The sequence below is a fragment of the Artemia franciscana genome, chromosome 11 (assembly GCF_032884065.1).
Source record: "Artemia franciscana chromosome 11, ASM3288406v1, whole genome shotgun sequence".
NCBI classification, from domain to species: domain Eukaryota; kingdom Metazoa; phylum Arthropoda; class Branchiopoda; order Anostraca; family Artemiidae; genus Artemia; species Artemia franciscana.
The window spans coordinates 46,709,826-46,843,901 of record NC_088873.1 but is presented as its reverse complement, the minus strand read 5'-3'; the positions used below and the strand labels follow the sequence as shown (position 1 = coordinate 46,843,901).

Sequence of the window (134,076 nt, the reverse complement as noted above, 5' to 3'; positions counted from 1 at the left end):
GGAAAAATTAAAAAAAATTGAAACTAAGTCAACTATTCTGTTGCAAATAGTCAATATGGGAATTAATATTTTACATAATCACCACAGGATTAGATTACCTACTAGACCAAAGGAGTTGCTTCAATATTAGCTAACAAGGGGATTATTTTGCAACACAATAGTTAACTTAGTTTCAATTTTTATAATTTTTCTCAGTCACTTTGATATTCTCATTGAAGTAACTCTAATAGCTTCTTTTCCCTATATGGATTAGTTAAGATAATTGTAATTATTAATATCTGTGGTAGTTTTATTTGTTTTTAGTTTAGTGTTTTTTCTTTTTATCTTGTGCTGAGGACGCCTAGTTTACATATAGGCGAAATATCCGCGTTGTTTAGTCTTTCTCTTTTCTCTCTTCTGGCCCCAGTCTTGTTTGATGTTTTTTTTTCTTCATTGAGTTTTATCTCTCTTTGTTGTCTGTTGTCATTGCTGGCCAGTTCGGCTTAAGAACTTTTATTTTCCTTTAATCTGAAATGTAGTTTTGACAATGCAAGATTTTAAAAACCATTTTCGAAGTAAGACTGTCACACATCATTATGTAGATCTCATACCTCTCTAAGCTCTTAATTGTTTTGTTTTCAGTCTGCTTTTTCACCAAAATTATTATCACCACTCGAGTATTTCCTCCCATCTTTTCAGTTACGAAATTCACAGATTAAATTGTTTTTCCCCTGCTCTTAACATGGAAACAAGTGCTGTCCTTTCCCTTAAAATTAAACCTGCAAGGATTTCAACAAGACGAAATTCTATGCTTCAGTGTCACAATAGTCTCTTGTGAAAAAATGGAAACACAACTGGAAATTTTCAAATGTGTCGTCTTGTAACCGTATAATGGCCTTCCAGTATATCTACGGATATCTCCCATGATGTTCTTCTGGGTTGTTTCAGTGTATGAGTAAACCAACCCATATACAGTTTGAATCGGAAGGATATAATGCTTCCTTTCACCCTCTCAGGGTCTTCAGACTTTGGTCTGGCCCTTTCTGTGGGGCCTGCCTGGATCTCTATTTCTGTTGAGAATTGGGCTTCCATACCCTTAGTTTCTTAAAAAACCACCCAAAAAGAATTTTGTCGAAGAAGAAAAATTGAAATGGAATATATCTACATAAAGCAGTATTAAAAAGTTTTATTAACGGAGTGGAGTTTGTTTAATATATTTAAAGATTTTAACGTCGGTTCTTGATGTTACTGATGAAAAAAGATTTGTTAATAAATAAGGGTAATGAGGAAATTGGTAGTCTTTGCGTGAGCATTGGATATGTGGACTGTTTATCTGTTATTATCTTTGCCGAATGATTAAAAAATAGTTTTAACATAAATTTGTGTTCCCAGTTAACGGGCCTGTGGGCCCTTTGGGATTTTTTGGAATTTAGAGTTTTAAAATTTAATGAATAAAAAAATAGTATAAAAACTTTACATAGCAAAAAAAGCAAAGAAAAACAAAATAAACAGTAAAAGGAATATTAAATTCTTTACTATTTTATTTGTTGAATTTGTTTATCATCATGAGCATGAGGAACTAACGGGACAATGGGTTTTTTGCTATAATCAAACTTCTGTTTCCAATGACTGGATAGCCTCAATGAAGGGTTAAATTCCCTAACTAAGTCTGTAAAAGGACAAAAGGGCAATTAGATGGTTTACCTTACTTGGTTGTTTTCAGTTTGTTCTTTGTTTTCTATGATTGACTTCCTTTTCCCCTTGACTCAATTACTATTAAGTTAAATAAAATAATGTTGAAATGTTCTGTAGTGTTCAGTAGCCTGATCTTTTTTTAATGTGATTATGCAAACAAGAATAATGTTGGCACTTTTTGTGTTCGTACTAAATATAAATGTTATTAATAGCCTAAAACCGTCTTATGAAAAATGAAAGACATAAGGTCTCTCATTAAAAATGACTGCGGTATAGATTCTAAGTCTGTACAATTTTTTTATGCATTAAAATTCTTAGGAAGTTTTTATTCAAAAATTAAGAATTTTACGAATTATTCAAAATTTAAGATCTATGAAAATATAGTGTGTAGAAGAGCTATTGTAATTTTGGATATCGCCGAATTGGAAAATTAAGGTGGAAATTTGGATACTGGATTGATTTTTTCCAATTTTTTAACAGGTTTCTCATGACGTTATCTTTTTTACTAAGAAATGTTGACTATCTCGACTTAGGTCTATTAACAAAGGTCTCAAATATTTTGTAGATAGTTTACAATTGAATTTTAGTGTGAATATTTTTCGAATGTATTAAAATCCATGAATTGACAAATGCCTAATGAACAATGAATGATTACGTTGTCGATTTTTAGAACAAAGTGGAACCTCTTAAGAAGGAAATTATAACAAAAACCTTGAACTTACTTTTTGCAATTTAACTTATTATGAAAATAACTTGGCATACGAAATTTGCAATTCTATGTTTCAATTCTATGTATATAGTTCAAAGTGGCGTTATTTAAACTCAGAAAGTATTCGTACACAATACATGATGATTTACTCTAAATGCATCACCATTGCTGGTCCAAAATAGATATTATCACTAATTCTTGAAGCGAAACACTCCTAAAACGAAATTTCTAGACTTTAATAACAAAAACTTGTTCTAAGGTTCAGGAAAAAAACTTTTGCCAACAATTTCTATAAAGTAAACTTATTATTGTGGCGTCGTCAGACACCACATTGTGAATACGTGTATCTCTTGATCGACAACAAAAAGAGGCGTAGTTAGTTAAATTAATGGATTTTGCTGCAGCAGATACGGAAAAACTGATCTATGTAAAAAACGATTAATGATCCCTATGATACTGCCCCAAAAACCTTTAGTGAGTCTTCTAAAGAACATCTAATCTAAAAACAAAACAATACTGAGTGCCTTTACTGCAGCATCATGCCTCTGTAGTTTAATGGTTAAAAGCATCTCAGATGTGACAATTTTTGAATTTTCAAATAACATTGAAAGACTCTTTTGGTATAAAAAATTGACAATCTTCGACTCAAAATGTTTGCTGCCTTAGCCAGTAGTATTTATACTTTTGACGAATTCAGGTTTTATTTTCAGCTGAGATAAAGAGCTGGATAATTATGTAAATGTAAGTTTCAAAATAACGTTAGTGTTCATATTCTAGTCTTGAGGTGACAGTCTGTAGACAAGCAGTGCAACTTGCCACAGAAGGTAGTACATGCTTCAGAATTCATTCATGTGACTTTTCCATTCAGTGTCTTATATATTTGCCATCATCCTAAAGTTCTATAGTTTATTTAGCTGATCCATGTGACGACATCATTCAACAAGGTCGAAAGAGATAGAGCATCATAAAATATCATCCATTTATGCTCGGGTTGAGTTCCCATGAGTAATCAGATCTAAGCAATCTTGATCTAGACTGCCACATGGCCATGCCACATGAAGCCGATGCACATGATAATATCAAGAACTTTGTTTTTCCTAACCCTAGAAGACAATGTTGTTCCTTAGTATGCACATGCTACATCTCACGATTCTTAGAAAAACTTGGACAATAGAAAGTTGTATCATTTCTATCACTTTCAAAAAGCAAGCTCAAAATATAACTTAGTGATTTTCTTTTGAGCTAATAATTTTTTTTCTCAAGCTGTTAGTGATTTGTTTTTTACTTGATGGTAACCTAATAAAGAGGATGTTTCTTTCTTTGTTTAGTTCTTATCAAGGTTTTCAAAGATTAAAAGGTCGATCAGACCGAAAGGTTGAAAAAAGCTCTTGATCTTCATCAGTGAAAGGTTGATCTAACCGCTGGCATTCTACTCCAGCTATGTTCCTAAGATCTACATTTTCATTTAATCCACTATTCCCTTTTCCTCTCCGTTTTCTCTAAATAGTCTGGCCAACTTTCAGCTGGTAGAATCCTCCTTTCTTTATTCCTACAGCCTAATGAACTTTTCACTAACTTCAAAAATTGTCTAGTATCCCTACCTCTAAATGCTTCTCTAATTTTTTTTTACTCCTCTCTTATTCAAATTACCTCTTTTTGCCCTTTAGAAACCTTTTATACTCGCTCCTCTTCATTTTATATTCCTAATAATAATTAACAAACTTGTCCTACCCTTTATACTCTTTTGCTGATATAATTAAACTATTCAATATATTTCTCCTAGCTCGACACTCGCTGTAAAAAAAACTATCCTCATACCTCTCTCTCCCAGTTGCAACCCTCTCCCCTGCTGAACATAATACATGACTCGATAGGCCCAAAGAACCCTCAACTTTCCCGTCTTCCGCTAATCTCAGGCTTTTCTCTAAACTTCCCTGCTCATTTTCTTCCATTATTCTCTCCTGAAAAGACTTTTCCACTTCAGGAGACACATAAGGCGGATTCGTCATTTCTATAGACTCTTCTTTTTTCCTATTTTATACTGCCCTACTCTTACCCATTATCCTACTTCCTTTTTCTTTTTGTCTCCACCTTTTTTCTCTAGATTTAATTCTATCTTGGCCCTAATTGGCATATGATCAGACCCCAGCAGCATCAGAACATCAAAATCAACGCTTGATGGCCAGAGAGAAAAATTCACTGTAATAAAATCAATCACACTGGAAGACCTCCCATTATAACAAGTCAATTCTACCTCACCCTTATCCATTCCTATTCTCCCATTCAATATTACCAACTTATCATTATTACAAAATTTCAAAAACTTCTTTCTCCAATTATTTCTGTGGAAGTGATCCTTATTCACCCTCTGCGGAAGAACCATATTAATATCATCTCAATTTCTTCCCACTGGTGCATCAGTGCAGTCACGAACAGACCAGAGCATCTTCGGTGTGGGTCTAACATAAGCGTTGAAATATCCTAGAAAGCAAAAACAATTGGTAGGATACAGCTTTGAAAAGACATATTTCTTCCTCTCAAGAATAGTCCAAATATCCTCTTCCGAAAGTGAACTGGACTATGGTTCAGGTTTGGACTTGAGTTTCATACTTTAAAGTTAACTCTGCGAAAAAATTTCTTTGATAATAGAAAAGCAACGCATCCATACGTTCTCCCGTTTCTTGATATTTTTTTCTTTGGGTACAAAAATATATGCATTCTTTTATAAATATAGGACTTTCCAACCAAGTCTCAACCACTAATATCAAATCCCACTTGCAACTACTTAAACTCAAAAAACCTACGGGTCTTATCTTCCGCAAACTCTTTAACGTTCCAATGCACAATATTTTTATCTTTTTTTTTTACCATGGCCCTAGTTCTAATTTCTCTTTTCGCAGTTTTGTCTCTAATTAAATCCCAAATTTCTTGGTGCAAAATCTTGTCTTTCATTACTAAATAAGTTTATACGGTCGCGGAAAAGGGTCTAGTGTTCTTTCCACTATGATATGTTGGTTTATTATGGATAATAACTTCCGCATTTGACCCTTTTGAAGCCTGAATGGAAGCAGTGGGCTTAGAATTTTTGCAGCCTGTGGTAGATTGGGTCGAATTATTTCTACTGTCGAAATCGCCATGCGGACTACTAAGTGACATCAGTAAGTTAGCGCTTTCTAGAGTGAAGCACTTCTCTTAACAATAGCGTTTATTTCTAGAAATCAATTTCAAACCATGCAGCTTCACGTCTGATTGACCATCGTTTTTATGTTTATCAATCTCGATTTTTAATTGGCTTCGTGCCAAAATTTCTCGTTCTCTGTACTATGTTCTAACTCATAGTTTGTGCTCACGCAGATAAACGTTTGATTTCAATTCAAAGTCTCTGTCAGATATAATACTAAATTTTATTGAGACAAGGGGAATACTACGGGTTGATTTTAAGCGAAACGTATCTCTAAAATCACTAGGACGCATTTGTGTGTTTGGGAAAATGCTGTTAAAGGCAAAAGATTGACCTCATCATCGGAAGATTGCAGAATCATCAAAAAGTGACCGACCTTCTTTAATTGGATCAAAGTTATATAAAATAAGGTTACAGTGCTTACCATCAGCTTCAAGCTGCTGTAACTTTGATTTTGTTAGCTCGAATTCTCTATGTAGATTAGCCACTTCATATCTAATTCTATCGCTTTGCTGCTAAAATTTATTCACTAATGTGTCCATTCGCTCAGAAGATATTCCCAGATCTGTGCCGATCAATGATACCTGCTGAGCTAATGGGTCACTTTTTTATATATAAGTCAGTTCGTTAATCTTTGCTATTGTATCTGACAAGGTCCGGGCTTAATTCTCTACCATTATGCTTTTCCTACTACAGAATTATTTAACGAAGAAAGATACTTATATTTGTGTGGACATCCCCACGTACTTTTTTTCACCGTACTCGGAAGTTCCACTCACCTATAGTCTTTTCCAATTTTTAACTAGCAAAATCCGTACTATACAAGCTGTAAAATATCAAGCAAAATGTTAACTCATTCACTGCTATCTGCCAAACATAGCTTATTCCAGTTATAATTGATTCGGATAATGCAATAAGACAATATAACGAAATAAAATGGTTTTTTAACATGTAATCCTCTCAGCATACAAGAGAATACCAAAGTTTACATTTTGACTAAAAACTATCAGAGACCTAAGAAAATTAAATTGTCTTAATGTTGTCTTAAATATGTAGCTATATTTTAATCCCGTAAAAGGAAGTTAATTTCCCTACAAATGTTAAAGTACCTTGAAAGGAAAGTTTAAAATGTGAATCTAAAAACCCTCCTGATTTTTCTAAATTATATTTATTTAGATTAATAGCATTCGGGTGGTAAGGCAAAACTCGAGTGATGCGTTTAGCGTCAGAATAAAATGAAGATCCTTTTGTATATTTCTTCGTCCAATCTTCCTTGCTTAAACTTGTTTTAATTATGGACAATTTTACTTATTATACAGAGCTTAATTGTTTTAATTTATTTTTTAGGAGAGGAATCTTAAAACCCTTTATTCTCCTTTTCAATCCAAAAAAAAAAGACCGCTGTAGCCGACAAGATTGTAGTTACCTCACAAGGAAATACTATACCTATTTTTTCTTCTATTGATATTTGTCTGTTTCTCACAAAAAAGTAGACACTCATTTACTATTCCTTTCAAAGAATTTTCCAACTTTCCTTTATTTGGAGAGTGTAGGAAATGAAGTTATTCAAATAATTTGACAGATCCTTCGAAATAAACTTCTTGGAATGCTGCCAATTCATAAGAAGTGTCTCATCATTCCGGTATTGGCTGTTTTTGTAGAGGTTCTAAATATTTTGTCTCTCATGGGATATCTAGAATGCAGATGGGTATCTCATCCCCCTCCCGGACACAAACTTACACACACACGTGTGTGTGTGTGTGTGTGTGTGTTTGTGTTACTGTTTTCTCTAACAGTGTGTGACTGTTTTCTCTAAGGGATCGTAATTTTCCGACCACTAGTTTATTGGAAATTTTCTCAAACAATATAGGGCTATTAGAATCTTCCCACTTCCTTTTTATTTGCTCCTTATGAGAAGGAAATGATGACTTCCAATTTCATGCTTTGACAAGGAAATAACCGCTTTCATAAAGTTGAAATGTGTTTTTAATATGTTGCCATTGAGGTTTTCATAAGGATTGCAACTTATTAATTGGTAACCTTTGAATGTCGTACCCGAGTTTGACCATACTAATGATGATGTGAAAGTTAAACTAGATCTACGTTGCGTGGGCAACGTGAAGTGTTGCGGCAACCTTTGTTCGGCTTTACCAAGTAAAGAATTTGCGAGAGCAACACTTTAGTTTTGTTTCCTCGCTTCAATTAAACACTGAAGTTGTTAATCTGTAAGGATCTTACAATAAATACTAGGCAAACCAACTCGCAAAAGTTGCAAACTCCGCATCACTGAAGATAATTGTAGCCTAACAGCCGATTATTACTTACAAGGCCCCCATATGTCTTACCACTGCAACCAAATTGGTCTTACCATCAAATACACGTGAAACAAATAATAGGTATACCAACTAGTAAAAGTCGCGAACCCCTCATTGCCGAAAATGATTATCAGCTAACAGCTGACTGTTGCTCTCCCCTATATGTCTCACAATTTGTATCGGCCTATTTTTGGTTTCAGTGTGTACCTTACTACTGACGTTGTCAACCCCTTAAAACTTTCAAACTGGTATATCTCATGAAGGAATTTTTCTACCAAAAATGGATGGCATGTACTTTGATCAGCTCATCAAGAGCTATCGACTGCCGTCGAAAAAAAATTTATCTGTCTTAGTTTAAAAGTTGATTTGTTTGCCTTAGGCCAAGTTTCTAACGTCATCACTTACAAAGGGGCAAAGGATAAGCTCCAATTTCTTTAGCAATGAGAGAACTTTTAAATATTAAGAGGCGCATCTGATACTATTTCTCTACCGCAATCCCAAGTACGAAAAACCGAATGATAAACTCAGCTGAAATCACGAAGAGAAATGGGTAGAAACGATAGATCTTTGGCCCCAGGCAAGAGTTTGACGAAGCTTTCCAAAATGCAAAGTCATATTCATCAGTCCTGCCTAAGGTCCACACCGTAAAAACTACAGAAGTTAGACCCTTACCACTTTCTAGGAATGAGCCGAAATCGGGATGCTAGGGAATAAAAACAAAAACAAAAAAACGACAAAACCAAAGTGTTGCTCTCACAACACAACAAGGTTACTGCTTTTAAGAAGCACATCCTACTTACAGCTTGTCACCCATTCCTGTCACTGAAATGACATAATATGATAGTATCTAAAAAAACACTTAAATGCTTTGAAATAAGGGAAAGTTGAACTAAATTTAAAAAAAATCATTACATTGTCGAAGAACTGAGCTGGCATTTGTAAGGATATAAGCTGAGAATCTCACTGATAGCCTTTCTACACCTTTATATAACACATCATTTAGGCCAACAACTAAGGTGTTAACATGTAAATACACTATAAGTTTCTGAATATGATGATTGAATATATTTGGAATTGCAGTCGGTGTTTACCCCCACCCCCAGATGATTCCCGCAGCGAAACACTCTCCTCCGTCCATAAAGTACTCCCCATGAAAAATAAGCCCTTGAAAAACCCTTCCACCCTATTACTCTCGTGAAAAATACTCCCTTTGGAAAATACCCCCCAGAAAATCCCTACCATGGCTGGTTTGTCTCCAGTTACTTTTGATTTATGAAAAAAGCACTAGAACTTTCAATTTTGGACGTAATGAGTACCCTCCAAAGTTTCTGCGACCAAGAAGTGGAGGTGGGGATGAGGAAGAGGAAGTCCCCTTCCTATACAAGATAAATTTTGTTCATTTTGGTTTTTAATATAACTCTACACTTTCATAATCAGATATGTCAGTGCAGATCAGATATATTCCCAGAAATCAAAAGGATATATATATATAAAAAAAGGAATCAAAAGGTATCAATTTTAGCTCGACATCATGCGTATACTCTGAAATAATTAACCCAAAGGTTAACTCCCTGTTTGGGTTAGTTTAACAAAATTTTTACCTATAAAAAAACCATTAATATTTGACGGTATTTCACCAGCTTCTGAAAGAAATTAAATTGATCACATCAACTTTTGTAAGGTCATGAAATACAAAACAGCTTTTGTGGTATGTTTGCAAAAGAATATATGAAAGGAATGTCTTCTAGTCAAAGGAAAGAACATTCTTAGCAATTATTTAATTAAAAAAAAAACAAGTTTTTTGAACTGAAATTAAGGAGAGTAAGGAGCAACATTAAAACTTAATAGGAGAGAATTTATTGCGTATACACAAGGAGCTGTCGCCTTTTCGACGCATCACTCTTTACTCTAAAGTTTTACTTTTTTCTCAACTCTACCTTTTAAATAATAAAATGTTTAGAGTAAAGAGCAAGGCGTTGAGGAGGGGACAGCTCCTCTCATATACGGAATAGTTTCTGTTCGTTTTAAACTTTAATATCACTCGTTACTTTCAGTTAAAAAAAAAACTTATTTTTATTTAATTACTGAACGTATATGAAGGGTTACCTCCTCCTCAATACCTCGCTCTTCACACTGAAGCTGTTATCACTTTTAAAAAGTTTCCTATTTTAAAAAAGCTCCCCCCGTGTTTCAGTAAAGACTCCTTATAAATTTGGGACAGGTAGTCAAACTTTAGCATAAAGAAAGAAAACGATTAATGAAAATGCTGAAGAAGAAAATAGAAAGCGAATATTTCGATAGAAAAACCGCCTCTCTTCTTCAGCGCGAACACAATAATATAATCAAGGAAAAACCAAAAAACAAGCGCGGAAAGTACAACAAAATCAATAAAAAAAAACACCAAAAAATTAAATAAAATTCAATAAAAGACCAAAAATTAAAATCAAATACCTAACAAACAATGAAGTGAGTTATTCGCCAATATCCACGATTGGTACAAAATCCAAACAAATTTGAACCGCGAACGACGGATACTAACGAACAACTGAGAAATAAAAGAAAAAATTCATTCACTCAAACAAACGAAGCAGTAACTGAATAAATTGGAGAACTAGGTCGCCTGCTTTAAGATTTTAACCACTGCATTTCTTGCGAATACCCTTCGAGACCTAAGGGGTTGATGATGTATTTGATTATTTGATTAGGGAAGTGATTCAACGTTTATTCCAGGGATTACTAAAGTATTGGCCTCTCTTTTGAGAAAACGGAAATACAACTCATTTATTCCTAAATCACTTGAATCTCTGTTCAAAGCTAGACCTAAATATTGTATTTATAAATTCAACAGATTCTCTGTGGTGCTGGACAATACCTTTGTCATGCGAAACTAGGATAGCTTGGTTGAATAAAACAACATGGTCTGGATTATTAAATATGTGTTCTTAGATGGCCTAGCCAAATTTTTTTGTTTTTTTTTTACTTTTTAAGGGTGTTAATACTTGAAGTAGAGTGCTGAGTTAATCTATCCATAAGTTGTTGATCAGTTCATCCGTTGTAACAAAGACCACAAGATCAAGGAATTCTGGAGATACCGGAGTTTTCACCTATCGGGATAGGGTCTTTACCTTGGTAGATTTAGGAACCGATAGTTTTTCTGGGTCTATAGCAAGTGAACATATTATTTTTCCTTATATTTTGGAAATGTGGTCTGAAACCCCTTTAACGTACGAGAGACCAAGATAAACTGAATTTTCCCTTTGATTTGCGGTTACTACTTCACTATCTGATTTCGTTTCGTTATTCAAATAATGCTGGTAAACCCGGCTCACTCTTTATGAAATATAACCCTCCACCTCACAGAAAACCCCTCAGTGGAAATTTCACCCAACGTAAATCGCCAACGTAATCCTCCCTGCAAAATTGCTTGCGGATGATTCAGCCTGAAAAATTCTCCTTAGTATTCTTTGATTTGAACAGGTCTTTGATCTCTAATTGGTTTTTCGATCAATCCAGAAATTACCCCTTCCGTGGAAATTATTTCTCGGAAATCAAAACACGCGAAAAAAACCCTTGATAACTCACCCAGAAAATATTCACATGAAAAATTTGGCAAAGAGAATTTAAGACGATTAAAAAGAATTTTGTATAGTAATTCTGTCATTAAGTAATATCCCATTAAGAATTTTTTCATTAACAATTTTTTTGAATTTTTTCATTAAGTATTCACCCCTCCGCCAGAATATTTCCTCCCCAAGGAATATTTTCCCTAAAGAAAACAACATCAAGCACAACCCCCACCAAAAAAATGTATGTATACTTCCCAATAACAAATTCTATACATAAAAATGGGTGAATTTCACAGCTTACAGACCTCTCCCCATAGAGTGTGGGGGGGGTCATTTTACACCTAAAGACAAAATTATTTGATCTTTAAACTATACGGAACAAAATGACTATCTCACAGTTTTTATTAGATAATTTTTGGGGAAAAAATGGGCGTAAAGGGGGCCCAGTTGCCCTCTAACCTTTTTCGTCACTTAAAAAAGGAACTAGAAGTCTTAATTTCCATTCGAATGTAATCTCTACTGATCTTCTAGGGCCGATATTTTGTTAAAAATCATCCCTGGAAAAAAAAACCTATCTTTTGGTAAAAATAGCAAATTTTTGCACGCTGATCCTGATGGTGTGATTTTCTTTAAGATTCCTTTAATTTTAAGCGATGTTTCTCCCCTGTTTCAAAAATCAGGCAAATTTTCACAGGTTCATAACTTTTAATGATTAACTTGATTAATATTGATTTATCTTATGTATTTGGAATCATCATTATAAGCCGATTCTTTTGACGCATCTAATGATATTAAAATTCATTTTTTACAGATTCGGTTACTATTGAGGCGAGTCGCTCCTTACTTACAGTTTGTTACCATGAATTGTTTGAAAAGAAACATAAACTAAGCTATATATTATATATAGCTTAGAAAAAAAGATATATAGCTTAGCTTAGAAAAAAAAATATATAGCTTAGAAAAAATATATATAGCTATATATTGCTTAGAAAAAAAAGAAAACAGGTGGCCACTAATATAACTTGTAACACTAATTTTGACTCTTTCTCTCAATTCTACTTTTTAAAATAGCAAAAAACTTTAGCGTAAAGAGCGGTTCGTTGAGGATGGAACAGCCCCTTTCCTATACGGAGTAATTTCTGTTCGTTTTAAGTTTTAATGTCGCTCCTTACTTTCCGTTAAAAAAACTGTTGTTTTTTTTTATTTAATTTCTGAACGTTTTTGAATTAATGCATGTTTTGACTTTGGCTCTCTGCACATGAATAATTAAAAGGAAATTTGCAGATTATTTTATTTTTTTGGCTATATGGCTTTCTCATAGTTTTAGTCGGACGATTTTGAGAAAAAAGGAGCGGGGGAGTAATCCTAGTTACCCTCCTATTTTTTGGTTACCTAAAAAGGCAACTAGAACTTCTAATTTTACGAACGTTTTTATTAGTAAAAATACACATAACTTACGAATTAACTTACGTAACGAACTTATAAATTCGTATGTTTTTATTACGTATATGAGGGGGTTCGCTCCTTCGTCGATACCTCGCTCTTTACACTAAAGCTTAAATTTTGTCCCAATTCGTTAAGAACGACCCCTGAATCACAAAGGCCGTAGAATAAATAGTTGAAATCAATAAAATTACTTTAGCGTAAAGAGTGAAGTATTAGGAGGAGGTGAACCCTATCATGCACGTAATAATCTCTGTTCGTTTCAGGTTTTAATGCTGCTCCTTACATTAAGTTGAAGAAACTTTTTCATATTTATTTTTTCATTGCTCTTTAAAAAAATGCTAAAAAAAAATCCTGCGCCCCCTTCATGAAAATTCTCTTCCCCCATGACAAGTTCCTCCATGGAAAGTTCCCCCCACATATACCCCTCGCTTCAACCCATTCCCCCCAACCAAACAAATCCCCCTGAAAGCGTCTGTACATTTCCCAATAACCATTACTATGTGTAAACACTGGTCAAAGTTTGTAACTTGCAGCCCCTTCCACGGGGACTCTGGGGGAGTAAGTCGTCCCCAAAGACAAAGTTATTAAATTTTTCGACTATGCTGAATAAAATGGCTATCTCAGAATTTTGATCCTGTGTTTTTGGGAAAAAATGAGCGTTGGAGGGGGCCTAGGTGCCCTCCAATTTTTTGGTCACTTAAAAAGCAATAGAACTTTTAATTTCCGTTATAATGAGCCCTCACACGACATTCTAGGACCACTGGGTCGATACGATCACCCCTGGGAAGAAAAACAAAAAACAAACAAATAAACACGCATACGTGATCTGTCTTGTGGCAAAAAATGCAAAAATCCGCATTTTTGTGGATATGAGCTTGAAACTTCTACAGTAGGGTTCTCCGATACGCTGAATCTGATGGTGTGATTTTCGTTAAGATTCTATGACTTTTAAGATCTTTTCCCCCTATTTTCTAAAATATGGCAAATTTTCTCAGGCTCGTAACTTTTGATGGGTAAGTCTAAACTTAATGAAACTAATATATTTATTAGCATTAAAATGCGATTCTTTTGGTGTAACTATTGTTATAAAAATTCTTTATAGTTTCGGTTACTATTGGACCGGGTCGCTCCTTACTACAGTTCATTATCACGAACTGTTTGATATCACAAACAGTGCGCTGACATAAGCTCGAAAGATTATTAGTAATAGAGAAGCCAACGAATACAATCAACAAGAGGGAGAGTGAAGTTATTACAGTGAAGAGGAGTAGCAGTAGTGAAGTTATAGGGAAGAAACTCACATTTACATATATTAAGTGAAAGGCCAATATCAGAAAAAGCATCAGAAACTATAGAGACCATTTGAGAAAGACCTTTCTTGGAACGGCTAATCAGAAGCAAGTCGTCAGCATACGCAAGATAAGAAACATACGCAATACCAGAAAGGTATGTACCTGAAATCTTAGCCAGAACACTAGAAATACAAATCTTAAAAAGTTTAGAAGACAGAACACCGCCCTGCCTAACTCCTCTTCGTACCCTTATAATAATGTCTGGTGCAGATCTTAGTTGAAGAAAAGAATTTGAATATCAAAATCTATGAAGCATTATACCGAGAGATTGACCCCAGAATTATACAGAGAAAAAATTAACTGACTATGGACCGCACTATCAAACGCTTTCGAAAGATCCAAAGCACACATATAAAGATCATTTCCCTTAGAAGAATTATCAACCAGTAATGAAGACAGAATCTTATGCGCATCCTGACAACCCACCTCATGCCGAGAACCAAATTGGTTCTCTCCCTCATTAATATTTTTAGTCAGAAAAGGTAGAAGGATATGCTCAAAAGCCTTTCTAATGTTACAAGAAAGAGTAATAGGTTGATAGCAGGAACACTCAGTCGGTGACTTTCCCCATTTTAACATTGACAAAACAGTGCCACACAGAAGACTCTCAGGTACGCTTGAAGTACATAGACACATTCGAAAAAGAAGCTGAAGGTGAGATATAAGTGGGGGCGATCAATCGGCATATGCATCTTAGAAACACCATCTTTATCTATTAAATTAGATTTTAAACTTTTCACAGCATCAATTACGGAAGAAAAAGACATGGGCACTATATATACTAAAGAGTGGGGTAAAAAGCGAGTATATAGAGGGTGAACTGAATAGTTGATCACCGAAAAAATCGAAGAATAATGTCTATACCAAGCTGAATGTGGAAGGCAATTACTTGTCATAGTATCATCATTTAACTCCTCAGAATTGATCACTTTTTGCCAATCTTTCCTACTCACAGGGAAATCCATACCACGGTAACGTGACAACCTCATATAATGTTCATATTCTCATATATATATATATATATATATATATATATATATATATATATATATATATATATATATATATATATATATATATATATATATATATATATATATATATGCATATATATATATATATATATATATATATATATATGCATATATATATATATATATGCATATATATATACATATATATATATATATATATATATATATATATATATATATATATATATATATATATATATATATATATATATATATATATATATATATGTATATGTATATATTCTACCGGGAGCCCGGCGCCTTCACCTGCTGGGCCCCGGCACTCGATACAGCCACTCTTTGAAAAATACGAATTCTTTCTTAAAGAAGGTGGCTTCCCCGCTGGGCCTCGGCACTCGGCAACTGACAGGTTTCTATACATTGATTCTCATTGTCGCTTGTCTTCTAACCGCTAAGAATTTGAGCCTTATCTTGATATCACGACGCCATCAAAGGTTCAATATTGCCACCCTAGAGAAAAATACGAATTCTTCCTTAAAGTCCTGACCTATTTAGATCTTTTTTGTGACCAGTCATCGCTGATCCATGTTTTCCAACCTTGGATTTCATTGTCCGTTTTTGTTCATTTTTACCTCAGAAAGTTTTGTTTGTGGCCTGTATCTTCTTTTCGAACCGTATATTTCTTTGTCCGTTTTTGTTCATCTTTACCTTAGAAAGTTTTTGGTAAAAATGGTAGTGAGGGAGTAGGGTTCTTGGGAGGTTTACCTTCTTTTTTTGTGGGGACAATGTGAAGGAGATCGATCTTTTTGTAAACTTTTTTGTGGTCTGTTTTTGTTCTTTATTAGTTACTTATAATAGTATTTTTTGGTGTGTTAAGAAAATGGTTAATAAAACGTATTTTTTTCCATCAGTGCAGTATATGTATAAAGTAAAGAGTTATAATTGTGTTTATTAATAAAGCATCGCATCATATCGTATTCCAGTTTCCAGCCACAGATCACTGTTCAAAATTTCATTTACAGTTCCATGTGATTCTCACTGTGGTTTGCTCCATAACATTTTCTTTAGCTATTACCATTCTCACTTCCTCTGATTTTCTAGTCACATTCATCCATGCTTATTATCATCAATTAACCCCTTAAATATTTAAAATTATCTTAAATTAGAATGAGCGCGTTCGTAAAATTATGAATTTTTGTTATTGGATTTTTAACTTTTGCCTTGGCTTGTCTTTAGTAATTATGAAAAACATAACGCCGAACCTTTGTTTTTTAACAGAGGCTGATGCAGTATCAGGTTCTTGACTAACGTCCTTATAAACCCTATCAACTTTTACCCAGGTTAGATTGAAATACATATTGGAGAAACTTAATTTTTGTAACAAAAGCGTGGTAGCCCTCATCCATGTCAATGAGGTCATCGTGGTGATGACCTCATCCATGTCAAAATCCCAAACCCAATTATCATAACTATTATTTTCAATTTTGTTACGGTTTGACTCCGCTGTCGCTTATCTTCTAACCCCATTCTTATTTCTTCTTTCTTTTCAATTTTCATTATTTCAGACAATTTGACAACGCCCTTTACTTTAGCTGCCCTTATTGGTATATGTGAGTACAGATTGTAGACTTGTTAATTGTGAGGTGGTGGGACAAATACTTCTTTTTCTTCCAGCGAATTATCATTATAACACTTGTAAATTTTTGTTTTTTTGGGTCTTGTCTCATTTGATAGTTCAGGTTGTTGATCATCACCCGTCGTGAATTTAATATATTCGAGTTGTTGAAAGTACCAGTTTTATGTTGTAAAAGCAATATAATGTAAACATATCAGAATGCATTTCAATAAATGAGCTCAAAATACATTTATTGAAAAAACGAGCAATTAAAACAAAATATAATATATAATAATATTCTTATAGTGAAATCGTCGATCAAAATTCATCTAGACTATGTTCAAGGTTGTAACAGAATGGGGGTCAGTATGGCTTCAGACCTACCGAAGGCCAAAAATTACGAACATTTTTAATCTATTTATTTGAATAGCGTCCCCCCTACGAATCCATCCAAAGTTCGATTGTAAAACAGTTTTAAAAATTTATTGCCAAATGTTTTCCAAAATTCAAATGGCAAGCCCAAATCTTATGTCATATGCAAATAAAAACTAATAACTTTATAGATACTACTTTCATTAACCCTTTAAAAAAATACCAATTAAAAACGAAGAAACAATAATAAAAAATAATAAAAATTTCAGCAAAGAGGTCAAAGAAAGGTAAAGGACTCCATTCAACCTAAGACAAGTAGAAATAGATTAAGATAAAACAAGCAAAGCTTTAGTTAGTAAGAAAAATGAATGCTTTAAAACAAGCAAAACGCATTATTAGTAAATAAATGAGACCCAAAACGAACAGAAGTTACCCATTCAGTACTAGGACACGCCCCGTAAGTCCACTAAGGGCCAGGTTGTCATTTGTCCTATTCTGAAAACAAAATATATTTCAAAGTTTGTTTTCTTTTATAACAAGTCCACAGAAAGCATATCACTCACAGAGAGAACATTAAACTATCAGTCTACTTATATAACTTCTTTTCAGTAATCTTGGTTAACATGATGATTTTTTTTTTTTTTTTTTTTTGATGATGCATTGACAAATAAAACCGGTTTTTCGGTAAAACGTAAACAACGTTCTGGCCTTTAGAAGGCTTAAGGGACGTTAGTCCTACTTTAGTTTGTGGTAATTGTTGTTAATTTCAAGTCCAAATTATTATTTTATTTTACTTCCGCTCCTCTCTGGTTTAGTGCTGCTCTTTAAATTTCTATGAAAAAATCTTTTTTTGTGGAATTTTTTTTTCGATATAGGTTTTGAAAAGGCAGGAAAATACTGTAAAAAGAAGGATTACCTTGATGAAACTCGCAGGATCAGAATCAATATTTCCAAATGCTTATAGCGAACACTTCAAGCTGTCATATTAAAATATATCAAATTATGTACCGGTATTTCCCCACCAGGAAAATGGTCACGGACAAATTTTATGCGTTTTGTTTGTTATTTTTTTTTTTTTCACTGAAGGAGATCTTATTGGGCCAGTTGGCATAAAATATCCAAAGAGGGAATATGCAAACTGATGGTTAAAATTTTCGTGCAATGTCGATATCGTAATCTATTTAAAGTGCCGATTTTGCTACTTTATTCCAAAGAACAACGATTCTACCCCAAGTAGAACAAAACGCCATAGAACGATTATTCTAATATTGCCGATCATCTCAGAAGCATCAAAATATTTGTGGCCACACCGCATTGCCATTGGTAAGAAGGAGAAGGGAGGGTTATTTTGTAGAGAGGAGAACTCCCATAATACTAGAAAAACGTATTTCTTACCCAAATGTACGAACTTTTCCTCAGAGGCCCATTAGAATAATACGGAGACAAAGTGGTTTGTCCAAAAATCTTTCCTCATTTAGAGGAGAATGTTGAAACCTAAGAGTGAAGTATTAATGTTTAGAAAGCATCGGCTACTTTATTGTTACAGAAATGTTTGGGTGCGTAATAAATTGTTCGCGGTAAAATATTACAGTTCCCTTTTTACTGCAAACTACTTTAGAAGAATAGTTTCATTTGCTTACCTGCATAGGGGTGGTAAGGTTTCGGGGTAAACAACTTACTTTTTATGTGGTCTACCTGACGTCATTTAAATATACTATTCTGTCTTACATTTTTATTGAAATTAAATGTTTTACTCGGCAAGCTCTTTCTTTTTGGCATATTTAGCTTGGCAAGAGAAACCCACCTCAAAGCCATGAACTAACATAGCTATGGCTACACAAAACCCGAATAATGAGAATGCACTGACAAAATCTTCCAATCTGATGGCTTTTCCCTTAGACAGCAGGAGTGGCTTCTTGCACTGTGCCACATATGGTTCAAATGTATAATTTGCTATCAATTTGTCAATAACCCCAGTTTCAACAAGTCTCAGGGCTATATCTTGTAACGGCTCTGTTAAAGGACTATTTTTTCTTAGGAATAGCGCACCTACTGTTGAATGCATCACTTCTTTTCCTAGCCAAAATCTACAGTAGCCCTTTTTCTGTCGGTCTCTACCCACTAGCACTCTCAGAGAGGGCTTGCTAGCAAAGTAGACATATTTATCGTTCAACACTTTCTTCAAGGACTCTTCAATAGTGACACTTCCCAGGTCATTGTTTTTGACACTCTCTCCAATTAATTTTGCATAACCAGTAGTACGAGATTCAATCCATTCTTGCACTTGACCTGTTTTGGGAACATATTTGTATCTTTGATCAACAAGATTCTTAGCTGTTAATGGACCTTGCACTGAAATCGGAACGACTGCTGAAGCTTGAAAACTTCTTGTATACAGACCTCCGATTACAACAGCTGTTAGGCACCATGCACTTAAGGTGACTCTTATGGCAGATATCTCTGGTACTGGAAGTCCAGAACGACTTAATATAATGCCTAATATTGACATTCCAACTTTTAAAAGTGATTCTTCTGGCTTTAACACATTATTCTGCTTTTGGACATACATTATTTTCTGTATAGATATAATTAACCAAATAAATAACGTCATAACACCAGTTATTATGACGATGAGAATCCACGCTGGTGCCGAGAAGGGATCTAGAACTGCGAATAGCTTTAATGAATCGCCTTTTCTTGGATATCTTGTCATGAACGTAATCTGGCCTGCTTCGGCACCGCCAATTGCAAATACATAGTCGAAATCACGAATTTTTTCCTCCGTTAGTCCTTGGATACTAAAATCAAATTCTGCGTCTTTTGAATGGATGACGTTGAGACCATAGTTATAACTCCCATTTTCTTCCTTGTATCCTGTGAAATTGAACATACCTACAAGCTGGAACTTGAATTTTAACTTCTTCTCAATTATTTCTTTTGTGTCCCATAAGCTTCCTTTGATTGAATGGTTGCCATCGGTATTTGTTGTAATATCCACAAAAGGTATGGTTTTAGTTATTATGAAGGGGAATTTTTTACTCTCCAAGTATGCCTTCTTATTCTCAAATATTGATTGTATATCTATGAGGATTATGGCAACTCTTTCTCGCGGTTTTGTCTCCATAAGGAAAGAATTAATATGTCTTAAGCCCTTTAAAAAATCAAATGTCCGTTTCTTCCTATAACCAAACCGACAGGTATTTGCAACTGCACAAATGACGGTGATTTTTCGGGTTTTTGATATTTCGTACTTTCGCACCAGTTTCATTAAAGGCAAGCAGTCACTCATGATGATTTCAGAGCTATGAGATTGCCATGTGCTGGAATTAATTTTCTGCAAACCATTTGAAATGGCTATAAAATTCAGCACCTTTACAAACAATGGTAAGTCTTCTTTTATCTTCTCGTCAACAAGAACCGTCTGGAATTACAATACGTAATTTTAACATCAATTTTAATGAATAATAATTAACAATTTGACAACATGTAACAATATCAAACTAAAAAAATAATCTGTATAGAAGCAACAAAAAAATGACATGAACAGTTCTTGAAAAATTCAGCTATAGCTGGCGTTAATGCTGAACGTTTTAATTTATTCCCCTTAATGGATAACCTACATTAATTTACTTAACTAATTTACTTAATTTACTTATCATTAATTTACTACATTAATTTACTTATAAATGTTGCACTGTGTCCATTTAACGGAATACTAATCCACAGTATTTTCGTAGTCGTTTGAAAACAAGAGTTTTGCCTTAAAGCTTTCCAAAAAGCTTTTTTCTACAAAGGAGGAGGGGTTCTTTTGCATAGTAGGTATATTTTATAATACTGTGGTAAAACTGAAATAAAGCTGATAAAGAAGGTTCCAATTCAATTAGACAAGTTTGACTTTATTTGACAATACCAAAGACTATATATTATTTCACTAGTTGTGCCTCTCATACCAAAAACATAAAAGATTGATTCCAGGAGGAGGCTGAGTTCAGGTATATATTTCTGAAAATTTGTGTAGTTGCGTGCACAGTAGAAGAAATAAAATCTAAAAACTAAGGAAAGGACAGAGGCCAAACTATCCAATCACGAGCAACAAAAGCTATTTTTTACTTTTTACAAGATTTTTTTTTACAGCAATATTGGCCCTTTCCTCCCCACTCAAAAAAGGTTGAATTGATCCATGACTTCAAAAGGCAAAGGTTCCTTTCCCAGAGGTATGGGGAAAGGTTTCTATCCCAGGGGTATCAGGGAAGGTTCCTTTCCCATTATACAGCTTTTATAGTCTATCAAACTTCGTGGTAACGAACTTAGTAAGGAGCGACCCGGCTAAATTGTAGCCAAAACTGTAAAAAACGGAACTTTGGTACCAAGAGATAAAACAAAAGAATTGGCTTTTTATTTTGATTTCAAATATATAAGTTTCATTAAGTTTAGTCATACCCATCAAAGGTCATAAGCCTAAGAAATTTTGCCTGACTTTCAAAAAAAAGGGAGGAACACGCCCTAAAAGTCATGGAGTCATAGTGAAAATTAAACAATAATATTCAGCGTATCAGAGAACCCTACAGTAGAGGTTTCAAGCTCCTATCTACAAAATGTGGAATTTTGTATTTTTTTGCCAGAAGAAAGATCGCTGATGTGTTTTTTCTTCCAGGGGTGATCGTAATGACCCAATGGTAGTAGAATATCTAAACTAAATCTCAATTAATTTATGTTAAAGATAATCTATTTTTCAATTGCTACCAATTAACCTTATTGAAAATATCGTAGATAGATAAATTAAAAAGGTAAAACCTTTCAAATATTTTTAAAGATTGGTGGGGGAGGTCTTAAACGTCACAATCACATTCTAGAGGCACCATTTCCATGCTTTTCAAGAGGACTTTGTTCATACTAGTGTCCACGATGGACACTGGCAGGGAATACGAGGGTAAATCCCCCCTCTTTTGGGAAAGAAAAATAGACAATCTGAAATAGTCTCTTGCATATCTTGGCAAAAGAAAAGCCACAGGTAGCCAAATCTCCCTGTAAAATGTCCTGGCAGTGCTCAAGATACCCACCACCCCACCTCTCCCAAGTAAGTATGTATCCCTCCCACTGCTCCCAAGTAATGAAGTATATATGTGTTTTACTTTATATTAGGCATAAAAAATATCTGTATTGGTTGCAGTGATAGCTGCAGCCTATCAAAGAGTGAACCACGACCCATCTTTTACAGGGCTTGCGATTTTCGTCTTTTTTGTCTTTGATTCTCCGCAACCATAGACTCATCTAGGGTAAAAACTTAGATTTAATTTGCAGCGAAAAGATAATAGTTTTATATCTTCTGTTTACCTCACTTTCTAGCCTGTGAGTAAAGGTCTTAATTTGTAGCTAGGAATTACCAAATATTCTTTTTCCTTCCCTTCTGTTTTCACTTTTTGACAAATTTTTGCTAAATAGATTTTATTCCCAAATCCTCATAGTCCATGAAGCAAAATGACAAAAGTGGGCTTTCTTACGAGAAGCTCTTTTTTTTCTTTTTTTGCAGTAATGCGGCGGATAAATTGTAATAGTAATGACATGAGTTTGTGTAAATTACATAAAACTGGACATCTAAAATTCCTTTAATAAGCAATTTATATCTGTAATATTGGTTCGAATAAACTGACTCGTAATATTTCTCTCAATTTGCAGAATTGAAAGAAGCTAATACTTTACTGAAAACTTGAAGTTCTGAAGTTTTTCACTGTAAAACTTGAAGTTCTGAGATAATTAAAATTGCATACTAAAATTTACTGATTTCATGGGAGATAAAACACTATTACGAGTTTTATTAAGTTGTCTTTTGTTGTTTACAGGGTATCTAAGGACTTTTATGCCTTTAATCGTGTCCTTTGAGTCAATTTTGTGTTTTCACTAAAGTGCTAGTCTGTTAAAATTCTACAAATTTAGTCAAATATTACGAATCGGTTTAATTAAACCAATATTGTAGATTTATGTTACAAAAACTACAAAGCAATAATTTTGTTTGTTTGAAGTTTCATCTTTACTCTTTTAATTCCATCAGAAAAACATTTTCTTTCAATTAATAATTAAAAAAAAGAGCTATGAACCCAACATCCATATTACAGTTTAGTTCAAAAACATTTCCCGGAATGAGGGAAATTATAAAGACACGCATATTGTGCCGAGTTTAACCCAGAATTACGCAAGTATTTGGATAGCAGAGGAAGGAAAAAAAGGCATGTTGACACTTCAGAACCCCATCACCCATCTCAATCACCCTGTCTGTTTTTGAAATAAGGCAGACATGTTGCAACTGGTTTGAGTCGGAATGATGCGAGAATTTTTAATCGATTTTATATCCCATGGCATATCCAATATCCCCCACCCTTCCAACGACCAGCATTCTAGTAGAAAGAAAGTTATACTGCACTGAAACACAACTACTGATACGATATCTAAACAAAACCCGATAAAACTACCGATACGTTTTTTCTTAGTCTTTCTCAGTGGTAGTTTTTGTTTCTTTCTCTTAGTGGTAGTTTTTTCTTAGTTTCTTATTTTTCTTAGTTTCTTTCTTTTAGGGGTAGTTTTTTCTAAGTCCTTCTTAGTGGTAGTTTTTTTTTTCACACAAATGCTGCTCCCTTCAACCACAGGCTTCTGTAGTACTTCGTGCTGTCCATCCAACGTAAATTTAATGAATTTCATAACAAAGTACTCTTCCACTGAAGTAAGGAGATGATGTTTAAAAGTGTAGATTTTACATCAATTTTATAGATTTTACAGATTTTACAGGCTTGCCCGTTGACATTTTGGACTATATGATTATATAATATAGTTTTGGCTTGTTTAGAATTTGATTCAGATGCATCCAATAGTGTCATTTGTGGCAGAGAACGGTCGAAACGTTGACAGAAAACCAACATTCTTTAATGTTTAATTAATTAGAAAAAACTTTTTTTAACTGAAAGTAATGAGCGACATTAAAACTTAAAACGAACAGAAATTATTCCATATATGAAAGGGGCTGTCCCCTCCTCAACACCTGCTCTGCGCTATAGTTTTTATTGTTTTATGGAGTAGAGTTGAGAGAAAGTGTCAAACTTTAGCGTAAACAGCTGGGCGTTGAGGAGGGGTTATCCCCTTTCATATACGGAATAATTTCTGTTGTTTTAAGTTTTAATTTTGCTCCTTACTTTCAGTTTTATAAAAAATATTTAATTTCTGATCGTTTTTGAATTGATGCAGGTATTGAATTTAGCTCACCGAACATGAATAATTTGTAAACGTAAAAATTTAAACGTAATTTGTTAAACGTAATTTGTTTAATAATTTAATATTTTTTAACTAGTAATAACCGTTATAATAACCTAAGTTTGATTCTTGTCCAGTTGTTTAAAAATTACTCCTGAATCACAATTGCTGTTTAATTAGGATAATAACTTCTTTTAAAAGTTAAAAAGGAAACTTTTGGGCAAGAGCGAGTTATTGAAGAGAGTCAACCCATCTGATATACGCAATATTTTCTGTTCATTTTAAGTTTTAATGTTGCTTCTTACTTTCAGTTGAGGAAACTTGCTTTTTATTTAATTGTAGGTCATTTTTTAAATATTGTTGGGAAATCCACCTCCCCCCTCCATGGAAAATTCCCTTTCCCTACGAGAAATTTCTCCTCGAAAAGATTCTTCCACGTAACTTAAATTAGCGATATTTGCGGAACTAATTTTGAAAGGCATAGTAACAAAACGGCCAAAGAGGTCGAAACTATTTTTATGAAAATGAAAGTCACAAGTTGAGTAATTCTCAAATGACTGAAATGAATGATAGAAAAGATCTTTAAAAGATATACGGAATATTTTATATTCGTTTTAAGTTTTAATATTATTCCTTAATTTCAGTTGGAAAAAACTTGCTTTTTTTGAATTTAATAACAACCACAATCCGAAGAAACAAAATAGCTTTGGTTTATTACCAAATCAAACTCATAGTAAAATTAAATGCTAAGATTAGCAGGAAAATAATAAAAACAAATTATTGCTTGTGTCGACCATTATTTAGTAAAATTATAACTTTAGCGTAAAGAACAAGGTATTGACGAGGGGGTGAACTTTCTCATATATGTAATATGAGGGGTTTCGCCCCCTCGTCAATACCTCGCTCTTTACGCTAAAGTTTGAAACTCGTTCCAATTCTTCAAGAATAACCTCTGAATCACAAAAACTGTTTAATTAAAACGTATTGCTCTTTTGAAATTGCTAAAAATACTTTAGCGTCAAGAGCAAGGCATTGGCGACAGGACGAATCCCCCTGTTTGTTCTAAGTTTTAATGTTACTCCTTACTTTCAGTCGAAAAACTTGTTTTTACTTAATTTCTTGTTGCTTTTTAAATAATGCTTGGAAATCCAGTGCTCCCTTCATGGAAATACTCTTCTCCCGTAATAAATTCCTCCATGGAAAGATCCTCCAATGCAACCCTCTGCCTCTGACCCCCGTTCCAATAAAATAATATCCTCCCTAAAAAAATGTCTGTATACTTCCCAATAACCAGTAGTAGGCTATGTGTAAACAATGGGCAAAGGCCATAACTTGCAGCCCTTCCCCCGGGGAGTTCGGGGGATTAAGTCATTCTCAAAGACACAGTTATCAAATATTTCAACTATGCTGAACAAAATGACTATCTCAAAATTTTGATCAGGTGACTTTTGGAAAAAAGAGCGTAGGGGGGGGCCTAGTTGCCCTCTAATTTTTGGTTCCCTTAAAAAGGGCACTAGAACTTTTAATTTCCGTTTGAATGGGTCCTCTCGCAAAATTCTAGGACCACTGGGTCGATACGATCATCCCTGGAAAAAAACAAATAAACGCCCATCCGTGATCTTTCTTCTGACAAAATTAAAAAATTCCACATTTGGGCAGAAAGGAGCTTATAACCTTTAAAGTAGAATTCTCTGATACACTGAATCTGACTATCAGATTTTCATTAAGATTATATGACTTTTAGAGGGTGTTTTCCTCTTTTTTCGAAAATAAGGTAATTCATCCCTTCGGCAACAAATTGCAATAGCTACCATAGGTTTTCTTTCTTCTAAATTGCATACTCGTAATTGTTATAGTCAGCCAACAACCCTCAAAACGATACTACAAAACCTAAAAGTAGTAGAAAAGGAAAAATTCACTTGTGTGTGCCTTTTTATCAGTGTTGCCACGTTGAGCCGTAAAAATAACTAAGAAAAATAATTAATTGAACTTGAAAACGCTTTATGTCAGTTAAAATCCAACCATTGCTAATTTCCGTAAATAAGTGAACCTTCAATGAAAAGCTGCACCTTTTTAAGATGTTTTAGCCATTGCCTTTCAGCTTAATTTCTACTGATCTTTCGTCGTTCCCCATTTTTAAGTTTAACGGCTGCTACTACAAAGGAGTGCATAAGTGCATATACAGGTGTTTTTCACCAAAAACTCATTTTTTCATTCTTGTTAGTTTTATTAAATTTAGAAATACGCCATGAAAAAGGCGATAAAATACGAAGACAGATCAATATTGAAAGAAAAAAAACAAAAAAAATAGACGTTGAAGACAACTGAAAGCCACAAAAGGCACCCGAGCTCCAACAGTTTACTGTGTACCAATGTCCTAAATTTCGATTGACAGAAATAGTGAAATTGGCTGTTTTACGGTAATAGTGAAGTCAACAATGTTAAATTTTCTTAAGCTACGAATTGCATGTCCATGTGTGAAAACGTAGAAGATATTTTGTAAAACACAGAAAAATTATGCTAAGTTTTGACTTGTCTGATTTGGTGATAGTTTCCAAATAAAAGTGCAATTTCAAGAGGTAATGTAGAATATAGGTTGTGTCGAAGAGGTTATGTAGAAGAAGATAAGTTATGTAGAAGAAGGTAGGTTATGTACAAGAAGATAGGTTATGTAAAAGAGGTTGTGTAGAAGAAGTTATGTAGAAGAAGATAGGTTATGTAAGATGTTATGTAGAAGCAGATAGACTATGTAAAAGAGGTTATGTAGAAGAAGATAGGTAATGTAGAAGAGATAATGTAGAAGAGGTTGAAAAGTATTAAAAGAATGCGATGGCTGAATCGCGTCTTATTTTTAATAAAAGATGTTTACGATAGCCCTACTCGACACTCAATGTTAGCCATTACGAATTGGTGTATAAGCTTTATCGAAGAGTCAAACAAACCAAGATAAGGATTAAGCTGGGTTGATCCTGCTGTTGTCGAGAAAGATTTCTGCTCCTGGAACTTGTTTCAAATTGAAGAGAACAATCTTCTGACAACTGTGTATAAACCTCCGTAATGCATTGAGTTGCACTACTTAAATTCAGATTATACTCAGTAAGGGAGACGAGTGAAAAATTAAGACTGCCAAGGATGAAAAACGAGGAATCAGTTGACTATGCATAAGGAACTCCCTTGTTAAAATATAAAGAGGGGAAGAACGGTTCCACCACGGCTACCTTAATAAACGTTTAAAAAATATATGGGGAGTAGGCTGGTGATGAGAAGCGTTGTGGAACGCTTAAGGATTATCAGCATTAGATGAAGAGAGAATCATCAGGCAAACTTGAAAGATGAGAGCAAATGCCTCAAGGGCTTTGTAGGAATGGCTCACCCCCCATAGTGCGCCGTGAAGGGACAAAGTACTGTGAATTATAAATTCAAAGGCTTTATGCTCATCGTGACTTACTGTCACGAGATCTCACAAGGAACGTCAATGTTAATTATGAATAAATGAATGAACTTTATTACCCGTAAAAGTATAATTCCTAATTATATTGTTTCCTTAACTTCCATTTAAAATAATTAGATTTCATTTTTACTATCCTTGTTACATTAAATTAATTTAAAAAAACTTTTTCCACAAGACAAGTTTTTTCAAAGAAAAGTAAAGAGCTCCATTAAGCCAAGAATGAGCAAAAATTTAGACAAACAATTTTTCAAGCGTAAAACTGCCACAAATCACTATCAATAAATAAATGAAAGTCAAAGCGACCAGAATTTACGATAAATAGCCAAAACTCCAAACGAGCAAAAACTAACACGAGTAGGGCTGATAACCCACATGCCTTCTTAAGACCAGAACACAATTTGCACTTTACTGAAAAAAAAACAACAAATAAATGTGTATATATATATATATGTCAATTCAGTTAAATGAATTGACATGTCAATGTCAATTCAGTTATGTCAATTCAGTCATATGTGTGTATATATATTTCAATTCAGTAAAATTGAGTAAAATGGAGTAAAAATTCAGTAAAAGTACATGTCAATTTAAGTTAAACTGACATATACTGACATTTATTCCTTATGGTTTTGATAATATTTATTTATGAAGTAAGAAAGGTGAAAACATTTCAAATGTTTTTTTGTTTTTTTTTACGTTATGGGCTGCTATGTGTATCTTGGAGAAACTTTTCAACAATTTTTAATCCTTAAACAAACAGTATAATTGTTAATTTAATTTTATAGCATTTGAAGTTGACTTGAAAAATAAAACTTAATATCATTCCGAACATATTATATCTATTCTTTTCGACAACTTAGATAAACTTACGCTCTTTCTTTTTATTCAAATTGTAAGAGAAGAAGTAGTAATAGTGTTTTCCCCAAAAGTAACAACTTAATACCCCCAGTCTTTCTTGAAATATTACTGAGATTTCTTATTGGAAACCATAAACACAATGCATTTTGACCTATTTTAAAGCAACATTTAGCTTCAAAGCATAATGGGCCAATTGCATAATTATGGGTGGTTGACATACCTAACATCCCTAAAAACATAGTTTCTGGACGCTTCTACTATGCTGAACAAAACGGCTGTTTCGAAATCCCCGCCTGGATGCGTTAGGAAAATAAATGGGTTTGTGAGAAGGGCTGCTCGCCACGCTGTAATTGGAGTGCAAGGGGGAGAACTTCCCCCTGCATGTATCTAGTAAAAGCAACTTAAACAACTAAAAACAAAGTGAAAACATTTTAAATATAAACTGCAAAATACGTTCTGGTCTTGAGAAGGTATGGGGATTGTCAAAGACATAAGCTTCAGAACTTTTAACTACGCTGAACAAATGGTTATCTCAAAATTTTGACTAGATAAAAAAAGGCACTAGTACTTTCAATTTTTAATCGAACGAACCTTTTTTGAAATTTCTAAGACAACAAATGGCCATCTAAGAATGTCCTTCCCATAAATTTTGCGAAGATATGAGGATCGGGAGGGGGGTATATACACTCTGGTAACTCTAAATCTTATAAAGTTTACTAGAATTTCTAATTATCAATTATATGAGCCCCCTCCGAAGTTTGTGCGATTACCCTTTCTACACATAACCTATATGCCCTCAAGGTACAACTTACAAACCTTATCTTGAGGGCTGTTAGGGGAGGGGATTATCATCCTCAAAGACATAGTTTCTGGACCTTTCAATTGCGGTGGATAAAATGGCTATCTCAAAATTTTGATTAGGTGTGCTTAGGAAAATAGTAGGCGTGGAAGGGGGTATATTTCCCTCCAATCGCTTTCGACTATTGAAAAGGGCACTAGCTCTTTCAATTTCCAATCGAATGAGATGTTTTTAAAATTTTTCTAAGACAAAAAATGGCCATGTCAAAATTTCTATCAGATGTATTTCGGGAAAAGCAGAGGTGGGGGGTATCCACCCACCGATCACTCTGAATCTTAAAAAGGGCACTAGAATTTCTGAGTTCCAATCCAATAAGTTCCATACGAAGTTTATACGATCACCATTTCTATATTTATCTTCTATGCTACCAGGGCAAAACTTACAACCCTTGCCTCGAGGACTGGGGGTTTGATGTGGTTTATCATCCTCAAAGACATCATTTTCAGACCTTTTAATTACGTTGAACAAAATTAATATTTCCAAATTTTGATTAGATGTGTTTAAGAAAATGGTGTATGTGGGAGGGGGGTCTGTTGCCCTCTATTCACTTTTGACCATTAAGAAGGGCACTGGCCCTTTCAATTTTCAATCGAACTAGCTATTTTGAAGTTTTTATGACAAAAAATGACTATCTCAAAATTTCTATCGGGTGCATTTCAGGATAATACGAGGTGGGGAGAGAAAATTTCCACCCTCTGATCACTCTGAATCTGAAAAAGAGCCATCTTGGACAATAATTGGCTATCTCAATATTTCTATCAGATATACATCGGGAAAATACGAGGTGTGGGGGGCACCCACCCTCCGACCACTCTGAATCTTAAAAAGGGTAACTAGAAGTTCTGACTAAAAATCCAATGAGCCTTCTGCGAAATTTATGCAATCACCCTTTCTATATGTACCGTACATACCCTCAGGGCAAACTTACAATTCTTGCCTTGAGGACTCTGGGGGTGGTCATCCTCAAAGGCATAATTTCCGGATCTTTCAATTACGTTGAGCAAAATGGTTATCTCGAAATTTTGATTGGACAAGTTTGGAGAAATGGTGGGATTGAGAGGGGAGACAGTTACCCTCCAATCACTTTTGACTATTAAAAATAGCACTAACCCGTTTAGTTTCCAATTGAATGAGCTCTTTTCGAAGTTTCTAATGCAACAAATGGCCATCTCAAAATTTCTATCAGATGCATTTAAGGAAAATACGAAGGTGTAGGGGGGTGTATTCACCCTCCGATCACTCTGAATCTTAAAATGGCAATAGAACTTTTGAGTACCAATCCAATGAGCCCCCTATGAAATTTATACGACCACCCTAAATATATATGTATGTATGTATGTATTTATTTATAACCCATCATACAAAATAATGAGGTGATGGAGTACATTGAAAAAAAATGAAAAAAAGAAAAAAGAAACAGCATATCGTAATTACATTCTAAAATACAAACAAAAATAATTTCACGTCAAAAAACAACATTTTGCCATTCATGGCCGGTTTGCTTTTTGCACATGTGTACATTCAGCTCAGCTAACTTAGCACACGTATTATGTAGCAAATTTGAAGAAAACGCGTTTCATCCTAAGATGGTCAGATTCACTAAATATAGGGTAAAACGGTACTAAATACAGAATATGTGGTAGGACGAAACTATTGTAAATTCTTGCATATACCTTATGTGTTCCTAGGGCACAACTTACAACCCTTGCCCTTGGAGCTATGGGGGGTTGCAATCCTCAAATACACAATTTCAGGATTTTTCAACTACGTTGAACAAAATAGCTGTCTCAAAGTTCTGATTGGTTGTGTTTTTGTTACCACGAACTGTTTGATAATATAGGATGGATATGGATGACTGAAGTGTCGCTTTTGTTTCAAACAGTTCGTGGTAACGAACTGTAGTAAGGGGCGACCCGGCTCAACAGTAACCAAAACTCTAAAAATTGGAATTTTGATATCAATAGTTGCATCAAAATAATCGCATTTTAAAGCTAATTTTAAATATATAAGTTTCATCAAGATCAGTTATACCCATAAGAAGTTACGAGCCTGAGAAAATTTGCCTCATTTTAGAAAATAGGGGGAAACGATCTTAAAAGTCATAGAATCTTAACGAAAATCACACCATCAGATTCAACGTATCGGAGAACCCTACTGTAGAAGTTTCAAGCTCCTATCTACACAAATATGGTATTTCGCATTTTTTGCCAGAAGACAGATCACGGATGCGTGTTTATTTGTTTTTTTTGTTTGTTTTTTTTGTTTTTTTTCCCAGGGGTGATCGTATCGACTGAGTGGTCCTAGAATTTCGCGAGAGGGCTCATTCTAACGTAAATTAAAAGTTCTAGTGCCCTGTTTAAGTGACCGAAAAAATTGGAGGGCACCTAGGCCCCCTCCCACACTCATTTTTTCCCAAAAGTCACCGGATCAAAATTCTAAGATAGCCATTTTATTCACCATAGTCAAAAAACCTAATAACTATGTCTTTAGGGACGACTCACTCTCCCGCAGTCCCCGTGGGAGGGGCTGCAAGTTACAAACTTTGACCTGTGTTTACATATAGTAATAGTTACTGGGAAGTGTACAGTCGTTTTCAGGGGGATTTTTTTAGGGGAAGATTTGAAGGGGGGTACGTGGGAGGATATTTCCATGGAGAAACTTGTCATGGGGGAAGAGAATTTCAATTAAGGGAGCGCAGGATTTTCTAGCATTATTTGAAAAAAACAATTAAAAAATAAATATGAAAAGTTTTTCTACTGAAAGTAAGGAGCAGCATTAAAACTTAAAACGAACAAAATTTATTACGTATATGAGGGGCTTACCTCTTCGTTATACCTCACTCTTTACGCTAAAGTATTTTTAGTAATTTCAACTATTTATTCTACGTCCTTTGTGATTCAGAGCTCATTCTTAAGGAATTGGGACCAAATTTAAGCTTTAGGGTAAAGAGCGAGGTATCGACGAGGGTTGAACCCCCTCATACACGCAATAAAAACATATGAATATAGAAGTTCGTTACGTAAGTTAATTCGTAAGTTATGTATGTTTTTTACCAATGAAAATTTTTCTAGTTCTTTTAAAAAGTTCTAGTTTCTTTTTTAAGTAATCGAAAAATTGGAGGGCAACTAGGCCTCCTCCCTCGCTCTTTTTTTCTCAAAATCTTCCGATTAATTGCAATTAATTTATATGCAAATTTCGTTTTAATCATTTATGTGCGGAGAGCCATGATCAAAACACGCATTAATTCAAAAACGTCCAGAAATTAAAGGAAAAAAACAAGTTTTTTTAAATGAAAGTAAGGAGCAACATTAAAACTTAAAACGAACAGAAATTGCTTCGTATATGAAAGGGGCTGCTTCCTCATCAACGTCCCGCTCTTTACGCTAAACTTTTTTACTGTTTTAAAAAGCAGAGTTGAGAGAAAGAGTCAAACTTTAGCGTAAAGAGCGGGACCTTGATGAGGAAGCAGCCCCTTTCATATACGAAGTAATTTCTGTTCGTTTTAAGTTTTAATGTTGCTCCTTACTTTCATTTAAAAAAAACTTGTTTTTTTCATTTAATTGACAATAAGCATTTGGGAAGCACTGTCTAGTTGACTATTTTGAACGGGTGTTGCTTATTTTAGGGAAGATTTAGGTTGCCCAAAAAACGGTCTTTTAGAATATTGCGTTTTTAATGTTATTTTTATAGGGACATTACAGATATTTCCTTTCTTTTGAGTTTTATTAAATTTAAGCTTAAATAGAAATAATTATGGCACAAGATATTAATCGCAGAATTAAGCAACTTCATCAAACCTTAATTACACATCCCCAAGCAGAAATAACTTTAAAATGTTTTATCTCGCAGTTGGAAAAACCACAAAAGCTCCACTAATCCCCGAATCTAGGGCAACGAGAACTACCCACGCTGCTTAAAATATCTATATAAAAAAAAATAGTCCTATGTAACGGGCCATGGAGCCTTGTAGGGGTAGAGAGCTATTTTTGTCCATTTATTTTCATGTTAAAAACTGAACTGAACTGAACTGAGCTTACCTTCTGTACAAGAGAGCATTTGACACCGTAAAAGTATATTACTGTGAAGATTTCAATGACTGTGAATATCATTCTAGTTTGTACTTAAGCCTTTCGAAAAATCCTACTGATATTTTCTACATTTTACACGGCCTTTAATACCAAAGTGTGTAGACATGCTAAATTTCAATTCAATTTGTCTTCATATTGATTCTATTGTGTATATACAAAGTATTATTCCATTTGTGAGAATACATTGTAATTGACCTCCCATTTCATGGAACAAATTGAATGAGAATGGAGATACTCAAAAATTTATTCCAAACTTTTATTGTTCACGTCTTTGCATATTTCATAAACCAAAGAAGATATTGGTATACCAGTTTTAAATATTAATTTTTAAGCTAGTAATCCTTTGAATATAGAAGGTTGTGGAATGCTTTCCACGATTGTTAATTCCTTTAGGTTAAAGTATCACACACACCCCAAAATATCTCGCCGATTATCTAGTCTAATCTGAGCTTAAATTTTCCCCCAGATATTTGGTATCAACTTACGGGTTATTGCGATGTTGACGGCCTGCCTTGTATACTATGTATACAAGTATGCCTTGTATACCCTCCCCAGAATTTTTCTGCTCCTAATAAAAATCTAATAAAAAACCTAATAAAAACCACCCTCAAAACAAAGCCTTGTGTAAATCCTAGGCAGGGAGTCAAACTCTTATGGACTCGAATATCTACAATTGGCTGAACTTACAAAATTGAAAACTAAGAGATAATGGTACTAAAACTTATGGTTTATAAGGATAATAATTTTTCAAACAGTTCGTGGTAACGAACTGTAAGTAAGAGGCGACCCGGCTCAGTAGTAACGGAAACTCTAAAAAACAGAATTATGATACCAATAGATACATCAAAGGAATCAAGTTCTTATGCTGATTTTAAATATGTAAGTTTTTTCAAGTTTAGCTTTACCCATAAGAAGTTACGAGCCTGAGAAAATTTGCCTTATTTTTGAAGAAAGGGGAAAACTCCCTAAAAGTCATAGAACATTAATAAAAATCACACCATCAGATTCAGCATATCAGAGAACCTTACTGTAGAGGTTTTAAGCTCCTATCTGGAAAAATGTGGTATTTTGTATTTTTGCCTGAAGAAAGATCCACGGATGCGTGTTTATTCGGGTTTTTTTCCACGGGTTATTACATATAAAACGTGATAATAATTTTACATTAAAGAACGAACATAAGAAGTCCATAGTATCTGAAGTGTTATAGGATATCATTTCATAGATGATAATGCAACACATATTTATCTGTAGAGAAGATAGTATAACACAAATTAACTTTAATTATTGTCCTTAAGAAATTATCAAAGGTAAAAATTAAATTTACTAAGCTTCAAAGTTTTGGTTTTATTTTTTAAGGTTTTTGAATTGCTGGAATACTATTCCAAAGAACAAAAAGCCGTAGGCTTTTTCCTGTTTATAATCGTAATTGTTAAAGAAAGTACTTTCTGTCAAAGCCTCTTACATCTTAACATTCGTCCCAGATCCGATGAATTTCTTCCGTAACGTCATCATCCATTTTTATTGGTATAGTCCAGTGGGGGTTAAACACAAATGGATAAAACGAAGCAAATACTACAAAAAAGATTAGAGAATTCAAGTTTTTGATTATTTAATCTTAACATTAGAATCACCCCTCAAACTTAAATTACATAGAAAAGTCAATTTTAATGTAGATGAAAGGAAAAGTATACAGTAGCTCGATAAAAATCTTTCCATTGACTTTACCGATTCGGAACATTCTGTATTAATTCGTTGTTTTCAAATAAAACTGCTATTATTTGAAAGAAGATGATTTTTCTGACATAAACAATTGATTCTCTTACTCAGTTAGTACTAACTGTTTTTTTTTTTTTTTTTTTTTTTTTATTGTGTGTTATTATAGAATAGAATATGATTTATTTGCTAAAATAGCACACAAGCTAGCATAAGCACGTCAGAATAGTTACAAATGATAAAATAGATGTTAAGGGATAAACATAATTAAAAAGTTAAATCAATTATTAAAATGAAAAATAAAATAGGGAACAAAAGATTTTTTGTACCTCATGGTTAACATTTGGGGACACAAGTCAAGTTGGGTATTTGGGGCTCTAAGAGCATTTAGTCTTGTATTAGGAAGAATTGGGGGATTTTCTTTGAAGGGGGGAAAAAACGTCGATGATAGTCAGAACTAAGGCACTTGTGACCAAAGTTCTTGGTAGGGACGTAACGTCGTGGTTCCAATGTAGTAAGGTCAAGTCTAGCCAAACCTTCATCGTATGTAGTATAACTTGTATAATAATTGTAGTATAACTCCCCAGTATAACTTGTGTTGCTCTTTTTTGAATGCTTTCAGTTTTAGAGCATTGGTCTTTGGTTAACCCAGGGTGCCAGACCGGACAAGTATCTTCAAGACAGGGTATTATATAAGAACAATAAATTATTTTAAGATTATGGATTTATATGGAGAACCGTTTAAGAAGGGAGAAAGATTTAAGGAGAAAACTACCAGAAATCAATAAGTGAAAATTGCGAGACTTCCATTTAAGGTCATTGTCCAACTGCACACCAAGCAGTTTATTTAAATTTGATGTGCAAAGGTACTTATTGATAGGGGGTATAATTTTTTAAAAAGGAGAACTATCAGAGTTAATTACGATAAACCATCAGCTTTAGAAAGCAGAGGAACCTTAGTCGAAGCAATTTTGTTTTTATTCATCGTGTTTTTTCTTTTAGTTATTCGAACTTTATTTTATGCATTAACCTTTAAATAAAAAGATCAAAAGAAAGTACCACTTTCTAACATTTTGGCCATTAAGTGGCCCAATAATATGCCATTTATCCCATACAAATAATTTATCCCATAATGTCGGCACATATTGGCTAAGCCATTATTCATGTCTTTAAATGTTTTCAAAATTGCAATTGCAGAAGTATTTTCATACATTTTCATAAGGGAATGCAATAGTGCGGTTTTGTGAGGGTGGTTGCATCAAACACAGCCCGAGTTAAGCAAAGTACAACTATAAGGGTCAAAGGCTCGAGCGCTTGATGGAGTCAAGTAAGGACTAAAAGCGATAGCCAAAGGCCCGAGTGAGTGGAGAAAGGCTCTTTTAATATTTTTTAAAAGAATAATAATGAAAGAAGCAAGGAAGCTTGACTTGGAATGGCGCTTGGTGTCATTGCTCACATAAGCAATTGAGGGGAGATTGCTTGAACTAATTACACTAGAGACCGGAGGGGAAAAACCTACGAAGTGACATTTTTTTTAACTGAGGAGACGGGCCTTTTGCTAAAGTGTTTGTAAAATCAAGCCTTTGTGTATGTAGGTCTGTGGAACAAACATTAACAAACAAAACAAAGGCCTTCCCTTCTTTAAAACGTTTATTGACTACCAAACAAGAGGAGAACTATAGAAATTCAAAAAAAATTATTAAAAAAAAAAGGATATGATAGGTAATATCAGACTAGGCTGATGTTCATCCAAAGTACAAAAATCAAAGTACTCGAAAATTTTGGAATGGACTTGTGGCCTATGGAAAGAGATGAATTTATCATTAAGTATGATACAGCAGGTATGTTTTTAGGTTTCCGTACACAACGGTGTTTACGTGATCAAAATCTAAATTATGTACTACCAAAGCGTTAATGATGTAGCCCGTTCTTAGTTTGTGAAGTTGTGTAATGCTTAGATTTCATGCATAAATCGTATAATCGACTCACAAGACTGAACATTAAGGTATCATTTTTTAGTTCGAAACGACGGAAGCTTGGAGCTTCAGTTTTACTCAGGTACCTTAGTTAAGGGGGTGGGCGATTGCTTCACCCCACCTAGATTTTTTTTACCTTCCTCTACAATTTGGACGCACTTTTGTATTATACTGACAAATATTATTTTTCTATCTCCATTGAAAAGGTCCAATAAGCAACAACGTTGTCTTCTGCTTAGATTTTCAAAAATATATTTTTTCTTAACCCCCTCCCTCCTCCCACATTTTTAGTAGACATTCCTGGCCTTCTGATCTGTTAATTGGTCTGGTAAAAGATACAAAGACATAATATTTATATATTACCCTTCAAGATAAATTAATGTTTAAATACGATTATATTGTTAGATCGTGATTAACAAAACATTAGTGTTAAAATAGGCTTTCTACACTATTTTTATGCAATTCTTGCGTTGCTTGTATTGCTAATCACCAAGCAAAATATACTTATTTCAAGCTATATATTTGACTCTGAATGTGTTTAATATCCAAAATATCCCAAATAAATACATAAATATAAATAAATAAATTATTATCAAATTTCATTTAAATTATCCAATATGATATAGTCATCGCCTTTGAAATGCTCAGATCCAGGTTGGCTCTCTTCCAGTTCATCTATCAATGGTATCCCGTTTTCATCAACAGAGAAATAGTCCTTTGTCTTGTGAGAAGGTTGGAGAATCTGTTTACCATCTTCATCAACTGCATTGTTAAACGTATCAAGTGGTTTCAAAAGTGGTTCGAAAGATCGAGCGAGCGACTTTGACTGAAAAAAAAAACAATTGACTATGAACAGCATATTTAGAGATCCCTGCTAACAGAGGCTGACTGGTAGTGAAAACAAGGGGGATTTGGGTTAGGCGGCCTTACATATGGCTCTCTTTACAGAAGGAATTTGTATTTTTTTTTTTTCGTGTTTAATTTGAAAGAATCTTGAACAATTAGAGGAAATTAAGCTCCGCGTCATTCGCGCCGAAATCTTCTCCAAATTAGTCCTACCCACTAAGTAAGGAGTAGGCTTACAGTAGGAAAAGGACAGATACCGCTAATCATTTTTTGTGCAAGATCTCCCTGATGCTAGGTTAGACTCGGTGTTGCTCAGGTTTCCACACAAAGGGAGAGCGGTATCGTATTTTCAGCTATATAAAATTTTCAGCTTTCGTTCTGCATCAGGGAAATCTAGGCCAAAGAATAGTCATGGTATTTGTCCTCTTAAGAAGAATGTTTAACATTGCTAAGAGTTTTTTGACTTTCTATCAGAACACAAAATATATATTTTGATAAGGCACAAAACAAAATAACTGAACTGTAGAAAAAAAACCTGCTACACTGACAAAAGTGATGTTAAAGTCTTCGAACCTCTTTTCACGTCTTCTACATCTTCAAACTGCACTGAATCAAGTAGCTCCCGATCAAATGACATCAGCATGAATGCTTCCAAGAGATCATCTGATATTGCAGTTATTAATCTTGTCTTAATGAGCTTCAGTTTGCTGATCTCATTACAGATCTTGGGCAAACCTTTTCAGCTCTGACCTCAGCTCGTCATGAGAAACCTTCATCATCTCTGCAACGTTTTGAGGGGCCGCCTTTGGTATTTTATCTCGACGTACAAGGCTGAATGTGGTGGGCTACAAGAAATATACCAAGGAAATAAGCTGTTTTGTCTGACAATTTTTCATTCAGTCTGGTTATTATTCGGTCAATTACTAACCTGAACACGTCAATTCGAAATCACTTTTGCCGTTTCTCCCGGCATGCACTTTTTCTTGGCACCGTGACAAGCTGGTAGCTCTGAGCTAATTGCAAGGTCCGATGAAGTGGTCTCTAGAAGGCCCTGGATCTTTGACATAAACTTGGAGGCATTTTCTTTGACATATTCGATGAAAATGCTCTCTAGATCCTTTCTTGCTTTATCAACCATGTTCCAGCCATCAAAAAGTCCAATCCTTTTGTCTGGAGATACCTTGAAATAGGGACAATGACTTCAAATAGAGCAAGAAACAAGTGAGCGGTTAGGATCACTTTTTACTCCGTAAGCTCATTCATCAGTGTGTCGGCTACAGATGACGTCTTTAAGTGTAAGGAACTGCTATTTTCACTGAGGAAAAAATGTGTACTGCATCTTAGTACAGGGAATCATCACCGGAAAACATCAAAACAAGCGACTTCTCTTTTACCCACCAATGAGTTTCGCCAATTTTCTGTTGTCTTTCTATTTGATTTTCTTGATTTTCTTGATTTTCTGTTGTCTTCGACTGTCCTTCTTTTGTGTTCTCTACTTTTTGTCACCATAGATCCATTCGTTTGGCGACTCAGCAAAGAAACATGAAAATTCCGTTCATGGTGCGGAAGAGATCTCTTGCCTCTGTTGCAGTGCAATAATCTACGACACAAGGGTTTTGAAAATGACCGTAGCACCAGATATAAACCAAATCTGGAACTCAGTTTTTAATGTGAGAAAGAAGTCCGTTAAATTTGCCTCTCATGTTAAAAGCACCATCAAACGATTTCACAGCTATCTTTTCGTACTTAAGTCCATGCTCTTCGATCTTGCCTTGTAGAAATTTTCTTCATGCCCTAGCCGCTAGAATCTTGGACACGTACGACAGCAAAGTGACGTTAAATAGCAACGAAGACCACACTACCTTTCCATCACAATGAGTCCTGGTTGAACTTCGTTGAAGTAAGGATGCTGGGACTGTTTGAAAAAATTTTCATTTTAGTTTTATCGATTTTATCCTGTTGTAAGTTTTTTCTTCTTATATATTTTTGTATTGCCGAGGACGGCTCTTCGACATAGGGCCGAAATATTCATTCTAATTGTTTCCCACTGTCTTGAGAAATCCCTATTGCTCTTCTTCTTTTTGGTGTTTGCCGGCAAAGAGTTGTTCATGAATTTCTTCGTCTTTCACATATCTGAACACGATAGAAACCTAGTCCATACCCCAGCGTACTGAGTTGTGTCCGTTTTAATGATGTATCTTTTTCCCCCGATTTCGTTCACTATAGCTCTCCGCATGTGTTTCAAAATGCTCCTCATCACTTTCTAGACCATCGTCTTAGAAAGTAACATGATGAGTGAGCCACGACCCTTAGCTGTTTCTGTGGATTCTCCGCTCACATCCATGTTCAATTTCAGTTTTCTCCTAGCCTCTTTTGCTTTTTATAGATGTTCCTTTAGAACGATGTCATATTTGGAGAACGAAAGTATGACCTCAAGGGAGCCTCTAAGGTTTACTCCCGGTTTTGTTAGAAGTTCAAGCCTCTCCTGGTCCCCATGTGCTCTAAAAGGTAATTCGTGTTTCCCCAACAGATTTACGACCTCGAAAACTCTATTCAGTACTTGAATGTTTTGCAAGATCTGTTTTTTCTGTTTACTATTCAATGCACTATTTTGGACCATCCAATGTCTCGGCAGTTTTCAGTTTGAGCGTATGCTTGAACTGCAGCGTTACTACGTTTTGACTTTTAATGTGCCTGGATTTTCTCCTAAGCAGGCCTAAAATTGGTGAACCCAGATTCAAACTGTGACTTCATGTCGAAAAATGCGACGCATATGCTGCAAAGAACTGATTTTACTGCCATTTCTTCAGTTTCAAAAGTTACCCAGGATCGTGAGATGGAACCAGTGGTAAGTTTCCGATAGCAAATCGAAGCCAAGTCAAAGCTAGGGTTTTCTATTTGAGGTGGTGTCGGCTTGAACAGATGTGACCTCATGAAATTTAACTTCTGAGCTAGTGTCGGATTCGGTGGTAAAGAGTAGGAAATTGACACGCTTACTGGCAAAGCTGGTTCACTATCAGCTAGCTTCGCGTCCAAGTCAGCATTTCCACTTTGGTTCAGAAACGGTGTAGATTCCTCCGCTACTAGCTCCACTGGTCCGGAAGGCGTCACAGTATTTAATTAAATAAAAAAAAAACAAGTTTTTTGAAATGAAAGTAAGGAGCGACATTAAAACTTAAAGCGAACAGAAATTACTCCGTATATGAAAGGGGCTTTTCCTCCTCGACACCCCGCTCCTTACGCTAAAGTCTTTTATTGTTTTAAAAAGTAGAGTTGCGAGAAAGAATCAAACTTTAGCGCAAGGAGCGGGGTGTCGAGGAGGAAAAGCCCCTTTCATATACGGAGTAATTTCTGTTCGTTTTCAGTTTTAATGTCGCTCCTTACTTTCATTTCAAAAAACTTCTTTTTTTTATTTAATTTCTGAAAGTTTTTGAATTAATGCATGTCTGATTTTGGCTCTCCGTGCATAAATTATTAAAATGAAATTTGCATATTAATTCTTTTCTTGGCTAAATGGCTTTCTCTTAGTTTTGATCAGACGATTTTGAGAAATAAGGGGTGGGGAAGGAGGCCTAGTTGCCCTCCAATTTTTCGGTTACTTAAAAAGGCAACTAGATCTTTTAATTTTTAAAGAACGTTTTTATTAGTAAAAAAAAATACGTAACTTAAGAATTAACTTACGTAACAAACTTTTATATTCTTATATTTTTGATTATATATATGAGAGGGTTGGTCCCCTCGTTAATACCTTGCTCTTCACACTAAATCTTGTTTTGTCCAAATTTTTTAAGAATGACCCCTGAATCAGAAAGGTCGTAGGATAAATAGTTGAAATTACTTAAAAAATTTTTAACATAAAGAGAGAAGTATTTATCTCCTCCTAAATACCTCGCTCTTTATGCTAAAGTATTTTTAGAACCCCTCATATGCGTAATAATCTCTGTTCGTTTTAAGTTTTAATGCTTCTCCTTACTTTCAATTGAAAAAACTTTTTCATATTTATATTTTCATTGTTTGTTTTTTTATAGTAATGCTAGAAATTCCTGCGCCCTTTTCATTGAGTTTCTCTTCCCCCATGAAATATTCCTCCAAGGAAAGATCCTCCCATATAGCCCCCTCCCCTGAACCCCACACCCAAACCAAAAAAATCCCCCTGATAACGTCGGTACACTTCCCAGTAACTATTACTGTATGTAAACATTGGTCAAAGTCTGTAACTTGCAGCCCCTCCCCCAGGGACTGTGGGGGGTAAGTCATCCCCAAAGAAATAGTTATTATGGTTTTCGACTATGTGGAACAAAATGGCTATCTCAAAATTTCGATCTGTTGACTTTGGGAAAAAATGAGAGTGGGAGGGGGCCTAGGTGCCCTCCAATTTTTTTGGTTACTTAAAAAGGACACTAGAACTTTTTATTTCCGTTAGAATGAGCCCTCTTGCAACACTCTAGGATCACTTGGTCGATACGATGACCCCTGGGGAAAAAAACAAAAAACAAACAAATAAACACGCACCCGTGATTTGTCTTCTGGCAGAAAATACGAAATTCCACATTTTTGTAGATTGGACCTTGAAATTTTTTCTATATGGTTCTCTGATACGCTGAATGCGATGGTGCGATTTTCTCAGGCTCGTAACTTTTGATGACAAAGACTAAATTTGATGAAAGTTACATATTTAAAATCAGCATAAAAATCCGATTCTTTTGATATATCTTTTAGCATCGAAATTCCGTTTTTTAGAGTTTTGTTTACTATTGAGCCGGGTCGCTCCTTACTACAGTTCGTTACCACGAACTGTTTGACAAAGTTGGCTCACCCTCTGTTGAAACTAGGTTGATGTTGCGTACTTCTTTGAGATAGTTCTAAAGAATTAAATACAAGCATTAGAACACCAAGGGACACAAGCAGCCAAGGTAAAGTGACGTTCTGAAGACTTCTATAAAATGTTGCAGGCATTGAATCCGGAACGCTAGATCTTGGTTCAAATACACTTTTCAACCATCCACCAAGAAAAACCAGGTTTTATCAAGGCTCTATCTTCGAATAAGAATTTTTGACAATTCAAGGACTGTAAAAAAATCTGTTCCGATAATTGACCTTTTATTTGTGAAAGTGAAACCAGAAAAAATTGCCAAAGAAAACAAAGCTGCCTTTTTAGACGTCGTGTGGCTAGGCCTTATCTCCCGAGACTGGAAAAAAAAGCCATAATACACAAAAGTTAAACCGAGACAATAATAACTCATAAGGTCAACTCAACGGACCTTGAATTGGTGGGGCTGTCGGAACTGTCGTTGCCTAAGCACCTAATTTGATTAATAATCGTGTTCACAGAAATGGTATAATGGACACAGCCTCAACAGACTGCCAGGCTTCTTTACATCAAGATCAGTCAAGAATAGTGACAGCAAAAAGTGAATAGTGACAATGCAAAAAAAAAATACTTAGAATCTAAGCCCAACTTTAAAAAAAAAGCTTTGAATCCTAGCCCACAAGTTGAAAAAAGCAGCCAAACTTTTACTAACCTTATTTCTCCGCATAAATGATAACTTCTCTGTTTTGGGTCTTTTCCAGCCTCAGAAAGTTCTTTTCTTTGCTTTAGTCTCAGTTTTTCCGCACCTTCCTTAACTTTTCCATCAGTCGTCTTGTCCATGCTCTCACAACCTTAAAACTGATGAACACGATAGCCAAACTGTTACACTTTTTCTAAGCTATAATCGTTTTACTTAGGAAAACGAGGCACGTTTATCATTAAAACACCTTGACGCGCCAGTATGTACTGACTCTCATACTCCTACCTAGCTTGTAACGGAATCGGGCACACAAAATCCAACTCCTGGGTCAAGTGACAACCTCTGGATTATATTTATCAGATTTCACCCCACAAATGAACCTGTTTGATAGCAGGGATCGCCTCCGCCCTTCTTAGGGCACGATGCTGTTATCTACGCTAAATCTGTACGTAGGCCTGTAATAACACAGCCGAAAAATTGTCAAGCAGAGTTTTTTGTTAAACATTATGTCAACTGCACTTCTGTATGTAAAAAGAAGATAAACGACTGGTTCTAAGTGGCTCAAAACCGATCTACCCAGGGGTAATTGCCCCCTAGCCCGCTAGCCCAGTCCACCTCTGGCCATATTTAGAATATATAAAAATTAGAATGCGTCATATTTTGATAATTGTAGCAATAAATATGACTATAAAAGCAATAAATATAGCAATAAATATTACTGCTACAATGATAATTGTAGCAGTAAGTAGCAATAAATAATAGAAATTATTATAGATGCAAGTCTCCATGTGGAAAGGGTAAATTTGATGGTTAATCAGTATTCTAGAAGACAGGGGTACATTCCCCTTTCGCTTGGGTGACAGGTGCACCATTGAAAGATTTTTCTATCTGCGTATTTGCTCTTTACATAATTCTGACTTCTGAATGAATTCTGAAGATATCTATGAGTAGACGATAATTTTTCATGTCTTGGAACGAAAAAGGATCTTTTTTAGCTGGAATTTACTCTTATATCTATGATATTATATTTTTCTGTTAAATGGTTTTGTATAGCGTGTGCACCTAATTTTTTTCAGAAGACAAATTAAAAAATAAAATAATTACGAAAAGTTAAAATGAGATAAAATTACCACAAAAAAATATTTAATGCGGCTGAATATAATAGATCCCATTACCTGGGGAAGACACTGACGTTCCATGCAAAAATAGTCTTCATTCCCGTCGTTGTGGCACCAAGTACCATCTGGAAATGCAGCAGACACTCCTTTATCATTCAGCTCAAGCCTTGGTGTGTACCACATACCGTTATCTTCCCGTTTACAGAAAATAGAGCAGGCCTGCCAAGGTCGACCTAAAATGATTATTGTTAATTAATAAATTGTCTGTAAATAAATCAGTGGTGTTGAACGAAGGGACCGTGGACTAAGAGTGGTACGTGCTACCTCAACCAACAACGTCTAAATTTCAATGCTCTTCATATAAAAAGAATCAAAAGTCAATCAAACTGTCAGTGATAACGTGACCTAAATAAAGAGGTACTTCTAATAGTAACTAAATCTCTTAAACAAGGAGTTATGATAACAACATGAAACTGTTCTTGGCAACAAACTCTAAGTAGGTACAATTAACAGTTCAATAAGGACAAATCCTTTTATTCGACAGTAAAAACAGCAAAAAACCTTGGTATATTACGATTGAGTTTATCAGCAGAAAAACTCAGAAATTAATTACACCTGGTCCAAGAAATAGAGATTGTTTGAGCAATCTTTCTCTGGAGAGGAGAAAATGATGGTTGAAGTTTTTATCTGCTGATGACGGCAACTGTATATGTGACCGAATATCTAAATACTTTTTTTTATTGTTTCACTGTCCAATAAAAGACCGTGTCCCTACTTAACTGTTATTTGTGCATTATGGAAAGGCAGTGTAGTCTTGGAAAATATGAACTCTAAGCAAGGAGTGAGACGGGCTAATCGATTTTTTTCCATTTTGAATACGTAAAACTATGAGGGTGAAATTTATTCATCAAAAGCTACGACCTGGAGGAAATTTGCTCTATTAAAAAAAAAAAGGCAAAACACGCCAAAAATAGCAGGTGATATTAATGAAAATTGAATTGTCAAATTCAGCATATAATGGAATCCCGTGGCAGATTTTTCAATCACCGTAATTTCAAGACAGTATAACTTTTTTTTTCCAAGAATAGATCAAGGAAGCGCGTTTATTTGCTTGTTTGTTTGTGTTTTCGCATGCGTGATTATATTGAAAAAATGGTCCTAGAAAATCGGGAAAAAGCTCATCCTAACATAAATTAAATTTTTAGTGACCTTTTCAAGTAGGGAAATCATTGTGCTATAGCAAAGTGGCGTCTCCTGTCAGTTTGTGATGCAGGACACAATTTTGGCCCAAAGGGTGCCAAAAAGCCATCAGATGAAAAATCCGGGATGGTCTATTGATTTACAAATTATTGAAAACAATAGATTGAGTTTTCAATTTCAGAAGCGGTAAAGCCGTGCGGTGGCACATTCGTGCTTACATATATATATATATATATATATATATATATATATATATATATATATATATATATATATATATATATATATATATATATATATATATATATATATATATTTATATATATATTATTTTCAATTTCAATTCAGAAGCGGTTTTCAATTTCAGAAGCGGTAAAGCCGTGCGGTGGCACATTCGTGCTGACATATATATATATATATATATATATATATATATATATATATATATATATATATATATATATATATATATATATATATATATATAATGCAGAGAAAACAAATGGCTCAAATAACGATTCCTTTTATAGCTTCATTTAAATAAGTTAAGGAATTTGAGACTTTGTAAAATTAATTGCAGCGATGTATGTTTGCACATCTGCCACTATTAAGGAAAACCAGTTAGTCCCAGTATGAGCGAGGGGAGTGCTTGGGAGTGTGCTGGGAGTTTAGGTGACGGTTGTGTCCTAAGCATTCCCTGAAAGTTTCAACTTAATACCCTAAGCGGATCCTAAAATCAACATAGACATGCGCAGATATACCTTTTGACCACCATGGTGAATCTACTGTCTTTTTGTTAGTTCAATGCTCCCTTGAATATTAACTGAAAGTTTAAACTTAGAACCCTTAACGATTCCTGGGATATTTCAAATACGCCCTTTTGATCACCTGGATACACAGTCTTTTAATTCAGTTCAACCTGTTCCTTAACATTCCCGGTAATTTCAACTTAATAACCATAACCATTCCTGAGATACTGCAGATAAGCCGTTTTGAAAGCCAGGATGCACAACGCCGCATTGACAAGTAGGATGAACTTGAGCTCTTTTAATTTAGTTCAATAGTTCTAGTTAATGTTGAGGAAGTAGTAGTTGTATTTGTAGTCTATAGAAGAAGTAGCAGCTGAATTTACAGTCTCAATCGTAATCGTAGTAGTAGTTTAATAGTGGCAGTCACGGTCGTAAGTTGTCGCATCCACAACCACAAGTAGTAATAGTCACAATTTTAAGTAGTTGACATTGCGATTAGTCATAAGTAGTCACAGGAGCCACCGCAAGCAGTTGCAGTTTTATTCACAGCTGCAGTCCCAAACAGTAGCAGTCACAAGAGTCTCAGTCACAAGTAGTCACACTAGTAAGTGGTTACAGCCACTCACAGTTGAAAGTAGTTACAAGTAGGTGTTGTCGAACATGCAAACAGTTACAATTGCAGCCATCAAAAGCTGCAATTGCAATCGCTGTCACAAGACGTCTTAGTCAGAGTTGCAAGTAGTCATAGTTGCATGTGGTCACTAATAATTGTGATTGCAGTTACAAGTAGTCGCAGGCACAGTTTGTCATGGTTGCAGTAGCAGTGTTAGTGGCAAGTAGTCACAATCACCGTCACAAGCAGTCGCAGTGGCATCTGCAAGTGTCACAAGTAGTCGTAGTCGAAGTTGCAAGTAATCCCAGTTGCAAGTTGTCACAAGTAGCTTTAGTTGCAGTCGAAAGTAGTTGGAGTTACAATTAAACGCAGTTGCAGTTGTAGTAGTTGTACTAGGCGCCCTTTGAGTTTCAAGTTAATAGCCTTAGCAGTTCCTTAGCTATTGTAGACCAGACTTTTGATAACCTAGATGTCTATATTGTCTGTGAATTTAGCTCAGTATCCTCCTTACCAGTCCTTGAAGTTTTACCTTAATACCTTTAGAACCGTGATGCCCCTAGAACCCCTTTAAACCCCTATACTGTGACAATTCTTTGTTCAAGGGGCATCCCTGGCATAGCTAGTTATTAGTTTTGGGATGAGGGTTAGTGCCGTGACCCTGCAAGCTCAGCCAGAGTCGACCCAGCTTTAAATTGTTAGCTGGAGAAATTTGATGAAGGTAAGCAGGAAGGGTGTATGAAAGCACCAGATTTCTGGCCCCCAGTCCCCCATTGCACTTCCTGGCTGAAGAGTCACAAAACAGAAATCCGCACCGCCACTTTGGACCTTAAGGGTCTAGTGCCGTCATACTTAATTACTTGATCACCCTTAGCTCTTTCGGACAAACCCAGGATCAAACATTGACCCATTTCCCAATACTAAATCCTGTAAGTATACAGTAGGTAAACTGTATTTACGACCCTTTTCTCAGGGGGTGGGGGGATGTTGAGGACATGCTATTAAATAATATTTATTAGGGCAGAGGTTGGAAAACCAGATTGCTAATTTTCCAACCAAAAGGTATCTAAAGTCAGGAAAAGCAGCTTGCCAATCCCCTATCCTAGGAAATCTAATAATAATTAAGCTGTGTTGAGCAAGAGTTGCTAAGCATTATGCAACGGGGTAAAAATTGGGGTAACAGCATGCTAATTTCGTGTCTCAAGGACAGCTAAAGTTAGAATAGCATCCTGATAATTCCATGACTCTAGGGAAACAAATACATAAGTAAAGCACGGTAGGCATATACTGTTAAAAACTGTTTCTCAGTTTTTAATCTCATTAGGGTATGAGATTAGAGACTGATAAACTTACTTTGTAGATGACTCTGCTGTGACCCCGGAGCGTTGCGTCTTATGATCTTGGAAAATTTAGCAAATTCTTTGCACTTCTCTGTTGCATAGATGGTAACGGGCTTTCTTGCTCGACAAATCTGTAACAATAAATGCATATTAATTACTTTCTTAGCCAGGTAGATAAGTCGGGCAGGGGTATTGCATCCCTAAACCTATAGATCAATAAACACTACTTTTGGCCACACATGAATTTTTTTTAATATAATTTCAACTATTTTTAGTTTTAGTTTAGTTCCCAAAAACGTCGACAGGTCTTAAAACTTCCACTGGATTTTCCCGTCATTTACGAAATTCACCATTTTTTCGGATCCTTGTGGCGGGAAAAATTAATTTATTTTAACATAAATGTTGTCTGTCTTAACATAAATGTTGGATAATCTTATAGAAAAAAAACATTGAAGGTTTCAAAAAGAAATAAAGCATTTGAAATTGAACTTTCTTTGACTGTTTATGTACTACTTTTCGAGAGTAAAATACAAAAGCATAATTGATAATAATACAAACATTAGTAATATAATTTCATAATTTACATTATTTATGGAATATAGAGTGTATATGGTTTCATTACATAAGATAGTACTATAATTTGGGTGCAAGGTTTTCATTGCCCTTGTTTAAGCAGAAACAAAAAATCTTGCTACAAATGATCTTCTCAAATATACTTATTTGTTTTTCCTCTGGACCTATAGGATAGTTTCAACAACAAAAAATCGAGAAATTATTTAAAAAAATACGTACGTCACTGTCATCACACAGTTCAATTTTAGTAGCTGATCCATCACAGCCACTGATGGAATTTACTGGTCTTGGATTGTCACAAGCTCTAGTCATAAGTACCGTCCCTCTTGACCCTTTGATGCAGGCAGATTTGCATGGTGCGACCGACCAGTCAGACCAGCCACCATCGGTGACAATCCCTGACCTTGCAAAGCTTTTGCATTCACCACTTTTACATTTACCATTGGTGCAAGGAGTACCTTCTAATGCTGGTCCTGCGAGGTAGTAACCATCTCTTGATGAGCTTCTGCATTTAATGCTGTAGCAAACTTTCTAAAAAAAAAAATATTTAATAAGAACTCTAGTCTAAAAATACGAGCTTCTATAGATAGATAGATAGGTGTATTTCAAAACCCATGGGCCATATACACACAAAAATATAAATAAATAACAAACAAGCAAAGAAATTAACAATAGTACGAATTACAAACACGCACAAAAAAACAGAATTCAACGCGAAAAGTGCCTAATCTAACAACAAAAGAAATTAGTCATATAACACTTTTTCTTCTTATTAAGGATTTATCTATATACACTCCAACTCCAAATATTGTGGTTGGGCTGCTATTTTGCAGAATACCCGGAAGCATCAAATAAATCCCATGCAAATAAATTCCCGTAAATCTCAGAGCACCGGGCATTTCCGGAGAAAATGATCCAAGTCTTCATCATCATCTTTACGAAGGGGACAAACATACCGCCTATCAGGACTAACTATCATTTTATTTTTGTCGAATGTTTTTTGCCTGTTCTGGATTGAAGGACAATTCACCCTAAGCTGAATCCAACGACATAGAATCATAGCCGGTAAATTAAATTTAAAATAAACTTCCTCTTCAAAACTAGGTTTTGCCTGATTATAATATTATAGGGTTGTAGAATCTAAAACCAGCCCTTGCCAATGCTGAATTTCCTGACTCTCTAATATAAATCATATGAAATATAAAACCCGGCTTTATTGACAAAAATGTGCAAAAAACTTGCATTTATCTAGCAAAAGATCAACGCTTATGGTAATCCAAGGTATATTTATTAAATTTCTTGTCTTACAGGGAGACAGTAAGGGTGTTCTAACCTTCCATCTCGGGAATTATAGTTTCCATGGTAAATGAAGTCATGAATTACTTTGAAGATGGAACACATATTGCTGCTTTCTATTTTAGCTGAGATTTGATTAGATTAGCAAAGGAATTGAGATTAGATTTGATTAGCAAAGGCTCTGGAAGATCATTGTATCAAAAAAGAAGGTAAACTCTTTTAGACTCAGGCTATGTAGATGATTTGTATATCCTAGAAAAAAATGTTATTGAAATGAATAAATTTTAGCAAGTTATTGAGAGTTGAATTGGCAAGAATCGAGTGTTAATGGGGTAGTCCTGTCGTGGTACAGAGATATTGATCACTGATTGGTAATACGGGACTTGTAGTTCGATCTCAGCTGTAGCAACCCGCCCAAGGGCCCATGATTCGATGATGGTGGTGACTCCATGTGAAATCGTGCCTATAGCAATCTAAACCAGAAGAAGAAGAAGAGGTGATATTAACCAGCAAGAAAGTCAACTAGGTGGAGGAGTTTCTCATTGACAAACCGAATTGGAAATTCGCATGCTTGCCATTTGGCTGATATTCTAGACCACAAAAAAGATATTCCACTCGCAATCAGGATCGTTAGTACATAATCTAGACTGTAAAATCGACAAGTAGGCTCGAAGAAGTAATTGTGGATTTTACACTGTCATGGGTAAACGCTTAGTAAACTTTGGGTAAACTTGGGCAAACGGGCAAACTTTGTTGCTCCACAGGGTATACTTCGACCATATAGTCTTATAAGCATGTTTTGTAAACTTTTTTGCTCCAGTGGTGCTTTACATTATTGTTTTGTGAATCCGATTTGTAAGAAGTAAGCCTCTTAGATAGCTTTGCTTGCCTGAGCAGTATTATAAGTAAAGAAGGTGATTGGAGTAGAGATTTGAAAAAAAAGAATAGGTAAAGCGCAAGGTGTTTTTAAGTTTAAAAAACTGAAAGAATAGGACGAGAAGTCTGCAAAGCTATTAGAAAATTAGAAGTCATGGCAATGACACAAGCCAAGCATAGCTATGAGGCTATACTTTGAAATACGAATTTATGAACTTATGAATTTATGAATTTATGAACACTTTGAAAGGCAGACGGTTATTTATTAAAATTTCTCTAAAGGATTTGTCTAAGGATAGTTTTAGGCTCTAATTTGATTGACGTAAAGGAAGCAATAAGCTGTACAAAAAATTTCAGCTTAACCTAAATTTCTAGGCCCATTACGAAACAAATGTTAAGAATGGTTGAGTCATGTTCATAGACGAAGGATGATAGATCGCCAAATATTGTACTCTTTGACCATCTGTCTGGGGCTGAAAGAAAAAGTAATTTGCCCCAGAATGCGTTATGAAGAGGAAATAAGAAAGGATATAAAAGAAATTGTAACTTAATAGAATTGGAAAGAATGAGGCTTTGAATAGATTAAGAAGAAGGGGATTGTACATGGTTGCCTTGTCCTCAGGTGGCTTTCATCTTCGGTGAGTTAAAATTTACAACAGTCGTAGCAGTCGTGGGAACAGTAGTAGTTGTAGTAGTAGTAGGAGTATAGTAGTAGCAGTAGTATTAGCAGAAGTAATAGCATTCGTATTAGTAGTAGTAGTAGTAGCAACAGTAGTTGTAGTAGTAGTAGCAGCAGTAGTAGTAGTAGTAGTAGTAGTAGTAGTAGTAGTAGTAGTAGTAGTAGTAGTAGTAGTAGTAGTAGTAGTAGTAGTAGTAGTAGTAGTAGTAGTAGTAGTAGTAGTAGTAGTAGTAGAAGAAGTAGTAGTAAATTGTCATTCAACCTACCAGACTTGAAGCAAAAACAAGGACAACAGCTCAATCTTGCAAGCACAAACCTAGCCTGTAGTTTCTTTTCAGTCTGTTTGCACCAACAGTTGCTAATGCTTACTATGCTCAACATCCATAGTATGCTGTGAATAAAGAGATATTTAGAAGAGACATAGTGGAATGAATTAATGCAAGATCAGGTTCAAACTTGGTAAATGCTTTCATGAAGAACATCAAAAGTGAAAGCGTAGAAAAGGAGGTAAATTACAGCCAGTAAAAAAGAATAAAACGCAAATATTCCTTGTCCGGGACCTCCACTCAACCTTCCTCAGTGCTGAAGAAGAATATAAATATCACCGTATTATCACCTTATTTTTCCATACCCTGTTGTTAGGGCAGCAAATATTATATTTCAAAAGACTGTTGATGGGTATATTCAATATTATTACCCCTTTGGTGATAATCTGGCTGGCTTAGAAGTGGGATTATTGCATACAATCTGTTTCTATCAAATTTGGATACCTTGTCAGACAATAAAAAATATTAGACATATACACTGTTTTACTTACAACACGTTTACTTGCAGTATCAAAGTCGAGAAAGTATCACTGTAGAAAAGAAATAAAAAATAAAAAAAAACTTACGTCAAGTGTTCTATCAGCAAAATAAGCGTTCCGATCTTGAAGGAACACTTGACACTGTTCATTAAGAGACCAATAAGCATCTGACCCTGGTTCCATAATATACTTAGCTTGATGGTCGTTTTCGGGTTTCATAGGGAAAGGGGAGTCGTCCAGGCAAGTTTCACTAAAATGTCAATAAAAATGACTTTCAATAATGTCATGTCAATTTCAATAAAATGTCAGAAAAGTTTTAAATTGTCAACACATTTGAAAAACGAAAAAGAAATCTATTAAGCCGATAGGTTCCTGAACTTTCTAAGCATATTCTGGAGTTGAAGTCAATTCGTTAGCAAGATTTTCAGCGGGTTTTCACTCAAATAGCATTAATTTGGGTTTGAAGATAAAGATGATATCAGTCTTTTTAAACATGTTCTGGAATTGAAGTCAATTTGTTAGCAAGATTTTCAACGGGTTTTCACTCAAATGGAATTAATTTGTGTTTAAAGGTAAAGATGATATCTGTCTTTTAAAAGTGTCGCATAGACTGAATCGGACAAGCAATGGATATGCACATAACACTTACTTGATTGTTTCCAACTAAAAAAGGGATTTTAAATTGGAGAAAAAGAAAAAACAAACATACGGTTAAATGACGCTTTCTGATATACCTTATGATGGAAAATGTTGGATTTTGCAATTTTCACCCAGAAAATGTCAATGTTTTGGCATTAAAGGCGTATTATTTGCACGGAAAATTCTCAAGATATCCTAGAATATTTCAAAAGGTTGCCAAAGTTGCCTGTAGAAACTTTAAGAAGAGCCAGATATTTCACATATTTTCAAGTAATGTGCACGATTATATCTGAGGAAACAGCTTTTTCGATATTTTTTTTTACAACAAATGTTAGAATAATTCTAATTATGTCAAAATTTGCACATTTCAACAATTTTGGTCTTGTAGAGGGAGGTTTTTTTACGGCTAGTATTTTTTAAATCCCACCTCAACTTCTCTCATTGACGACAATAAAAAAAAAACAAAAAACATTAATTATAAACTTTATACGTCACTCACTATCTCTTTTGAAAACTTAAATAGCAGCCAAAGTTAACACACCTCAAGCCCCCATATGCTACAAAAAAAAACAATCCATACAAAAATTGATTTTGTTTTTGTGAGTCTCATCTACCGTTTAAGAAACTATTACGAGTAAACTTAGTGAATCCAGTGATTTACCATTAGAAGAACTTTGATCAATGCTAATAAACTAAGCACCTTTCCAGGCTATACAAAAAATAAATCATATAAAGAAAAAAACTGATCACACGGTGACGAGTTTGCCACTTGTCCTTGTGAAAAAGACCCAACAAATGAAACGAGGATTCGACACCCTATGCACCAATAATGGCTCTTGGGGATCCTTATCTTTTTTATGAACGCAGGGACATAAAACACCTATTTTGGGTTTTAACCATAGCATATATATATATATATATATATATATATATATATATATATATATATATATATATATATATATATATATATATATATATATATATATATATATATATATATATATATATATATATATATATATATATATATATATATATATATATATACATATATATATATATATATATATATATATATATATATATATATATATATATATATATATATATATATATAAACAGAAGCAAAATTAAATGTCCATTAAATGTTTTTGGGATACATCAAACGCAAACCTCTCTTCATTACTCCGCCTTTCGTGCATGCGCAATGACAACTTTTTAACGCATTACTATAGGATTTTGGAAGATATATTGCTCAGACGTATTAGCTGAGCTGCCAAATTGACACATTTTGTGTCAAAATGACACAATTTGATGTTGCGTGACACAATGACACATTCAGTCGAAATGATTACACAATCGACGAAAATGACACATTTTTGTCATCCTAGTCTTGATTTTTAAATGGTAATAACAGAAAAGTAAGATTTCAACCTACAGAAAAGCTACAAATTAATGGAAGGGAATAGTGCTGCCTAACCGTGGGAGTAGTACACAAACAGTGCGGAATACAGGACAGATGCCATCATTATGTTTAAAATTTAAACCACGCAAAGAAAACAGCCATAGGCGGAAATTTCAAATCAAAACGCACGCTGAATATCTGAACTTAATTGGCTCCTTGATTGAGTATTTGATGTAGCCAACTGGTATATACTTAATAGTAAAAAGTAAACAGCATGCAGTTTACCAAAGCTGTATGCATAAGCAGCAACTCCCATTTTTAGGAGTACAGGAGGGGCATCCAACCTCGGACAAGATGCAAATTTCCAGAGATGTCTTTTCTTCAGAATAATCCATCTGGCTTAAAAAGGCACCAACAAATATGACAAAAATACTAGATTGAAGCTGTTTGAATGGCTTACATATTGAGTAAATAAAAAGCTTAGCCAATAAAGCCGATTACTTGTAGAGCCGATTACGATTACGACGTCATACGAAAAGTCTATTTTCAATTTACTGTCGGAATTGATTGTCCCTAAAACTTTTATAAATGTAAACTTGCCTCGTTGGCCGCCCAGACACAAATTCATAGTGTGTAACATTAATTTAATCGAATGTTTCTATTTCTTTCATGACGTCACAAAAAGGTCATCATCCCAAGATAATAGGATAAGGTTAAGTTTACTCAATTGATTTGGTAAAGATTATATATTCAAAACTCTAAAAGATTTGACAATTAAATATGGTATCACTTGTAGCAAAAAATATGACACATTTTGTGACATATTGTGGAATTTAAGATGACACAAAAAGCACATTTTTTGAAAAAATATGACACACTAAACAAGAAACATATAACACATATAAATAAGAAATATGACACACTAAAAATAAGAAAAATTTGGCAGCCCTGCATATTAGTAACTTCCCAGTCAGCACGCTTTGATGGGTCCCATATATATATATATATATATATATATATATATATATATATATATATATATATATATATATATATATATATATATATATATATATATATATGCTGTGGTTTTAACCCAGTGAGTGTTGTACAAAACTTATCAAACAGTTCGTGGTAACAAACTGTAAGTAAGGAGCAACCCTGCTCAATAGTAACCGAAACTCTAATAACGGAATTTTGATACCAATATATACATCAAAAGAGTTGTTTTTTTATAATTTTAATTGTATCTATAATTGTATTTTTGTAATTGTATTTAGATATATATGTTTCATCAAGTTAATTCCTACCCATCAAGAGTTACGAGCCTGAGAATATTTGCCTTATTTTCGAAAAAAGGGGCAAACACCCCCTAAAAGTCATAGAATCTTAAGGAAAACATACGATCAGATTCAGCGTATTAGAGAACCCTACTGTAGAGGTTTCAAGCTCTTGTCTGCACAAATGTGTAATTTTGAATTTTTTGCCAGAAGAAAGATTACGGATGCGTGTTTATTTGTCTTTTTTCCAGGGGTGATCGTATCGATCCACCGGTCGAAGATTTTAGCGAGGGGCCTCATCCGAACAGAAATTAAAAGTTTTAGTCCCCTTTTTAAGTGACCAAAAAGATTGGAGGGCAGCTAGGCCCCCACCCATACCCACTTTTTTCTGAAGTGACCGGATTAGAACTTTAAGATAGCCATTTTGTTCAGCATAGTCAAAATATCTAATAACTATGTCTTTAAGGATGACTTAGTCCCCCATAGTCCGCAGGAGAGGGTTGCAAGTTACGAACTTAGCCCATTGTTTACATATAGTATTTGTTATTGGTAAGGATACAGAAGTTTTCAGGGGGGATTTGTTTGGTGAGGCTGGGGGATTGGGCTAAGTGGGGGATCTTCTTATGGATGAGTTTTTCAGGGGGGATCATTCCTATGAAGAGGGCGCTAGATACCTCAGCATTATTTAAAAACGATCAGAAATCAGATTAAAAAGACAAGTTTTTTCAACTCAATGTAAGGAGTAACATTAAAACTTAAAACAAACAGAATTTATACCGAACATGAGGGGGTTCGTCCCCTCGTCAATACCTCGCTGTTTAAGCTAAAGTATTTTTAGTATTCAAAAGAGCTATTTATTCCCATTAAACTCCTTTGTGATTCAGAGGTCTTCCTTATAGAATTGGAATAAAATTCGATTTTTATCGTGAAGAGCGAGGTAATGATGAGGGGGCGAACGCCTCACATTATGTATATGAGGAAGTTCGTCCCCCTTCGTCAATAACTCGCTCTTTACGCAATTTTGAATTTTGTAAAATAATGGCCGATATAAGCAATAATCTGTTTGTGTTATTTTTCGACCAATCTTAGCATTTAATCTTACCTTAAGCAGCTTCATAACTATGATTTTTACGTGATAATGAGCCAAAGATATTGTATGTGTTTTGCTTGTGGTTGTTATTAAATACTGAAAGTAAGGAAAACAATAAAACTTAAAATGAACGTAAATTATTGCGTATATCTTTTATAGATCTTTTCTTTTATTCATCTCAGTTATTTGAGAATTGCTCAACTTGTGACTCTCATTTTCATAAAAACAGCTTAGACCTCTTTGGCCGTTTTGTTACTATGCCTTACAAAAACTAGTTCCACAAATATCGCTAATTTAAGTTACGTGGGATAATCTTCCCATGGAGAAATTTCTCGAGGGGAAGGGAATTTTTCATGAAAGGGGAACTAGATTTTCCTACATCATTTAAAAACAATGAGCAAGTAAATAAAAACAAGTTCTTTCAACTGAAAGTAAGAAGAAACATTAAAACTGAAAACGAACGGAAAATATTACACATATGAGATGAATTGCCTCTCCTCAGTAGCTCGCTCTTACGCTAAAGTTTCTTTTTTACTTTCAAAGAGGCTATTATTCTAGTTAAATAGCCTTTGTCATGCCAGAGTCATTCTTAAACAACCGAAACAAAAATCTAACTTAGGTTATTATAAGGTTATTATTAGTTTTAAAAAAGTAAAATTAACATACAAATTTTGCCTTAATTTTTCATGTGCAGTGAGCCAAATTCAAAACCTACATTAATTCAAAAACTTTCAGAAATTAAATTTAAAAAAACATGTTTTTTAACTGAAAATAAAGAGCGACATTAAAACTTAAAACGAACAGAAATTAGTCTGTATATGGAAGGGACTGTCCCCTCCCCAAACTTTACGTTTTTTATTGTTTAGTAAGCAGAGTTGAGACAAAAAGACAAACTTAAGCGTAAAGAGCGGGGCGTTGAGGGGGTGGTTTTATTTAATAGTGGGGAGAAGCCAGGACGTAGAAAGATAGGCATGGTAGTGAATAATCTTGTACTCTAGTAAAAAGCTAGCAGAGACTTGTCGGTGGAGATCACAGTCTATAGAGACACACCGTTGCGCGGAGTCGTATCTTGCCCGTAGAAGGATTTCAACACATATCTTTTGACTAGGCATTAATCTCCAGCGCTCCGACAGCCAGTCAGCGCGGAAAGATCTTGGCTCTATTAACCTCCGGTGCTCCCACGGCCAATCAGCGCGGAAAGATCTTGGCTCTATCGTCGATGTCGCGACGATAGCTATATGTTGCTTTTGAGAAATACTTGCGCAACTGTGTGTCTATATAGGCTGTGGTGGAGATTTAGTAGATGTGAATTTGTAAGATGGTAAGCTGTTTTTTTTTGGGGGGAGCCCACCTTTTTCTTGTTTCAGTTTGTTAGGTATTTCAAAATCGACTTTTTACCAAATTTTACGTATTTCAAAATTACCTAAATTTGGACATGACTTCGGCGCTACATGATGACCAGGTTGCTTCTCCTCTGATTCCCCTTGAGGGTGACATTATAAAACCATCCTGAGGACAAGAATTTTGTGAACTGTCGTGGAACATACCCAGGCTAAAAAACAAACAATGAATGAGACTACTTTCTCTGTGAGATTCCTATATTGGAGAGACCCTTGGTCAAAATGATTTCCACGTATGCTCAGTTCATTTCGATTATTTCTGTAACATGTAAATTAGATGCTTTGCTCACAACCAGATTTTTTTTTATTCCTAGTTTTAAAAATAAACTACTGTTATATAGATCTAACTGAAAATGCTTTAATTAGATTTTTATCTTAATGGGCTTGATCATTAAAATGCTTAATTTAAACTTACGCATTTTACTTATACCTCTTGAACCTAAGTTAATAAATTATTTCTAAGGTTTTTCTAATTTCATTCTTTCTAAATTAGAAATAAAGTGAATTAAATAATATATTTCATTATTCTTTTGTCATCTTTCAACAGAGACAGGAGCATATGATTTTTATATTTTAATTACATTGGTGTAATTATAATTTTAAATCAAATTCTGTGAAGTAGTTGTAGAGCTATCGATCTGTGTAATTGTGTCGTGGAACAACAATACTGCTTTCGCATTTTTTTTTATTTTTTATTTGTATTTCGAATATATAATGGGTATAACTATTTTCTCCAGCTCATAACCGTTAATGGTTAAAACTAAACTTAATGAAAATCATAATAAGCTAATCCTTTTGATATATCTATCGGTGTCAAAATTCTGTTTTTTTAGAATTGTGTTGCGAGAGCAACACTTTGGTTGTGTCCCGGTTTTTTTTTTTCCTATGCCGCCGATCTCAGCTTATTCCTGGAAACTGGTAAGGGTTTAACCTCAGGCCGGATTGATGAATATGACATTACATTTTGGAAAGCTCCGCAGAACTCTTGCCTGGGGCCAAAAGGGATGGTTTTTGCTTGTCCATGAGCCAGAGCCTATGGTGTACGAAGTGAAGTGGAGTTATATAGCCTATGTCAGAGAGGAGTATCTGAAGTTGTGCAGCCAAGCTTTAGTTTCATCAAACCATGTTTCTGCTTTCGAGTGGAAAGCTCCGTTCTAGCAGGCAAGCGGGCAGGCACCACTTTCAAATTGAAGATGGACTAAAATCTATAAGTGTTAAATATATGCGGCAGTTACCCGGCCCCACAGCCAATATATCTTCTTTGAGTGATAAATAGTAAAAATTTATAGAAGCAAAAATGTGGAACTTTCCCACGGTTCTGAAAGTGCTTCCATCTATTGTTTCTACCCATTTCTGTTCGTGATTTCAGCTGAGTTTATCTTTGGTTCTTTGCACGGTTCGTGGTAATGAACTGTAGTAAGGACCGACCCAGCTCAATAGTAACCAAAACTCTGAAAAATGAAATTTTGATACCAATAGCTACATCAAAAGAATCGCATTTTAATGCTGATTATTAAATATATAAGTTTCATCAAGTTTAGTCTTACCCATCAAAAGTTACGAGACGGAGAAAATTTGCCTTATTTTAGAAAATGGGGGGAAACACCCCCTAAAAGTCATAGAATCCTAACGAAAACATACGATCAGATACAGCGTATTAGAGAACTCTACTCTAGAGGTTTCAAGCTCCTATCTGCACAAATGTGGAACTTTGTATTTTTTGCCAGAAGCCAGATAACGGATGCATGTTTATTTGTTTGTTTGTTTTTGTTTTATTTTTCTCAGGGGTGATCGTATCGACCAAGTGGTCCTAGAATGTTGCAAAAGGGCTCATTCTAATGTAAATGAAAAGTTCTAGTGCCCTTTTTAAGTGACCAAAAAAATTGGGGGGCACCTAGGCCCCCTCCCACGCTAATTATTTTCCCAGAGTCAACGGATGAAAATTCTGAGATAGCCATTTTATTCAGCGTAGTCGAAAAACCTTATAACTATGTCTTTGGGGACGACTTGCTTCCCCACAGTCCCCGTGGGAGGGGCTACAAGTTACAAACTTTGACCAGTGCTTACATATAGTAATGGTTATTGGGAAGTGTACAGACGTTTTCAGGGGAATTTTTTGGTTTGGGGAGGAGTTGAGAAGAGGGGTATATCTTGGGGGAACTTTCCATCAAGGAGTATATCATGGGGGAAGAAAATTTCCATGAAGGGAGCGCAGGATTTTCTAGCATTATTGAAAAAAAAAACAATGAAAAAATAAATATGAAAAAGTTTTTTCAACTGGAAGTAAGGAGCAGCATTGAAACTTAAAACGAACAGAAATTATTACGCATATGAGGGGCTGACCTCTTCCTAATACCTCGCTTTTTACGCTAAAGTATTTTTTAGTAATTTCAACTATTTATTCTACGGCTTTTGTGATCCAGGGGCCATTCTTAATGAATTGGGACAAAATTTAAGCTTTAGTGTAAAGAGCGAGGTACTGACAAGGGGGTGAACTCCCTCATATATGTAATAAAAACATGAGAGTACAAAAATTCGTTACATAAGCTAATTTATAAGTTATGTATATCTTTTACTAATAAAAAGATTCGTAAAAAATTAAAAGTTCTAGTTGCCTTTTTAAGTAACCAAAAAATCGAAGGGCAATTAGGCTTCCTCCCCCGCTCCTTTTTTTCTCAAAATCATTCGATCAAAACTATGAGAAAGCCATTTAGCCAAAAAAATTAATATGCAAATTTCGTTTTAATTATTCCTCTGCGGAGAGCCAAAATCAATACATGCATTGATTCAAAAACGTTCAGAAATTAAATAAAAAAAAAGCAAGTTTTTTTATCTGAAAGTAAAGAGCGACATTAAAACTTAAAACGAACAGAAATTACTTCGTATATGAAAGGGCCTGCTTCCTCATCAATGCCCCGCTCTTTACGCTAAAATTTTTCACTGTTTTAAAAAGAAGAGTTGAGAGAAAGAGTCAAACTTTAGCGGAAAGAGCGGGGCATTGATAAGTAAGAATCGGTTCACTTTGGGTGAGAAACGGCAGTTAGCTCATAATCACCTTCGGCAATGAGGGGTTTGCCACTTTTACTAGTTAGTGTACCTATTATTTGTTTCCGGTGTATTTGATGGTTAAACGGATTTGGTTCCAGTGGTAAGACATGTAGGGGACTTGTAAGTAATAATCGACTGTTGGGCTACAATCATCTTTAGCGATGAGGGGTTTGCTCCTTTTTCTAGTTGGTCTACCCAATTACTGATCGATAGCGAAGAAACAAAACCAGAGTGTTGCTCTCTCAACACTTTAGTCGGCGGAGCCGGACAAAGGTTGCCGAAACACCTCACGTTGCCCGGGCAACGTAGGTTTAGTTTTGATTACTATTGAGCCGGGTCGCTCCTTACTTACAGCCCGTTACCACGAACTCTTTGAAAAGCATCCTATTCTGTTCTTACTGTTTTTGAAATATTATGCCCATTTCCTACTATGGTTCTTATCAAAGCGAAGGGTAAACTTATTAGAGTTAGGCCTTTGGCAATTAAACATGGGAAGATGAAATGAAAATCGACCAGTGTCACTTACAGCGTATTGTTTGGCAACTCCAATGAAAAAGTAAAAAATTTCAATAAAAATTGAATATTTAATATAATTAATCTGTAATACAATATTATTTAAATTGAATTTTGTCGGCATGCAATAGCTAATCAGAATTTATTACTTCCAAGAATTATTTCAAGTCAAAATAAAATGTGCACAAAGTAAGCCTAGTTTAGCTTGAGGCTAGGTCCTAAGTCCCTACTGGGAAAGTCCCTACTGGGGCTAAGGCTAAGTCCCTACCGGGAAATGAATTTTTCTTTCTTCGCCCTTCCCTGAATTTTAAGGTATTTGAAATGAAGCATGGATCAGTTTCAGGTCAAATAATGTCGCTAAAGACTAGACGGCGTTGGTATTTTTTCTTTTTGACATTAGTACTAGTTTCCATTCTTATAAGCTACCCATGATTCTTTGTTCTTATTTCACAGTCTGGTTTTCGTTTCAGATTATATCAGACTTTTCTTTTTTTTGTTAGTCGATATTCCACTATATAAGTTTCTCTTCAGATTATGATAAACTCTTTCTGTTTGTTGTTTTTTATTCTCGAGTGGCTTTTATATGTATTAAGTGTTGAATTAAGTTCCAATCGGTCAGAAAAAATGAGATCACGCAAAATAAATTTGTTTTTTGTGATTTTGGGCTCTTTTTAAAGGCTTAAAGCTCTTTTTTATAGACTTGTTTACGGCCTAAAATGCTTATTCGTGATCTATGTCGTACCCTTTGACATATGGAAGAAAATTCCGTTGGAGACTATGGTCTCTAGTTGCTGCTAACGTAGTGTAAAACCCTAAGAATTCCTCAAATTTATTCTAAATTTTGGAATTAACTAAAAACTTTACCAATATTATAGTAATAAGATAAGTACGTTTGAATAAAAATTATATATATTACGTTTTATTACGCTTTATATAGGTATTTATCCAATTTTTAGAAATATTTAATATTTTGGAGCTCTTAATAAAGTAGTGTATTGTTGATATCTTTAGAGTAAAAATAACTTACTTGTGTCCTATTTCATGTGCCATGACATAGATGGCTGTAAACCCAGTTGACGGGTACGGTTTTCCACTTTTTGCGACTGTCCCAAATTCTCCAATCACACAAGACCAATCTTTGGTGCAAACACCACCAACACCAGCAAGACCTAAGAGAGATACATCAGGTTAAAAGCATTGGGCCATAAATTTAATGTATCACTCAATTTATTTTACTCTCATGTTAGTATTTTAGTCAAATATTAATATGTGCGAAAAGTTCATAGCTTGCAACCCTTCCCCAGGGACTTTGGGGGATTAAGTCGTCCTCAAAGTAATAGTTATTTGATTTTTCGAATATGCTGAACAAAAAGGCTATCTCAGAATTTTGATCCGGTCACTTTGGGAAAAAATGAGCGTTGGAGGTGGCCTAGTTGTCCTCCAATTTTTTGTCACTTATTCAGGGCACTAGAACTTTTAATTTTCGCTTGAATGAGTCCTCTCGCGACTATCTAGGACCACTGGGTCTATAAGAGATCACCCCTGAGAAAAAAAACAATAAACACCCATCCATGATTTTTCTTCTGGCAAAAAATAGAAAATTTCACATTTTTGCAGATAGGAGCTTGAAACCTGTACGGTAGGGTTCTCTGGTCCACTGAATCTGATGATGTGATTTTCATCTATATTATATGACTTTTAGGGGTTGAATATGAGGGAGTGAACTTTTAGGGGGTTATTTTTTTCGAATCTAAGGCATATTTCCTCAGGCTTGTAACACTTGACGGGTAGGACTAAACTTGATGAAACTTATATATTTAAAAGCAGCATAAAAATCCTATTTTTTGCTGTATCTATTGGTATCAAAATTCCGTTTTTTAGAAATTCGGTTACAGTTGAGCTGGGTCGCTCCTTACTTACAGTTCATTATCTCAAACTGCTTAATTAAATTCGACTGCATCAGTTTAGTTGCAGAGTAAAACGGAAAGGTGGTATCACCGTTGGATAAATTTGGTAGTTTGTTCTGTGTTTCTCCTTCTGCTTGCATATCCAAAGCATATGCAGATATAATAATAGAGTTTCAATCAGTATTGATAAAATTAGACTGTCTGAATTGTAATTTAGATGCATTATTGCATGTTTTGTCACCTGAAAAAGCTACAAGATCTAATTGATCTTGAAAAACCATCCCCATTTTTAGCCACTTCAAAAAAAAAAATAATAAGATTCACTCCTGCACTAATTAGTGCGGTCTTTTTAGGCGAAAAACGTTAAAAGACGTTGGTTCGATTCTGCATATGAAAATTTGACTTTGATTGTCTTGGTGGCTTCTGCTTGCCTGACCGCTCTTTACTTTCATTTGAGAGAACCTGTTTGATTAATACTAATAAGAAAGAATATATTCAGTGCAAATGAAAATAAGTTGGTCTGTTACAGTCAAAATGGGTTTAATCCTGTGTCAATGTTTTTGTGATAAAAACCAGATTCTTTGTATGGGTATATATTATTTTGAATTCCCCCTTTCTTTGTTAGTTTCGATCTGTTTTGTCTCGAATTGTTCTGTATTACAATTTGTTACCATAAACTGTTTGACATATCTAGTTTCTCGCAGAAACTCAAGTTTTTACGTGATATTAGAGTCGTAACTGTGGGGGAGGGATTGGGTGGAAACCATTTGATTTCTGATTTTCTAGTAGTGTTCAGTCACAAAAACACGCATTTTCAGGGGCTATAATGTTCCCATTTCTGTGTAGTTTTGGGAGATGGGATCCTTCGGAGCAATCTCAGAAGGATGACAATACCTCTTATCTACCCTTCCTGCGTAGTTAATGATTGCTACCCTTTGCTACACTGTGTAATAAAATAAGGATGATTGTTTCTTACCCATTGTGATATAACTTGGCTTTCCTCCTGCATCTTTGGCATAAAAGTCGAGTCTGAAAAAAGATGAATTTCTTAAAATAAAAAAAAACTATTTTCGCAAGTTAAAAAATTTTAGACTAAAAGAAAGATGTCCATGTTTGCAAATATAACAGTTCGTTTTTGAACACTTGTCCTATAGACAGTCTATCACCCTCACCCCCTACCCCTTGAATTGGGCAAACCGGTGTGAATCTGTCAATCATAGCCCCCCATATTGGCTTGAATATTAATTTTAATTATTTTTATTTGAATTAATTTTATTATTATTAATAATAATAATAATAATTTATTATTAACAATTTATAGAATTATAAAATTAATTTATAAAATTTCTATTTATTAATTAATGAATTAATTAATTTATAAAATACAATTATATAACTATTGAAAACTAAAAATTTGCTATTATTAATAATAAGGAAATTAATTTTAATTTTTCGCATTTTCCATCTACAATTTTCAAATTCATCAATAAAAAAGATATTCTTTCAGTGCTTCCGGACCAACAGCCATGCCGAACATTTAATCAGGTATTGCTTCAGTAGAAAGATGAATATGACTTGTCGATACTCTTGAGGGGCCTACGGATCTTACAAAAGTGGACAGTGGTAATATTGTCCGGAAGAGGATCTATGCCATCCAGCATAAAATTTACAAGATATCAAATCTTATTTCCTCCAAATGGTATTGTTTTATCTAGCACTTGATTTATGTATCCAAGTGTTTCTATATTTATTACAGAATCCCCCTAATAGCACCTTTCTTCAGAGTGACTAACGAGCTTTTACTCTTGTTCATTCATAAAACAGCACAAAACGAGGCATTTTTCGACAGTTAATGGCAGATAAGCCCGGTGTTGTTATTCATTGTGTCTTGATGATACACGCCCGTCGCAGCTCTCCTTGTTGGGACTGGCATCGTCTGCACCCTCCCCCACGGGAGTAGTAAAAAAGGGGTTTTTAATGCAGCACTCTCTCCATATGAAATGTTCTCCTTGCAGACAAGACCATTCACACATACTATACTCTATCAGAGGAGCTGACAAAGCTCATGTTTTGCAGAGCTAAGCCGAAAAGGTACATCCCCAAAATTGTTGTCAGGACTACCTAGAGGAGAAATTCCCCATCGAGGGTAGCTGGGTGAGATCATTTTACGACTTCCTGTCACCATGTGAGTCCAAGGGATCCTGGACATCAAATATTTGCTGAAAAAGTAATTTGAAGGAATTCTGCAGCATAAATTTATGCTTTCTTATAATGATTCGAAAACACCAAACTGTTGAATAGGTAACTATTCAACAAAGTTTCTTCTGTAATCTAGGTTTATCTAGAAAAAAAGATATAGCGATGTTAGACTGTAGGAATCAAAGGCAGGAATATTGAATAAAGTTGCCATGAAAACGTGACGAGGGGTCTAAAAATAACGTAATCTAAAAAGTGACACGCTCTTTTCTAATGTGGTTTAATTGCAAATACGCTACATTTATCATTTTATGTTAATTAACACCATGGCACCTTACTTTAAAATATTTTACTTATTTCTTACTTACTTTTAGCCCTTTTGAAAATCCTAAGCTAACTCTAACCGTGAAATTTTCAAGTAAAAAGAATGTTTAAAGTTTTTCTTTATTTGGTATTTATTTTGTTTTTCTTATCTTTTTATGTTACTTTATAGAATGTATTAACTGTCTTATATAGTTTTTTTCTCATATTTTTTTTGCTCACTCATAAAGGCTTTAGGATGTGAAACCAAAATATTAAGACAGTTTTTAGTATTTAAATAGTTAGTTTTTTTCAACATCCCAATGTCTGAATTAAAAACTTTGTCCGTTTTAAGGTTTTAATTTTGTTTTATGTCCAACTATTTAAAAGATTGTGGTTAATACTTTAGGGTGCTAGTAAATATATCAAATATAGTAATTATATAGTATATATGAAATACACATATAATGAAGATATTAGACTATTTTATGATTGCAAATGGTAAAGAATGTGATTAAAGGCTCTTTTCCTATTTCAAAAGTTTTAGTTTTCGGGGGTAATAGCTACGTCTGTGGAAAAAATGAAGATATTAGACTATTTTATCATTGCAAATGGTAAAGAATGTGATTAAAGGCTCTTTTCCTATTTCAAAAGTTTTAGTTTTCGGGGGTAATATATATATATGTGTGTGTGTGAAAAATATACGGCTGATTCTTCAAAACAAAAGTTAAAAACCTATATTTAGTAACAATAGCGAGAGGGTGACCACTTTCCACCACCTAGCATATCTTTTTTTAGGATGTCACTTAAGAGTTTCATGGAGTTTTTTTTAATGTGACACTTAGAGTTTCATAAACGTATTTGAAACTTGAACTCGCGTTTTGCTCTAGCTTAATTTAACGTAGCCGATGATCAGACCATGAATAGTCAGAATGTATTTAGCTTTAGAGTAGCAGGACAAATTTATCACAAAATCAATTTAGCGGCACATCCGTCACAAACTACTGAAGGTGAAATTGAGCCACCATCATATGGCCAAATGTACTTTTAGCCTTGGACATCCTTTAAACTATGGGATCTCTCGTAATCTACTGAATCCCTTGGAAGAAATGAAGAGAGACACAAATGACTATGGCAAAGGTTACGAACAAATACGAGAGGTGGAGGAGGATGAAAATCAGCTTGCTGCTTCATTGGGACAACAGCCTCCAAACGTGGAACTCATTTTTACTTTGCCAGATGTTGTAGATTATAGACCGTTCAACCCTCCTGCATGTAATGAAGTATACGCTGTGCTTACTCTTAATGCTGACCATAGTTTTCCACCAAATGATATGGTTGTAAAACAACCTGGCAAAAATCTTGTTAATAAAAAAAAATACCGACCATCTTGTAGAGCCCTTTACCTACCCAATTTTTTATACAGCTGAACTACAGGACGGTCTAGGGGTATGCTAATTCAACTACCTTATGTAAGTCATAAGACGGCTTGAATTAGCGAGGTATCGTATCGCTTTTCGACCTGAACATCCGAAAAGCCTTTCTATGCAAGCTGTAATACCCGACCTGCGTCGGTTATTATTTGCATTTTTTCCCTCCTCAAATAATATCCGACAATGATTTGCATTTTGGTGGAAGACTTTTCCAGCAGTACCTCGTTGATACCAATATTCGTGTTGAGCGTGAGCGTATTGACCAGATAAAATATAACGAGAAAACCATTATAGGTGAAAACTACGTAGGTGTTACACAGCTTCTGAAAGATTTAGCCTCGAAACAGGATGCATGCGCAGGTGAAAAAGTAATACTGCCGTCATCATTCGTCAGATCAACACGCTACTTTGCTGTAATACCCGACCTGCGTCAGATTGGTTTTAATGATTTGCATTTTGTGGAAGACTTTTCCAGCAGTACCTCGTTGATACCAATAGTGCTAAAATTGATGATAACTCTATTATAGAACAGTCCCCTCAAGATCGCCCCGATCTCATTACTCGAATTGCAAAACTGAAAATTGACGTGATAATCAATTATATTGATAAGGGACAATTTAAAGATGCAGCAAGTATTAAAATTGATGATAACTCTATTATAGAACAGTCCCCTCAAGATCGCCCCGATCTCATTACTCGAATTGCAAAACTGAAACTTGACGGGATAATCAATGACATTGATAAGGGACACTTATTCGAAAAGGTAGCAGCATATGTGTATACGATTGAATTTCAAAAACGTGGACTACCACATCTGCATTTGCTATTGATCTTGAGTCCACAGAGTCGAATCCATAATCCAGTTGAAATTGATGATCTTGTTTCAACTGAAATTCCAAACTCCAAAGATCTATTATTAAGAGAATTAATCTTAAAGTGGCTGATAATCTGTGTGGGAATTTAAATCCAAATGCGAGTTGTATGATTAATAAAAAATAAAAGTCAGAGCCACTTCGGTTTTCCAAAGCAGTGTAATTCAGTCACATCTCTAGCGGATGCTGAAAACCCAGAGTATCGACGTAGTTATGATCCCAAATTAGACGAAATGAATGAAGAAGAATTTTTAAATAACCATGCTGCTTATTAAAAAGATTCTAATAATCGCCAAATTACTCATGATAATCGTCATGTCGCCACATATAATCCTCATATGCTTAAAAAATTTCAATGTCAGGTAAATGTCAAACATGTAAAAAATATAGATCCAGTAAGGCATCCTTATAAATAAATCTACAAGAGACATGATTGTGCTTCAATAAGGATTGTTGAAGATAAGCGGTGCATGTTTTACAATGAAGCAGAAATATGGGTGGACGCTGCATTACACCAACTGAAGCATTCTGGTGACTATTTAGTTACGATGTCCAAACAAAGAGGCATGTCATTCAACGTTTAAATGCTCATTTGCCAAGACATTAGCTAATGCGAAATATCAGCCAAGCCAAAGCAGATTTTGTAGATATTAGACAACGAGTAAAGATGAGAATCCATATATAGAAGCCTGGCGCGTGCCAAGCGCCGGAACCCCCGGTACTACAAATACATATGCGTATTAAAAACCAGTGGCCATCGAACAAGTGACCAGTGGCCATTGACATATATATATGTATATATATATATATATATATATATATCATGAAAAGAGAAATCACCAATGCTACAGCACAAACACAAACAAAAAAAAAAAAAAAAAAAAAAAAAAAAAAAGAGACAGAAGGAGAAAAGGAAGACTGTTTTCCTAAATTAGTGATTAATATAGACCAGCACTTGAATGAGGCATTAACCCTACTCATCCATACAATCACATAGGATATAAATATATATATATATATATATATATATATATATATATATATATATATATATATATATATATATATATATATATATATATATATATATATATATTGTCTGAAAAAAAATCAGACAGTAGCACTCATCACTTTGAAATCATAACTTCCGCACCTTCAAAGTATTGTTGACAAAACCTTCAACCGCAATATTTAGTTGCCTAAAAGAGGTCTCCAAGATACCTGGGAGTCGTGGTGTATCCCCCCTAAAAAAACAAACTATTCCTTAAATTCTCCAAACTTTTGCAATCACTCGTAAGATGTTCCAGGTTATCCCCATACTCCCCACAAAGAGGGCAGGCACAATTACCTCCCAGGCCATCAGCATCATAAGAATTCCAGTGTCCTCTACTCAATATCACACAATTTGCTCGCACCTGCAGCCAAAATTTCATCACTTTCCATGGTAGGTTCACAGTCTCAAGTAAAACTCCTCTCAATGCACTACTTTAACCTGAGTATAAAATCTTAGAGTAACTTACTTTTCAACATCAGTAAGCCAAATCCGGAGTACCTGGTCCCTAAGCCGCGATTCCAGAAATTTAAGGAAATCATCCGGTTTGCAATCAGGGTTGCCTTCATTTTACGCCCATAAGAAACCAGCTTTATCCACCAGGTATTTAGCCTGAATGTTACCTTTCTAGAAGATTTCAGCCTTTCGTTATAAGCCGCCTTCGCTAGACGGTTATGTGGCAAATGTATTACCCATAACCAAAACTTGATCATCTGTATAATACTCTTATTACGGAAGTTCGGTAAACCCAGGTCACCTCTAAGAGCCAAAATACTGAAATTATTATTCAAGCCAACTTCTTTTTTAACATACATATACTGTAGAGACTCCAATTGTCTCACTATAGCGGGCCCCCACAAGTCGCAGCCATAATGGGCAACTGGTAGAACCTTAGTCATGAAGAGGTGCTTATGCATCTTTATATGCTTAATTCCCATTATGTATTATGCACACTCAGCTTCTTTTCCGTGAGAAATCACTAAGTTAATAAACATCAACATGTGTATCGCACAGTTCCACCCACTTTGTACAGTTTTCACCACGCTTGGCATGCACCCACTGGTGTGTATGATTTCTGAAGGTGGGTGCCCCTTTGAGTAGTAGACAAAAAGAAAAAAAAAAGGCATTACTCTCGTGTACTTTCATGTTAAAAGTGAGCTTGGATTTCAATACCTTTTTTTAACATCAATCGCCCGTCATTTTAGCCAATCATAGTATTCTTGACGTCACACAATCATCACACTTTTTGAGCCAGTCTTATTATTTGTGACGTTATCAAAATCATCATATTACATTTTTGAGCTAATCACCCTATTCCTTAAGTGTATGTCAGAAGAGGGAATCAAGAAACCACACCTTTTTTTGTATGAAACCTTAAGCAAATACTGAAAATCTTATCGATTCCTAACTTTTGTTCCAAGCAAACTCTCTGTATCTAAGCGCTTAAAAATTAAATTTTAAATTGAAATCACATCAAACATAACTATCTGAAAGTTAGTCAATCCATCGGAAACATGAGTGTTGATTCTTAACTGTGGCTTCTTGAAAACCTTAGGAATGGTTGAAAACCATAGCCTATGGAAAACCATAGGCTTGTGTCATTTTCTGTTACTTTTCTTTATCGAAATACTCCCTATAAGGGAAAGTATCACTCAGACATGACTAAATTTCATGATACTTACGCAGAAACATAAAGACCCATGTCCCAATGATCAGGACTTGAGTCGTCTTGATTATTTTTGGCAGCATTCCAGGAACAGAAGTTCTCAAGTAGCCCTCCTCGTTCGCCTCCTGCAGGGTCAAAGTCACTTGGATTTTTCGAAAAAAATTCGAGACGAACAACAGCGAGGTTGACAGCCCTCCCTAAACTTGATTGATAATAAATGGCTTGCATCTGAAAAAAAAAGTTTATAGGACTTACATACTTTAAGTTATTTGGTTATTTGGTAAGTTAAGTTTTACAGTTACACCAGTTACAAAACTGGTGTTAGAGTCACAGTAAAATAATTGATTTCATAATTGATTGAGTAAAATAATTGAGATGTAAAAACTACAATATTTTTCTTTACATGGAGTTACGATCGAAAACGTTGCTTCTTTTTTTTACCTTACTAGGCACACACTCTACTTAATATATCAGTATCTAAAATTCTAAGATGTTATAATAAGATTCTAGATATTCTAAAATTTCTCCCTACCTTTCCTTACCAAATCTATTTCTTTTTTGTGCCTTGAGGTTGTTTTTATGAAGGGGGTCTAAAACAGATCTGATATGTTCAGGGGAAGGAGGTCCTTAAGTCCTCATCATTGTGTCATCTTCCAAAAGGGGTTATCCATTAAGCTTTGTGTGAAGCAGAAACTAGCGTCTTAGATGAATCTTTTGAGTTGCCAAACCCAACCTCTTATTTTGGATAATACAGAGAGTTCTTGAAGTTATGCAATAAGGATACCTAATAAAGAAGGAGGCTGGATCTTAAACAGCCTTTTTGACGATTTAAGCCAGGCATAACGTGCTTTGAGTGGCATTAAGTATGTAGTTCTCGTTTTAGTGACAATATTCATGTAGCCACCTTACATTACACGACACTCATTTCATCGAATAAGACATTGGGAAGCCAAGGTTTCATTGCCACTTTGCCACAAATATTCAGTAGCATTTTTTCTTTATTTTCCCTACGCCATCCGACTAAAAGTCCTCTTGAAGGATTGACTAGCTTCGATACAAATACTCTGTCTATTACAAACATCGGATAAATTTCGAAATTTGTTTGGAGTAGTAGCACGAAATTAATAGAGGCTAAAACTAAGAAAAGAAGGTCCCAAAACTCAAGTAAAAATGTCTCTAGGATTAATCCATAAAACAGGTAGCTCTGTTTTCACGAGCCGTGAAAGTTGTCTAAATAATCAAACGTGGATTTATCTCCAATTAGGTAAAAAAAAAACAAGTTTTTTAACTGAAAGTAAGGAGCGACATTAAAACTTAAAATGAACAGAAATTATTCCATATATGAAAGGGTCTGGCCCCTCCTAAGCGCCTCACTCTTTAGGCTAAAGATTGACTCTCTGTCATACCTCTACTTTTTAAAATAGTAAACACTTTAGCGTAAAGAGTGAGGCATTGAGGAGGGGACAGCCCCTTTCATATACGGAATAATTTCTGTTCGTTTTAAGTTTTAATCTCACTTCTTACTTTCAGATAAGAAAACTTTTTTTTTTATTATTTAATTTCTGAACCTTTTTAAACTAACGCAGGTTCGAATTTGGCTCATCGTACACGAAAAATTAAAACAAAATTTGCATATTAGTTTTGGTAGATTTATTCCGTATATGAAGGGTTGCCCCATTCTCAATACTTTACTCTTTACGCTAAAGCTCATAGTACTTTTAAAAGAGCTTCCTGTTCTAATCAAACGGCCCCGGGTTAAAGTAGACGCTCTTAAAAAATTGGGACAAACAGTCAAACTTTAGCGTAAAGAGCAAGGTATTGAGAAGGGGGTGACCCTTCATATTTGGAATGACTTCTGTTCGTTTTTCAAATAATTCCAGTAAATCTGGCTAACCCTCTATTAAATATACCCCTTCCCTCAGGGATAACTCCTCCATGGAAATTTCATCCAAAGTAAAGTGCAACCCCCCCTCCCGTGAAATTCTGTCCAGACCGTTCCGTCCTCGTTGAGAATCCCCCCTTCCTTTAAAATTACTCGCGGGTGGTTCAGCCTGAAAAATTCTCCTTAGTATTCTTTCATTTGAACAAGACTTTAGTCTCTAATCGGTTTCTCGAACACACCAGAAATCCCCCCTTCCGTGAAAATTATTTCCCGGAAATCAAAACACTCAGAAAAAAACTCCTAAATAATTCTCCCTGAACATCTCCGCATGAAAAATTTGACAAAGAGAATGTCAGACAATTAAAAAGAATTTAGTATAGTAATTCTGCCAAATCCCCCAGTGTAACATTTCCCCTGGAATATTCAGCCCCCCCCCCCCCCCACCGAAATTTACTTCCCCAATAAAAATTATCTGTATATAAATCCACTCTAAGCACAACCCCACCTCAACCTCCAAAAAAATGTTTGTTTACTTCCTAATAACAAATACTATACATAAACAATGGGCGAATTTTATAGCTTACAGGCCTATGAACTGTGAAGGGTCATTTTACACCTAAAGACATAATTATTTGATCTTTCAACTATGCTGTACAAAAGGGCTATCTCAAATTTGGTCCGATAATTCTGGTGAGAAATGGGTGTGATAGGGAGCCCAGTTGCCCTCCAATCTTTTTGGTCACTTAAAAAGGACACTAAAACTTTTTATTTCCGTTCGTATACAGCCTCTCACGATCTTCTAGGACCATTATTTCGAAACAATCACCCCTCGAAAAAAAAATTAACACGCATCCGTAATCTGTCTTGTGGCAAAAATAGCGAAGTTCCACATTTTTGCGGATAGGAGTTCGAAACTTCTTCAGCCGAATTCTCTGGTACACTGACTCTGATGGTGTGATTTTCATTAATATTCCTTTAATTTTAGGGAGTGTTTCTCCCCTATTTTAAAAATCCGGTAAATTTTCAAAGGCTCGTAACTTTTTATGGGTAACACTTTCGTCCAGACTTAGGTCAGGCCTCCAGCCTTAGCATTGCCAAAATTAAATTATTAAAAGAAATTATAGTTGGAGAAATGAGACAATTTTATTTGAATTTTTTATTTAAATTTTCATTATATATCTGTACAAAAGTACTTTTTTTTACAAAAAAAAAAAAATTAAAGAACTATTACTTACCCCATTGACATAGGCTAGAATCATATCCCTGGTCAGTGTGTCATCATTTTTGTAAAACTCGGAAAATGTCTTATAGGCTGCTTCGTCAACAAATAGGGCAAGTTCCAAATGTAAATCGTCAAAAGCGCTTGAGCCCACGCGACGCTTGTGGAAGAATGAATACGGCTGATACATTCTTTTTTCTGTTTCAATCTGTACCATGAAAAAAAAGCTTTTAGTAAGTTAAAACTAAATTTTTATGTGTTTAAGCTTTCTAAGTTTTTGGAATTTTTTAAATACATTTTCACTTCAAATAAGATGCTGATCTCTAAGTAAGATGTGGTTGTTCTCACTGTATTTACATATAACTCTTAAGCTACAACTGAATCTCTTCTTGTATAACTCTATTTTTTCAAAAATAAATTTTAGTGGCTATTAGTTATGCAATACTAATTCTTATTGGGAAGTCTGAATACCTTCAAAACAATATTGTTCACTCTAAAAAAACTGGACTAAATAAAAAAAAAACGGTAAGATTAGTTGTTTCTATAACTCTAACTATGTAGCATTTAAAAATGTTAGGAATAATCAAGAGAAGTAATTTACATAAAGAGGATTGTGATATTTACTCTTAGAAATTTCACATTCAACAAATTTTTATCTACAAATTGTTCCCTCATGGATAGTTTTAATGCAGTGGCGTATTCAGAATATCCAACTATTGGAAAATTATCTCTGCTATTAACCTGTTGTAAAATAAAAAAAAATATTATCTCTCCATGGAGCGGTAAATGGAAACCCATTTACCACTTAATAAGATGTACATAAGTAGCACTTACTTATAACTTTTTTATTCCACTTGCAGGATAATTGTAGCTTGAAATAGATTAATGGGGATTAATTTAGCATGATTTTCTTTTCTTTTTATATATTATTTTATTTTACTGATAACAAAAAACTTAAAACAATTTAGAAAAGAAAATTTAAAATATTTTTCCAAGTCAAGAATTATAATATTCTGTTCAATTCAATGCATAATTTCACCCCCTGATTCATATTTCCTAGAATAGTTCTTAAAATTGGCTTCGTACATTTATTGAGTTACTCTTATCAATGTTTTCCTTTTTTTGCACCAAGCCCTCACAAGTTAAGCTCTTCGTGCGCTGTACATTCAATTTTATTTTGTGTGTGTGTGTGTTTGCGTGTTTTTTTTTCATAAATTATTATGCTAGCGATTTTTCAATAAATGAAAAAAGTTTTTTCTGTTATATCTAGTAAACAAGTAGTACAGTAGTTTAAACTGCTCTCTAAAAGGTACAACAGCTTTCTGAAGCCTCTAAAACAATTTTTTACCTTTCCTATTTTTTACATCTGACTTTTTGACAGCCTACTAGTGATAAATCCACACATAAATACATCTAAATGAAACTTCGCAACTCCACAGTAACCAAAAGAGATCTTATTACCGAACATTTTTAGTAGCGAAGCGATAAAGATCTTTCCAGCATCTTAAAAATGTTCGAGGTTGTCTAGCAGAGTAGCAAACACGCTGCACATTGGGTAAAGCAAGTATCTAAAGATGGTAAAACATAAACTGTTATAATTACTTACTCCTTCAGTGTTTGTGTTTGAATCATCCTCTTGCTTTTTGATTACCGGAGCATCTGAGAAATAATAATAGGATGTCATGATACGTTGCAACATTGGGGCATTAACTAAATAGTATAATATACTTATATATAATATTTTATATTATATATTATATATAATATTATTATATTATATTATATTATATTATATATTAATTTTATATAATACTTATTATATATAATTTAAATACTATAAATATAAATACTTATAATATAAATACTTATTATATAGTATAATGTAGAGAGTATAATTAATTTGCTTGTTGCAGATGTTGAGTTACTCGAACAGACATTTTAAGGGTAGGCCTACGCATCTGCACTAATAGCTAACATTTAGAACAATAAAATCCCAAAGTTCATTTGCGACGTGAGAGATATTAAATAGTGATAAAAACATACATATTATATACAATGTTTAAAGGTAATTTTAAGTGTATTCACTTTCGTCCATATTCCAAGTTTAGGTCTGAATTCCCAAAATGTTGAGTAAAAAATTACAAGGAATAGCAGTCAGGTAACTAACAAACTCAAATATATGGATAATATTAATATTTTTCAGTCGTAAGAGGAACTTATCAGTCATAAGGGGCACAAACGGATAAGAACACATCCTTAGAACTTAGCAAAGGGACAAAATGTAATGAAAAAAGACTACAAAAATGAAACCATGAAGATTCCAGAGTGCAAACAAAACAATATATATATATATATATATATATATATATATATATATATATATATATATATATATATATATATATATATATATATATATATATATATATATATATATATATATATATATATATATATATATATATATATATATATATATATTAATATTAGCCTCAGTAGTACTAGTGTCATAGCAGTAGTATTAGGAGTAGTAGTAGAAGTAGTTGTAGCTATAGTAGTATTAATAATGCTGTTTTAGTATTAGTCGTAATAGTGGTGGCAGCTGCCTTAGTAGCATTAGCAGTTTGCAGATATTGCCTTTTGGTCAACTGAACCTACTCTTCATCATGCCCTGGAAGTTTCAGCTTGATACGCTAAGCCGTTCGAAAGATATTTCTGATACGCCCTTTTGACCAGCTTTATACAAATAATATGTTGATATAGTTCAATTTTCCCACCATCATTTCTTCCGATTTTCATCTCACATATATCTCATGTAATTGTCGCTACGGAAGCAGTAGTTGCAGTAGTAGTAACAGCAGTGCTAGTAGTAGCTGTAATAGTTGTAACAGTGGTAGTAATAGTAGTATGAAAATGCTACGTTTTTGGTCATTAATCATCCCCCTTATCATTCCCTGAAAGTTCCATCCCCTTATCATTCCCTGAAAGCTCCAACTTAATACCCTCAGTCACATTCTCTGAAAGCCTCACCTAAATGTCCTTGGTCTTTTTAGGCACTAAATGTCAAACATACCCTTTTTTCCTAACAACAAATACTATGCGTATACAATGGGCGAATCACATATCTTAAAGCTCTTGCCTCGAGGGCTCTGGGGGTTGACATCACCATCGATATATTAACTGAATCTTTTAATTATGCTGAACAAAATGGCTATATCAAAATCTTGCTTGGATGTTGCTTGGATGTGTGATGAGCGTGTGAGGGGGAATGCTTGCCCTCGAATGATATTTGACTCTTAAAAAAGTCACTAAAACTTTCAATTTCAATTTTATAAATTGTGGAAGATTAAACTTAGAGTAACCTAGGTATTCACTGCTCTTGTGGCAGTTTTTACACTGGCCACACTCATCGACGATTCTTAGAGTGATTAAATAAAAAAAAAGTTTTTTTTCAACTGAAAGCAAAGAGCGACATTAAAGCTTAAAACGAAAAGAAATTACTCCGTGCATAAAAGAGGCTGTCTCCTCCTCAACGTCTCGCTCTTTACGCTAAAGTTATTTAGTGTTTAATAAAGTAGAATTAAGAGAAAGAGTAAAACTTTAGCGTAAAGAACGAGACGTTGAGGAGGGGACAGCCTCTTTCATGCACGGAGTAATTTCTGTTCGTTTTAATGTCGCTTCTTACTTTCAGTTAAAAAACTAGTTTTTTATATAATTTCTGAACGTTTTTGAATAAATGCATGTTTGATTTTGGCTCTCCGCACATAAATTATTAAAATTAACTTTTGCATATTAATTATTGTTTTTTGGCTAAATGGCTTTCTCTTAGTTTTGATCAGAAGATTTTGAGAAATAAGAGGTGGGGAAGGAGGCCTCGTTGCCCTCCCATTTTTCGGTTACTTAAAAAGGCAACTAGAACTTTTAATTTTTAACGAACGTTTTTATTAGTAAAAAATATACGTAACTTAAGAATTAAATTACTTACCAAACTTCTATATTATTATATTTTTATTATGTATATGAAAGGGTTTGTCCCCTTGTTAATACCTCGCTCTTTACGCTAAAGCTTCAATTCTGTCCCAAGTCTTTAAGAATTAAATAAAAAAAAACTAATTTTTTTTACCTGAAAGTAAGGAGCGACATTAAAACTTAAAACCAACAGAAATTACTCCGTATATGAAATGGGTTGTCCCCTCCGCAATCCCTCGCTCTTTACGCTAAAGCTTTCAATTCTTTTAAAAAGTAGAATTGTGGTAAAGAGTCAAACTTTAGCGTAAAGAGCGAGGGATTGCGGAGGGGACAACCCATTTCATATACGGAGTAATTTCTGTTCGTTCTAAGTTTTAATGTCGCTCCTTACTTTCAGCTAAAAAAAATTTGTTGTTTTTATTTAATTTCTGAACGTTTTTGAATTAATGCATGTTTGGTTTTGGCTCTCCGCGCATAAATTATTAAAATGAAATTTGTATATTAATTCTTTTTTGGACTAAATGGCTTTCTCTTACTTTTGATCAGACGATTTTGAGAAATAAGGGGTGGAGAAAGAGGCCTAGTTGACCTCCAATTTTTCGGTTACTTAAAAAGGCAACTAGATACGAGGGGGTTTGTACCCTCGTTAATACCTCGCTCTTTACACTAAATCGTAAGTTTTGTCCCAATTCTTTAAGAATGACCCTTGAATCAGAAAGGCCGTAGAATAAATAGTTGAAATTACTAAAAATACTTTAGCATAAAGAGCGAGGTATTTATCTCCTCCTAAATACCTCGCTCTTTATGCTAAAGCATTTTTAGAACCCCTCATATGCGTAATAATCTCTGTTCGTTTTAAGTTTCAATGCTACTCCTTCCTTTCATTTGAAAAAACGTTTTCATGTTTATTTTTCAATGTTTTCTTATAGTAGTGCGAGAAAATCCTGCGCCCTTTCCATTGAATTTTTCTTCCCCCATGACAGATTCTTCCAAGGAAAGATCCTCCAACATAGCCCCCTCCCCTCAGCCCCACCCCCAAACAAAATAAAATCCCCCTGAAAACGTCTGTACACTTCCCAATAACCATTACTATATGTAACACTGGTCAAAGTTTGTAACTTGCAGCCCCTCCCCCAGGCCTTGTGGGGGAGTAAGTCATCCCCAAAGACATAGTTATTATGGTTTTTGACTATACTGAACAAAATGGCTATCTCAAAATTTTGATCCATTGACTTAGGGAAAAAATGAGCGCGGGAGGGGGCCTAGATGCCCTCCAATTTTTTTGGTCACTTAAAAAGGGCACTAGGACTTTTCATTTCCGTTGGAATGAACCCTCTTGCAACATTCTAGGACCACTTGGTCGATACGATGACCCCTGGGAAAAAGAAAAAAAAAATAAATAAATAAACACGCACCCGTGATTTGTCTTCTGGCAAAAAATACAAAATTCCACATTTTTGTAGATAGGAGCTTGAAACTTCTATAATAAGGTTTTCTGATACGCTGAATCAGATGGTGTCATTTTCGTTAAGATTCTATGACTTTTAGGGGGCGTTTCCCCCTATTTTCTGAAATAAGACAAATTTTCTCAGGCTCGTAACTTTGGATGGGTAGGACTAAACTTGATGAAACTTATATATTTCAAATCAGCAATAAAATGAAATTCTTTTGATGTAGCTATTGATATCAAAATTCAATTTTTTAGAGTTTTGGTTTCTATTGAGCCGGGTCGCTCCTTACTACAGTTCGTTACCACGAACTGTTTGATGACCCTTGAATCAGAAAGGCCGTAGAATAAATAGTTGAAATTACTAAAGATACTTTTGTATAAATAGCAAAGTATTTAGGAGGAGAAGACTCCTCACATGCGTAATAATCTCTTTTCGTTGTAAGTTTTAATGCTACTCTTTACTTTCAATTGAAAAAACTATTTCATGTTTATTTTTTCATTGTTTTTTTATAGTAATGCTAGAAAATCCTGCAAACTTTTCATTGAATTTCTCTTCCTCCATGACATACTCCTCCAAGGAAAGATCCTCCCACATAGCCCTTTCCCCTTAACCCTCCCCAAACCCAAAAATCCTCCTGAACACGTCTGTACACTTCCCAATATCTATTACTGTATGTAAACACTGGTCAAAGTTTGTAAATTGCAGCCCCTGCCCCGGGGACTGTAGGAGTAAGTCATTCCCAAAGACATAGTTATTATGGTTTTTGACTATATTGAACAAAATGGCTATCTCAAAATTTTGATCCGTTGACTTTGGGAAAAAATGAGCGTGGAAGGGGGCCTAGGTGCCCTCCAATTTTTTTGGTCACCTAAAAAGGGCACTAGAACTTTTCATTTCTGTTAGAATGAGCCCTCTTGCGACATTCTAGGACCACTTGGTCGATACGATAACCCCTGGAAAAAAAAATAAATAAACACGCACCCTTGATCTGTCTTCCGGCAAATAATACGAAATTCCACATTTTTGTAGATGGGAGCTTGAAATTTTTGCAATAGCGTTCTCTGATGTGTTTAATGCGATGGTGTGATTTTTGTTAAGATTCTATGACTTTAAGGGTGTGTTTTCCCCTATTTTCCAAAATAAGGCAAATTTTCTCAGGCTCATAACTTTTGATGACAATAACTAAATTTGATGAAACTTGTATATTTAAAATCAGCATAAAAATCCAATTCTTTTGATGTATATTTTAGTATCAAAATTCCGTTTTTTAGAATTTCGTTTACTATTGAGCCGGGTCACTCCTTACTACAGTTCGTTACCACGAACTGTTTGATTTATTCAGTGCCTTAATCCTGTAGAAAAACTCTCACATTAAAAAAACCTTGCGAAATCTTTGAATTTACTTTTGCTAAAAAAATGTTTTTCAATCGCGTCGTTTGTGCAGATTTTGCACCCATCTCTATTTTCTTTTATTATTTTTTTATTATTTCTGTTCTCTATATCTCTATTTCTGTTATTATTTTGTTATTAATATTTTCTGCTATTCCAGTTAATTGTAAGGGCAAGGGTTGTCACAAAATGGACAGAAATTTAACCCTGCTGAATCTTAATAAAAAAAAACACTTTTTTTCTCAAAATTTGTGATAAGAATGGAAAAAAGCAGTATAAATTCTGATTTGCTTGATGATATTAATTTAGAAATAAGAACATTTTCACACTGTAAACATATTTTAATTTTACCATTTTGCAAAATTGTTAATTGCTCACCATTGGGCGCAACGAAGTTTAGACAAACTATTTGACATAAATTGGTAAAATGAAAACCAGTTGAGGTAAAAATTTACACAAGCTCAGTCAAGGGCGTATCTAGGATTTTAGCTTTGTCTAGACGACAGAAGAAACTTTTAAAACGCATCAAAAATTTGGTAAAATGTATTTTTGCTACGTCTTTACGAGTTTGACAAAAACTCGGGCCCTGCTCCCCCTGGATACAGTCATGATCCTAGTCACCATACTAGGACTTTAAATAGATTGGATAATCATATAACTAGCTTAAATAGATTAAACATGCCTTTAGCAGGAAAATCCATGGTAGCAAAATAATAATAACTTTTATATTTTTGAGAAGATGCTAAATATTGTTAATAGTTACTAAAATGTAATTATTACTACAATCTTAGGCTCAGATAGGGCGGGGAGATGCTCAACTTGATGTAAATCATCTGCCTACATTCACCTTCAGAATGGTACGTATCTAGAACGTACGTTTCTAATTTTATCGAATACTGTCAGAGAAAGCCTATCGGAAGATATCTTTTTTGGTAAAAATATTTTATATTACAAATATTTTGGTATCAAGTCTAAATCTCTAACGTAAGTTGATAGCATTGGATCATGCTTGCTTAATACATCATAATCAAGGTATCAAGCCTAAATATTACTTTCATCGAAACTAAAATCCGGAAGACTATTAATGGGTTTAAACAGATGAACTCCTATGCAATCGAACTTTTCATCTTTAACGTAAGTTGATAGCATTGGATCAAGCTTGCTTATTACATCATTATCAAGATATCAAGGTATCAAGCTTAAATATTACCTTCATCAAAACTAAAATCCGGAAGACTATTAATGGGTTTAAACAGATGAACTCCTATGTAATTGAACTTTTCATCTTCAACGTAAGTTGATAGCATCGGCTCATGCTTGCTTATTACATCATTCAAGCGACGATTCAACGAATGAACTTCGAATGGTTTGCCGTTGTCCAAAATATAACCTTGCTAAAAATATAAGGGGAACAAATTTGAAAGTGTATACCAATGTCATAAATAGTAGACAAGCAGTTGGCCACAGTTATCCGAGTTTAAGTTCATCTTTTCATGACGCCATTACTCGCTATTAAAGTGACACTGGCTTTTTATCGTTGCTTCGACAGGTTGAGGAAGATGTGCAATTCAAAGAAAATTTGAATGAAAACTGTGGTCTTTCAAAAAAGAAATGTTGAGATCACTAATCCAAGTTTTACAGTTTAACGATGATAGACAGACGTAGAATCGTATCTTGGGTAATCCATCTGATGTCAAACAAAGACCTTGTCGTCTCTAGTACGGTGGAATGAGGTGGTAATAAAGGATTCAAAGGGAATTGCAACTTCAGGGGAGGGAGTTGAGTGTTGGCCTCAGTCCGTTTGGTGATGCAATTAGTTGTTGATAGCAATAGTAGTAGTATTCCGTGTAATAATTTTCAGGAAATTAAAGAATTTATTTTAGTTTAATACATTAGTGTTAGTATTTAAATTCTAATATTTTTGGTAGGGGCATAATTTGCTACGGGGTAGGGAGCAACTGCCCCCAGACCTCAGTTTGGCCCCCAGACCTCAGTACCCCCCAGACCACAATTTTCACCCCTAGCTGAAATTTAATTTCTTCAAAAATCTTGTCAAAACTAAGATATTCCCTGCATAATTCAAATATCAACAGAAACAGATCAGTTTTCTTTAGTTTATATTTACCTTTAAAGTACTATAAAGCACCTTTATAGTACTTTTATAATACTATATAGCACCCTTATAGTACCAAACGGCTCATTTTTCAGTTTTTACGTTCATTTTCACTTGATTTGGGAAAACTGGCTCCAACGTTGCCCCCCCCCCCAGGATTTTGACGAAATTACGCCACCTATTTTTGGATTGTGAATGCGAAAAGCATGCTGCTTTAGTTGCGATACTTTTGACTTTTTTATAGATGTCACGTAGAGTCGGAAAAATTTTCGAAATGACATTTTCAAAAGAAAGTTCTTAATGAGATTTTTAAACGGAGTTCCCCAGAAGCAATTCAAGGAATAGTAAAGAGTTATATTAAAACCTTAAACAAGCAGAAATAAAGCCATTTATTAAGTTTTACTTAAACGAGCATAATTAAGGAATAATAATTAAGTCCAGTTTAAAAATAACAAACATATTATAAATAAGAGTGAAAATACCACCATCGCCTAAAGGCTAAAGTGTCGTTTGCACTCTGATGAAAACAATATGTTTTTCGAATCGTGAGTTTTTAAAAGAACATTATAATACTATTCCAGGTTTACTAATAGGTGCTACCACAAACAAAACTGGAGCCACCACAACTCTCTAAAAGGCCACTGTCATTTTTACTTTATTGAAAACATTTTCGAAACAGAAAGTTCTTAATGAGATTTTTAAACAGAGTTCCCCAAAAGTAATCCAAGGAATAGTAATGAGCTATATTAAAACCTTAAACAGGCAGAAATAAATCTGTTTATTATGTTTTACTTAAACGAGCATGAATTAACAAGAATAATCAAGTCCAGTTTAAAAATAACAAACATATTATAAGTAAGAGTGAAAATACCACCCTCGCCACCACCCACAGGCTAGAGTGTCGTTTGGACTTTGATGAAAACAATATGTCTTTCGAATCGTGCGTTTTTAAAAGAATATCATGATACTATTTCAGGTTTACTAATAAGTGCTACCACAAACAAAAGTTGAGCCGCTACAACCCCTCTAGAAGGCCACTGTCATTTTCACTTTCTCATTTTCATCAATGCATCATCAACAAAACCAAACATAAAATCACACCAATAACCAAATTTACCGCAAAAAACATATAAATCACTAAAATAATAAGTGAATTATTTTAAAAAGACATAAATGCTGCACATCATAATATATAAATCAAACAAAAATAGAATAGAAATTATAAAAAAGGAGAAAAATTTAAAAATTATAATCTTGAGTAGTTTATAGTTAAGTCTAAAACTCACGTTGGGTTTGTGACGATATATTTTCTAAACTCTTTTATATGTCGTAACCAATGTTTTCTTTTTTTACTGGTTATTGTAGGCTATTTAAATCTTCCTTAAGCATTTAGTACCTTATGACGCTACTCACAATAAGTCTCTATATTAAATGTATCAATCTCTTTAGATTTATTTAAAGTGATGAAAACATCTTTTAGTTTTACAACAATTAAATTGAATTTTGGATATAATATATTGTTGCCAGAATTTTAAGCATAGAGAAATCTTAGACAAAAAAAATTTATTAATGTCAAAATTAATGACAAAAACAAATTTTTCCAAAATGCACCATAAAGTTCCGATTATCAGGCAACAAGGAACATGGCTTTGACTTGAAATACAAATAGTTTAATATACAGTCAATTACAATTCAGGAAATATATGCTATTTAAAATTCCACATAAGGTGAAATTTGAAATTGCCACATTGCAATTGTCTTAAAGTAGATGTCATCGTTGTACCAACATTCTGACTCCCATGGCATTCATTTTAATGTATTGTTAAATAGTTAACAGTGTTCGATATTGGCATTGTTTTATAAAACAAGGTTACTAAACTATGAAATTCAGAAAATTAAACATATATTAGTAGCTCCTGTATAAATTGAGAACATGGCAAAAAACAACGCTTAGGTAAGTAGAATACTGAGAAGATAGCACAGACAAAGGATATATGATATCGTATACCTTTTGTGTGTTAAAATTCATTCCTCTGGATTTCTAAAAAAGGTGCGTCCGCTTTTTCTGCTATTGGAAAATTTGAAAGAGGGACAACTTATCTTTTTAGACAAAACACGCAGATGAATAACTAGTTTATTTTAACTAGTTTTTTTCTTCTATTTAAAGTTAGCAAACCACCATCGATAACGATATTTACCAGTTGTTCTCCACAATGACTGATAGACGCAGTAATATCTATCCCTCTGTGCAATAGATGGCAGTTTTGTTCAGGTAGAGGCACGTCTTTGGTTAGATTTCCATTTGAAACTACTATTTTTGCCTGAGGTGCCAATAGTCTATCATTCCTAGTAAAATGCAGAGAATAGCTCCTGTAACAAAAGAAGGGTCTAAGTTTTTATCATCTCCTTCTTAAGGGATTTCAATTATGATTTTTACTGCTATTACAACACAAGCTAACTTGCTTTATTTATTGCCTTAAAAAGGGAATCTATTCAACTCCTTTTGAATATTATTTCGTATTTTTGAGGCAGCTCCCTGTTGCCTGTAAAATTCAATAAGTGTCTCACTCTTCGCATGTTAACTAATTCGTATGAACTGAAATGTCATCTAAAGGATCTGATTCATCAACAAACTTTTTCTGATGGAATTAAGGAGGGAAGAAAACTTACTGGACATTTACTGTCCACGTAACATAATCTATGAAACTTACGCAAATAAACCGATCAATGATGTTTCCATCTATTCCTAGGATTATCTAAAACTAACACTTTACTGAAAACACAAACTCACATAAAAAGAACAAGAATGTTTTTTATTCCGAGTTTTTTATAAATGTTTTATGTTTTCATGTAAGTAAAATATAAGTTTTGCAGAATCGTACAAACCTAAAGAAATATCATGAGTCGATTTATTTGCACTGGTTTTATGAATATATGTGGTTTAGACTGCAAGTCTTATTCGAAGTCTATTTTTGAGGTAGATCATTGTTGCGAAGTAATAATTTTGCTCGCTATAAGTTTCAAATACGTGCTTCTTATTCCATCAGAGAAACTATTTCTTTGAATAGTTAAGAAACTTTTTCTTAACCTCACTTAATTTTTCAAAAATTATGTAAAAGCAGGAATTCTAAACATTGGTTTAACTAATTATACTTTTATGAAAGAAATGACGGTAAACAACACGTAACTTTTTTTCTCTATTGAATGTAAGCGTTATTAATACTGCCTTGCTGTTATATTATGTGTGAAGCGTGCATAGGGGGAAAACTATAGCTGATCTTCTCCACTCTGGATACGGCAACAAAAACTAGCATTTTGATGATATATGGCATTTTTAGGCTTTATCAAGACATATTTATAAGAAAAATCACAGTTGCGAAAATTAGCTTGAGAATGAACCATTACTTAGGGTTCTTAGGGTTTTTGACGTCGATAATGTCAACTGCTTACTACTTATTTGGATTTGAGGTCATGATTGAGGTGTTTCAGACTTGTTTGAATTCTAAAAACATGTTTTCATATCTACAAACTTTTATTGGGTTGAATTCCCAAATTGTATTTCCGAATTACTGTTCAGCGAAAAAATAATTTTTCACCGGACAGTTTCCCTGAAAGTACTTTTTCAATGTTAGGTTACTATGGATCGTTTTTCACTTTTTACTAAGTTGCTACCATTCCTGCAATTACTATCTGCGATCATGATTTAAACAGAAACAAACTTATTTATAATTTTAGAAAGCAATTTACTTAACTTCATTTAATGTTATCTCTTAGTTTTAAAGTCTTTGTTGCATTTAAGATTCGATGTGTTTTTTGCTTATTTTTATGGAAATCAAATCCTATGGACTGACAAGTGAAGGATATGTTCCTCCTCACAGGACCTCTAAATACAATTTTATTTTAAATAATTTTTTATATATGTTGGAAAAAAGAATTTGTTTACCTTTCTTTGGATATTATTTCATAGTTGTGAGTTGGTTCTCCATTGCGTTTAACACTGGATGAACCTTTTGCTTTTCGGACGTGAACTAATTCATATGAAGTGACATGTGAAGGATCTGCAACTCCAAAGTAGTGGTGAAGCTCAGCCTCTGTCATAAAATCATGTGCCTAAAAAGATTCAGAAGTATTATTATTGAATTATTATAATGCTATAAATGTTTATTCTCCTAGCCGAGTCGATTGGTGCGCTGGATTTGGGATCCTTTGTCTGAAAGGACGGGGGTTCGAGTCCCAGTGTGACCAATTGTTCAGTTTGGGATGGGGGTCAGTGGCGTGACTCTCTAAGCTTAGCCAGAGTCGACCCAGCTCTAAATGGGTACCTGGAGAAATCTGGGTAAGGTAAACAGGAAGGGTGTGCGAAAGCACAGGATGGTTGGCCCCCAGCCCCCCATTGCACTTCCTGGCTAAAGGGCCAAGAAACGGAAATCAGCACCGCCAGTAGGGACTGTAAAGTCTAAAGCCGTATCCTTTACCCTTTACCTTTCTTATAAATGTTTATTTATTAAATACTTTCAGGGTAAATAATGGCTTCTTGAATCATCGTTATTTAATGTTTTCTCAAACTCACGCAGCATGGGAAAGAAAAGGAAATGGAAATGGATTTAGATACCATAAAAATAGCACAATTTTCATCTCTAGAACTTTTAACAAATCAAATCACTTTTTCCACAAACAGTTCAAAAAAAAAAATTCATAAGGGAAACCCTTTCAAAGAAAAGTAACGAGCCACGTCTTAACCTAAGACGACTAGAAGCAACATACATTCTCAAAACAAACAGAAACTACAATCAATGTATTGACAGAGGCAAACACGAACCGAGAATATATATTTTTAATCACTTAAAATGTCATGTAACATATACTGCTATTGATAAGTAAATGACTCCTAAGACGAATAGAAATTAAAGTGAGTAATCCAGGGTAAATAATGGCTTCTCGAATTATGGTTACTTTAATTTTTTCTCAAACTCATATAAAAAGGAAAAGAAAAAGAAATGGAAATAAGCTTAACTACCACAAAAATAGCAAAATTTTCATGTTTAGCACTTTTTAAACAAACTAAATCACGGTGTTTGCATAATTAATACAAAAACATTTTCAAAAAAAGGAAACCCTTTCAAAAAAAAGTTCAGAGCCACATAATAATCTACGAGCAGATGTAGTATATATTCTCAAAACGAATAGATACTACTGTCAATGAATAAATGGAAGCAAAAACGAACAGAAATTAGATTTTTTTTTTCATCACTTTAAACTGGGGACGGATCCATGAGGGCCGGGGGGGGGGGGAGACCCTGGACACCAACATTTTTTTTCTATTTTTCAATAGTTTTTTAAATAAATTTGTCAATTTGGTCAATTTTGGTACCTTTGTCATATTCCTCCCAAATATATCGGTTATTGCCACCCTTGTCACATTGGCCTCCCACACCCTCCCCAATATTTTGCTTTAGATCCATCCCTGCTTCAAAACATAAAGATAAAATATACTGCTATAGATGAATAAATGAATCCGAAAATGAATAAATGGGCGACAAGCTTGCTACTTGTCCCAGAAAAAATACCCGACATCTGAGACGTCAACTTGACGCCCTATGCGCCAGCAATGCCTCAGGAAGATCTTTATCTTTTTTTATTCCTAACACAAATAAAAAATTAACTGAATGATGAAGTCAAATATAAAGAAAAACAAAATACCACAAACATGGGTAGTTTTATTGCCCCCTAATTTTTCTAATGGCCAGAGGGTCATTTGCAATTTACTGAAAGCGATTAGTATTTCGAGCAGTATGTTTTGTTTATGCACTTTTACCCCACAAAAGCTTAGTCAATGTTTACAAGTGAGCATAGTATGACACTCCTTCTTTCCCCGTATGAAACCCTTTAAATAGTTTTAATGTGTCGAAGCAATTAAAAAGCTTAACTCATTAAAACCATTTCCAATCAACCCCATTAAACAGCTTTTATTTGCGTAAGCATCGACAAAAAAGTTCTCAATAATGATTGGAAAGAACTAATGAAACTACTACAATGGAAAGAGTGAAGTAGCATAATATTACCATATTATTTCATTGAAATGTGATTTTATTATTATAGTAATAATAGAAAACATTTAAAATGTAACTGGTTCTCAGTGAAGCATGAATGACGCTCTGGCGTCTAGAAAGATTAGAAAGCAGTAGCGCTACCCCTGTTTGTAGCAAATCTTTTTGTTTCAAGTTTGAATGTACTATTCAATTTACTTTCTCTTCGTTTTAGTAGTCGTTCATTCATCTGTAGCGGCATTCGGGGAGGGCAGAATGAAGGACAAGAAGGGAGTTTTCCTTTTTACCCTTTTTTAGGGTTTATCCATTGCAGTTTTAGCTGCAACAATCGAGCATATAGGAGTTCGCTAACCTTTTCTAGCTTACTCTATTAGCTCAAAAACATCTTATGTTTCTGAAATCGGCCTTTAGGTATATGGTATGACATTTATTAGCATTAATAGCCTTTATGGGCCATGGTCAATACAAAAATACAACAATATAAAAATTCGCACCCATAAATACAAAATGATTATAAATGGATTGCAGTTCTTCTGAATTTATGCGCTAAGCCGAAAGGCCTTTTGAACCCCCACAAAAAGTCAAAATTTTACTATTTTTTTTTTAATTTTCTCAGAATTTAAACGTACGTCTGTAAATATTAAGCAAATATACTTTGAACAATTATTCTGGCTGCAACATTTTCGCGAAAAAAGCTGGCCTACGCTCGAAATTTGACAATGCTTTTCGTTTGTAAAGATTCAAATATTAGCTGTCAGTTGATTCAAATACAACTGTACCTTCGAAAGGAAAATAGTTTTGCCAAGGGCGCCTTTTCGAGGGGGAGCTCCCCCTGATTTAGATGAAATAACTATTATATAGCCCATGGCTCTTGGTTATCTGGATATGGACCCCTCTTGCCCCCCCCCCATGGAGTGCAGGGGCTACTCCTCTGGCCCTTGTTAAGCTGTTTAGTGCCATATCTTTTTCCGATTTTCCTTGTTGATTCTTCACCCATGTTTCTTTTTTTTAATGTGGGGATCACTCCTTCCAAAAATTGCATAGTTGCATACGACTGCATAACTGCATAGTTGCATAGTTGAAATGTAACAGACAGGTGCCCACGAGCTTCCCTATCTTCTTAATCCTAATAAAACTTCTATCACTATCCCGGAAAAATTTCCTCCCTAATCAATCAATCAATTCCTTACACCCCCCCCCCTAATAAAATGAACTAAGTCGTCCCCACCGTGTCCAAACATTGGGTAAGAGTAAGGACCTTTTTTGACTTTTACCCTTCCCAGATACTTTCTCTTGCCACCAAGAAGTAAAAATTATTCTGGAATAATTATCCTAGAACAATTATTCTGGCTGCAACTTCAGTTTTACTAACATTTTCGAGAAAAAAGCTGGCCTACGCTCGAAATTTGACAACACTCTTTGTTTGTAAAGATTCAAATATTAGCTGTCAGTTGATTCCAATACAACTGCACCTTCGAAAGGCAAATAGTTTTGTCAGGGGCGTCTTTTCGAGGGGGAGCTGCCCCCTGATTTAGATGAAATAACTATTATATAGCCCATGCCTCTTGACTGTCTGGATATGGAACCCTATTGCCCCCCCATTGAATGCAGAGGCTACTCCCCTGGCCCTTGTTAAGCTATTTAGTGCCATGTCTTTTTCCGATTTTCTTGTTGATTCTTCACCCAAGTTTCCTTTTTAATATGGGGATCACTCCTTCCAAAAATTGCATAGTTGCATACGACTGCATAACTGCATAGTTGCATGGTTGAAATGTAACAGACAGGTGCCCACTAGTGTCTCTATCTTCTTAACTCCCATAAAACTTTTATCACCATTCCAAAAAAATTTCCTCCCTAATCAATCAATCAATTCCTTACAGCCCCCCCACCCTAGAAAAAATCAATTATGTCGTCCTCATCGTGTCCAAACACTGGGTAAGAGTAAGGACCTATGTCGATTTTACCCTTCCCAGATACTTTTTCTTGTCACCAAGTAGTAAAAAATTTGCCCTTGCTGATATTATCAAATTCAGTTTCTCCTTATTAGGCCTCCCCTTAAAATAAAATTCCCCTCCCTCGCTACCTGAAATATTCAAAGCAAACACTTAATATTCATAAGAGCTGTCCATAAAAATAAATATAAAAAAATGCAATGAACTTGCCCTTTTCTTCACATAAGCGGAATAGGCTAAACCGAAAACACACAAAACAATATAATTTCGAATCATCATCTTTGGATGATAAGGAAGAACTGTTAGAAGATAGAAGACAAAGAGAAAATTTATACCGGCCTAGAAACATAAAAAATAAACTACGCAAGTACCTGCAGATTTGCATATTTTTTTTCTACTTTTTTTGTTACCAGCAGATTACTTAATAATTAAATACTTCCTATAGCTTCCAATTTTTAGGCATAATTAACAGAGTCATGCAAAGAGGCAGAAAATGATAACGTTGCTTTATTTTATATTAAAACATGGGAGATTAGGCTAGAAAAGGTCAACATTAAAAAAAGGCTTCAACTAAAAGGGTAAGAATGTGGAAAATAAATAATACATGTTTCTTAGGTTACACCGGGGCACATGACTTAATGCTCTAATGGTACTTCGTTTCTCTAAAATTGACCGCTAAAACAAGAATTTGTTGAAATATATTGCATTTCTATTTATTTTTATTATTTCTTAGCATTTTTTTTAGTATTTACTGTTTTTAACTATTTTAAGTATTTTACAATTATTGAAGAAATTTGAAAATTCTATAACATTTATAGCATTATATTGATAACCTCGTCTAAAAAAAATGCTTGTGTAAACCCCCCCCCCTGAATTCACTACACAAATTTCACTACAATAAATTTCCTAAAAAGCATCACAAGAAATCAGCATCTGTTCTGAAAAACAGGAGGCTGCTTCCTACAGCTCAAGTCTCTAAATGGAAAGATGACCCCTATTCATCTATCTTGCTATGAAAGAAAAAGAAAAAATAAAAAGAATGAAAAAATAATAAAATAAATAAAAAATAAATCAAAAATTAAGTTTCGATTATCATGCTAACTACCATTGAGCTGCGAGCATTTGAGCCGCTCTAAAAAATGTATGCTTTATTCTAGCCATTATAACAACTCCACAAGGATGACATTGAAAATTCAGATTAAGGCAGAGCCGTAGTAAAAACCAAAATGTATCACTCAATAGATATAATTGCTGGAATAGGAACTACAATAATTGTTCTCAAATTAAGTTCATATGCTTATTACTTGTATGTGCTTCCACTTGCATGCCCTTACTTCGTGTTCGAAATCTGGCAGCATCTTTGGCTCCAGGAGGATCTACTAGCAATTGATGGTTTGAGCCTTGGCGTTTGTCGCATTATCGAAGCCCCAAAAGTGGTTTCGAAGTCGACTTGATGATGGATGATTTCTCTTTGACTGTCAGCTCGCTCCTTCGGCGTTAGGAGTGATAAATCCGTGGATATTGCATCGATAGCATCATCAGGACATTGTTGTACATGGCCAAATCCCTGCAGACGCCTGTCTCGATGATCATAAAAATGGGTAGCTTAAATCCAGCTTTCTTAAGATCTTCCTTATTTAATTCCCGACAAACGTACCGATGGCATTCCTGGTAGAAGATGTCCAGGTGTGGGCATCTTCAGGTTTTATAGTCAAAGGTGGTTAAGACTAGTAATGTTAAACTACCTTAAAATAAAAACTCGGTAAGTGAAATTGGTAAAACAAGGTAAAATTGGTAAAATAAGGTAAAATTGGTAAAAAAAAGGTAAAAAATAGTAAAATTGGGTAAAATGTGATATTTCCTAGGAAATGTAGGGTAAAAGTGGTATTTAAGAGTTGCCCCGAAGCCACACGACCAGTTGAGCATTTTTTTAAGCATCACTTTCAACTTTTAAGGAAATATTTTGATGATTCTAATATCCTAGGCTTAAAAAAAGCAGCGCTCCTTCATATAGAGTTTTGTTAGTTTAATTAACAAGTCTGGTTTATCCCTTTTGTAATCTCGTGCCTATGCAAATGTCTCAGCACTTGGATAGTGCCTGATTTTGGACATCTTCAAAAACAAAAAACAAATTATTTGGGAGTAAAATCATATTAGCAACTTTTTTCTTATATTTAAACCTAAGAAATGTTACCCTAACAGTCTTGCATATTTAAATAGCCGAATTCAGCTACATTTCTAATGTCTTTTTTATATTATGTTTCATTTATTTAATAAATCACCAGAAAAAGGTAAAAAAAAATGGTTTGTATCTGCTGGTAAATCTACCTCCTCCCCTTCAGACTTAAATTCTGATCAAGATGACTTTGCCTGTACCAAAGCCCGCCCCCTTAAAAAAACAAGTCCTGGATTCGGCCCTGAGCATTATACATCAATTTCTACCTCCAACTTTCCCTGTCTCTCCCTTAGAACTAATTATGTATTTATCTAAAGATTCGTTCAAAACAACTGCTGAAACACAAGGGTCGTTAAACTAGAATAAGAATTTCTTAAAGACTTGGGGAGGAGGAATTCCTTAGGGAAGGTGGGATTCTCCTCGGTGGGGGGGATAAACGTCGGATCCCGTGGTAACTGCGGTACGAACACAAGATTTTTCTCGGCTGCAAAATTTAAAACAAAAAAGGAGCATATCGGTTTTGCTTGGTCCTCCATATCATTGAAAATCCAGATTATTTAGTTCTTTCGGATGATCTAACTTTCTTATATGAAGCAAACACATTCTTTCAGGAAGGTGATTTAAATAAATGAAAAATCCATAAATACAAAACTTGCTTTAAATAAAGATATTGGAGATATTTCCATAAACCCAATTTAGAATATCTTAAAATTAAAGGATGCAAATGACATTTTTTTTTCCTTATAAATAGGTTAATTGTCTTACATTTATTCTGGCTGGGTGTGTTTGATCCAGTCTTTCTTCTGCTTTGTTAAACGGTTACTACAAAGGAACAAAATATCTGCTTCTGTCATTTTCGCTTCTTTTCTGTCTACTGGCTGACATTACTTCTTTTTTCCGGCGATTTGATTCCATTATTTTTTTCTCAATTGTCATAAGCCAATCCTGCTTGTAGCCCCCTCCGTCTTTAATCGCTCACAGAACCAACCTAATTTTATTTCAAATAATATTTCGCCTTCTTAAAATTATAATTATCTGTACTACTATGCAGTGTGGCCAGATGGTCTGAGAGAAAATGCGCCAGCTTCTTCTCAAAATTGCACGCAATGGCGCATTTTTAAAAAATAGGATTTCTGCCATAAGGCCGAATTTTTTTTTTTTGGAAATGTACCCAATTGGGCGCATTTACTGCAAAAATATCCATTTTTCTTTTTTATTTTAAAAGAATGATATAATTTTTAGAATATAAAGTTTTTGTGGATTTGCCATATTTTCCTCTTAATTTTGGATTGACATTTTCTTGGGGAGAAACTTTGTAAAAAATTACAAACGAAGCCAAGATTGCTATAATGATTTCAGACAAGCTGTAAGTCTCTTAGAATGCTTAAGCTTATCAGACATTACAAGATTTAAACGAATTAGGTAAAAAGTAAACAAACTCAAACTAATCTTCAATGCAACTTAATGCGGCTTCTTCATTTTCCTGTGCTTCCGCAGCGCTTTCCGGATATTAAATTTAAAAAAAATAGTTTTTTTAACTATCCACATTTTTGTAGATAGGAGCTTGAAATTTTTGCTTCAGGGTTTTCTGATACGCTGAATGCGATGGTGTGATTTTCGTCAAGATTCTATGACTTTTAGAGGGTGATTCCCCCTATTTTCCAAAATAAGGCAAATTTTCTCAGGCTCGTAGCTTTTGATGATAGCGACTAAATTTGATGAAACTTATATATTTAAAATCAGCATGAAAATTCGCTTCTTTTGATGTATCAATTGACATCAAAGAGTTTCGTTTACTATTGAGCCGGGTCGCTCCTTACTACAGTTCGTTACCACGAACTATTTTATTCATACATTTTTGAAGTAAAGCGTCTCATAGTCGCTGGGGAAAAATCAGCATTTTTGCGACGTATGTTCTGGTTATTAAGCCGGCACCAAACAATCAAAATACAATTTAACATTTCGGTTTGCATCCTGTTTCTTAGCTTATTCATATTCATTACTGAAAAAACTGTTAGACAAAGGCGTTGCTTAGCGGCAAGCTCATTATTGACAAAGCTGCAGTCGCTATGTCCAGAAATGGCTTTCGGTCTGGACTATCTTCAAAGTTGAGTACTAACACCCAAAACGATTCTGAACTACCTGTCACTTCTCCTCCGTACAGGCTCTCTCAATTAACCTCCACTAGTTTCCTCCATTCTTCTTCCATTTCCGACAGAGCAGAAATGGGAAAATTGAGCACTGCCCAAGGCAGATATTCAAACATAAGCTCCTAAAGCGGGATACGGCAGTTTTGGGTGAAAATAGACGGACCTATTTCAGGACACTCATATTTTGTGGAATACGTTTCATCACTTCACGTGAGAGGACTTTCAGAAACCTAAAACATCTACGTTGAACTTTTTGCCTCAACTGCCAGACATGAACAAGACAAATTGTTTAAGAATTTGAAACCAAAGTCAACTTTCTCAATAGGTAATTAAACAGAATCGAGTTGGTCCTCAAGATCATTGTCAAGGCTAACGTGTTTTTGGTGAAGAACCCTACCAAGTAGAGAGATAACAAAAAGCTTGTGGTCTTCCAGCAGCCTTAACTGGGCAGTGTAGTCCGACTGGAATAGTAGATTCATTTTTTGAAATTCCCCGAGCATAGTAGTACTATGCACTTTATCGTTGTGATAACAAGAGACTGAATTCAGGCAGACGGCCTTTTAAACCGGGCAACAGCTATACGCAAAACAAAATCATATACAAACCTTTTACTGCTAGCCTCTTCATGCTTGTGTGCTGTGAAAGTTGCAAGTCCTCGTACAATATGTCAGTAAAATATGCATAATACCGGTAAAATATGTAAATCATGTATAATAGGTAAATTAAGTAAAATAGATAAAATACAAATTTTATGATTCCGTAAAATTATGATAAAATACGTAAAATACCCAATTTTACTGTGACCAATTTTACCACTTACAATGCTAGTAAAGACACCACCAAAGAGTCAAATTTTTATATATTTGTCTTTAAAACAAGTTTACGTTTTCCATAGGTATCTATTAGGGGGCCCAGAGATTGCAGAAAATTAATGTATTCGACTAGATTTCTGTCAAACCTCCAGCATGAGACCTGAAACGGAATAGGTGGGCAGTTATATAGTACTACTATAATGTGACTACTACTACTGCTGCTAAAGGTTCTTTGGAGTATCAAGCTAACTGAGGCAGAAGAAGCTGGACGAGCTGCTTATTCATGCTAATCTGTTCGGAGCTGGATAATTTACTCCCCATAAAGGAAGTTCAAGATGCCTTAAAGTTGTTTCTTATAAGCTCTTTCCAGCCTAATTGAAGACTTCGAACATTTCGTGTGAACCAAACTAGATGGCAAAAGCTTAGATACCAATATAAAGTCATGAAAACTCGATTTATTTTTGGGAGACAGTGCGCGGTAGCGAAGCTAGCGGCTGGAGACAGGAGCCTGGTATTGGTATCTAATTTGTAACAGGAAACTATTATTGGTATCTAAGCTGTGTATGCAACAAAACAAAATTGTGTTTCCACCTACGGTGTTGAAGTACGACCTACGCGTCGGAGTGCGGGCTTGAAGGAGGGGCCAAGTTCAGAGCTCTGTACCAAAAGCTTCTCATGGGCAAGATAGGGGTTTTCATAACTGTATTGGTATCTAAGCTGTGATGGCAAGAAAAAATTACTTTGGAATTTGAAATAGACTCTAGATTACATCTAGTCAAACAGTTCGTGGTAACGAACTGTAGTAAGGAGCGACCCGGCTCAATAGAAACCAAAACTCTAAAAAATTGAATTTTGATATCAATAGCTACATCAAAAGAATCGCATTTTAATGCTGATTTTAAATATATAAGTTTCATTAAGTTTAGTCTTACCCATCAAAAGTTACGAGCCTGAGAAAATTTGCCCTATTTAGGAAAATAGGGGGAAACACCCCCTAAAAGTCGTAGGATCTTAGTGAAAATGACACCATCAGATTCAGCGTATCCGAGAACCCTACTGTAGAAGTTTCAAGCTCCTATCTACAAAAATGTGGAATTTTGTATTTTTTGCCAGAAGACAAATCACGGGTGCGTGTTTATTTGTTTGTTTTTTTTTTGTTTTTTTTTTTTTTTTTTTTCCCCAGGGGTCATCGTATCGACCAAGTGGTCCTAGAATGTCGCAAGAGGGCTCATTCTAACGGAAATGAAAAGTTCTAGTGCCCTTTTTAAGTGACCAAAAAAATTGGAGGGCATCTAGGCCCCCTCCCACGCTCATTTTTTTCCCAAAGTCAACGGATCAAAATTTTGAGATAGCCATTTTGTTCAGCATAGTTGAAAACCATAATAACTATGCCTTTGGGGATGACTTACTCCCCAACAATCCCTGGGGGAGGGGCTGCAGGTTACAAACTTTGACCAGTGTTTACATATAGTAATGGTTATTGGGAAGTGTACAGACGTTTTCAGGGGGATTTTATTTTGTTTGGGGGTGGGGCTGAGGAGAGGGGGCTATGTTGGAGGATCTTTCCTTGGAGGAATCTGTCATGGGGGAAGAAAAATTCAATGAAAAGGGCGCAGGATTCTCTAGCATTACTATAAGAAAACAATAAAAAATAAACATGAAAACGTTTTTTCAAATGAAAGGAAGAAGCAGCATTGAAACTTAAAACGAACAGAGATTATTACGCATATGAGGGGTTCTAAAAATACTTTAGCATAAAGAGCGAGGTATTTAGGAGGAGATAATTACCTCGCTCTTTATGCTAAAGTATTTTTAGTAATTTCAACTATTTATTCTGCGGCCTTTCTGATTCAGGGGTCATTCTTAAAGAACTGGGACAAAACTTACGATTTAGTGTAAAGAACGAGGTATTAACGAGGTTATAAACCCCCTCATATACATAATAATAATTAAAGAATATAAAAGTTTGTTACGTAAGTTAATTCTAAAGTTACGTATATTTTTTGCTAATAAGAAAAATCGTTAAAATTAAAATTAATAGTTGCCTTTTTATGTAACGGAAAAATTGCATGGCAACTAGGCCTCCTTCCCCATCCCATATTTCTCAAAATCGTATGATCAAAACTAAGAGAAAGCCATTTAGCCAAAAAAGGAATTAATATGCAAATTTCATTTGAATAGTTTACGTGTGGAGAGTCAAAATCAAACATGCATTAATTCAAAAACGTTCAGAAATTACATAAAAAAAACTAGTTTTTTTTAACTGAAAATAAGGAGCGACATTAAAACTTAAAACGAACAGAAATTACTCCGTATATGAAATAGATTGTTCCCTCCGCAATCCCTCGCTCTTTACGCTAAAGTTTGACTCTTTGCCACAATTCTACTTTTTAAAACAATTAAAAGCTTTAGCGTAAAGAGCGAGGGATTGCGGAGGGAACAATCTATTTCATATACGGAGTAATTTCTGTTCGTTTTAAGTTTTAATGTCGCTCCTTATTTTCAGTTAAAAAAACTAGTTTTTTTTATGTAATACAAATAGGAATGAATACTTGATTTTCAACGCACGTAACTTTTTAACTGCAATAGTTCAAGGGACGTGATATGAGGTCTTTGTGAAACTTAAATTTACAGTCCACGCTTCAACCAAAATGAGCTACAGGGATTATTCATTTAATCCTATGTTATATAAAATGTTATATAGTAGTTATTTACGTTATATACAGCAAGGATATATTATAGTAGTTATAGCAGTTATAGTAGCTATATTATTGTGTTATATATAATAGCAAAATAGTAGTTAAATTAGTAGTTACATATAGTTCTATGTAAGTATTTGTAGTCCTCAAGATGCTTGGAATTTGGTTTCAGTTCCATTTTGATCCTGTTATACCGAAATTTTGGCTTTAGTTCTATGTGGATTCTATTATACCCGAATTTCGGCTTCGGTTCCATTTGGGTCCAATTATGTCCGAATTTTAACTCCACTATCATTTGGGTTCGGATATAATCAAATTTTGGCTCCAGTTCTATTTGGGTCCTGTTATGCCCGAATTTTGGCTCCTGTTCTATTGAATCGGGCATAATTAGATTGACAAGATAGTTTGAAGCTTGATCTTTTTTAATATTGTGTATTCTTTTCACACTCACGAATCAAACAGTTCGTGGTAACGAACTGTAGTAAGGAGCGACCCGGCTCAATAGCAAACGATACTCTTAAAAACGAAATTTTGATACTAAAAGATAAATCAAAAGAATCGGATTTTTATGCTGATTCTAAATATATAAGTTTCATCATGTTTAGTCTCACCCATCAAAAGTTCGGAGGCTGAGAAAATGTGCCTTACTTTGGAAAATAGGGGTAAACACCCCCTAAAAGTCATAAAATCACACCATCACATTCAGCGTATCAGAGAACCCTACTGTAAAAGTTTCAAGCTCCTATCTAGAAAAATGTGGAACTTCATATTTTTTTGCCAGAAGACCGATTACGGGTGCGTATTTATTTTTTTGTTGGTTTTTTCCCCAGAGGTCATCGTATCGATCGAGTGGTCCTAGAATGTCGCAAGAGGGCTCATTTTAACGAAAATGAAAAGTTATAATGCCCTTTTTAAGTGACCAAAAAAAATTAAAGGGCACCAGAGATAGCCATTTTGTTCAGCATAGTCGAAAACCATAATAACTATGTCTTTGGGATGACTTACTCCCCCAAAGTCCACGGGGGAGGGGCTGCATTTTACAAACTTTGACCAGTGTTAACATAGAGTAATGCAGTAATGGTGATTGGGAAGTATACACACGTTTTTCAGGGGGATTATTTTGGTTTGGGGGGGGGGTTGAGGGGAGGCGCTATGTGGGAGGATCTTTCCATGGAGGAATATGTCATGGGGGAAGAGAAATTCAATGAAGGGGGCGCAGGATTTTCTAGCATTATTATAAAAAAACAATGAAAAAATAAATATGAAGCAGTTTTTTCAACTGAAAGTAAGGAGAAGCATTAAAACTTAAAACGAACAGAGATTATTACGCATATGAGGGATTCATCTCATCCTAAATACCTCGCTCTTTACGCTAAAGTATTTTTAGTAATTTCAACTATTTATTTTACGGCCTTTCTGATTTAGGGGTCGTTCTTAAAGAGTTGGGACAAAATTTAAGCTTTAGTGTAAAGAGTGAGGTATTAACGAGGGGAGAAACCCCCTCATATACATAATAAAGATATAAGAATATAAAAGTTCGTTCCAAAAGTTAATTCTTAAGCTATGTATATTTTTTACTAATAAAAACGTTCGTTAAAAATTAAAAGTTCTAGTTGCCTTTTCAAGTAACCAACAAATCGGAGGGCAACTAGGACTCCTCTCTCACCTCTTTTTTCTCAATATCGTCTGATAAAACTAACAGAAAGCCATTTAGCCAAAAAAAAAGAATTAATATGCAAAACTAGTTTTAATATTTTATGTGCGGAGAGGCAAAATCAAACAGAAATTAACAGATTTCAGAAATTAAATAAAAATCATTTTAGAAATTAAATAAAAAACTAGTTTTTTAACTGAAAGTAAGGAGCGACATTAAAACTTAAAACGAACAGAATTTACTCCGTGTATGAAAGGGGCTGTTCCCTTTTCAACGCCCCGCTCTTTACGCTAAAATTTTTTACCGTTTAATAAAGTAGAATTGAGAGAAAGAGTCAAACTTTGGCGTAAAGAGTGAGGCGTTGAGAAGGGAACAGCTCCTTTCAAATACGGACTAATTTCTGTTCGTTTTAAGTTTTAATGTCGCTTCTTAGTTTCAGTTAAAAAAATAGTTTTTTTTTTACTTAATCTAGTTAAGAAGTGAACTCTATCACATCAGAGATGTGATTGTCTGACGCCTATTGTCTAACCTTGAGGAGACGTGAAATTTTTTTCCTGATAGGGGGCATGCATAACGTGAGAATCATTTTATTTAAAATAACTCGAGAAAAATTAGCAATCTCCTTTCTTAAAAGCTCTTGGTAATTATCCAAGAATATAAAAAGTTTTTAAATTTGTTTGCTTTTTCAAAATACCTCACACTGTCGAAGCAACAGACACGCAAAACAGATAACATTCAGTGAGATACATTTTGCCGGACCTTAGTAAAATCACAAAGCAGGAAGTGAGTTCAGGTCAGGTTAATAGGTGAGTGGTAGTTTGTCAAGTTTAGCAGGAAGTGATTAGTCTGTCATTGATTCATCGCATGATGCTCAATTTGTACTCTCTTTTTGATTAACTGACTCAAAAGTTTATTCACCATGACGTTTAGCTAACGTCAAACTAGTGACCAGATTTTACCATTCACTGGGGTGAACAATTTTTATCCCTTAGCACTTTGGTCCATTGAAGACTTGAGACAAATGATCATTTGTCTCATTGTCATTGTCATTTGACAATGACATCTCATTTGTCATTTAAGCATAGTTTTGTCAACTAATTACAATAAATAAAAAGCTTAAGAATAAAACTGAATTAAGTATAAATTTCAAACAATCCAAAGAGCTATATGTCAAGTTTATACATGTGGTTCAGTAGAGTCATATGGATCTTAATTTTTCAACTAACGTTTCGAGAAGTGTCTACCTCTTTATGTTCAAGCTATTTGAATCACTTCCTGAGATAAATAATTCATGTTTCACACCCATTGTAAAGCCTGATTCAAACTGGACATTCATCTTCTAAATACCATAAAACACAGTTCAGATTAAAAATTGAACCATAAACAAGTTGCAAATTAACCTACAGTTCTCTTAACAAAAGCTTCAACGAAGCTGAAATTTATCCTTAGTTGCTGATGTTAATGAACCTCGGGTATATCTGTCGAAATTCAAGAGATACTTTTAGTACAAAATGTTCCTTCTGTTGGTAAAACTCATGCTACTATTTTATTTTATTGGGAAAACAGAATCAGCTGCAAGAGTCGATGAAGCACCTTTCACGTCGCTCCTTACTGGTAAGATATAATAATGCCTCGTTGATAAGAAACCTAACAATTGTACTTTGATAATATGCACAGGCATTTTGACTTACCACTGTTGGGGCTCCGCCCCTGTTATTTGTCTTTTTCAGATACATAAATGACCTGTTTTCGTTTCCGTAGTTACAATCGCATAGCTTTGCCCATAGTATAATTTTAAATGATAAGTTATAGTAGCGTTGCTTACCTATAGTTGTTTTGCAACAAGTAAGCTTGCAAGCTAAATTCTATTTTGGCCTTCCTGTTCTGGCCAATGAAAGATATTATTCTTTAAAAAAAGCCAGGGATTTGAACTTTAATTTAGCAGATTCACCAGAGCCAAACTAAGGTCCGCACGAAAAGAAAGTGCTTTTATACAGAAGTGGTGTTTTGTTTTTTGAGTCCAGATTGAGACTCCGTTTAGGGATTGTTTTTATTTTCAGAGTTGACATATATGTGTGTTTTGTCAAGTAACTTTGGAAGAATACAAGTAAGCTATTTTCTACGGCTGTGTGAGATTATTTTTCCAGGAACCCAGGCCGGGCACGAAAAGAGTTCACGAGAAATACAATCAGTGGTATATCGACAAGGGAGCCCGTTTACCCTTTAACATGATAGATAGAGATATTAGTGGTACCCAGGTCGGGTGCACCCTTGGTCTACAGTTTGGCCTGTTTGATCCTTCGATCACATTACCATACCCTGGATCAGGGTAAACCGTGAACAAATGCTTTTAAGGCATTACCGATGCGCTACTCGTGAGATTTTGAAAGATTAAAACATGCCATTTTAAAAAGTTTCAACTCTCCCCCGAACACTTTCAAAGAAGGTTTAGAAGTGAAAGAAAGCGAGAACGTAACTTACAAGGGATACGGGTACAAATTGAAAGATTATGTTTAAAATGACTGGAGCTAGAAAATTAAAGAATGTTAGAAGACCCAGAGGAGATAAAAGACAAGATGTCGGAAATGATACAAAAAACAGACATGGAACAATATTAAGAAAATACCTATCCAAATATGAGAATGTACTTAAAAGAGAAGAACCCAAATACAGGCGAAGAAATGGCGGAATTCATGAATAGGTGGACTGAAATAAGAAAGGAACTTGCGGACTCTGAGATATTTCAATACGAAAAGTATAATAAAATAGTCCATATAATATTGAAAATAAAACGCGCAAAATTGATTGTTCGGCAAAATTTTAAGAAAACAGAAAACTTCAGCGCACATTTACGGAAGAACATGCTACTTCGTTGACTATGCGGGGAGGCATACCGGCTCATAAAACAAAATTGGAGGCTAAGCCACCCTCTCAAAAAAATGAAATACTTGATACTCCAGTTTGAAATATTGATATTCCGGAACAATGGGATGTGGAAGGGGCTTAGCCATATAATATTGAAAATAAGACGCGCGAATATGATTTTTCGGGAAAATGTTCAAAACTTCTGAACACTTACAGAAAATGAGACACCAACAAGTACATAACAAGGTGAAACGCTCACCGTGTCCTAGAAAATGAGAAAAATTTAGTATACGCGCGTTTCCTCATAATGTTCAAAAAATTTTGGTGCAGTATGAAAAACCAAATGTCGGGACCCAGTTCCAATTTGATGACAATTGATACAAGTGAAAAGAAAACTAAAAAAGAGAAAAGAAATCTTAAAATGAATTATAATAAGCAAATACAGTCAAAGATAGAAGACACCGAAGTCCAATTTAGATTTAATGATGATTTAATGTGTGTGATTGAAAAATTCGAGAAAGGTAGAGATGAAAAGAGAAATGATAAAAAGAGACAAAATTGGCAGATTCAGTGTGCAGTAGTGGAAAACAAATTTTTTAAAAAAATGGCAAGAACAGAAAAGAGCTCAGGGTGGGCAAAGAGGTCCAAGACCCATTGGGAATAAAACAAGACTATAATTTCACAATGAAATCTAAGAAAATCACAATGAAATCACTATTCACAATGAAATCACTATGATCCAATTAAAAGTTGATTATGATCTATTTCGCGGAACAAAGAAATGGGAGGAAAGTAGAACATAGGAACATAGAAAGTAGAACATAGTAGAACATAGGAAAGTAGGACATAGAATTTTTGGGGAACTTGAAATTATTGCGTAATCATTCTGGTTTTCGATATTTTCATTTTTTCGAGAAATTCAAGAATGATGCTTTATCTTGTATTGCGTAATCATTCATGCTGCCGGGAAACAATACAATACATCCGGTGACAGCCCTCACACCTGGTTCTTTTAGATAGTAACTGAGTCAACAACATTTTTATTAGCTTTTATGCGGTTTTCTATTGATTTTATGAAATTGATGGGTTTTTTACTTACAATATTTATTATTTTTTACATAGAATTTTTCGGGGATTTTAAATTATTGAAAAAATGTTCTGGTTTTCTAGAAGTTCTTGGCATTTTTTATTGTTTCAAGAATGATACGTTATCTTTTATTGCAAAATCATTCATGTTGTCAATGAAACAATACAATACATCCTGTGACAGCCCTCATACCTTGGTTTTCGAGATAATAACCGATTCAACAACAGTTTTTTAGCTTGAAGAAGTTTTCCATTGATTTTATGAAATTTACGGGTTTTTAGACTTACAATTATTATAATTTTTTCCACGCATAACTTTTTGGGGACTTCGAATTAGTGCGTAATAATTCTGATTTTCCAGAATTTTATGGCACTTTTTCGGTAATTTCATCGCGATAATTTCACCGAGAATATTTTGGCATGTTTCCGAGCATTTCATGAATTATACCTTATCTGGTATTGCGTAATCTTTCATGTTGTCAGTGAAACAACACAATACATCCTGTGAAATACCTCACATCTGTGAGATAAAATCTATCTCCTTTTGAGATAAAAAATGAGTCAACAACATTTTTTATGCTGGCTTTTTGGGACTTAGAATTAGTGTTATTTTTCGACTTGGAACTTTTTGGCACTTAGAATTATTTTGGAACGCCGAGAACTTCATAATAGGCTTTCGAGATTTTCTTGAATGATACATCATCTGCTATTTCAAAAGTATTCATTTTTTCAGTGCAACAATTTAATACATCATGTAACGGCCCTCATATCTAGTCCTTCTAGACACAGCTACTGTAGCAGCCCATACTCCGATTTACTATTGGAGTTGGTAATATCTTTTTTGGCATCATTCCAAGAATATGAATCATAATTTTCTAGAATATCTCGGCTAGTTTTTAGACGTTGGAGAAGCATGTATCAATTGAAAATTATATGCAAATCATTTCTTTGCGGACCTTCAATGTCTGGCAAAACAACAGTTTTAACGAAAATAATTTATTTTTTGGCAATTGAGAAACTAAGAGCTAGCGGAAATAAATCCTAAAAATATCTGCTATTGCTATAGTGTGTGGCAAGAATCCTATGAATAAAATAACGACTATTGCACCTGACGCAAAATTCATACGGGGACTTGAGGTGATTAATATTATTGAATGAAACTTGTGGTTTATTATTGATGATTTAGCCGAATCCATTGAAGAATAGTCTCAGGAGTAGTTAAAATTATTTATGGCTCGGTCTCGTCTTGAAAAAAATCCGTAACCGTTGTTCTCCATAATCGCTTTCATCAGAGTAAATGTATGCGAACACTTGCTCTGAATTGTACTTACTATATCATATAAAGTTGTTAGTGATTGAAGCTCTTATGTAACTTTAAACAAGCAAACATATCCCTGTAAACCGAAAATTTTACTATTGGCAAACAATCAAACTGCGAATAAACTTTATGGATGCATTCTATCAGATCTTAATCATAGCAAATCCCAGGATTTACGTGTAGTCACGGATATTTTTGATAATGAAATTACCGTATATCTACCCATGAACAGTAAAAAAAATTCATTAGTCATCATCATGACATCAAAGAAACTACATGAAAAGAGACACTTATTTTCCCTTCTTGGTAATTCAAAACCGCGGCTTGGGATGGCTATACTCTAAAATGGTATTGACGTTGAATTCATTAATCTCCTTTCTGACCTTTGTTTAAATTTAACTGGAGGCAATGTTCAACTGCCAGAAGGTGTTAGACAAAAGAAAAAGGAAGATCATTCACTTGTACTACCCTAGCTTTCAAAAAAAAAGAAAAAGATTTTAAAAGAAAATGACTTGTTCAAACGGGTGGTAGTTTCGTTTAATAGTTACTACCAATAATCCTGCTTGTGAACACTATTCTCTACATGGCAAAACCCTAAAAATTGAATCCAATAAAACACAATCTTCCACCAAAAGAATATTTTGAAGATACTCTTGATAAATGTATTAACAATGAGACATATGCCGACGATGAAAATTATTTTTGCTTTAATATACCCTTTGATGTGTCAACAGACAAAGACTCTATTGTGAAACACCACTCAAATTTATTGTGATTGATTAGCCACCAACTTCTGAAAGTTCTGGAAATTTGAAAGTGCCGAAAAAAGAAGAAGACTTATCTAAACTTTCATCAAGTGTTCTAGACCTAATGCCTTATTCGTATCGTGAGCAAAGTAAAAGACTCTTAACCTATCTTGCTGAAAATGAAAATGTTCAAATTGATGACAAAAAATGAATTTTAATTCATGGCGAAAGTTACTATTTATTTGATTTAGTATCAGATTTGATTACATTTCGTAATAGACTTGAATCATTTCATAGTCATTTATATACATTTTTAAATCGTCAAATTTTCCAAGAAGTTTTATTGGGAGTAAACAAATTTTAAATCGATTAAGAAAATATTTAGAAATATCAAAATATATATAGTTTTCGGAAAGCACGCCAGATGGGGGTGATGATTTCAAAGGTAATAAACGAAAGTGTCTTTCCACCAAATTTAGTATGCAAAGGAGTAGCAGACGCTTCACACTGCGCTTACGATAAAAATGGCTCAAGATTGAGTCGAAAAGAACACATTATTTACAGAATGAACCCAGCTACACGCTTCATTGAAATCATAAGTTTGCCATAATCATAATCGAAAATTAAAGCCTTCTCACGTTGCGTATATTACAAGCAGATCTATTGACTCTACATGAGATTCAAAGACGTTAGATTAACCCCGTAAAAGTATATTTTACTTGCAATCAGTGTTTTTAGTCGCCATGTATATGCTGTTCTATTGCGTCCACAGAGAGGTGAAGAAGTTGCTAGAGCTCTTGAATCTATCGTTGAACAAGATTTATATAGACAAATTCAAATACATCGGGGAAGTAAATTTGTTAATCCACATGAAAAAAGGTTTCATTGAAATGTAATACAATACTCTATCATAATCATAGCCCTATAAAGGTGGCGTTGGCCGAAACGATTGATAAGAAAAAAGGTTTTATTGAAATTCCATACAATACTCTATCATACTCATAGCCTATAAAGGTGGCATTGGTCGAACGATTGATAAGAACAATTCGACTTTTAATCTAGATATATTTTACATTGAAAAATAATGCTGCTTTTATTTAAGATTTAGATAAAATCATGTAGATCTATTATCAACGTCCTCGTCGATTTCTGTCAAATCATAGTCCTATGGAATTTCATCACAGTTACAATATGCTCGATATTTTTTAAAACAATATTCCAATGAAAAGGTTGTGAAGAAGAAATTCAGTGTTGGTGATACTGTTCGAATCAGTTGAACCAGTAAAGTTTTTGAAAAGGGGAATTACTTTTGGTCCACTGAACTTTTAAAGTGCCAGAAGTCTTAGGAACTAAATCTGTAACGTAACATCTACGTGATATGAAAGATAATGAGACTCTTGAGGTTCTTCTGAGTATGAATTACAAAAAGTTGAACCACTGGAATGTATCAAATTGGAGAGATATTAAAGAGTGTAACTTGCAAGGGTAAGAGAAAGTTGCTTATTCGTTGGCTAGGATACAACTCTGATTTTGATTCTTGGGTGGGCGATGAAGACGTTCACAATGCCTAATGATTTTTATGTGATATTCATGCCCAATGTCCTTGGTTCACTCTACAATGGTTTGAATAAAACAAGTGATTTTTTTACAAAACTCTCTCCCGCCATCAAGTTTGAGGGAAGGTATGAACTTGTTCTTGTTGATTGTATTGTTAAAAATACTTGATATCTTGAGGAAGGCTTGTACACATGATATAAAAGTGAGACCTTTTGAATAGTGACTCGATAGTCAGGAATTGATAGAATCAATTAAATCGGATCAATATTCCTTCATCACATTACCCTACATGGAATATGGTAGTATGAATGATTTATGTCCTGCTATCAATAGATAATCTCCGTTCGTAAGAATGGTGCACTCCACTTCAACTATTCAATAGAACAGGGCAAGATCCACACTAGTTCTCCCATTGACAATGAGAATGTTATTCTCAACGATAATATGAGATGTTTTTTTGATTTTAAAAAGATATAATCAAGGGTCGAAGCATTGGAAGAACCAGACTGGATCTTGTCATTTTCTCCAACTTTCCTCCCGGCTTCTCATCGGACAAATTGTATATTTCTTTACGCTTCATTCCTTGAAGCATCGAGAGCTGGCAGGAGCAATGTCCCCCTCTTACATGTACTTGAACGAAAAACCACTCACGGACACATTAGTGAATCGGGCGATTCTTTAGAGATAAAAAAAGTTTGGTTGTGAATACATATCGATTTCGATTCATACAGTGAGATGGCTAATAGAATCGTTCGTCAATATCCGGTTACGGTCATGGCAAATGGCTTGCTAAGTTGTTTTTTTTCTCTAGCCATAGCTAGAAATATATTGTACCGGCTGCCACGGTTTTTATGTCCTGTTCACCACACTATAGGAGATCTTGGAAGGATTTTGAAGAAATTTTCTTATAAAATCTTAGGTCTGGTGCGTGACCCCTCGGCGATGGATTGAAATCATGACATCAGTCTCAACTCAGGCCAGAGGCGTAAAACATTACTCTGACAAAGAAGAAAAAGAAACCAAAAGTAAAAATTGTCAAATCGAAAAAGGATTTATTTTGCAAGAAGTGGCATATTTGCCACATAGGAATCTCACCCTTCAGTCAACTCATTTCTAAGTCTTTCCAATGCAGTTAATGTCGATGTCAGTATCAAACACGTTTACTATGAACAATTACATCCTCAACAACAGTTCTCTGAAAACGAACCTTTTCAAATTTATTCCAGTGGAAATTAATTCATAGGTTCGATTTACACATTTATATACTTGAATATTATTGGCAAAAAACTAACAATAAAAACCAAGTACAGCCGAGGGAATATTTTTATAAAAACTGTGTACAATACAATTTGTTAGACAAATCAGTGTCCACTTAAATGGAACATTTTTGAGGACAAGCAGCAATCTTTCAAATGATGTGAGCTATATACAATTAATGTTGATGGCTCCAATATCCTATAAGAGTTTGATAGGTATGGCTATTGGATATGAATATAAAACAAGCATTGACACAACCAATTTACTTAAAGATAGAACTAAAGATTTAAACTTGGTTGGGAAAACAAATCATCAGATATTTAATATGTGTCAAAGGTTGCCTCCCAATGTTAAGATTGATATAAAGCTAAAACTTGGATCGTTCAATTTCATTTTGCGAAAAGTAGTTGGCACTACACCTGGTGTAACAGTCTCTCTCAACTCGGTAATACTTCATGTACGAAAACAACAGGTTGTGAGTTCTATTGCTTTGGCAATTGAGAAACTAAGAGCTAGCGGAAATAATATCAAATTACTTCTTCCTCACAAGATCATGAATCAACGACTTATTACTAAGGGTATACGTACCTACACAGATTCGTCATTTATCAATGGTGAAATGCCTCCAAAACCTGCTTTGGCTTTTGTTAAAAGTGCCAGTACCGTTGGATCCTGGACAAATTCTCTACATAATTTTGAAATGTTTGGACTTTCATCTCTTGTATTTAAAGTAAATGGAATTCATCAATTTATCTTTTGATAAATCCCAAAGGACCTTATATGAATTATCAATGCAATCCCTATATCGAGATTTACAATTATTTGAAAATGTTTTAAGTAAAGAAATTTTTTCAAAAACTAATGGAATCATTGTACGAGATTTCAGATTACTCAAGATATAAATATTGTCCGAATGGGCTTTGTACGTTTAGAGTGTAACTTTGCTGAACCATTGGAGGAGAAAATTGTATCAATTTCACTAAATCAATTTGAAAGCTGTTGGGAAACTACCCCTGATGGTAGTGTTCTAATAGACATGACACCATGAATACAAATCAAATAATCAATGTATTTAGTTTGGATCCCAAATACAAATCCCATTACATACCTATGGATTTCCTTAACCATATTCAGAGTGTTTACCCTTATCATTCTTAACAATAGTCCATCAACTGTAAATACGGGGCATTGGCTATGCATCTTTCAAACGGCGAATAATATTGCATTTTTAATCCTCTAGGCCTATCGTATACATTCTACATATCTCATATAAAAAAGTATTGAACAAATTGGAAAATCTATTATTTACTATCAGAAGCGAATACAGGATTTATCAACCAAATTTTGTGGTTTTCGTGAAGTATTACATTCTTTTTTTTATGTCACAGATATAATTACGGTGAACTTCTTAGCATTTATGTTGATAATCTTCGATTTAACTACTTTCTAGTAGAAAATACCCTTTCCTACTTGTATAATATAAATCTCAGTGGCCTAGGAGTGAAAAGCTTTAAAATTCTTTATGAACCTGCTCATTATTAAAACTTGTATTTACAAAAACTCTCTGTCCTTTAGATTCCTTTTTCCACTCATAGGTAACCAGCTGTAATGATAAGTGGCGGGTGTTCGTCGAGATTCAACTTGTATTCATCTTGGCATGCAAAGTCAGGATCACATTTTCAACAATATAATGCAACTTCATTTTGTCATCTCTTTGTAAAGTCAATAATACTGTTCTGATTCATATTATAAAATTCACGTGTTTCAATTTGCTTATTTTGAAGCAATTTTGCACACCAAAATCTCACAAACCAAAATATGAAGAATCACTTTCTGTAAGAACCAAATAAAAGTCAGTAAGTTTATAATCATAGTAGCCAGTATCTTCACAGCGAAAAACTAGACTCTCTTATTATTTCAGCAATCGAAGAGTAGACCAGGTTCTTCATCAAAAAGAAATTTAAAACCACGACGATACCAGTCTGTTAAAAATAAACTGTAATCAGGTTTAGGGCTTTTTGCAATCATGCCAGGGTACGTATTTTCCTATTTGACGGATTTAAAATAGTGACAATTGGAGCATAGGATACCTCTAGAGTGAGAGCAACAAACAAATTCAAGACCAGTATTACAATCTGTAATTTGCACTGCACATCCCTTATTCAATTTACAAAGATTACATAATCTACACTTTTTATCATACTCATCAAAAATTGTAAAATTCTCACAGGATGACCAAATGATTAATGTATACAAAAACAGTGGGTATGTATAGAACATTTTTCAATTTTGATTGTCTCACTTCCAAGAAGAAACTGACTGGGGAAAATGAATGTCTTCTAGCAGGAGTAATGCCATCACAAAACGTTTTAAAATTATTTCTTGTTGCATTGTAAAATGACCGTCTAGGTAGTAGTTAAAAGCAAAACTACAATACCATTGTTTTGTGTTTCAATAAATAGAATCATAAATTGAGTAAATACATCTGGGCCACGACATAAAAGTTTCTTACAACTGCCGAAGGACGGAGACTCATTTCTCATTATATAATTAAGCATTTTTTCAGAACCTTTCCTTTGAAGAGATAACTCTAGAATGCTTCATCTAGAATCAAACATTTTTCCAAATTTACTAGATGCCGTATTTTTTGCTTCTGAAATTCGGTCATGTAAAATCCTGACACTCTCACTACTGATTATAGACTAATAATGCATCTCGCTAGTAGCAAAATTTCTCCTTTTTTATAGATTGACGCGCCGTTTAATGAATGCATCCGTGGGTAAACTATCATTGGTGCTAGTAACGTTTGCAAGGGGCTTGTTTTTCATCAATTCATCTTCAATTTCCTTGCTGACAGTGTCCGCTAGTGTCTATTTTATTTTACTTATGATTTTGCTCTCTATTACCACATTATTTTTTACATATATTGTAGTTTAAGCACATAGACAAGATATTTTGCATAACAATGTTGTGAGGGTGGACCTGTCTTCCTTTTACCTTTCGTCGGATGGTAATAGTGTGAGGATGGTAATAAGATATATCAAGTATTAACGCGTTACCAGTAGTAAGAAGAAATCATAGGTTCGAATTCTCTTTGAGCAGTATCATCTCTGGCGATGCTACTCTCGTATATCCACCTCCATAACACCTGAAGTTTCTCGGTACTACAAAGAAATTTAACTCCTTACTGTCATGACAATGCATGCATACGTATCCAATAGTGTTACCACTAGCACTTGCTTCATAGTTCAAATATTTCTCTTTATCGGCATTCAATATGACTACTACACTAACCTGTAGACATGCCCTCTTGGAATATTTCGTCTTCGCTTTTTAAAAATGGATGTAGATATTTATGCTTCCAGTGCAGAAATAATACTAAAGCAAATCTAGCAAGTCAAGGGCAATTACGTCACACTTAACTCGCAATTACACAACATATACCTGCGTCTCTTTGAAAACATTTCCTATGAGGAAACAAGCAAAGTAAACATTCTCTATTATGTAAAAGACATTTGCGTCTTGCCCTGAGGGAGTCGCCGTTAAACTTTTTAGTCATTAAAGGAAGAGAGGAGTAGCGGCTATGTGCCATTTTAAATCTAAAGGACGATCCCTACTGGCACACATATTATATGATTTACTTTATTCATATCACTAACTTATTCCGTAATTATGAAAATTAGTAAACTGAAACATCTTTTTCCTCTAAGCGGCTTGATTTGATATACCCCAATCAAAATTAGACAATGTACTGAAAATGTAACTAACATTAGACATGGTAATGGTGGGAGTAAATGTAAAAATGTATTTTCACGGTACTCATCACAGCTCTAACTGTCCTTTGGAAGCGGCCAGTACTTTTCAAAGACTTCGTTTTCTAACTTTATCTTTTCTAAACCAAATGATCATTCATAATACCAATTTTATGGCTAATTTCTCTTGAACTACCTATTTGCATGTACACATTTTTATGCAAGTTTTTTCTATTTACAGAGGTTGAGTTAAGTACAATCTAAGACCGTTAACATTTTCGTTTCTAGGTGCGTTGGTAAGGCCTGGTGACACAAGTATCCCAACTTCGATTAAAGCAACGTTGAAAGACCATAAGGATCGATATCCAAGCGGAATTTATCAAATAGATACAAGGGGCCTTTTCTACATCGATGAATATGGAAGAAAAGTTGAAAAGAGGATTTACGCTGATCAGTTTATTCACGGGCCTTTCAAAGGACTCATTGATCATGAAAGTTCTTTTTCAACCAGGCGCAAGGAAGCAAGAAGACCAATTACTAAAGTAGCAATAGATGATGAAGAATATTTAGAGGAGCCAACATATTTTATTTACTCTCCAAAGACTCAAAATTCTGGGGAAACACGTATCAGAATTGGTGATGGTTATTTTAAAAATAATGGTAGAGACACTGAACTAGTCTGCGAATTTCCTAAGGGTATGGATATTGTTTCCGTAAGTAAACGAAGCTAAAGATTTTAGTTTTATTTTCAAAGTACATCTTAAAAGCGTATCGATTATATGACTAGTAGGAAGAAAATGAAAAACGATTTCAAGAATATTCGCCTATCCAAAAAAGGCTCCATCAGCTTATAGAAAGGAACCATCTACTTCTTTAGTTTTATATCATGGAGTTCCTAACTATTGTGGGTATTTTGTTTTATCATTTTCCTTTTACTCTCCTTTGATTTCAGGTTTTTACTTTTCTTTCTTATATAGTCATGTTTTAAGTTCCTTCTTTCTCCACGCTGAGGAAGCTTTGTTGAATATAGGTGAAACATCAATCAATCAATTTATTAATACTAAAAGAAAAACTATTACAAAAGTAAAGCGGTTACTAGGCCCAAGAAGCTTTGCTTGTAATGGACCACAGAGAACAATAATAAAACACTTTTATATAATATATACAAAAAAACAAAAACAAAAACACTGGAATAAGACAAGGACATTTAACAGATAGAAGATTTAGAAGGAGATTTAACATATAGATGAAAATGATTTTAAAAGAAGAGAAGTAACATACAAGTTGGGATAGAATTAAAAAGAGAGACAAAAATTATTGAACTGGAAAGACCTGACGAAATGATGCCTTTGCAGAAAGAAAAAGAGGAACATCCGAAGGGATGGAGTTCCATAATAGAATTGACTGATATACAGGACACCTCTGAGCTGCTGTAGAGGATCGCTTTGGTAAAATAAATCGTCGAGAAGAATTACGTAAAGAAGAAAAGTACCTACCTGAGCCTGTCCGTGAGAAAAACTGCTGTAGGGTCGGTGGGAGAGTACCTAGAAAAGCAGAATGTGCTAAATAAAGAGTACTTTTACCTATAATATGATCCAGCGGAGCTATTCTAGTATCATTATAAAGATCAGAAGAAGGGTAAAGCCGAGGGAGAAGAAAAGTAGCCTTCACTGCCCTATTTGGGGCTCTTTGAAGTGAGCAGAGAAGAGATTTATTAGTATTGCCCCAGACAGAGCAGCAATAAGAAAGGAAAGGATAAATAAAAGCATAATAAAGAGAAACCATAATATCAGGAGGAAGAAATGAGTTAATCCGGTGCAACACTGAAGACTGACGGAGGATTAAGGAACGGGTGTGAGTTATATGCGGTTTAAAAGAAAGAAAACAGTCAAGATACACAACAAGAAATTTCACCATAGTAGCTTGTGGTATAATATCATTCCCAGAAGTCAGGGTGATTGGCTCCTGTACGTCTCGCATACGGTAAGGGGTCCTAAAGTTGACAATGACACTCTTTCGGCTGTTAAGAGCCATACCATTCGACCAGCACTAATCCTTTACTTTACCAAGAAGACCTTGAGCTATAGAAGTGGCAGATATCAGGTCCACCGCAGCAATGAAAAAGTTACTGTCATCAGCAAAAAGAACAGGGTGAACATGGAGATGAAGACCATCAACAAGATCATTAATGTAGATTAGAAACAAAATTGGACCAAGCACAGAGCCTTGTGGGACACCTTTCAATACAGGCAAAGTAGAGGAAGAAGTACGGTTAACCAAAACATACTGAGATCTTTCTGAGAGGTAGGACCTAAACCATTCTAGTGGGACTCCATGCACTCCAAGTAAAGATAGTTTAGACAGAAGAACATTGAGGTCAACCATATTTTCATCTGCTTTTCGGAGTGCTCATGCTTCAGAGCCATATTTGACCACTGTCATCACTGTAGCTTCCAATATTCTAATCTTGGTATGTAGACTTATCTTTCTATTCTTCCAAACCTTTTTTAACTGTGGAAAAACACCCTGAGCTTTAGCTATTCTACTTTTAACATCTTCACTGCTCCCACCATCTTTACTAATAATACTACCAAGGTAACTGAAGCTCCCAACCTAATCAATCTTTTCGTTACCTAATGTCACCTGTTCATCTTAACTTATTCCTAGCCTTAGTGACTTAGTCTTCTTAACATGGATTTTCAAGCCTATTTTAGCACCCTGAACTCGTAAAATCTCTAAAAATTCATTCATTTTGCTCACACTTTCATCTAATATGCTTAAATCATCAGCATAATCTAAGTCCAGGAGCGTTCTTCCTCCCCATTTGATTCCATGGTCTCCAATTGCCTTTCCTGTGCTCCTTAAGACGAAGTCCATCAAAATGATCCATATAAAGGGGGATAGAACACAACCCTGCCTAACTCCTGATTTAATACAAAACCAGTTGCTAACCTAATTTCCTACCTTAACCACAGCAGTATTATTCTCGTACATAGCGCAAATAAGACCTTTGTTAACGCTGTTCTATCAACATAATCGAAAGCTTGCTCATAATCGATAAAACTAAGGACCAAAGGTGTTTGACAACGAAGGGACTTTTCAATTATTAACCTAAGAGTGAAAACATGGTCGACACATCCGGTACCTTTTCTAAAACCGCATTGTTCTTCCCTTAAAACTTTGTCTACAGCATGTCTCAGTCTAAAAAGTATCATATTACTCAGTAATTTGCTACCTACAGAGACCAGACTAATGCCTCGATAATTACGACACTCACTCTTGTCACCTTTCTTGTACAGAGGTTTAATTAAGGTTTTCCTAAAATCATTGGGTACTTCCCCTTTTTCAAAAATCATGTTCATATTCTTCAGTAGCTTATTCCTAACCTCAGAGCCACCATATTTAAGAAACTCATTAATCATACTATCAACACCAGGGGTCTTATTATTTTTTAATCCTTTTAGTACTGTCGCTAATTCTTCCTCACTAAACAAATCTTCCTTCACATCCAAGGTATCACAAACTTTTTCATTTTCATCTATATCTTTTCCTGCAACTGTATCTCGGTTTAGCACATTCTCAAAATGTTCCACCCATCTTTCTCTAACTTTTTCCTTATCACTAATTGTGGCCCCATTTCTATATTTAACTGGGACTAGTCCGGATTGGCTACTCCCTTTCAATTTATTAACATGCCAGTATAATATTTTACTATTATGCCGTCTAGCCGCATCTTCCAGATCCTCAACAATTTTATCCATCGCCTCCACTTCACATCTCCTTAGTTCATATTTTAATGCTTTCTCCACTTTCTTTATTTTCCTTTTGTTTTCATACGACCTATCACCTAGATAATTCTTATACAAACCCCTTCTACTCTCTATTAAACCTAAAGCTTTTTCACTAATATTCCTAGTTGCAGTCTTAGCACTCTTCCCTAGGACACCATCAACAACTTCACAAATTGTTTTTCTGAAATTATTCCATCCATCTTCCACGTTGTCAAATTTTAAACCCTCAAGTTTAGTACTCAACTGTTCCTGGAATTTTTTTTCTCAAATTTTCATCCTGAAGTCTACCAACATCATAACTTTCCGGGAGGGAGTTACCCTTCCGCAATTTCAGCTTTAAATTAACCTTAGACACTACTAGATGGTGATCTTTACTTTTAACATCAATAACGGCACTCTTATACACCCTAGTATCTTGTATTGAACCTGCTAGTCTTCTGTTTACAGTAATATAATCAATAAGGTTTGCTGTCTTACCATCACGTGAATACCATGTCAACTTATGGGCCATTTTGTGACCAAACACCGTATTGGTTATAACTAGGTTGTAATACCTACAAAATTGCAAAAGACTATAGCCATTACTGTTTTCTTTTCCTATACCAAATTTACCTAGGCTAGGATACCATCTATCCCTATTTCTACCAACCTGGGCATTAAAATCTCCTAGCAAAAACACCATATTTCTACCTGGCACCGTGTCTATTTGCTCCTGTAACTGTAAGTAAAATTCATCTTAGTCACCAGTATCTCCATCAATTGGTTCAATGGGGGCATATACTACTATAACTGATATCCTAAACTTTTTAGTCATAAAATGAGCAATTAGTGTTCTATTATTAATACCTTCTCAGCCTAAACAAGACTTAGCAGCTTCCTTATTCATCATGAGCCCTACTCCCTGTCTATGCACCCCATCCTTCCTGCCTGAGTAAACAAATTTTATGTCACCTAACTTCATGCTTCCTACCCCAGGGATATGAGTTTCTGAAACTCCTAATAAATCCAGTTCAAACCGTCTGAATTCGTCAGTCAAAATGTCGATGCGATAGTCATTTTTTAACGTCGTAACATTCTAAGTTCCAATTTTCATGTTCCTTAAATCTTTAAAATTATTTTGGCCTCAAGAAAAGCAGTGATCCCGGATACCAGTGCAGGATGGGGACCAGCATATCTTCTCAACTCTACACCGAAGCGCTTAAGCCGGCTTAGAACCGGACAGCAAGAAGTCCCAGGGACCTCCAGTAAGTTGGAGGCTTTGTGCAATCCTGGGCCCATCTTGGTCACAACATGGTTTTCAGCACTTGGCGATGCTCTTCTATCAACAAGAGTCGAAATCCTGCACAGACAGTCCCAAGCCTATTACCTCCGACTCATTATATATTCATGCCTGCAAATATTATGCTACTACGGGGAGGCAGCCCATAGTAGATAAATCAGCTAGGAAGAGGTTTTTCAGCCCGAAAACGCCCAACAAAACAAACCAAGACCAGAAAATTATCCAATAATCAGAATCCCGTACGAGTGCTGTGTTGTTTACTAGGCTATAGCTGCATAATAAAAGGGTTTATCCATAATAAAAGGGTTATTAAACTATTTGTATATCACGAAATGACAGTTTGGTCTTGAAAATATTTATATCTTTTTTCATAAGCAGATTAAAACTAATTCGCTCGATCTTCGCAGGAACTAGTAAGTTCCTACTTGCCCAGCATCCCAGACTCATGATTTGGTAAGAAGTATTTTCAAACATATTGTGGCAACACGCTGTAAGTATGAAGGGGCTCGACACAATAGTAAACAAAATTTAAAACAAAAGAAAATTGTTGATAACAACAGATACATCAAAAGAATTGGTTTTTTATGATGATTCCAAATATGTTAGATTTAATGTTTCTCTTCAAAGGCTAAGAGCCTGGGGAAATTTTACCTGATTTTTGAAAAGGGGAGAAACACCCCCAAAAAGCCAATGAATCTTCATGAGAATCGCGCCATCAGATTGGGCGTATCAGAGAACCCAAACTGTCGAGGTTTCAAGCTCCCATCTTTAAAAATGCTCCCACCAAATTGTGTCTAAAATTTTCATTATGATTTAACATTTTAATTCTTAAGCAGAAGAAATGAAAAAGCGGAAGGTTGCCAATCAATTTATAAATTTTAATACATAGTCTTCAACAGCAAGAAACCGGGGTTTGTAAGCCGGTAACCCATGTCAGGTCTTGATTTGATGCACAAATGATTTGAAAAACGTTCAGGAATTAAATTTAAAGAAAAACCCAACTGAAAGTAAGGAGCAAAGCAATAGTAGGAGCCAATAAGTAGGAGCAAAGCAAACTTAAAGCAAACAGAAGTTATTCCGTGTGGAAGTGGAAGCACTTACTTATTGGCAATCGGGATAATAGCTTTCTGAACTGAAGTTATTCTTTCAAGGGATTAAAAATGGCTTTTCATCTGCTAGAAGCTTCTAAAAAGTATTTATCTCTAATGTCTCTAATGTGGTTAGGAATGCCATTTGATACAAATGGAGATAGGTATATGTGCTCCGAAAGGTAAACTTTCTGTTGTAAATAGGATGTAAAATAATTTTGAAAAGACAGGTGTCTTGAAAATTCAATAGTTTTGAAGTATCTTTCGTTTCAGAAAACATTGTGTTTTTATTAATTACTTAAAAACAAAAATCAAGTAAGTCATTATTGATAGAAACTTTAGACATGATAAAAATGCTTGGAATTCTTTTTAAAACTCCGAATATGAAATTTTGGATTAACAGACCATCTTTAGAGAATGGTAGAATGTGTACTGCTTTTATTTACTTTTTTGTATATCTCACACAAATTCAGTCTCCCATAAAGGTTTTCATTTAATTTCGCATTAAAAATTTCAATTTTTTTTCAGACTGTGTCATGGCAAAAAATGGATGGCCATGGCCTATTTGAAGAAGATATAATACCTTCAAATTATGATCACTACGGCAGAATTGAAATTAGACAATATACAAAAGGTTCATCGTTATTCATAAGGGACTTTACTGAAAGAGATGAAGGAACCTATAGGTATACGCAGATTTTTTTCTAGATTAAATTGCAAAGAAAAGCAAGTTTTTTCAAAAACAAGTAAAAAAAGCTGAAAAATTAAAACAGCCAAAAATTATCCTGAACGATCATGGGTCTTCCACTTCTTCCCTCTCAGCGCCCTACAAGCAAAGTCCAAGTCATTTCGTGTGCCTTTCTGAAAACTAAATATTCTCGATATAAAAAATCAGAAAATACATTTGCTTAATTTCTTGGTGAATCAAAAAACTAGCAGCTACAACCTTAAGTGCAACACGTTTTCAGTAAAGCAGAAGTAACACCTTAAACATTATAGTTTAGGACTGCGAAAAGCAACATTTCTACTTATGCTTAAAATATTTTTAACATCACTCTTGAATATTATTTGGAAAAGTGTTGTTAATAAAAACTTAGTTTTTAATGAATTACTGGGTTTTTCACGTATAGGTAAGAGTTGTCCTACAGTAATGGAGCTTCCTACTTTAATGGGTCCTAAATGCCGCCAATTTGACCGATATGCGTGATTCCTTTGACTTTTTCTGGATGAAAGTCTAACATTGAAGCATATATAATGAGAATCAAGGTTTGAATAGGGCTGGGAATCATAAGAAAACTTAAACTAATTTTACATTTTTCTATTCTCTGTCTTTTATACTTCTCTCGTGTTTATCGTTATCTATTATTATACTATTGTCTATATGCATGATAGTCTACTTTTCCATCTTTACTTTTGTGTATCCATAACATCCAGAGAAAGCAAAAATCCTGCAGTTTTACACACATTTTTCTGTCTATTTTTTAAGGCTGAGGGATATATATGCACCTTCTTTGTGATCAATGGCATCATCCTTTCCAAGAGGCATTGGGCTCTTGTTTAAAATTCTCAAATTTTCTATCATAATTAAAAATTGCAACTAAGTTAAATCTGAGTAATAATTGTCATTTTTAAATCAGTCATTGGAGTTTTTTCTCTTTTTTTGATTAAAATGTTTCTTCAGTTTGAAAACTGTGTACCGAGGTCTATTATGCATATTGGTAATTTAAATTCATCAAGTTTCAATATATGAGCTTCATCAAGTTCGGTCATACCTATCAAAAGTTATGAGCCTAAGAAAATTTGCCTTATTTTCAAAAAACGGGGGAAGCACCCCCTAAAAGTCATAAAATCTTAATGAAAATCACACCATTAGATTCAGCATATCCTGCTGTAGAGGTTTCAAGCTTCTATCTGCAAAAATGTGGAATTCTGTTGTTTTTTTGTTATTTTTTTTTGGGCCGAAGAAAGATCACGGATGCATGTTTATTTGTTGTTTTTTTTCCCAGGGGTGATCGTACTGACCCAGTGGTCCTAGAATGTTGCGAGAGGGCTCAACCAAACGTTAATTAAAAGTTCTAGCTTCTGTTTTCAGTGATCAAAAAATTGAACGGCAAAAAGGCCCCCTCCCACACTCATTTTTCCAATAAGTCACCGGGTTAAAATTTTTAGATAGTCGAAAAATCTAATAACTATGTCTCTGAGGACAACTTAATCCCCAACAATCCCCGGGAGAAGGGCTGCTAGTTATGAACTTTGCCTATGGTTTACATATAGTATTGGTTATTAGGAAGTTTACAGAAGTTTTGACGGGGGAATTCTTCTGGTGAGGGGTGGGGTGGGGGGAGGGCGTTATCTGGGAAGATATTTCCACGGAGGAATTTTTCAAGGGGGAAGATAATTTTCCATAACGAGGAGGCGGGTTTTCCCAGCAATACTTAAAAAATGACCAGAAATTAAATATAAAAAAATATTTTCAACTGGAAGTAAGAAGCAACATTAAAACTTAAAACGAACAGAAATCATCACGTATATGAGGGGTTTTTCTCCTTCGTCAATACCTTGCTCTTTTACGCTAAAGTATTTTTAGTGCCTTCAGAAGAGCTACGTATTCTAATTAAACGACCTTGGTGATTCAAGGGTCATTCTTAAAGAATTGGTACAAAATTCAAATTTTAGCGCAAAGAGCGAGGTATTGACGAGGGGGTGACAACCCTCATATTCGTAATAATTTATGTCCTTTGTAAGTTTTAATGTTGTTCCTTATTTTCACTTGAAAAAACTTGTTTTTTTATTTAATAATGCACCAAGAGTGGCTGCAGAATTGCAAAGTCTTGAATTAATGTATAATTGCAAATACTAGGCAAAAGGTGTCTTTCAAGTAAAGTCATAGTAGGGAAATAATCTGCAAGAGAGGGTTATTTTTTTACAGAAATCTGTGGGTTTTTTTCAAAATATTAGAGCGAATTCTATGTCAATCTTCAAATGGACGAAAAAAAACCTGACCAGCTCGCCTATGTGTGTGTCCTGAAACAACATGCTTTACTTGTGACTATTCAACATTTCCAGCCTTCTAGCTTACAATAATTTACCTGAATGTTGTTTTAAAACAAAACATATAGGGAAAATGCCATTCATGAGGCTCCAACAAACGGACTTTGGATTTTCTGTCAGAAGTCTTAAACATTTTTCATGATGACATATCAAATAGCTTTGAAATTCGCCTTTCCCGTTTAGAAACATACAAATTTTATCACAGCCAATTTAATAAATGTATGGTATTTCGATTGCTGAGTCTTATTATGTTCCGGGTGTAGCTATATTAGCCAAATCAATGACAATAGGTCTTACTATAGGTCTGATTTTTGTTAAAGTATTAGAGTTCAGTTCACAGTCATATCATTCACCAATAAATGCACTTGTGGTGGGAGTCACAGGAACGGGAGCCACTGGGCCGACCATCTGTGTTCAAATTTCTTAAAGTCACCAATGGAAATGTGTGTCGGACTTTTCCGGGAAACGTGTGTGTCCGACTTTTCGAATGATACCCGAATTCCGTGAGACCTTAACCCTAATCATGGCTATATGTTTTCTAAATGTAAGGTTCTCATCAAGCAGGATACCAAGAACCTGCACCGTTTTCTGGTCTACACAGGAAGCCTCGTGACACGTGAAGGTGTGTAAGCTGAGGTAAAGATATACCAATTCGAGGAAAAATAAGAAAATGTGACTTGCCAACATTCAAGGCCAAGTAATTCATATGAAACCGTGAAATAACTCTCTCGAATATTGCCGCAAGGTTAGAATTGATGTCATTCCGTCTTACCAAGGGTCCCAAGAGTGGTGCCATCAGCAAAAGCAATGATAAAATCTTCATTAGACGCAGTATTGGAATATGAACGGAATAATCAGAAATAAAACGGGGTCAAGAACACATCCTTGAGGGACGTGATAATCTACTCCAGAAGGGCTCCGGAAAAGCGGATCTATTGAAATAAGCCTACCGGAAGGATACGATTCAAACCAAGAGAAAGAATTTGATCTTACCAATATGCAATAGTTTCCAAAGAAGAATCCGATAAGTCGAAGAATCAAATGCTTTGCAGACATCCAAAAATAAAGCTGCCGGGATATGACAAGAATCTATTGCCGAATGAATGAAATTCAAAAGAGCTGCGCGAGCATGGTCTGTAGAGTGATTCAATCGGAATCCAATCTGCAAATCATGCAAAAATTCTTTTGCATCAAAAAAACTAAGAAGCTTAGATAGCATTGCCTTCTCAAAAATTTTGCTGAAAACAAATAAATGAGAAATTGGCCTATAATTAGCAGGATAAGAACCACCTTTATACAGTACTATAACTTTAGCTCGCTTGAGATAACCAAGGAAAATCCCTATTGGGAGAGACAGATTGACAAGCTTAGTCAATTTTGAAATAATAATTGTCAGAATGGCACAGATAATCCAAGTAGAAATATGTCTAGCCCTGAAGACGATGGTCCTTTTAGAGCATTCACGGTATGGGCTACCTCAAACTCAGAAAGAGAGTTCAAGACCACTGACTTTAAACATGAGCGTCCAAGATAGGCTCTCAAATCACAACGATAAGTTGCAGAACTTGCAGAGGAAGCAGATGTCTTCCCTGTATTAGCAAATTAAGAGCTATTAAGCTCTAGATGAACATCTTCTTCTCCTTGGACGGTTTTAACATCGATTATTAGCGTTGTTGGAACTGAAGGCAGAGGGGGCGTAACTTTAAAAACTAAATTAATTAAATACGATGTGTTCCTAACATCCTTTCCACATTCAAAAAAAATTTTCTATGATATAACTGAGACTTAGCCTTCTGACACAGACAATCAAATATACTCCTATAATTTAGATATACAAATATCCTTTTTTCGTTTTCCAGCTTTTATGGAGACCCAAAGTCATCCATGGACTCAGCGGAGCTATTCTTTTCAAAGTATGGGGCGCTGGACCCTGATGGCAAACTTATAGGAAACATTCTTTCACTAAATCATAAAAGAAATCAAAAGAGCAGTTAAAGTCCGATTCAGAAACCAAACTATCACCAAAACGGAAAAATGGGAGATTAAATTGTGATGCTAAACGCTGCGCTTGATCATCACTCTTTTATCGGGAAATAGCGGGAAAACGATCAGATATATCACTAACCAGCACCGAATTATCTAAGACATCTAGTGACGAAAAATAAGAGACGCATGCGTCTCAGTAACTCGCGTTGGTATACAAACAGGAGGTAGAATTCCTGAAGAGAGTATCACCGGCAAAAAATATATACCTGAAGAAGAATTTTGATCCGGCAGGTTGAGGTTAAAATCGCCCATAAATATTATTTCACAGGGATGCTTTTGGACTGAGTCCAAAAGCTCTTCCAGCATTTTCACAAAACAAGTAATAGATCCACTAGGGGTTCTGTAAACCAAAGCGACAGATAAACCCTTACACCCCGACTTAATCTCAATAAAAAGAGATTCAAAGATTCCTTCCTCATTTCTGCTCAAATCATTTCGGACATTGTATGCAAGATGATCAGCAATATAAATGGCAAGGCCACCTCTCGTCATCTGTTTCCTGTTCAGCCTCTCCGTTCTATATCTTGGAATATCTAAAAGCATATCCTTATTTGAAACCAGGAAAGTTTCACATAATCCAATAATATCAGGAGTTCCACCACTAACGATCTGTTTCAGCTCATCAATAGATGAGCAAAATCTCTGAATGTTAAGGAGAAGTATTGCGAAACATACTTACTTTCTGTAACCGACTTTTCTGTACTTATTTTTCTGATTTCTACTCCCAGCTGATTTATTAAATTATAATTTCAGTATCTAAAGGATTATTTTGTAGCTCAACAAAACGTTCACTCAAAGAGTTGGTACCACCCTGGCCACCAAAAGAAGTTGTCAACTTACTTACGGTGGATGGCAGATCCACTCCGCACAACCAAACCCACCAGACCAAAGGTTGTTAACATCACAGCAGAGCTATGGCATCAAAAACAGAGGAAACGCTGAGCTCATTTTGGCGCACAAACGAAACTGAAGAACAAAAAAGAAAAGCCGAAAAAACTGAATCTAAAATAAGGAATAGTGGAGAGAAAAAAGGAAAATGAAGTAAAAAGTAATATAATAGAGATAAGGATTGGTAAGAAAAAGTAAGTAAAGACTATTAAAAAGAAATAAGGAAAAACTAAGAAACAAATAAAAATAAGGAAAAGTGATCGTTGATGGAATCATTAGAAGATCAATACGCACACACGCAGAAGCATAATCATATTATAATAAATAAAACAATAAGTATACCAAAAGGATACTAAAAACAGACAGAACCAGGCGAGATAATACAAGGCAGCTACAGAACCAAAATCAGTTTGATTAACAATTGAAGGGATGATCACGTTAGACGGACTAACAGATATCTTAAACATATCAAAACAGGTATCCTCTACATACGTCCAGTTTTTCGCTTTCGAATTTTTCTTAGCTTCAAGCCAAAAGTTAATCCCTTTTGAAATAACTCTGGTTTCAGCCACTTCCTCAAAGAAAGTAGCAGAAGTGCATAGGCTGTACCCGTAGGCTAAAAGTTCTTTACGGCGACGCGCTAGGTCTCGAGGTTAATAGTAACTGATACTTTTACGAGAGCCTTTCAGCTTTATACCGTTCCGCATAATAATATCTTTGTCAGTAATGCTTGTCAACGTGACTACAATTGGCTCAAACTTACTCTTAGCCGAAGACCTAATAGAGGCCCATGTCTGTCTATTTTTGTTCTAGCGATAGCACTTCGCAAATGGAACAGCTTCTGCATTTGCCAATCAGATATCAGTAAAAAGCTCAACTCAAATTTCAAAACGCAATTTTCCTGCCGAAGTTGGATATTTTCCTGGCGAAGAGCACTAATTCCTTGTTCCAGACTAGCCACCAACTGCACAAGCTCTTGATGCCTCTGATCGCTTCTGATCTGCAAATGTGTTAAATTTTCTCTAAAAACATCAAATGAATACTTACTCACAAGGGCCCCTTTCTACTAGGAGGCAAACATCTAGAGGAGTCCACTTTCAAACAAAGTCAAAATAAACAATAACCATGAAACAGCAATCACCTCTGCTACATTAATTAGTATTTCACTTGGTAAATATCCGTAAACAGGTGACACAGAATGATGCAATTAGAAAATCACCCGCTTAGTCAAGCTAATTATCTAATTATCAGCTGATCAGCTAATTATCAGATCAGTTTAGTCTAGTTTTACTACAGATAAATTATTAAATAATATTTTTATATATTTTAAGATTGCTGTACTCTTATAAATGCTTTTAATCCCAATTGATATTATCAAGACAAGGCACCAAGAAGAGATCGCTGAAGAACATTTTCATTACTCTGGGGGAGTAAACCTGAACTATCATCCTCGTGGATTTTTCAGACAAGATACCTGAAGATTCAATCGGCCAAAATATATTGCCAAAAGAATTAACCCCTTTATAGATGATAAGTGTAAATACCATATGAAGTTCTAATGGGTTAATAAACGATTATTTTCGCAATTTGGTACAATAATATAGATACACTGGATTTTCACCAAATTTTGTTTTGAGATGGTGCTCTAAAATTGTTGAGAAAAAATTAAAATTAAGGAAACACCACTGAAATAGATATTAATAGAAAAGGGTGGCAAAATGGTGGCTCATCTGGTTTCTTGAAAGAAGCCATCAAGTTTCTTCGCAATAAGAAATAACTGTTGCTTAAAACCTTTTTGGATGTTGTGGTGCTAAACTGTTAGAGTTTTGTGAATGGGGAGAGGGATAATTAACAAAGGAAATAATTTGTTTGCAAGAGATTGTGTGATCAAGAGTAATATAAGTTGAGTAATTGCCCGAGGAATTTTGTGGGAACGACTATTTTGACAAAAACTTGACTGCATGGGTAGCTTTATGATGCAGAACTATATCAGCTGGTAAATAAAAATAGGGAGTTGCATGCTAAGAAGTATTTTGCGAGTATGGAGAGGTTACCCATTACTTTGCATTTACTATTTTTTTCAGGTGCAAAGCAAGTGAAAGATACTATACATCTTCCTCGTCAATACCTCGAACAAAGCTGGTCTATCAGGAGGTTCGTTTTCATTCCCACCCGTAAAGCTGGAAAAAATGGTGATTTTTTAAAACTTTTTGTATATCTAAGAATAGACACTTTACTTATCCTCGTATTCTTTAAGAATTTATGCTTTTAACTTTGTACTGCCTTTCATTCATTAAGCCTCGGATATATTCTTGGATTAAAATTCATTAGAATAAAAGAGCGCCTGGCGGTGAACGGCTAGGAGAGCAATTAACTTCAATGAATGTGCTGATTGACTCACACACAGTTTAGGTATTCAATTTCCAAATGGCATTTACGCCAGTGCCAGACTACAGTCACTGCTACAGACTAGTTCTCACTCTAAGTGGTTGAAAGTAGAAATGATTTTTAAAAGCGAATTAAAGCTCAAATGGGCTGACTCTGTTTTCATATTAAATATAAAAAAAAACAAGTTTTTTTAACTGAAAGTAAGGAGCGACATTAAAACTTAAGACGAACAGAAATTACTTCGTATATGAAAGAGGCTGCTTCCTCATCAACGCCCAACTCATTACGCTAAAGTTTGACTCTTTCTCTCAATCCTTCTTTTTAAAACAGTAAAAACTTTAGCGTAAAGAGCGGGACGTTGATGAGGAAGCAGCCTCTTTCATATACGAAGTAATTTCTGTTCGTTTTAAGTTTTAATGTCGCTCCTTACTTTCAGTTAAAAAAACTCGTTTTTTATTTAATTTCTGAACGTTTTTGAATCAATACATGTTTTGATTTTGGCTCTCCGCAGAGGAATAATCAAAACGAAATTTGCATTTTTTTTTTTTTTTTTTTTTTTTTTTGACTAAATGGCTTTCTCATAATTTTGATCGAATGATTTTGAGGAAAAAGAGCGGGGGAGGAAGCCTAGTTGCCCTCCGATTTTTTGGTTAATTAAAAAGGCAACTTGAACTTTTAATTTTTTACGAATCTTTTTATTAGTAAAAGATTTACGTAACTTATAAATTAGCTTACGTAAAGAACTTTTGTATTCTCATGTTTTTGTTACAAATATGAGGGGATTCGCCTCCTCGTCAGTACGTCGCTCTTTACACTAAGCTTAAATTTTGTCCCAATTCATTAAGAATGACCCCTGAATCACAAAAGCCGTAGAATAAATAGTTGAAATTACTAAAAATACTTTAGCGTAAAGAGCGAGGTATTAGAAGGAAGTGAGCCCCTTATATAGGTAATAATTTCTGTTTGTTTTAAGTTTTAATGCTGTTCCTTGCTTCCGGCTGAAAAAACTTTTTCATATTTATTTTTGAATTGTTTTTTTTAATAATGCTAGTAAATCCTGCTCTCCCTTCATGGAAATTTTCTTCTCCCATGACAAATTCTTGATGGAAAGTTCCCCCAGCATATCCCCCTCTTCTCAACCCCTCCCCCCAACCAAACAAATCCTCCTGAAAACGCCTGTACACTTCCCAATAACCATTACTATATGTAAGCACTGGTCAAAGTTTGTAACTTGTTGCCCCTCCCACGGGGTCTTTGGGAGAGTAAGTCGTCCCCAAAGACATAGTTATAAGGTTTTTCGACTACGTTGAATAAAATGGCTATCTCAGAATTTTGATCCGTTGACTTTGGGAAAATAATTAGCGTGGGAGGGGGCCTAGGTGCCCTCCAATTTTTTTGGTCACTTAAAAAGGGCACTAGAACTTTTCATTTCCGTTAGAATGAGCCCTCTTGCAACATTCTAGGACAACTGGGTCGATACGATCACCCCTGGGAAAAAAAACAACAAAAAACAAATAAACACGCATCCGTGATCTGCCTTCTGGCAAAAAATGCAAAATTCCACATTTTTGTAGATAGGAGTCTGAAACTTCTACAGTAGGGTTCTCTGATACGCCGAATGTGATGGTGTGATTTTCGTTAAGATTCTATGACTTTTAGGGAGTGTTTTCCCCTATTTTCTAAAATAACGCAAATTTTCTCAGGCTCGTAACTTTTGATGGGTAAGACTAAACTTGATGAAACTTATATATTTAAAATCAGCATTAAGATGCGATTCTTTTGATGTAGCTATTGGTATCAAAATTCCATTTTTTAGAGTTTTGGTTACTATTGAGCCGGGTCGCTCCTTACTACAGTTCGTTACCACGAACTGTTTGACAAAAAAGTTACCACAATCATACTAGGACATTGCTAAAAAAAATTTTTAGTAATTATTTATGGGATTATTAGATGGAAAATAGCCTTTTCCTAAGATATAAAAGTTTAATCCTCAAAGTTAGATATGAATAAAATTAGTATTCTAGTAGATATACGTGGACATACAAAGAAGTGGGATCTGACAGGATTTCTTAGAAAACAAGAGCTAAGAGCTCATATGGCACTTGTGACGAGGTCGGAAGAGCCAAGAGCTCATATGGTGTGAGCTCTAGCAAAATTCTAAGAATCAATAGATTACTTTAAAAGGAAAATCGGAGGCTTAATATCGGTCGGGATCTAAAATAAGAGCTCTGAGTCACGAGGTCCTTCTAAATATCAAAATTCAATAACATCCGATCACCCACTCGTAAGTTGAAAATACCTCAATTTTTCTTATTTTTCATCTCCCTTCAGCCCCTCAGATGGTCGAATCGGGGAAAATGACTTTATCAAGTCAATTTGTGCAGCTCCCTGACACGCCTATTTTCACCGTCCTAGCACGTCCAGAAGCACCAAACTCGCCAAAGCACTGAACCCCAGCCCCCAACTCTTCCAAAGAGAGCGAATACAGTCCGGTTATGTCAATCACGTTTCTACGACATTTATAAGCGTTTTTCAAGATTTCTGGTTTCCCCCTCCAACTCTCCCCAATGTCAACAGATCTGGTCGGGATTTGAAATAATAGCTCTGAGACATGAGTTCCTTCTAAATATCAAATTTCATTTAGAGTCGGTCACCCGCTCTTAAGTTAAAAATACCTCAATTTTTCTGATTTTTCCAAATTAACAACCCCCAGCTCCACCAAAGAGCAGAGATCCGTTCCAATTATGTCAAATTTGTATCTATAACTTGTGCTTGTTCTTCCCATCAGGTTTTATCCCAATCTCTCCACTCTAAGCGTTTTCTAAAGTTTCCGGTTTCCAAGATTACTGGTCCCCGCAAACCCTCTCTATCCCCAGGTCCGATTCTAATTGAAAATGGAGCATCTGAGACATAAGATTCTTCTATATATCCAATTTCATTAAGATCCGATCACCCATTCGTAAGATGCCTCGATTTTCACGTTTTCCAAGAATTCCGGTTTCCCCTCCAACTCCCCCCAATGTCACCGGATCTGGTTGGTATTTAAAATTAGAGTTTTAAAGCACAGGATCCTTCTAAATACCAAATTTCACTGAGATCTGATCACCCGTTCGTAAGTTACAAATACCTCATTTTTTCTTTTTTTTCCGAATTACTCCCCCTCCCCCAAACTCCACCAAAGAGAAAGGATCTGGTCCGGTTATGTAAGTCACGTATCTTGGACGTGTGCTTATTTTTCCCATCGAGTTTCATTCCGATCCCTCCACTCTAAGCGTTTTCCAAGATTTTAGGTCCCCCCCAGCTCCACCCAATGTCACCGGATCTGGTCGGATTTCAAATAAGAGCTCTGAGACACGACATACTTTCAAACATCAAATTTCATATTAAGATCCGATCACTCCTTCGTAAGTTAAAAATACCTCATTTTTTCTAATTTTTCCGAATTACCCCCACCCCCCTCCAACGCCACCAAACAGAGTGGATCCGGTTCAGTTATGTCAGTCACGTATCTTGGACTTGTGCGTATTCTTCCCACCAAGTTTCATCCTGATCTCTCCGCTTTAAGCGTTTTCCAAGATTTCCGGTCCCCCCCCCCACAATGACACTAGATTCGGTCGGAATATAAAAAAAGAGATCTGAGTTACGAGGTCCTTCTAAATATGAAACTTTTTTAAGATCCGATCACTCCTTCGTAAACTAAAATTACCTATTTTCTTCTATTTTTTTAAATTAACCCTCCCCCGAAGAGAGAGGATCGCTCCAGTTATGTCAATGACGTATCTAGGACTTGAGCTTATTTTTCCCATCGAGTTTCGTCCCGATCCCTACACTCTAAGCGTTTTCCAAGATTTTAGGTCCCCCCCCAGCTCCGCCCAATGTCACCGGATCCGGTCGGAATTTCAAATAAGAGCTCTGAGACACGACATACTTTCAAACATCCAATTTCATTAAGATCCGATCACTCCTTCGTAAGTTAAAAATACCTCATTTTTTTTATTTTTCAGAATTAGTCCTCCCCCCCCCCAACTCCCCTAAAGAGGGCGGATCCGTTACGGTTATTTCAATCAAATATCTAGGACTTGTGCTTATTTTTCCACCAAGTTTCTTTCCGATCCCTCCAGTCTAAGCGTTTTTCAACATTTTTGGTTTCTCACCCCCCCCCCCCCCCCCAACTCCCCAAAAGTCACCGAATCTGGTCAGAATTTGAAATAAAAGATCTGAGACATGATATCCTACCAAACATCAAATTTCATTAAGATCCGATCACCCGTTCGTAAGTTAAAAATACATCATTTTTTCTAATTTTTCCAATTAAACCGTCCCCCAATCCCGCCCCCCCCCCCAGATGGCCGAATCGGGGAAACGACAATTTTTAATTTAACCTGGTCTGGTTCCTGATATGCCTGCCAAATTTCACCGTCCTAGCTTACCTGGAAGTCCCTAAAGTAGCAAAACCGGGACAGACAGACCGACGGACAGACCAACAGACCGACAGACAGACCGCCAGACCGACAGAATTTGCGATCGCTATATGTCACTTGGTTAATATGAAGTGCCATAAAACCTCAAAAATTGCATATTCATGGCTTTGAGACCATCCCTGCTAAGACGCTTTAGGAGGTAATATTGACATCGTCAGAGAGGCCATGCTTAATGACCTGAAAACCTTCTTTGAGACATTTAAACTCCCTCCTCTCAAGAACTATTGGAATAAAGAATTTAAATGAAGAAGCAGGGATGCAAACACACAGCATCCAAGAGAATTTAAGTGAGTTAAAAAAAAGCCAAAGCGAAATATTAATTAATAAAAAAAATCTGAATATTTCGACTTCACGTCTGGGAGCCCGTATTTACATGAAGAAAAAAAGACAGAAAAAGAAAAATAAGAGAAAATAAACAAAAGTTAAGTCATATAAAAAAAAAGAAACAACACAGCAAGAGAGAGTAAAAAGAACAAAATCTGATCTTATAGATGAAAAATGTCTAGATAATAGAAAAAAATAAAAAAGGATAATAATTGAAGATGACAGAAAATAACAAAGTTTTTTTTTTTTATGTGGTACAATTGAGCAGTATTGAGTAAGTTTATTAAGATGTGAGTTTTGTTTGTTTGTTTAAATTTTGTTCTTTTTTCAAAGTTGTATTTTGTTTGTATTTCATTCTTTATTCCCTTTAAGTAGTAGTAAGTAAGACGGCACTAGACCCTTAAGGTCCGAACCGGCGGTGCTGATCTCCGTTTCATGGCCCTTTAGCCAGGAAGTGAAATAGGGGGTTGGGAGCCAACCATCCTGTGCTTTCGCACACCCTTCCTGCTTATCTTCCCCAGGTTTCTCCAGGAACCCATTTAGAGCTGGGTCGACTATGGCTGAGCTTACAGAGTCACGCCGCTGACCCCCTTCCCAAACTAAATAACTGATCACAACTGGGATTGAACCGGTGCCTCTCGGACACAGAATTTCCACGCCAGCGCACCAACCACTCAGCCAGGCCGGCACTGACTTTTTTCCCCCTTGGATACAGCTTATCAAACGGGCGTGTCTATCCTTAGATAAGACTTCTAGGCGTGGCGGTGATGATATCTAGTAATACTAAAACATCTGAGGGAGGCTGTATACAAAAAATTTGTGATACCTGTAGGAA

The 134,076-nt window shown here is 34.9% G+C and overlaps 2 protein-coding genes across 3 annotated transcripts; one reads left to right on the top strand and one right to left on the bottom strand.

The window, feature by feature from the left end:
* Positions 1-20,508: 20,508 nt before the first annotated feature.
* Positions 20,509-128,290, top strand: LOC136033307 (uncharacterized). Of its 2 annotated transcripts, none has more exons than XM_065714082.1 (4): positions 20,509-20,609; positions 114,194-114,618; positions 120,592-120,749; positions 128,133-128,290. In XM_065714082.1, exons 1-4 carry the CDS (start codon positions 20,576-20,578, stop codon positions 128,224-128,226), a joined length of 711 nt encoding a protein of 236 aa, XP_065570154.1. In that variant the 5' UTR covers positions 20,509-20,575; the 3' UTR covers positions 128,227-128,290. The 2 variants fall into 2 exon arrangements, with proteins under 2 accessions (XP_065570154.1, XP_065570153.1); XM_065714081.1 differs by lacking the exon at positions 20,509-20,609 and adding an exon at positions 102,786-102,938.
* On the bottom strand, positions 37,928-92,141 carry LOC136033306 (A disintegrin and metalloproteinase with thrombospondin motifs adt-2-like). Its single transcript, XM_065714080.1, has 15 exons — positions 92,044-92,141; positions 87,778-87,944; positions 86,033-86,204; positions 82,932-83,115; positions 76,519-76,571; positions 74,929-75,120; positions 71,828-72,039; positions 65,270-65,322; positions 63,414-63,555; positions 58,849-58,977; positions 53,096-53,258; positions 49,572-49,883; positions 48,793-48,910; positions 44,938-45,113; positions 37,928-38,232 (listed from the first exon to the last, which is right to left on the bottom strand). Exons 1-15 carry the CDS (start codon positions 92,110-92,112, stop codon positions 37,999-38,001), a joined length of 2,376 nt encoding a protein of 791 aa, XP_065570152.1. The 5' UTR covers positions 92,113-92,141; the 3' UTR covers positions 37,928-37,998.
* Positions 128,291-134,076: the final 5,786 nt, after the last annotated feature.

What these genes read in the sequence shown, in the direction of transcription:
- LOC136033306 (XM_065714080.1), bottom strand. Translation starts at nt 92,112, where the DNA reads ATGATGATTCGAAATTATATTGTTTTGTGTGTTTTCGGTTTAGCCTAT. An exon ending in GGATTTTAGTTTTGATGAAG is followed by an intron (nt 76,572 to 82,931) that starts GTAATATTTAAG and finishes ATTATTTCTCAG; the next exon opens with ATGCTCCGGTAATCAAAAAG. An exon ending in GCACATGAAATAGGACACAA is followed by an intron (nt 58,978 to 63,413) that starts GTAAGTTATTTT and finishes TTTGTTTTTTAG; the next exon opens with CCTGGGTATGTTCCACGACA.
- LOC136033307 (XM_065714081.1), top strand. Translation starts at nt 102,836, where the DNA reads ATGTTCCTTCTGTTGGTAAAACTCATGCTACTATTTTATTTTATTGGG. An exon ending in TTTCACGTCGCTCCTTACTG is followed by an intron (nt 102,939 to 114,193) that starts GTAAGATATAAT and finishes TTTCGTTTCTAG; the next exon opens with GTGCGTTGGTAAGGCCTGGT. An exon ending in AGGGTATGGATATTGTTTCC is followed by an intron (nt 114,619 to 120,591) that starts GTAAGTAAACGA and finishes ATTTTTTTTCAG; the next exon opens with ACTGTGTCATGGCAAAAAAT.